The following is a 139,586-nucleotide window of genomic DNA, read 5'->3' on the forward strand; positions in this document are numbered from 1 at the left end:
AATACGCTGTCTCAATTCTTCTTCGAGTTGCCGGACTTAGTACGTATCTATAGCTATGCAATAGCGCTACGCATTATAGAGAATTTCTCGTTAAAGTTTCTCTCTCGTAGGCTTGCTATCTACCTCGTAGTATAGAGGATTAAAGTGCTAATGCTAAAGAATCTCCTTATAGTTAGGATGCTAGGGCTCCTTAGGACCTTTGTGTTTTAGGTCTGAATAGAGACGTATTATAAACGTTCTATCGCCCTTTCGCTTACTACCCGCTAGGTCGCGATATACGAAGAAACTAATCTGAATGTAGCTCGTCTCTATAATAGCCGGGTGAATATAGAGCGCTAGGTTTCTACTTCGTACCTTAGATTTAGAGACGGCGCGGAGATAAAATCAGAAATGTGGCCGGCACCTATAGCCGGTAAAACGATACGAAAATGGGCCTCCTCCTAGGTTAATCTAACGACTAAATACAATTTCCAACTAATCCGCTATAAACCGACGCCGAATTTTAGCTAGAAGCTGTATATCTTTATTTTAAAGAGTAACCCGCTTCGTATAGATAGCAAGGAGGTTTGAAAGCTTAAGCTCGGTTACGAGAAATACCTCCGTAGCTTCCTAAAGAGCACTAATCGCCTTAGCCGTAAATCGTATACTAGACCGAAAATCTAATGTAATTTCTCGGACGAGTCGCTAGAAGGGAGTCTTAGGGATTAAAAGCTCGGTCCCTCTTTTGTTTTAGAAAAGCCGGATCTAGCGAAGGGTAATAGTACCTAGTTTAAAGCGCCGCTTCTTTGTCGTCGAGTCCTGCCTTGTTCCCTTTCTTTTAATAGAAAGATAACTTTTCTTCGCGATAGTCTTTGTCCGCTTACTCTTTTTAGCCTTCTCCTATCTACTTATAGCCTTCTTATTTTTCGGTACTATTTTCCGAGGAACCCCCTTCCTTCGTATATACTACGGAGAGCCTTGCTCTTCCGATATCTCGTTCTCGCTACGGTCTCCCTATGCTTAGCTTACTTTACCCTTACCCTTTAGCCTCTAAAGATATTTATTTGCGCGTTTAGGCGACGAGGGTATATCGGTAGGACCTAGAAATTAATAAGCATATAATCGTAAGGAGACATTAATGCTTCTTGCCTTCTAGAACAAATAGTCTTCTATTAAACCGCCTTATTAAGTTATCGTTAGATTCGAATAAAGGATAGTAGCTTAAGGAAGGGGAGGTAGCCGGCTTAGGAAGGCCCGAAGAGCCGAATCCTTAAGGTATGTTTGTCTTTAAGAATATAGGGAAAGGGAAGAAGGAGAGGAAGAGCGAATAGAGAATTAGAAATAGTCCGTAGGTAAGCGGGGTCGGTTGCTATAGCAACTAGTCTGTTTAGGTCCTAGGAATTCGAAACACATTTCGGACATATGCCGGCTATATACGCCGGCTATATTACCTTGTACGTAAACGCTTCGTCTCCTTAAAGCTGCTCTAAGCCTATATACGTTTCCGCTTCTCGACCCGGTATCGCCTTCTACCTCCGCCCTCCTCCTCTTCGTTATCGCTAATTAGGGTTTCGCTTAGACTAAATTTCGTATTCTCTTCGCGCTCCTAGGTTTCTTCGATCTTAAGGTTTTCTAATTCCTCGATTAACTCCTTTAGTATAATCTTTAGTAACCTGCCTTAGCGATTCTAGTAGAGGAGATAGTATCGGAATACTATAATAGATTCGAAGGTAGTAGGCGAGTATGTTCGATTAAAGCGGCCCTAGTAACGAGCGATACTAAAAGACCTCTTATAGCCTATGCCTACGCTCGGGATAGCGAGGACGTCCCGAGCGACCGACGCTATCGTTAGAAACTTAGGCTCTAACCGCTGCTATATAGCGAGAATATCGTCTCCGAATTCGTTTAGAAGACCGGTAAGATCTAGAGATTATTAGCCCTCTTTCCGAGCCTACGGGTTTATACTTACTCGCGCGCCGATAGAGATCGAACTCTTCTTTATTTACTTTAGTAGTTGCTTCCTCTTCTGCCTCTACTTCCTACCTACGAAATAGGTATAATGTCGGAGCCTTCTAAACCTTCTTTTTCTTTATAGGAGCTGCATTTAGACCAGTTTCTTTCCGACGCTCGTAGAACATCTTTTCTAGAATAGTCTAGTAATGCTTCGGCTATACCTCGTCCGCCTTCTATTCCGGCCTCTGCTAGTATATATCCTTTTCTACCGGGTTAAGCAAGTACGCAACGCTATAGATATCCCCGAACGAGTTAAAGGTAGCACTATAATATTTATGCAACTTAGTATAGGAGGTGTCTATAGCTTTCGTTATAGCTACTTTCTAGGGAACGCTCTTCCTAGCTAGCTTAGCTGCGGTTTCCTCGAGCTCGTTAAAGAGCTAGTTATAGTACGTAAAGATAAGGTGGATCGTCGGTCCTCGGGTTCTTCTAATCGTAGTAGTAACCTTCGCGTAATACTTACTAATATCGACGAGATACTCTGCTTAGCGCTATTCGGCGGCGGTAAGGCCGAGCTACTTAATACCCTCGGAACTCTAATAGATCTCGAGAGCGGTACGTAAAGTACATCCCCTCGTAACTATATAGAAAGTCGAATCGAACCGGGTCTTGACGTCTTAGGTAAAACGGAGTAGGCGCTAAGGAGGCCGCTTTTACTATCGCTTATTCTATGCGATATTCTAGGCATCGGTTTTAGGGCGCTCGATTAGGTTCTTTTAAATAGCCTCGAATCGGTTACATCTCTGTAAGCTCGAGTTCGTATATATTGCTAGACGACGAAGCTAGAGAAAAAGAGTTAGAACTATACTAGGTTACCGGCTATAGGTACCGGCTACGGACAAAAGTTATACCTTATACAAAACGAGAGCGAGGCTCTCTACCTTATCCCGTCTTATTGCTGTAATAAGTTTCTCGACTTTCGACTTTGCTTTATCCTTATCTAGGATCTTCTGTTAGTCGTCGTTTAATAGTGCAATTTTAAGCGTCTTAAAGAGGGCTCGGATCGCGATTTGAACTATATAAGCGAGGTAGGGAAACTTCTATAGGGATGTAACTAGTAACGACGTCGGCTCCGATTCAATAGGGCTAGGGCTATTAATAGGCTCCTCTTTATCGTTATTATCGTGCGTATTGTCGTGCGTATCCGGAATCGTAGCGAGCTTAACATTCGGAAGATTAAGCTAGATTGTAGACCTTATAATCTCCTCTACGTACTCGACCCTATCGATACAATTAGTGATTTTAAAGATATATGCGAGTGAATTGTATATATAACGCCTTATGTAATGTTCGATTATTACTAGCGTTGTCCGTAGTAATCGAGATTAGTTTCGTTATTACGCTAACCCTGTCTATTGCCGTATAGACAAGCTTCGCTATGTCCTTACTAGTATAGGAACCTAGAATTTTAGGGAATCCGATTATAAGTTCCTAGAGTTTCTAATCCGAATTGATAAAGTATAGCATAATCGAGAGGAAGGAGGCTCTTATAGTCCGGCTTAATTAGCTATCGATAGCAATAGCTACTCGGCGAGTATTACGGAGGATCTCCCGAATGTCGTCTAACGTAGCCTCTTTGTTCTTTTCGAATATAATACGCTAGGTTATCGCGCCGAGAAATAGGGGAGGGTAGTTTGTAAGATATAGGTATGTCTTCTATATAGACTCCCTTTCGTAGAAGTCTTCCGGAAGACCGTTTGTAGCTAGCATTTCGTTTGCTAGTTGCTTGAAGTCTTCGGGGGAGAAATCGGTAGCCTTTAATCCTAGAGCTTCCTTAAGCGTAGCCTATAATAATTAGCTAGATCTCTACGGTTGATTTAGGTAGCCGGAATCTATAGCCGGCAGCTGTAGCCGGCAGCTGTAGCCGGCATTTTAGAAGACATACCTCTTTCTAGAACGCTGTATCTATATTAACTCTCCTCTCTCCTTAAGATTCCCGATACCGTTTAGAATAGAGATAGTTCGTAGGCGATAAGTTCCTATCCCCTAGTTTCGGGTGTTTTAAGATTGAACCGTAGAAGTTGTAGACAATTACTAGTTAACCTTTGAGTCGAGAAGTCGTATAACGGTATAATGCCCCCTCTATAAAGAACTTCTAGAATGTGTCCGTTCGCTCCTTACTCCCCTATCGTATCGAGTACTTCCGGAGTTTATACTCCTTCGAACGTAAGTATAAAGGGAACTATATCTTATAGACCTATTAATTGAACTGCTCTATATACTCGGGTTTCTAAAGATACGCCTAGCTAGCCTTTTCGAAGATTTCCGGGTTAATACTCGATATTCTTATATCTCCGAACAACCTTCTGCTTAGACTCCGTAAAGGTAAGGACTAGGTAGTAGTACCCTATAATGAATTCCTACTACTAGGATTCGGAGAGGATGAATCTAGCCCTAATCGTAGTCTAGGACTCGATAGGCTCGAAGGTGAGTATGCGACCTCCTCTCGACGTTGTCGTAATCTCGCTCGTATACTAGACTGTTTCGACTGTCGTCTCGTTGTTACCCTTCCTAGTGTAGCGCCTAGTATATGTATAATGTCGGTCGGTATGTTTTAAGGTTTCGTACGGTAAGGTAAGGACTTAGGAGTAGTAGATGTGTACTAGTAGCTATAGAGAAACACCCTTTCTTTTATAGTATCGTATCGTTAGGAACAGCTAGGCAGTAAATAGCTAGCTACCTTTTTTTTTTGTTTCCTAGCTACCTAACTACTAGATTTTTTTTCCTAGCTACCCTAGCTAGCCTAACTACTAGAATTTCTTTCCTAGCTACCCTAACTACCTGAATTTTGCCTTCTATACGGCGGCTCTCTCCTACTAACGGAACCGAGCTACTATACCTAACGAATCTAAGCTCGTTTTTAGTCTCAATCTATCCTCTTTCGGTATAAGATACTCGATAAGCAAATACTTAGGCCGAGTCTGACTACGAAACCTAAGACTAACTAATAGCTCTATTAACCAATCCTAATCCTCGAACTCCTTCCGCTTCTTAGTAAAGACCTTAAAGAGCGCTCGAGCTTCTTCGGGTGCCTGCGGAGTAGTCGAGATAAAGCCGTATCGCTGAAATGGGTAATCCTTCGGAGGCTTATATAGAGATTTAGAGAATTCTAACGCTAACCTATCCTACTAGCAGCTTAGATTCCGGATACAAGCCCTCTCTGCCTTAGTAAAGATTTTATGTAGTAGTAGCACTCTGCCTTCGAGAAACGCTTTCTGTTTAACTATTAGTATCTGCCGGCTACGAACGCCGGCTACATATACCGAGTATAGAATAATTACCTATACCCCTTCCTCCTATAGTAACACTTCTACCGTCCCTAGATACCTAGCCCCGATCGTATTAATTGCAAGCTACTTTGCCTTTATAGACGTAAAGGCTTCGCTCTAATACTAATAAAGAAACTTCTACTCTATATCGAGGATATAAAGACGACTAGTCTCGATTCCAATCCTTGCTAGCTTTTCGTAGTAGCTTTAACTATAATTTTCTAGATTGATAGGACTTATGCCTTAGCCCTTTACTAGTATCTCGTCTCTTTAACTGTGCTCGATCTACTCCTAGCGCTTATCGTCTATAGCGTTAGGCCCTAAGACTGCACCTATTACTAGATCGACGTATAGTATCTCCTCGCTTTTTTTAGTTCCTTTATTCGTAGCATTAAGCTCTGTCGCGGCATCCTAAACTCTAGTATTGTTATTCTCGGCTATCTAAACATCTCCGTTACTATCGGTCGTATCGATAGAGGTAGCGACTATAGGTCTGAATGCTATTAGTTAACGTGTTAAAGAAAAATATACCGGCTATAGCTGCCGGCTACGGCTACCGGCTATAGCTGCTAGCTACGGCCGCTAGCTAGATTGACTTACGCTACTAGAACTTTACGCTCGAAAACTGGCCGCAATTCTTTCCTCCTCTTAGCCTTCTCTTAGGTTGTCTTCTTATTCTAACCTTCACTTTTTTCTATAGGCGCTAGCTATCGATAGAATGCCTTATTCCGCGCCTTTCTTCTCTTATCCTTAGCTCTTTTATCCTTATCTATCTTGTCCTTTCTCTCGCGGTCTCGTACGGAATTCTTCTTCGTAGAGTACTCCTCTTTAGTCTTACGCTTTTTAGTTAGACGCTTAGGCAAAACAAACTCGCGGTCTTTAGTTCTATCTTCTGTTTAGCGCGCGGCGCGCTTCTCTCTTGCTATTGTAAGGGAAAGGGGCGGGGGCGTAGCGTGTAGTAGTTGTTGTCGGTATAGGTATAGAGGAAGAAGTTGAAAGTATAAGAATATCGCGAAGCCCTAATTGTTGCCGCCTACGTAACGTTATATAGATAAGCTTTCGCAACTACGGCAACTACGCCCCGGCAATAGCAACTACGCCCTAGCAACGGTAACTACGCCCTAGCAACGGCAACCACGCCCTAGCAACGGTAATAAAGCGTAGTAAATACAACCTAGTAACTATTATAGCCGGCAATCGTAGCCGGCAGTCGAATAAGAGTGTCCTTGTAGCAAAACTACGCCCTAGCAACGGCAACCACGCCCTAGCAACGGTAAAAGAGCGTAGTAAATGTAACAGAGTTACTATTATGGCCGGCAATCGTGGCCGGCAGTCGAATAAGAGTGTCCTTGTAGTAAAACTAATACAGTCTCTGGTTCAAACTAGGAATCTATATAGTTCGAAAAAACCAAACCGGAACTAGGGAGCTGGTTCGCCGCTAAGAAACTAAACTATATACGTTTAGTAGTTCGGAAACCGAACCACTGCGGGGTCTAGGCGGAGCGATATATAAGTAAGTCCGGCTTAGCTCCTTATTTACTAGGACGGTACGTAATCTCGAAGTTAAACCTACTAAGGAATTCGCTCTAGCGAGCTTAGCGGCGATTAAGTTACTTAGTAGATATATAGAACTATAGATTGCGGTAATCGGTAATAACTTAAATAGGCTCTTCGTTAGATCGGTAACCTTCTAATTTAGGCCTCTATAATTTAAAGGCTTTAATAATAGCGAGAAGCTCTTTATCGTAGATCTCGTAGTTATATTTAGCGGGCGTTATCTTCTTTAAGAAGTAAGTAACGGGTTTCTATACGCCGTCGATATATAGTTAAAATATAATACCGATAGTAATATAATCGGAAGCGTCGGTTTCGATTATTATAAATAGGTCCGGGTTATAATAAGCTAATACTAGCGTAGAGATAAACGTAGCTTTAAGTCGTTCGAAGGAGTCTTAGTAGGCTACTATCTATACGAAGGGCGTATCTTTATACGTTAGTAGGACTATAGGTTTAACGATATATACGAAGTCGCGGATAAAGTATCGATAGAAGTTCGCGAAGCCGAGGAAGGACTATATATCTTTAATATTAGTAGGAATAGGCTAGTCGCGTACGGCTTTAATCTTCTTATCGTTTATATAGATACTATCGGTACTAATAACGAGACCTAGGTACTTAACTATTATTACCTTAAACTCTAACTTTAATATATTAGCTCGTAGGCCGGCTTTAAGGAGTACGTCTATTACTTAGCGTACGTAATAGCGATATTCTTCGATCGAATTAGAGTAGATAAGTATATTATCTAGATACGTAGTATAAAATATGTCGAGGAAGGGTCGGAGAGCGTTATTAATATATTACTAAAAGGTTAATAGTATATTATAGAGCCCGAATAGTATAACCTTATATTCGAAGAGACTATAACGGGTATAGAAGGCTATTTTCTACTCGTAACCTAGTTCGATACGAAGTTAATTAAAGGCCGAGATAATATCGAGTTTAGTATATATTACTACTTTACTTAATCGATCGAATATCTCTTAAATAAGAGGGATAGGGTATCTATTCTTTACTATAATCTCGTTTAGCTTATAATAGTCTACGTAGAACCGTAAACCTCTACTAGGTTTCTTAACGAATAGTACTAGCGAAGAGTACTATAAGGTTAATACTTAAATAAAGCCCTTATCGAGGTTGTTTTTTAAATAGTTACGTAGGACTTCTAATTCCTCGTACGATATACCGTAGAGCGGGCCGTACGTCGTTTCCTTACCTTCGATAATATCGATATAGTAATTCTATCTAAGTCGGTATAGTAGCAACTTCTTCGTATCTTCCTACGAGAACAATATTAGCCTACCGTAATAGTACTAAGGGACTTTATCGGCGGGGTTAATATACTTCTTCTTAGCTATCTCTTTTTCTATATCTCGTAATAATATAGCGAATACGAATAAATCCTTCTTCTTTATTTACTAGTCGAAGACCTATATGCTTACTAGAGCTATAGTTATACCGGTAATATAGATAAGCGGTAGTAATAAGCGTTTCCGCACTAGTCGAGGTAACGGAATTAGCAGAGGTAAGGGCGGAGATAAGAACTAAGTTAATACTAATCGGCGCGTAGGACAATCGCGTTATATATAGTACTTTCGTATTAAGTCGATAAGTTTTACTATATCGGTATTATCCGATAGGTTATAAGCTAGTTGCTATTAATAGTACTACGTAGCTACGGGCTCGGCATAAGCTAGCGTATTGTTATCTTTATAGTCGAATAAGCCGTAGGCGCGGACGATAGTATATAAGTCGTTATAATGTTCCTTATAGTAATCGGAGTCGAACTATACTCGGTTAAGCTTCTAGTCGATACGAGGGTTGTATTTATTAAGCTACGGGCGGCCGAGAATAATAGGATAATATCTTAATATAGTAAGGTAGAAGGCCCTATATTCGATATAGCTATTAATATTAATAGTCGCTCTAGCGTACTAAGTAACGTCTACTACGAAACTACCGTCGAAAGCAGTTAATCTACGAGGCTCCTTTAGGTTATAGATAGGGAGCTAGTATTAGTACGCATAATATAAGTTAATAAAAGATAAACCGGTATAGCCGTAATTAACTATTGCTAATAATTAGTATTCGATATCCTACCCTATATCTAGCAAGCTAGACTAAGGTTTATTATAAGCTATTAAAGTATAATATAAGACGAGATATTAATTATCGCCCTCGGGTATAATACTTCCTAATAATACTAATAAACTAATCTATAAATCTTTCTACTATCGATATTTCCTTCTATAATAGTAGCCTAGGTTCTTCGGTAATAACGGTATAGGTAACTCTATCGGTATAGGCTCTTAAACGCGACTTTGTCTAAGAGCTATGCTTTTCCCTCCTTATCGCTACTATAAGCGTTTTTATTATCGATAGGAGGTAGATCGGCCGGAGCGGCGGTAGTACCGAAGGCGGAGATATTAGTATTTAGACGATTACTACGGCCTTAAGCGCGGCAGATAAGCTCTAGATAAGTAGTATTAGAGTAGACGTAATTGCTACTATAGAAGCGATATAAACCTTCGCGGCGGCGGCGATCTCTCTCTTTAAGCGTTACGCGACGACGATTACCCTAACCCTAACTCTAACCCTAACCCTAACCCTAACCTTAAGTAGTAGAGAGGTCTATAGCGTCCGGGTCGCGGACAGTCGTAGTCGTAGTCGTAGTAGTACTAGTATTATTACTATTATTCGCTAAGGTAAATTGTCCTTAGTTATTACGTAGAGCGACGTATTCTTAAGGAGCGTACCTATTATTAGAGCCGCTAGCGTTATTATTGCTATAGTTAGTATTCGAGCCTTAGTTAGTAGTATTACTAGATCCTAGCTTAGTATTATCGCGGCTACTTTCTACGCGATATTAGCGGAGCCGATTATCGATAATAGTTAGATAGCGATATAATACTAAGAAGTTAGTAGGCTTATTATATATATTGCTAAGCGCTATCTTTAATTCGGAAGACAAGCTACGCTTAAGAGCGTTAACCTAGGCTCGGCCTTTATAACCGAGTAAAGCGTTAAGTCGATTAAACTCCGTAAGGTAGTAAGCAAACTCCTTATTCTTCTACTTTAAGTTATCTAGCTTATAACTAGTAGTAGCGACCTCGTTAGGGTCGCCGAAGGCGTTAACTAATAGGTTACGGAAGTTATCGAGGTCGTCGAAATCTACGATTACGCCCTATTTATTATAACGGATATATAGCTAGACTATCGAGCGGGCTTTACCGGTAGTACGACTATACGTATATATTAACCGGTCTTATAGTATTAGAAAGCGGTTATTATTAATTATTAACTTAATCGTAAGCTTAGTAAGGAAGGGCTTTAGCTTCTTATAGTCTCTATCGTATTTCTCTAGGTCTAGATACTTCTCGCTCTTATTATATCTAGTATAGTTATTATCGTCGTTAAAGCTACGGTTAAACCTAGGGCGGCGGAGAGGGTCTAGTCGGTCGCGAGATCGTAGCACTAGGTCGTAACCGAAGTTATTATTAATATTAACGGGATTATCCTAACCCTTAGGGTTAGTATTTAGGCGGCCGAAGCGTAAACGACCGAGATAGTCGAAAGCGCTAAGAGGTCGACGAAAGCTACTACTACCTAGTATAATATCTTTAGGTACTAGGTATACGTTAGACGGGCGACGGAACAAGGGTTAGCTATTATTTAGTATAGGTCCTTAGCCGCCGACCGGGTTACGTAATAAGGACGCTTCGGCGTTACGATAAGTACGAGTAGCTTATTCGCTAGCTCGGCGGGCGATATCTTCTACGGAAGACTATTATTATTATAGACGTACGGCTTGCTAAGCAAGGTTATTACGTTGCTAGTACGCGATATTTAGTACATTACGTACTACCTCGGCGGCTTAGCGTTAGTGTTCTACTTCTATACGAGCCTATACTAGCTCGCTATTAAGGTAGGTATTAGTTTTATAATAGGCTTGTTATACTCGCTCTAGTATTTCTACTTCTTACTAGTATTGTTAACGGAGAGTAGCTACTAACTAGTATAACGCGGTTATACGTTAAAAGACGTATTTAGCGGCTTCCTGCTTATTTACTCTACTAAAGAGCTACTAGAAGTTCTAGAGATTGCTAGGTAAAGGCTAATATAGTATACTATCGATGTCTGTAAGGCTAGGTCGTAGACCCTACGGAGGTTGTTGCTCTAGTACACTGTTTAACTAGGCACTAGCTATTCCTACTTAGTTAGGCGTATTTATATATTCCGAGCCGCTACTACGATTAGTAGGCGGTTATAAAGGATCTATAACGGATCGGCGGTGTTACTACGGTTAAGTAGCTTACTATACTTAATATAGATTAGTATGTAGGTCCTAATATAATATAAGGTTTATTAGCGCTATCGTATAACGAGAAGCGTAAAAGGGCGATAGCGATCGCCGGCGATATAATTCTTCGTATAGATATAAACGATAGCACCTACGACGTTGTCGTAGGTAATAAAGGAACTCGTTATTCTATTAAGATATCAATTAGATAGCTATCTAAATTAATAACGAGTTAGAGAAGGAAGAGAGAGAGGCTCTCTCGCGGAAGAGGCTTTTATCCGCTTAGCGGATACCTTAGGCATCGAGTTACGTAACTTCGGGTCGCTTATAGCTTAGGTCTAATAACACCCCTAGGGTAGCATTAGCTAGCCCCGTTACGTAACTTTAAATTTTATATACAAGTCGCTAAGATCGTAACAGTTATATAAATATTATAGTACTACCTTTAAGTCGTTCGGGGATATCTATAGCGTTATATACTTACTTAACCCGGTAGAAAAGGATATATACTAGTAGAGGCTAGAATAGAAGGCGGACGAGATATAGCCGAAGTATTACTAGACTATTCTAGAAAAGATATTCTACGAGCGTCGGAAAGAAACTAGTCTAAATGTAGCTCCTATAAAGAAAAAGAAGGTTTAGAAGGCTCCGATATTATATCTATTTCGTAGGTAGGAAGTAGAGGCAGAAGAGGAAGCAACTACTAAAGTAAATAAAGAAGAGTTCGATCTCTATCGGCGCGCGAGTAAGTATAAACCCGTAGGCTCGGAAAGAGGGCTAATAATCTCTAGATCTTACCGATCTTCTAGACGAATTCGGAGACGATATTCTCGCTATATAGTAGCGGTTAGAGCCTAAGTTTCTAACGATAGCGTCGGTCGCTCGGGACGTCCTCGCTATCCTAAGCGTAGGTATAGGCTATAAGAGGTCTTTTAGTATCGCTCGTTACTAGGGCCGCTTTAATCGAATATACTCGCCTACTACCTTCTAATCTATTATAGTATTCCGATACTATCTCCTCTACTAGAATCGCTAAGGTAGGTTACTAAAGATTATACTAAAGGAGTTAATCGAGGAATTAGAAAACCTTAAGATCGAAGAAACCTAGGAGCGCGAAGAGAATACGAAATTTAGTCTAAGCGAAACCCTAATTAGCGATAACGAAGAGGAGGAGGGCGGAGGTAGAAGGCGATACTAGGTCGAGAAGCGGAAACGTATATAGGCTTAGAGTAGCTTTAAGGAGACGAAGCGTTTACGTATAAGGTAATATAGCCGGCGTATATAGCCGGTATATATCCGAAATATGTTTCGAATTCCTAGGACCTAAACAGACTAGTTGCTATAGTAACCGATCCCGCTTACCTACGGACTATTTCTAATTCTCTATTCGCTCTTCCTCTCCTTCTTCCCTTTCCCTATATTCTTAAAGACAAATATACCTTAAGGATTCGGCTCTTCGGGCTTTCCTAAGCCGGCTGCCTCCCCTTCCTTAAGCTACTATCCTTTATTCGAATCTAACGATAACCTAATAAGGCGGTTTAATAGAAGACTATTTATTCTAGAAGGCAAGAAGCATTAATATCTCCTTACGATTATATACTTATTAATTTTCTAGGTCCTACCGATATGCCCTCGTCGCCTAAACGCGTAGATAAATATCTTTAGAGGCTAAAGGGCAAGGGTAAAGTAAGCTAAGTATAGGGAGACCGTAGCGAGAACGAGATATCGGAAGAGTAAGGCTCTCCGTAGTATATACGAAGGAAGGGGGTTCCTCGGAAAATAGTACCGAAAAATAAGAAGGCTATAGGTAGATAGGAGAAGGCTAAAAAGAGTAGGCGGACGAAGACTATCGCGAAGAAAAGTTATCTTTCTATTAAAAGAAAGGGAACAAGGTAGGACTCGACGATAAAGAAGCGGCGCTTTAAACTAGGTACTATTACCTTTCGCTAGATCCGGCTTTTCTAAAACAAAAGAGGGACCGAGCTTTTAATCCCTAAGACTCCCTTCTAGCGACTCGTCCGAGAAATTACATTAGATTTTCGGTCTAGTATACGATTTACGGCTAAGGCGATTAGTACTTTTTAGGAAGCTACGGAGGCATTTCTCGTAACCGAGCTTAAGCTTTTAAACCTCCTTACTATCTATACGAAGCGGGCTACTCTTTAAAATAAAGATATATAGCTTCTAGCTAAAATTCGGCGTCGGTTTATAGCGGATTAGTTAGAAATTGTATTTAGTCGTTAGATTAACCTAGGAGGAGGCCTATTTTCGTATCCTTTTACCGGCTATAGATGCCGGCTATATTTCTAATTTTATCTCCGCGCCGTCCCTAAATCTAAGGTACGAAGTAGAAACCTAGCGCTCTATATTTACCCGGCTATTATAGAGACGAGCTATATTTAGATTAGTTTCTTCGTATATCGCGACCTAGCGGATAGTAAGCGAAAGGGCGATAGAACGTTTATAATACGTCTCTATTTAGACCTAAAATATAAAGGTCCTAAGGAGCCCTAGCATTCTAACTATAAGGAGATTCTTTAGTATTAGCACTTTAATCCTCTATACTACGAGGTAGATAGTAAGCCTACGAGAGAGAAACTTTAACGAAAAATTCTCTATAATGCGTAGCGCTATTATATAGCTATAGATACGTACTAAGTCCGGCAACTCGAAGAAGAATTAAGATAGCGTATTAGCGACCGAGGAAGAGATCGATAGTATACTAGTAGAGTCGAGGTCTTATAAGCGAAGTATAAGATAATATAGGCTCTTAGTCGTATAGAGTAACGTACTATATAAATAACTAGGCGTACTACTCTTATTTACTTACGACCTATATCCTAGGATACTCTTCTCGTACTTTTTATACTCTTTTCTAATACCTTACCTATAATCGCTCCGCGACAACCGAGTAAATATAAGCTATAGGATTTCCGCTCGGTACCTTAGCCTTCGAGATACGGCGGAGTTGATTCTCTATAATACGTAGCGCTATTATATAGCTATAGATGCGTACTAAGTCCGGTAACTCGAAGAAGAATTAAGATAGCGTATTAGCGACCGAGGAGGAGATCGATAGTATACTAGTAGAGTCGAGGTCTTATAAGCGAAGTATAAGATAATATAGGCTCTTAGTCGTATAGAGTAACGTACTATATAAATAACTAGGCGTACTACTCTTATTTACTTACGACCTATATCCTAGGATACTCTTCTCGTACTTTTTATACTCTTTTCTAATACCTTACCTATAAGCGCTCCGCGACAACCGAGTAAATATAAGCTATAGGGTTTCCGCTCGGTACCTTAGCCTCCGAGATAGGGCAGAGTTGAATTTAGAGCGATAGCCGGCACTCGTAGCCGGTATATAGAGACGGTAGTAGGCCTTTTCCTACTAAATAACTAGCTTGTTTAGTATAGCCTACCTAATATTTCTTATATTTACTAGTAATAGGCCTAGGTTACTTATAAGATTACTATAGCTAGTAAAGGCATTACTAAAGAATATCTATACTATAGTAGGATACTATTATTACGCCGGCTATTTATTAAAAGGACTTAAAGGAGGCTTTCGCCTATTACTATACCGGCTATATATGCCGGCTATATTTTAAAGTCTACCGTACCTACCTTTTTTAGCCGTACCTGCCTTTTTTAGCTATACCTGCCTTCTTTCCTTGCTCTAACGTTACTATAATATAGGCTTGCGCGAAGCTTACTCTATTGCCTAGCGATACCGCGATACTACCGCTATATTTAACCTTCGTATCGATACCTATACCTCTACGCTCTATATCTACTACCTCCGTAATACCCTCGCTCCGCGCGCGCCTTCGTATACCTTCGTAACGCACTTTTTTCCTTAATTCGACGACTTTTATAATAGCGAGTCTACTTAACTAAGTTACGACGCCTCGTAAGAAGGGACCTAGTGCTTCTACGGGTCGCAATAAGACCGGAAATAGTAGAACGAGTATAGTATATTAACGTAAGAGGGCTACTACTACTACCGCTAGCTCCGGTACTAGAAAGGGCGTCGCGAGCAAGGCTCTACGTAAGACAACGGCGGGTAAGGCTCTACGTAAGACGACAACTAGCGCTTCTACTACTAGTAGCAATCGTACGAAGCGTCGATAGCGCCTAGGAAGTAAGTCCTATTTATAGCCGGTAGCGTAGCCGGTAGCGTAGCCGGCAGCGTAGCCGGCATTCTTACTATCTTTTTACTAATCCTTCTTTAGCCGTAGCCCTCCGTTAGATTCGGTAGTATTAGAAGAGTTCTAAGCTCCTAATCCGTAAAGCTCCTTTCTAACGACTTATTCGCGAAATTGCCTAGGATTATAGAACGGACCTTCGCTTCTAAGCCTCCGCGATAGGCGCCCTTTAAGAGGCTATAGAAGCCTACCTAGTTCGTATCTTCGAATGTATGTTTCTCTTCTACCTCTTTTCGGACTATACTAATACTATTTTAGCGGTTAACCTTATAGCTATCTACGCGAAGCGTATAACGATTATAGATAAGGATTTTAAAGCACTCGATTAGATTCTAAAAGGCTAGAATGTCTATATTCGAGATAGTACTAGGTAGGATAGATATTCTAGTAGGAAGGATATTCGTAGTATTATCTATAAGCTTTTCTATATACGAAATAAGCTGCTGTTATACGGCGCTATATACCGCGCTCTAAATACTCTCTAAGCATATATATATAGTATAGTATGCTTTATTAGCCGTACGGAATAGAAGTCTCCTAAAATCCCGTTAGTACTAAGGAGTTAAAAGGCCGGCTACGCTACCGGCTACGCTACCGGCTACGCTGCTAGGTCTTACAAAAAACTAAAAGAAGATAGACATTCTAGTTAATTTGTATTAGTTTGGATTTTTAGAAAAAGAAAACAAGGAAAAAAGGAAGAAGATTAAAGAACCTAATACTTATAGTTATAGGTATTATCCCTATTCTCTAGACTATATTATATACCTGCTTTCGCAACTCTACCTAATACTCCTACTAAATATCCTTATACTCTACCTACTAGAAATTTAACTAGGTACCTAGACCTGTAGCTGCCTCTATATCTTTTACTATCTTCTATAGGTTAAAGGACTCCTCTATAGTAGCCTCTACTTCCTTATACAATACGAAGTTACTACCTACCCTATCCTTAATATCTACTAAATAACCTAGAGTTCTAAGGAACGAACTAGCATTCGGCTATAGTATAGCGAGTAACTAGTAGAACGCCCTATAGAGCTACCTTATAGCTGTTTCGTATATAGTGCCGATATCGAGGGAGGAGCTATCCTAGTACTTAATATTAGAGTATAGTTTAGTAGGAAAGTATATAAACTTCTTATAGAGAGCTTCGACGGAAATCGATAAGTTCTATCTAGATCTAGATAAAGACATTCTACTAAGCAGTTAGGGAATTGAACCGTAAACGAAAGGATAAAATTTATACCTAAGGAGTGCAGTTTCCGAACTAAACTATAATGCCTTATATATATATATATATATGCTTTTGATTAGTTAGTGCCCTTAGCTAATTGTCTATAGATTTGAGGTTATATAAGTACCTTTATACAACTACGTAGCCTAAGTAGGATTCGAAAATTCTATAAGTACTAAGGACTAAAAATGCCGGCTACGCTGCCGGCTACACTGCTAAGTCTTACAAAGGGCTTGCTTAAAGCTACGTATACATTCGTATACTTCTTAAAAACCGATAAATTATATAGTTCGAACTAGCTACTTATATAGTTGCTTAGCAAACCAACCTAAACTAAACTAGAGTTTCGGCTTAGCAAACTAAACTAAACTAACCCGAACTACTACGGGGTCTACCCGAGAAGTAGTACCTATAGGTTTAGCGGCTATTCTCCTACGCGATTTACTACGCCCGTAGCGACGTAGAAGTTATCGAGACTATCGACGAAATAGTAGCGGAATTACGTAAGAAACACGCTTCGGACAAACAGGTACAATACCTTCTTAATAACTAGCGCGAGAAGTCGTATTTATAGGCGACCTAGGTACGGCTAGAAAGCCCTCTTTTAATACAGGTACAGACAACGTCGCCTCTTAAGAGCTATTATAACGCTATTAAATACGATAAGAAGAAGGAGATAGTCTAGCTATCTATATATAGCATAATAGTCGAGCTAATAACGGTTAACGCTCGATAATTATAGAAGGCAGACCTCTAATTATATAGAGTTAGGAAAACTACTAACTTCTAGAAGATTAAAGAGCTGCCTTTATTCGAGCGGCTTCAACCTTTAGCGGCTTAGGACCTTATTAGAAAGCAGCTATCGATTATAGAAGAGTATAAAGCAAAGGGCCTTCCGACTTACTATAGCCTTATACTATATAATAGATAGAAGCCGGCTTACTATAACTGCCTTCTATAGTTTTAGACATACCTGCCTTATTACTATATCCTTAGATTCTACCTGTTTATTACGCCTTTAATACTCTAGCAATAACAGGTATACGTCAATTAATATACCGGCTTCAATTCTATATAGATTAGTCTATATTAGAAGTAGCGAGATAGCAATTAACTATAGCTAGAAGGATACGAAGACACACGGAAGCTATAGACTATAGGCGACCTATATCTTCGTAATTTAAGGTTATACTATAACGAGGCTATAGAAGGCCTTTCTTAGTACTTCTATCGTATACGCGACGATAAGACCGTTAATCTAGTAGTACGCGATAGCTATATACGCGGCTTCCTTCGTAAGGTTAAGGATACGCTATATAGCGTTACTAACTACTCGATTACTAATTACTACGAGAGCGGCGCCCCTAAGGTTACCTTTATAAGTAAGCGGCCGCGGTAGTAGACCTTATACTTTCTAGCGTAGCTAACGACTCTAACTCGATCGATAACCTTAACCCTCCGAGCGCTAGCTATAGCGCGGCCGCTGCGATAGCGATAACAATAGCGTATTAATTAGGCTCTATTATCGTTACCTACGCGCCCTCACTTCGAGCCGCTACGTCGCGAGTCGCTACTAGATATATAGTCGGTATAGCCTATAGATATTAACTTAGTTAAAGAGATAGATTTAATAGGCGATACGCCTCGAGCGTCGAATACGTCCTTTATCGACCTTATAACGCCTTAGCGGCCGTTACGAGTTATAGACCTTAGATTAGAGGCATTAGTAGCTTCTTAATACGACTAGATAAATAACGACGATATAATATATAAGATAAAAAGTAAGAGAAGGACTTCTAATCGATACGGCGATAGTAATAAGAGGTAGAGATAACATAGCGATAGCAACAAGAGGTAGAGTTGATATAGCGATAGCAACGTCGTTAAAATAGCTTCTATATATAGGCCTATAGTACTAGTAATACGTATTAATATTAGAGTTAACCCCTGTCTATCTAGTTAACTAGTTAGGCAAGCCGTCGTGCTAAGAACACCCTCCTTCTTAACCCCAATCGTTACCTTAGCTAAGGCCATTTTAATCCGGAACAGGTTATACCACTATATCGGGACTCTGTCAGCAAACTTTGGTGGCTGCAGCCCAGAAGAGTGGTACACTAAAATCTTTGGACAATCGCCTCCATCTGTTTCTCAATGGGCGAAGCCATGAAATCGCAGCGGAAGGACTCAACCTCGACGACTTTCCATCGTATCTAGTTGATCTCCAACCACCAAGCTTCGATAGCAGCACTGGAATGCTTCGCATGGCGACAGTAACCAGATCTTAGCAACAGTTCTCGAGAGTCTCAACATGATGGGAAGTGGTCCAGTCTGAGGCACTGTCCAATCAGTCGCTACCTCGGCCAATGCAGTCTTGATTCCTTGAGCCGTAGCTAAGCTGTACGTCGTGTACCATCGAACTTTCACATACCATCTCTTGCCAAGGTGCTTTGCGATAATACAAGCACCCTCTCTCCTTTCACCATGTCATCCTCCGCCATCCTCCGCCGTACCTTGGCCACATCCAGCAAAATGTCGCCCTCAGCACCATCTCAAAGATTACAGCAGGTACAGAGACATTTCTCAAGCTCCACTCGTCGACCGAAAGAAATCCAGGATGCATATATCGTTTCTGCCGTACGGACGCCCTGTGCGGTCTTCAATGGCTCCTTTTCTTCTGTATCAGCACCAGAACTCGGCGCCACGGCTATCCGTGAAGCAATAAAACGGAGCGAAGTGCCAAAGGACAAATTCACACATGTGTACATGGGAAACGTGATGCAAGCTTCTGTGGGTCAAGCACCAGCTCGTCAAGCCACAATCTTTGCCGGATTAGATGCCTCAGTTGAAGCGACGACGATAAACAAAGTATGCGCGAGCGGAATGAAAGCTGTAGCAATCGCGGCACAACAGGTAGAGCTGGGACAAGAGCAGGCGCTGGTAGCAGGTGGAATGGAGAACATGAGTCGGGTGCCATATTATACTCCTCGCGGACCGCAACTACCTGCTTTCGGAAACATCACGGCTGAAGACGGACTCATCAAGGATGGACTTTGGGATGTGTACAACAAGATACACATGGGCAACTGCGCCGAAAGCACGGCGAAGAAGTACGACATCAGTAGAGAGGAGCAGGATGCATATGCGATTCAGAGCTTCAAAAGAGCACAAGATGCTTGGAAGAATGGATTATTCAAGGAGGAGATTGTGCCTGTCACAATCAAAGGCAAGAAAGGCGAGACTGTGGTCGCTGAAGACGAGGGCTACGGCAGACTGAAGCTCGACAAAGTGTCTACTTTGAAGCCGGCCTTCGATCGTTCTGGAAAAGGCACTGTCACAGCAGCAAACAGCTCGAGTATGAACGATGGTGCTTCAGCACTAGTGATCACAAACAAGGAGTTGGCGAAACAATACGGAAAGGGCAAGAGAGTACTGGCAAAGATTGTAGCATATGCGGACGCTGCCGTCGATCCGATTGATTTCCCGGTTGCACCGGCCAAGGTCGTACCGCTTGTGCTTGAGAGAGCGGGTATTTCGGCGGATCAGGTCAAGGTTTGGGAGTTTAACGAGGCGTTTGCCGCTGTGATCAAGGCCAATGCGAAGGTAAGTAAGCAATCTTCTCGAAGCCACCATTGCTGCAATGTAGAGAGGCTTCTTGGGCTCGTTTCGCCAGCCGAAGCAAGATTTGAAGCTGCCAGGCTAACGTTCATACCAGATTCTCGGACTCGAAAAGGCGGCGGTCAACCCGCGAGGCGGTGCGATATCCCTTGGGCACGCACTGGGAAGCTCGGGAAGCCGAATATTGGTTACGTTGCTCCATCAACTGGAGAAGGGCGAATATGGGTGTGCTGCGATTTGCAATGGTGGTGGTGCGGCGAGTGGAATGGTCGTTCAGATGGTTGATGCTGATGAGCTATGAGAAGAACACTGTATCAGTAAAAGCATGTAGATATGGATAATGAAGGAGGAGCACGTGAAAGCACGGTCGTGACCTGAAACTGGGCCGCATGAAAGCAGGGTCCTTGTTGTAGGTACTGTAGTGGATGGAGTTCGTACGGAAAGTGGTCTTCTCTGGTGACAGATGAGTGCCGAAGGTGAACGTCTGACTCCAACTTTCTGTTTCCTGCCTGAAACTTGATTGCTTGAGGATAGCGTGAAGGCGTGAAGGCAGCGAGCACGGCGATGATGGCATGTTGCGGGTGTCAGAGGCGCAACGGTAGTTCTTAATGCAGGTCACTTGTTAGCGTGTTTTCGGTGGCAGAACGGACACTCGAACTCCTGTTCACAGCCAGCAACTTCTACATCGGCGTCGCTGCGCCTGCTCGCCTGCCAGACACCACATCCTCACTTCTTGGACCGCCAAGTCCCCGTTTGCCCTTCACGCAGGCAGCCGGGGCGTGTGTGACTGGAGTGCAGTGCTGTCCAGGCACCGCTGGTTCTATCGACAAGTCCAAGCCCAGGAGATCGCGTCCTCCGTCTCCGTCCCGCACGGAGTCCTGAAAACAACACGACAACCACATATCGCCACCACCACCTAGAAACACCCGATACATCCAGCGCAGCCATATCGCTAAACGCGCCTGGGGCGCCCCACATCGCCCAATATGTCGACCGCCAACACAATCAAGGTCGTCGCTCGTTTCCGACCCCAAAACAAAGTCGAAGCCGCAGCTGGGAGCGAGCCTATCGTCGACTTTATCAGCGACGACACCTGTAGCATCAGCAGCAAAGAAGCCAGCGGCAGCTTCACCTTCGATCGCGTATTCCCCACCAACACCCAGCAGCATGATGTGTTCGACTACTCCATCCGTAGCACCGTCGACGATGTCCTGGCAGGCTACAATGGCACAGTCTTCGCCTACGGACAGACTGGATCCGGAAAGACATACACCATGATGGGCGCCGACATCAACGACGACGCCGCCAAAGGTATCATTCCTCGCATTGTCGAGCAGATTTTCACCACCATCATGCGAAGTGACCAGAACATTGAATTCATGGTCAAAGTCAGCTACATGGAAATCTATATGGAAAAGATCAGAGATTTGCTCATACCGCAGAATGACAATCTGGCTGTGCATGAAGACAAGCAGCGAGGCGTGTACGTGAAAGGCTTGGGAGAGTTCTACGTAGGATCCGCGGGAGAAGTTTACACCATCCTGGAAAGGGGAGGTCAAGCAAGAGCTGTCGCATCTACAAACATGAATCAGGAATCCTCGCGATCGCACTCAATCTTCGTCATTGAGGTCACGCAGAAGAACGTCGAGACTGGCTCTGCTCGGTCGGGTCGCCTGTTCTTGGTCGACTTGGCAGGTTCAGAAAAGGTCGGCAAGACTGGTGCGAGTGGTCAGACTCTCGAAGAGGCGAAAAAGATCAACAAGTCGCTCTCCGCCCTCGGCATGGTCATCAACGCCCTGTCGGATGGCAAGAGCAACCACATCCCTTATCGAGACTCGAAGCTCACCCGTATCCTGCAAGAATCGCTCGGTGGTAACTCGCGGACCACGCTCATTATCAACTGTTCTCCTATGTCATACAACGATGCCGAGACACTCTCCACACTGCGATTCGGCGAACGTGCAAAGACGATCAAACAGAAGGCCAAGATCAACGAGGAGCTCTCGCCTGCTCAGCTAAAGCAGCTTCTCAAGAAAGCGCAAGGACAGCTTACGACTTTCGAGTCATATATATCTTCGCTGGAAGGCGAAGTTGGGCAGTGGCGAAAGGGCGAGTCAGTGTCGAAAGAGAGATGGGTACCGGCTCTCAAAGAATACAAAGCACCAACAGACGCACCACCGAGAGCCCAGACGCCAACGAGCAGAGTCAAGGCTCAAGATGGGGCTGGAACTCCGGGACCAGACAGCAGACAAGACTTGGAGAGAGTGGCTACGCCTAGTCTCCCTCTCGAAAAAGACGAAAAGGAGGAATTTCTCAAGAGGGAGAATGAGTTGCAGGACCAGCTTGCGGAGAAGGAACGCAGCCTAGAAGCTGCCGAGCAGGCTCTCCAGGCCGCACGCACCGAACTCAAGGATTTGCGAGAATCACATGCCACGATCATGCACGCGAAGGAGGCCTTGCAGAGTCAGACCGAGTCTCTCAAGATGCAGGTCGAGAAGATAGAATTTGAGACCAAAGAGGCTGCCATCACGATGGACTCTCTGAAGGAAGCCAATGCCGAACTTACACAAGAGCTTGACGACGTGAAAAACCAATTGCTAGATGCCAAGATGTCGGCAAAGGAGTCTTCTGCGATGCTCGACGAAAAGGAAAGATTGAAGAAAGAGCGCATGGCGGCGATGATGGCTGGTTTCGACCTAGGAGACGGCATGATGTCGCAGAGCGAAATTCAGGTCAGGGAGATGATCCAACAAGTGCAGAGCCTGTTGGAGATCGCAGATAGCGGAGAATCAGTGGCGCCGGACGAGCTGCACGCGCTCAAGGACAGATTGATTGAAGTGCAGGGTCTGGTCAGACAAGCTGACATTAGCGCCAATGGCCATGCCGACAGTGCGCAGACTGCTATTCTGGAGCAGAAGCTCAGCCAAGCCCAGCGGGAATACCAGGAATTGCTTGAGAAGAACCTTTCCGAAGCTGATGTGGAAGAGGTCAAGCGAAGTCTCTTTGAGTCTATGTCTGCACAGCAAAACGGCAATGGCCACTCTGCTGACTTCGAGGATGCGCTGAAGCGGCAACAAGAAGAAAACGGCCGTATTCGAAGCGAGCTCGAGGCTCTTCGGAAGCAAGCAGTGAACGGAGCTAATGGTGGCACACTCAGCAAGCAGCTTTCAGATTTCGATGCGATCAAGAAGTCACTTATGCGCGACCTCCAAAACCGATGCGAGCGCGTCGTCGAACTCGAGATCAGTCTCGACAGCACCCGGGAACAGTACAACTCGATCCTCCGAAGCAGCAACTCCAAGCAACAGCAGAAGAAGCTCGCCTTCCTCGAGCGCAATCTCGAACAGCTTACCCTTGTGCAAAAACAGCTTGTCGAGCAAAATGCACAGCTCAAGAAGGAAGTCGCCATCGCCGAACGCAAGCTGGTGGCGCGAGGCGAGCGCATCCGCGGTCTTGAGGGTCTTGTGCAAGAAAGCCAAGAGAAACTCATGCTTGCTAACCATAAGTATGAACACGATACAGTTCTTCTACACGATCATATTGCTGACTCCAGTACTAGATTCGAAAGCCAGCTTATGGCTGTCAAAGAGCGTCTCGAGGCTGCCAAAACCGGATCTACTCGGGGACTGCCTAATTCCCCTGCACCGAACACATTTGGCAACAATCCTTTCGGTAGGATAGCGAAGCCACTGCGAGGTGGTGGGGGCGGCGACCAACCTGCCGTGCCAACGCTTGCAGGACTGCAGAACCAAGAGGGCGGTAGCAAGCGCAGCTCATGGTTCTTCCAGCAGCGGTCTTAGGGAACGCGCTTGAAAGATCGGTGCCGGAAATGGCTTTCTAAAGGTAGGCCGGGTGGAACATTGTCATGATATGGCCATAGATGGTGATGAGTGTGAGCATGCTTTATTGTTGCCTGCTGTTTCGACAGCACACGATACCCCAGCGCTTTTTTGGATGTTTTTGGACGACTGACGGTGAGAGGCGCATGGGATGGATGGATCAATGGATGCATTATGGCATGTTGTGCGTCTGAGTCTTTTATCTATACTACTATGCTCATGGATTAGAGTCAAGAGGAATAGGATTTGCATCGCATCGCTGACAATATGGTGGTATATGGTCCCTCCCTGTCGTCTTGCCATGTGCCTGTTCGTGTTCGTGTTTGTTCGTACGCACATGGCACGTGTTTTCCCATCCTGGTCCTGGTCGTGTGTGCGAGCTCCACCTCGGCTCTTGTTCGCAATCTCTTCCACAACACACATCCCAATGTCAGCTCCATACGTCTGCACAGGCTGCCGACGCAGTCTCCTAAATTTTCAATTGAAGAACGGCGCATACCGGAAATATGCGACGCGACCTTCCTTCGCACCAAAACCCGTCCTCGACCTAAAACACATTCGACAAGCTCCAGGTCTCTACGAACAGAACTGCGAAGATCGAAATTACAAGGCTTTCTCGAAAAACAGCTGGAAGATCCTTGAACTGCATGAAAAGACTGCGCAGTTACAGAAAGAGGCGGTTGGGTTGCGGCAGAGGAGTAATGCTATTGGTAAAGAGAGACAGCAGAAGCACGATGGGGATGGAGGAGAGGGATGGAGGGGGGAAGCGAAAGAGATTAAGAAGAAGTTGCAAGACTTTGAGGCGCGGGAAAAAGAGATGAAGGAAGAGATGGAGAAATTGGCATTAGAGTTGCCGAATTTGAGTTCTGTTTACACGCCTGTTGGGGAGGAGCCGACGGTGAGAGAAGAGATTGGAACCAGAAGACCGGAGAAGAGCTCGGGTAAAAGTCATGTCGAAATCGGGAAAGAGCTGGATATTCTTGACTTTGAAGCATCAGCTACGACGAGTGGCTGGGGATGGTACTTCCTCAAAAATGAGGGTGCCTTGCTCGAACAAGCACTCATTCAATATGCTCTATCTGTCGCTATGAAAAGAGGCTGGAAAGTATTGACGCCTCCGAGTTTGGTATACGAGCATATCGCACATGCGTGCGGCTTCATGCCCAGGGATCAAAACGGTGAGACTCAGATTTATGAGATCTCCGGAGAGGAAGGTCACGATAAGCCGAAACTTGTCCTCGCTGGCACGGCGGAGATACCTTTTGCTGGATCTCAGGCGAACAAAACGCTCAGTGCCAGTGACTTGCCACTCAAAGTGATTGGACCTAGCAGATGTTATCGCGCGGAAGCTGGGGCTAGGGGAGTCGATACCAAGGGTTTGTATCGTGTTCATGAGTTTACGAAGGTTGAGATGTTTGCTTGGACTGCGCCTCCTCCTTCGCCTGATGAGGATCGGTTTGGTATGGAAGAGGAACGAGATCAGAGTGAGCAGGTTTTCGAGGAGATGCTTGAGATGCAGAAAGAAATTTTGTCTTCTCTTGGCCTCCATGCTAAGGTTCTGGAAATGCCTACCTCCGACCTCGGAGCTTCTGCAACTAGGAAGGTTGATATCGAGGCCTACTTCCCTTCTCGACGAAGTATCAATGATGGGTATGGCGAGGTTACGAGTGTGAGTATTTGTACCGACTACCAAAGTCGAAGACTAGCTACGCGATTCAAAGGTCAAGCAGCGAAATTGGGGTACCCACACACGGTGAATGGGACTGCTATGGCTGTTCCGAGAGTTCTGGCTTGTTTGATTGAGAATCATTATGATGAGGTCGAGAGGGCTGTGAAGGTTCCGAATGTGCTGAGGAGGTTTTTGCCTGGGGGGATGGAGGTCATTGGTGGCGTGGAGCAGGAGAAGGTCGCGACTTTGATTGGGCCTGAGGGACTGCATGCTGGGTATACGAAGGAGCATTTTCATGGTAGGCCAGGGCTTGAGGATGGCGTTGCTAGAGAGAGGGGGGAGTGAAGTGATGACAAAAAGTTTCCCTTCGTGCTGTCTCCCGCCAAACTTCACCAACATCATAGGCGAGGCGACTGCAACGATGAAGTCTCAGCGCTACGAAGGCACTAGTTACCGGCCGAGACAATCGTCAATATTTGGGGGGTATTTGATAAGCGATGGCTTGCTGTCGTTGCGCGCCATCTGCCGCGAGTTCTGTCAAAAGGTGGAGGATACCTTCCTGACGCGCTTCTTCACGCACCGGCCCCAACTCATCTCGGAATCTTCGCTCCAACAGTTCCTCGACATCTTCCCCCGTCCCTGCGAAACCTCAAGCATACCGGCATGATTCCAGCGCTACTCGTCTCTGGAGATCTTTGGTTCAATATCGACGGCTTCAGCCAGAAGGGAATCATCAGAGATGTGGACACCAAGCCTCAAGATGCTGGCTTCAGGCTTCAATCTCGCCTCCATCAATATCTGCCTCGAACAAGGTCTTCGCATGATTGGAGGCACCCATGTGCGCGATGACGGTGCAGTAGTGCAGCTTGGTTTCACAAAGTTGATTGAGGAAGCTGGGTTGAAGTCATCACCAGACTACGCGAGTGTCACCGGGCTTGACCATGAGGAGGATGAGGATTATGAAGATGAAGATCGTGCTGACGAAGACTACTATGCTCCTGGAGGCGATGACAATGGGGAGTGCTGCTGCGGGACCGTGCATCCTTGATCAGCTATTGGATTGCGATTGGAAACAGACCTTCCCAGGTCGAGATGAGCTGGTAGAGTATTTTCAACATGTCGATAAGGTCTGGGACCTGAGTAAAGATGTGAGATACGATACGCGTGTGACGAGTATGAAGTGGGATGAGGAGAGGAAGGGGTGGAGGGTGAGCATCAATGATGGGGAAGCTGAGCTTACGGCTTGGAATGTTGTGCTTTGTACTGGGTTTGCGAGTAAAAGGTATACGCCACCTTTCAAGAATTTGGAGTTGTATAAGGGCGAGATTCATCATACGGAAATGGCGAGAGCATTGCCAAGAAATGGGAGCATGGCACGTATAGCAATATGTCGTTGCTTCCTCAGGCCGACAGTTGGTGGCTTCCGGAGTATAGGAAGGAAGATGTTGTGGGATGAGTGTGCCAATCAAGGCTACAGGGGGTTTGTGCTTTCGAAGTGAAAGTCGTCATCACATCAAGTCCGGTAGCTTTACAGACCATCCGTCGTACGTAGTTGCACTCTGCACAGAACAAGCGTGCTTGTCCCATTGCTAGTATGCACCTTCCTTCGCATCATCTCTTTCATCACTTCAGGCAGGTGCAGACCGGCACTTGCCTTCTCCAACGATGGCAGCCTGACCACTGCCGATTGCCTATATCCGCACCCCCACCCGCACCCGCACCCGCACCCGCACCCGCACCCGCACCCGCACCCGCACCACCACTCCCATCCACACATTCAATGACCACCGGCCTTGCCTGCTCGTGTGGCGTGAAGGCCAACTCATGCCAGCTTCTTCCGCAGCGTGCCTTTGTTGATGAGGCGGAACCCGGACCTTTCTCCGACGCAACCGGCCACTCGGCAACGCGTCCGAGACCTGGTCAGTACGGTACACGTGATCGCCCACGTCTTGTCAACACTGCCACTGCCACTGCTGAGCTTCCGCCGGCGCCGGCATCAGCACAGGGATGTCACGGGCGCGGCGCGCTCAGCATGTGACGGCGGAGAACTCTGTGTCTTCACCTGCTGAGCACGCTTTGACATCGTCACGGCCCAAGCTCGGCAATCTCCTCTTCAACTGCTCCAGGCCAACATTGAAGCCTTCGAGAACAGCGACCTACCAGGCGCCAGAATGGACCGCAACTACCAGCTGGCGTCCAACGCGCGCACGGACAATGTGTCAGCGGGCCACAGTGCCGGGCCGCCTGTAGAGATGCAATCCATGGCGGACTTCGAGAAGGCCAATCCATATAACCCTCCACCACGAAAGCTCATTCCTCGCAAGGCTGCCACTCAAAATGGAGAGTACGCCAGTCTCTTTAACATCACTTGCCAAGACCGCGGCTTGACGCCAGACTTCCAGTACAGAGAGGTAGCCCAAGGTTGTTTCGACGTCACGCTTACCATTGACGGCCAGAAGGTCGATACAATTGGCCAATATGACTCGAAGAAAGGTGCCAAAGAAGAGATCTGCAAGCTTGCAATGACCAAGATCGATTCTTTTGGCAACCGCAAGAAGCGGAACGCTTCAGTCTTCGACTCGGATAATTTGACTTCTTTGCCCGCCGATCTGCACGAAGAGCGTTGGATCAATATTGTCTACGGCGAGTATCTCTTTCCTAGTATTGCGGCATGGAAGCTGACGTATCGCATCGCAGAGTACATACAGAAAGCCAAGCTTGGGCCGCCTGCATTTGAAGAGAGAGGCGTGCACCCAAGCACTGGACCGTTCACTTGTACTCTTCGTCTCCCAAATGGACCTCTCATACCGTTCGGCTCTGACCTTGGCACATTCAAGAAGAAATCGGATGCCAAGCTGGCGGCTGCTCAGCAAGCTACAAAGTGGCTTCGATCCCAAGGTCTCGTCGCGCAGTCGACGGCCAAGCGTCGCAGATCGTCAACAGAAGCACAACTCGCTTCCGATAGCATACCTGTAGCCCTCGGCGAGACGGGCTTGACACAGGCGCTCACACGTCAACTGGGTATGGACCATACAGCGGAGCAGGGAACGCTTCCAGAGCGCTGCACCAAGCTGATTGTTGAGCTCGGCTTTAGCCAGCCAACTTTCGAGTTTGAGCCCTTGGAAGGAGCATTCTACAACGTCCATGCAACATTCAATTCGAGAGACGAGAATGTTGAGCCACGCCTTTCTGGAAAGATTGGCAGGGTTGAGGCTGTGTACGGCAAGAAGCAAGCAAAAGAGCAGTGCTGGCGGGAGATCTCCAAAGTGCTCGAAGCCATTCGGGTCGACAGGATGGCGATGATGTCGCATATGGCATTATGAATCAACGCAATTTCGCACTAGACCTTTGTCTCGAGCTCATTCGAGAATCGGCTGGTATTACACAGACCTGTTGTGGCGCCCGGCAGCGACTGACAGAAGCGTATGTAGCGGTAACCAGGCCATGACTTTTGATGACACTGACTTTGAGCGTGGTGTCTCCTTTATGAGGCTAGCTAGGATGGCTTTGTGCATAAAATGCCATTTCCGGCGTGCAGGTGCAATGCCGTCTCCAACTGAGTTGCGCAAATAAAGAACAACGAAATCGTCTCAACCCGACTAATCTTGAATTTCAACGCGAGTTTGCTTTGCTAACACAGTTCGCAGAGCAGGATGGCGCCCCAAAAGCGGAAGCGGAAATTCGAGGACTTCGATGATCAGAACGTCTACATAGAGTACCGCAAGAAGAGGCAAGGTGTGGACGGAAGGAGTAGAGATGGTAAAAAGGTGATTTCGGCGGCTACCAGGACCTGGGAAGGTCTGTCAGCCGAGCAGCGATCAACAGAAGCGAATAGGATTAGAGCTGCGGTGGCCGAGGGCAAGAAATTGGCGGACATTGAGGATGTGGAATTCTCCAATGCAGATGGCGCTGCTAGCCCAACAGGCAAGCGAACAGACGATGGAGCGGCCCTAGAAAGCACAGATGAAATGCTACAAGCAGTTCCTGCAGTGCCAGGAGGTATAGAGAATGGCTCCGCTGGCAACAACCAGCCCTCCGACCCTACAGTTTCCCAAAGCTTTGATACAAGTCAGCCTCCCATAGCTCAAAACACAACCGCAATCGTCAACAACGCCGTCTCCGGCGAGACACAGGAAGCTCAGCAGCTACGGGCACCTCTTACATTCATCTCACTGAAGAATCGTTGGACGGATATTGCGAAAGACGACGCTGTTACCACAAATAAGCCTGGGAACGCAGGGAAGGAGCCCAGGAGAAAAGTTGCTGCAGCCAATCCTCCAGTCTCAGATGATCGCACATGGGTCGGGCAGAGGTATCTAGGCGGTGGTGGTTACGGGACGGCTCATGCATACTTTGCTTTGGACAACAACGGGAACATCATGGCACGGATTGTGGTGAAGGACAGTTGGATCACGTCTTCGCATTGGTCGAGTTTTTGGTTCTGGCACAAAGATCCAGAAAACTCTGACGACCGTATTCCAGTCGAAGTCCAGGCGATGCTCAACATGAAAGACAAGGCAGGAAGCGATGGCGTGGTGCAACACCTTTTCCATGAGGTCTACCGCGAAAGAATGGCGTATCGCGTCATCATGAGTTATTGTGGCCATGGAAACTTGTTCGAGAGTACATGTCATTACGCCGACTCCAAAATTAAGCCTAAACCCTTCCCGCCAGAACCATTTGTCTGGGCTGTCTTTGATGCCTTGGCCGATGTCTGTCTCCTTTTGGAGTTCGGCAGTACCGATGAGGCCAAGGCAGTAGAGAACTGGAAGCAAATCGTGCATCGCGGTACGTTTACCCTCTTTCTTTTATTTGAATGCCAGCTGACTCCAGTGTGATCAGACTTCAAGACCGAGAATGTCTTCCTGGATAGCCCAAGTGATAAGGCATTCGTCATGTATCCCAAACCTGTTCTAGGCGACTTTGGTTTATGTATTCTCACGCATGCAGAGAATGATCGCGAAAATCCATTGTCGTACAGCGATGCACAAGGAACAGAAGGCTGGCAAGCTCCAGAGCAGCTGCCAATGATGTCGACAACAACGTTCGAACCACGTCGAGTTGGCAAACTTCTCTCCTGGACGAATGTATGGGCTGCTGGTGCCATCGTCGCGCGTCTCATGGATAGAGTGAAGGATCCCTCGACTCCGAAGTACACCAAAGGCAAGGATAGCCAATTCGAATGGTTGAAGAAAGCTACGAGAGACCACTACTCGCAAGAGCTTCAGAATCTTATGAAGCGATGTGTGGCATACGAGCCTGGAGAGAGGATCACGGCGAGAGAGCTGAAGAAGGAGATCTTGAAGTACACCAGCGGTGGTGAAGAGGATCGCGCTAAAGAATATCGCAACACCTCCCCTGGGACCTTCCCAACAGAGGATCAGTTGATGTACGAGAAAGACCAATATGCCATAGGCCTGTCATTGCCCAAATGAAGCACATATAACTGCTTTAGCTCCTCTGCGATGCTGAAGGCTCTGCTTAACAGGTCAGAATTCTGGCTATGGCTTTGTCACAGGGAGTGCGCTTTGTGCACGACAAGGATAGATCACTCGGTCGGTTCTGACCTGGGTAACAAAGACAGCATTGCCATTTCCGCTTCCGTCGAGTCCATCTCTCGAGCAGATTTATAGAGACCATCTTGCAAAATTCTGACGCCAAACACGAGAAAGCGGCGAACGAATACATCTCCAATGGCGTCACCAAAGAAAAGGCCTAGACTCGACGATGTCAGTGGCGATGAAGACGATAAGCCAGAACCTCTACCGATCGGCGAGTTGTTCAAAAGGCATCGAAAGGCTCGTATCAGAAGGGCTGGAGATCGGCGGGACGCGCGTGTGCATCAAGCTATTTTAAATGCTCAGTGGGACAGTCTCTCGCCAGAAGCCCAGCAGCAGGAGACTGACAGGATACAAGGGCACTTGGATGAAGGTCGGGATAAAGGTCGGACATTGAGCGATGTGTCGGATATACCTGGCGCCGAACCTCCTGAATTCACAGAACAGGACTTGACGGATAGTGAGGGCGGGGAGAAACCATTCGATGAGGATGAGGATAGTAGCTCAGAGGAACGTGAGGATGAGGATAAGGATGAGGATGAGGATGAGGATGAGGATGAGGATGAGGATGAGGATGAGGATGAGGATGAGGATGAGGATGAGGATGAGGATGAGGATGAGGATGAGGATGAGGAGGATGAGGATGAGGATGGGGATGAGGATGAGGATGAGGATTGGGATGCCTTTCGAAATGTAATCACACAGGAAAAGCGTACTCGAAACGATACTCAAAGTGCCCTGGAAACATTTGCCAAAGACAATCCTCCGCGCTACAAGCAAGGCAAGACATGGGTTAGCCCGGGACAAGTCGGTACCGGGTCAGGTGGAAACATAACACTGTGGGTGGCATACAACGAAACTCACTCCAAGATCGTTGATCGAATTGCCGTCAAAGACCAGTTCCACAACGTCGATGAATGGTCGAGTATCCGCCTTTGGTACGGTGATCCTCGCAATTGGGGAACAAGAGAGATCATGGAAGTAAAAGCAATGAGAAATCTCAACAAAGCCGCTGGCGATGGCCCAGGAAGTCATGGGCTCATCAAGCTGCTTGACTCTCGAGTATACATGAAACGCATGGCTTCCCGGATTATCATGAGCTACTGTGGCCATGGTGACATCGATGGCATCATTAGGAGATATCAAGAAGCCGGCCAGAAGATCCCGGAAGCCTTCATCTGGGTAAGTAGACTCGAAATGACCGTTGAGTTGCGAACTAACTCCCTCCCTCATAGACAGTATTCAACGCTCTTGCAGAGGCATGTGTGCTCATGAAGTACGGCAACATTCAGAGCAAAAAGGACGAGACTTGGCAACAAATTGTGCATCAAGGTGAGCAAGAACACATAGGTGACAGCAAGCACAAAACCTCGCAAGAAACTTACACTACTACGCAGACATCAATCCAAGGAACATCTTCCTCGACCCAGCAATTCCCTATACCACCGCTACTACTGAGCCACCTCCCCGCCCATTCCCCAGCTATCAACAACCAGTCCTTGGCGATTTCGGCAACAGCATCATCACCTCCCGCTACGACGATCTCAATCCATATGCTTACGCCGCGCAGCATGGCACCCCAGGATTCCGAGCAGGAGAACAAATCCCTTGGATGGAAGACGATACTTTCTTACCAGTGTACGACGACAAGCTCCTGTCACCAACCAACATCTATCAAGTCGGGATCACCATCGCAGCCATGATGCATTGCAAATCAGTCCAAGGCTGGGACGATGACAAGCTTTGGGATGGTCCGGTCGATACGGAACCTGGTGAGAAGCAGAATAAAGAGTTTGAGTGGGAGCCGGACGATGTGGTACAGACGTATTCGGAATCGCTACGAAAACTGATGAAGAAATGTGTGAAATGGAATCCAAGAGACAGGATCAAAGCTACGCATCTTAAGAGGAAGATTTTGAAGCATACTGGAGGCAGAGCTGGTACTACGGATCGAGCACAAGGTATGAGGACTGGGTGGCCGACGACACAAGCTCAAGCCAATCTGGTTATGCCTGCGAATCTCCTGAAGACGGACGATTATGTAGTTGGCCTTTCTCCGTGGTTCATACACGAAGATGGAGATCAACAAATATGAATTGACATTCTACGGCCTTGGACTGCCAAGAAGGACGCTGCGCTCCTTCATACATTATTTGCGGAGACGTGCGGAGTATTATTATTTTTGAGGGAAGTTCATCTGAAGATCTGCAGTGCCTTCTTGTTCCTCCTCAGAGCCGACTTCTTCCAAAACCGGCCTCTTTTGACCTGGAGAATGTATGTTGACATCGTGGCGTCTGGCTGTCATCAAAACACTTTTTCCCCGTCTGCGCGATCGATTCAGACGTGGAGAGGGCGGCTGAAGAACAACTTTTGTCTCATTGCATGCCAGCGTGCTATCTATGTCTTGCTATACCGCTGCATTCGTGCAAATGTTCGACTCTGTGAACTCATTGCACCATGTGGGACGTCTACCAGCGACGTCCGCCCTCATCGCCGTAGCCCGAGGAGCCACCATAGCCACCACCGCTGCCGTAACCCTCATTGCCGAATCCGCCAGGCATGTCATCGCGTCGTCCGTACTCGTTATCATCATCATTGCGACGTCCGAATCCTCCGCCACTGCCAAACTCTTCACGTCGGCCGTACTCGCTCTGACCGAGGCCACCATCGCCCAATTCTTCGCGCGGCGGGGGGCGACCATATTCTCCGCCAGAGAATGAGTCTCCAGCGTAGCTCTGTTGCTGGCGTCCGTAGCTGTCGCCTCCGCCATAGTTTTGCTGTTGGTAGCTTGAGGATTCGTACCTGCTCTCAGAGTGAGAGCTATACTCTTGACGCCCGTAACCGCTCGACGATTGAGAATACTCCTCGCGACGCTCAGACTGGTAGCCTCCATGACCTCCACCAGAGCGGCGCTCATACTCGTCTGAGTCGTGTCGCTTTCTGGAACCCGAGCGGCGACGCTCGCGGCTGCCGCTGTTTCGACGGCCATACTGACGTTCCTCTTCCTCTTCACGCTCTTTCTTGCGGCGCTTCTCTTCCTTCTTGCGCTGCTTCTTCATCTTCTTTTCGTAATCATCATCGTCATTACTGTCATCATCATCATCGCTGTCTTTCTGGTTATGACCATACCGTGTCTCAGAATGTTGGCCATACTGTTGACCAGAGCTAGTGAAGCGCTGCTCGGAGGTCTCTTGGATGTAGGAGCCACCTGGCTGTTCGTAGCGACGCTCAGTACGTTGCTCGTAGCCACCGCCGTAGCTCGGCTGAACTTCGGTGCGCTGCTCAAATCCGTAGCCAGTACTGCCAGAGGGGCCGTCTTGCTCGTACCGCTGGTAACGCTCCTCGTGTCCACCAGACGAATACTGCGTCTGCGACATTTGGGCTTGGCCATAGCGCTCGCCTTGTCCACCATATCCTCCCGGAACATGGCCCGTCTCAGTGACTTGAGACGTGTACGAATCGCCTTCGTTATTGTAGCCACCACTCGAGTATCTCTTCTTTTCGGCCTTCTCGCCGCTGAAGGCGCCACCGAGCAATCCACCTCCAACCGCGCCAGCGAGTCCACCGACAATGGAGCCGAGAGCCCCGCCGCCAACAGCATCACCGACTGTGTCGCTAATATGGCTTTGCATCTCGTTTGGTAGGCCACCTGACGAGCTACCTCCGCCGAGGGCCTGTTGCAGGCCTCCAAAGGAGCCACCGATGGCACCGGAGCTTTGGCTTGTCTTCATGTTTGGCAGGCCCAGAGGCTTGCCACAACCATGTCCATGATCTTGTACGCCTTCCTTGTGGTTCCAGCCTTGCTCAACGCCATCTCTTGAAAGCTTGTCGCGAAGATCATCACGCTCGCGGTCGGACTTCTCGCTCCACCAGCGCTCAACGACTTGAAACATCAAATGACGACCATCAGTCGCACCGTCCTCACCATAGTCGCGGAGCGCTGGATGGTGAAATACTCCGTTGATGATGCGGTCATTCGTGCGGCGAATGTCGATGTTATCGTCATCCCAGCAAGCAACGATCTGCAGGAAGCGTTAGTCAAGATCACCCACTAATTTCAGAGGGAAGACTGCACATACCTGCGGCACAACCCACTTCAATACCTGGCTAGCAACCTTACCAGCCGGCTCGTTGAGGATGTTGGAAAAGTGATCCTTGGAAAGCATACTGTGGGTTGGATCGGTGCAGCTGTCGTCCTGGAAAACGTTATGCTGCTGAGCCTTGCTGGATTGGATGATCTCTGAGCTTCCGGTTCGTAGTTCATTCTTCACCTGATTGACGATCGGAACCACGAATGGAGCCATGAGAGAGAATACGAAGATTGAAACCTGGTCCTGCAGCTGCTCTATCAGGTCTGGCAGAACCGGAATCTTGTCGATAGCTTCGTTGATGCTCTTCATCAGGTTATCATGGAACTCGAAAAGGGGATAGATCTGTGTCTGAATCTCCTCGACCTGTTGGGTGAAGGCTTCTGGCTCCTTTGGCGTGATGTGCATGTTCTGCAGTTGTTCTGCCTGAGCGTTGACTTTGAGCTGCTCCGCTTTGCCTTTCTGATCGCTGTCTCCGAGAATGCCAGGTGGGAGCTTGTCAAGCAGATCTTGCAAGAGCGAAGTATCGGCGTTCTGAGATTGGACCAGAGTGCCCTCCAGCTCGTCCAATTCATACTGGGTCGCCTTGTCGGTGAATTCGCCCATGACAGAGTGCAAAAAGTCGACGCCACCGAAAGTGCCAGTGATGATTGGGTAGACTGGATGACGAGCGCCTCTGAGCTCAATCTGGGTGCGACGGCCGACGTGCGGGAAGACATCACGCTCGCCAAGCTCAATGAGAGCCAATTCGGTGTAGTTGGAGTGGGCAGAATAGTCTTCCAGACAGTGACAAGCAGTTCCGAGCAGGCGGAGAGCTTCATAGTAATCGCGTTGATCGTTGTTGTGCTTGTAGCGGCGACCAAGCTCGATGCATTTGCGGAACAAAGTGCGGACCATGCCAGCAGATGTAGTGATGCCTTGATCCTCACTAGCAATGTAGTGTTTCAAGCCAGTGCGTTCGTCAATGCTGAGCTCGCGACGCTCATCGACAGGACCGCGCAAACGGCGGTCGTACTGCCTCGCATCAAGATTGTCGGCGTAGTCCTTCGGGTTGTCAATATGCTCTTCTGGACGATAGCAACCCAGCCTCTCCGTGGTAACCTCAAACTCTTGAGTGCCATAGCCGAAGGATAAAAAGCCGAGGATCCAAAGCAGAAGGCGAATTGCTTCAGCAGAAACGTACTTGACAGTGCCTACGTCTACGGCCTGGCTGTAATCGCGGAGCCTATCGCGACAAGTCAGCCAGCAATCTCAAGACCACTCCACCAAGGACTGACCAGTTCCCGAAGTAGATTCGCTTAACATCGAGTTTGCTAAACTTGCGGCCGCCCATGGCGCGTGCCGTGAGGATGGTGAGGAGTGTATCTTCGATATCGCCATGGCGCCAGTTTTGGCCTTCAATCTTGCTGGTGCTTCCGATGTTTCCTGAAGGGCGGTATCGTCAGCTCCTGCTCACCGCGAGACAGCTGGGTAGTCAAACTCACCAGCACCGAATGCGTTTGCCTGGCCTGCATAGAGCAAGACCAGCACGGCGATGACAGGCAGCCAGCTGCCGTACTTGAGTGCCATTGTTGTGAGATTGTTGTGATCCAAGCTGCTGTGTGCGTGGAGGTGTTGACGCTCAAAAGTCAAGCGTGCTTTCTTTCCCGCGTCTCCCGTCCTTTCCTCGGCGCGTGCGCGTCTGCAGCTGCTGCGTCGACTTGAAACAGTGTGGGGCGTCCTCCGACGTCACTGCCAAGAGATGACCCGAGGCGTCGTTCGATCTCTGACATGAACATTCACTTCACTTCGCTTCACGCTATTATTATTGTCACATGCAATTCCGAATTGCAAACCTTATTATTAGAAATGCACATTAACAACCTGAAGCAACCTTGAACCCTTGACCACTTCCCTGAGCCCCATTTAAGCCACCGAGCCCTAGCTCCCCGTCAAATTTTGACTCTCTCTGTTCAAGTCGGAATCAACAGCTTCAGTCTGAATAACGCCTCGAAGGACACGTTCTGTATATTTTAAAAGGCAAGGAGCCGACGTACCGGCGCAGGAGGCTTGCCCTACAGCACAACCTGACACCTCCAGTATTGTGACTTCTTGGCGTGAAATTGAGTTCTGCTCCCCGTTCTCCGTCCGTGGAAGCTTCATCCTGGCAATGCTGCCGGTGCTGGCATCTGATTGCTCCTTCCGCTGTCTATCCTCGATTCCTGCGTCCAAATGCCGATGCACGCGTGCGGCGTACCATGTATACCACCACGTCTACGTCCAAGATAAGTACTACTGACTCCAGGTCATCTTCTAAGGTAGCCCAATTCTCAGCTATGCAACTCCCTCACAGGCCGAAAGCCATGCCTCCTTCACAACAATGTAATGTGTGCTCCAGGACGAACATCCCCCTTCGAGCTTGCACGCGCTGCAGAACAACTTCATACTGCTCAAAAGACTGTCAAATCAATGACTGGTCGTCTCACAAGTCCAGTTGCAGACGACCAAACTTCTTGCTCAAGTTCCATATTTCCCCCGAACACCTTCTACATCCTCCGGTCTGGCGAGTCCTGTCCGTTCCTGTTACCACTTCCTTTGCTGACCTCCATCGCGCGCTCCAAGTCGCTTTCGGCTGGAAGTCAGTACACAGCTATGAGTTCGGCGTCCATGACCCTGAGTACGAACCGATTGCCGGTGGAGACGAGCGTGTCTTGCAAGTGATGAAGAAGATCCAGACACTGACAAAAAGGGTCGACGATTCACGCAAGTATCTTCTACGAATTCTCGACGACGCAAAGTATGGAACCAGAAGCGTCGGACCTGAGCCAAGTGATAGGGCTCGCAAAAGTGCATGGGAGCACCCAAGAACTCCCGAGAAGAACGCTAGCCAGATCAATGTATGCGAAGTGTTAGATCGAGCACAGCCGAAAGGTATTGAGACTTATCTCCTTGTCTCTCCTTGATGGCCTGGCAAAGACTAACTTGAGCTCAGGTCTACATATGTCGTACACCTACGACTACGCCAACAAATGGGTACACGATATATCCATCGTTGGCATTGCTCCTGCGACGAATGCCATTCAGTGCATCGAGGGAGAAGGTCATGGTATAATTGAAGATTGTGGTGGTATACAAGGGTGGCAAGCATTGCTTGATGCTTATAACACCTTGACGCCAACGAAGAAGCAGTGGGAGAGGAGGAAATGGCTTGAAAAGCAGGCTCTCAATGCAGATCCCCAAGGTCTCTCGAATGGAGGAGACAGAAGGTGGGATCTAGACGAAGTGAATGCAAGGCTTGGTCGGATGGTCTGAAAGACGCCGCAATGCCTTGCCGCATGGAAGTCACTCTTGGGCTACCAATTTCACGTGAAAAGTCGAACGCGCCAAAGACGTAGCTTCCTGAAACTCGGACGTTCCTCGAGGATTTGGGAACAAACGCTGCTCGCTTACAAGATCGAGGCCTTTTAAAAGGGTTTCGCAACTCTTCTAGCAGGCCGCTCCAGGCCCAAGAAGGAAATGGTCCAAATATTAGACGCCTTGACGCGTACACTAGTCATTCATAACACCTCACAACTTGCACGGTTGCTGTGCTAGGCCCTGGCGCTAGAGCGGCCTCAACTAAGTGACAGACAAGTGTGTTATGCACGGCGTATGCAGAGCTAGGCCTTTTGTCGCCTCTGAGTGGCAGAATATGCCGCTCCACCGCTGGAGCTGCCTGTTCCACCATTCAAACAGGAAGCCAAGACTACTGCTTTCGGTCGTGGACTATGCTCGGCTGAATCGGTGTCCTCAGAATCTGCAAAACCCTTCAAATTAATTCGTCGCAGCTCAACCCTGCTTAAATTCCACAATTGACTCGATCTCTGCAATTCGTCCGAACCTAGGGTACATACGGCTGCCATGGGTCGGAAGAAGATTGACATCTGGGCGACACCAGCCGACCCACAAATAACCTGTAGACTACTCGGCCTCTCACCAGAACTTCGCAACATAACCTGGGAGTTCACAGTCAGCGTTGAGCCAGACTCGGACTTTACGGTTAGCTTCACAAAGCCAAGTTACGTCCCATCAGGACATAGTACGTGGGATTCAGCATCTGAGTACCTAGTCGATGTGCAGAAGGTGTATGCATCCAGAGTTCTCCTCTACACCCGCTCTCAAATGTAGCAAGAGCGTCGAAGCTCTTTGATGCGCAAGCGCCTCAAAGTAAGTAACAACCTCATCTTCGGAATACGAAATGCAGGGCAGCAAGTGACTTCGAACATCACACTTGAGAAAGTCGCGAAAATCGATTGTGCTTCGGTGACGCAAGAAATGTCTTCGGCGGTGCATGGAGAAATGACACGGCATGCAGTATCTGACCGGTTTGAATATAGCAAGCACTGTGATGAAAGATTGCTTGTTCGCGAATGTCAGACAAGATTCTGGTTGAAACATTGGCAGTCTCAGGTGGTTTTCGGGACTTTTTTGTAGAGATAGTGACCCTTTGGAGCTTCGAATCGGGCTGCACCAAGAATTTTCATCCGCTTCTCTCGCATTCACGTCTGTGCTCAGCAGCATAGTTGTTGATTGTTGATTGGATTAATCACATAATCACTCACAATCACAGTGATTGTGGTTATGATTCCCGGCAAAATAATTGTGATTATAATCACGCAATCACTTCCTCCGACGAGGATGTGTCTTTCTAGGCTATATTAGCCTTCTAAACAAGGCGATAAGCTCGCTGTATATTGGCATCCTTAATATATAAGTTCTTCTAGGTATAAAGTATATTTATTGCCTACCTAGGTAGAAATAGTACGTCGCTCCTTTACTAAAGTAGGTCTAAATTATGCTTACTTAGCCTTAGGCAGGCTGCTTGCCCTAGCTTACCCTAATCTTGTAATTATAATTATAATTATATAATTAATTACTTACAATTAGTTGTAATTATAATATTTAGTATGTAATTGTAATTAATTAACAATTAACAACTATGCTTAGTAGTCCTATCTTAGATCTGCCTGTAAAAGCTTAGCATTTATAACAACCCGGACTTTACTCCTAATATAATCTCTAGTAGTACAGTTAGAAAGACAGGTTAAACCGTTATGCACCTTCCGGTAGACTATAGCCTTAGGGCGGTGCTAGGGCAAACTCTATCCTATCTCCGTTTTAGCCCCTTACTATTTAAGCGCAAGGAGGTTTTTAGTATAGTAGGTAGTAGGCTCTTTCTAACTACTACCTTTACTACCTTCTACCTTCTACCTTCTACCTTCTACCTTCTACCTTCTACCTCTAACTATTCTATATCGGACTACTACGCGACTAGACCTATATACCTATATACTAAACTATACTAACCTCCTTACGCTAGCAAGGGTCTAAGGACAAATGTGCTAAATCTATAGTATTATCCTTATAAAAATAAAAGATTACTAACTAGCGTAGAATACTATAATTTGATATATATATATTATAGCCCTGCTATTTCTAAGTTATTCTATATATATAATATTTAAATACGACGTATAGTTATAAAGAAAACAAGCAATCCTTACTACGGGTAGATATACGTATACGACGGATTGTTATAGAGCGCTGCTACCTAATATCTAATATAGGAAATATACATATCTATAACTAGGAGGTTGTAGACCGGCTATTCCTAAGTACTGTTTATATAAGCCATATATCGAGAAAATATATGCCTGCTATCTGCTAGCTCTTAAGCGGAGCTAAGCTAGGTACTCGTAATAAGACCTTCGGATCTCGATAAGTAATAACTCGGAGGTTCTAGAATAGCTAATTCTTAATTACTTTAATATAAGCTATATTTGTATAAAGCGTAGTATTGTTATATTGTATCTAAGTAGCGGAGGTTATTTAGCTAGCTCGAGGCTAGCATAAAAAGCTAGTATAAAAAGCTAGTACCGAAAGCTAGCACTAGTATATTGTCTACTAATATTCTCGGTTATATACTAAGCTATAGAAGATCCTGCGTATAGGCGGCCTTCTATAGTCGGCCTTCTATAGAAGGCTTCTTGCAGTCGACTTCCTATAGGCTATCGTTTGCCGCGCTTAGATAAGCAAGCTCCTAAAACACAGTCTTATTCGGCTTCGGATACGGGTTAAGGCAGACTTACTCTATATATCGTATATCGTATATCGTGTGTCGTATGTCGTATATCGTGTATCGTATATCGTGTGTCGTATGTCGCTATTAGTAATTTAAAAAAAGGCCTCGTTTATACGCTCTTTATTTAAGTAGGCCTAAAGGCAATAGGGCTTTGCCGTTTTAAGCTACGGGTATAATATCGGGCTGCCGCCCTTCTTCTTCTTCTTCTTCTTCTTCTTCTTCTTCTTCTTCTTCTTCTTCTTTATTAGGGCTAAAGAGGCTATACGTGATTGGCATGTAACTAGACTAAGTAAAGCTAGGGTCTTAGTGCCTTAGGCAGGGCTTAGTGCTTAGCAATAGGCTAACTTGCCTACCTTCCTCCCTCTCCTCCTAGCTCCTTATCGAATACTACCTGTACCTACTACTACCCTATCTACCTGCTAACAGACCCTTCTTATACAGTATTCGATCTACCCTTTAAGGGTAGCAGCTAGATAGTCCTTATTTTAAGCTTTTAGCGGTATAGCTACGAACAAGACTAATCTAACTATATTACGCCCGAAGAACGGGACCTATACGTACTATTCTATCGAAGTAACCGTACCAATTATTAAGCAAGGCCTTCTATACGGCCTATTACACTGAGTTAATTATACTAGACTAATATCTACTAATTCCGCTATATCCGTATCTTAGGGGCTAATAATACATTATTAGTATTACCCCTTATTATAATAGCCGGCTCGTTACGAAACAATAACCGTACTGCCGCTAGTAGCGCTAGCAACGACAATACTAGTAGCACAGTGCCTACTAAAGTGCCTACTAGAGCACCTACTAAAGTGCCTCCTACCGAAGAGCCTACTATAGGACCTGCTAAAGAAGAACCTACAATTCTAGGTAACGACCTAGAATTGCCTGTCGACGACATTCTTAACAATATTGTTAACCGTCGATATAGCTAGCTAGCCTTTAGTCCCTAACTAGTAGCGAGACTTTAAGAAGCTACCTAAAACAGGCTTACTGCCTTGCGTTAAGAACAATAGCTAAAGGATAATCTTCTCGAGATTCGCTGCCTCTAGGAATCTCTAACAACTACTGCTAAGCCAATAGCAGGACCTTCTTTACTACCTATCTAAAAGAAGGATGCTAAACTCAAGGACTGCACTGTATTTAATAGCTCTAGTCGGAAGCAGTATAACGACTACATTCGTAACTATAAACTTAACTAGCGCAACGCACTAAGAGCGCTACTAGACGACTATTCCTTAGTCGTATACGCTATATAGTACATCAATAGCGACCTAAAGCGTATATAGGATAACTATTTCGACTCCCTTAATAACTAGACTGCTGTTTAGTAGCAAACCTACAAAACTATTATACTAGACACCCTTAGAAACCCTATACTAAGGCAACAATACGCTTAGGACCTGTATCTTCGAGCTAAATAGAAGACTAATCAATCGGCTCGCTTATTTAAAGCCTATTTAAAAACCCTTAAAGACGACCTTCCGCCTAAGACTAATTCTATATAGATCTCCGAGATACGCCTAAAACTTAGATAGGAGCTTATCCTCGAATTGGACCGTCGCCGTGTGTTCGAATAAGCTAATCTAACACGCATCTAATTCATAGTCGAAGTAGAAACAGCCGAACGGGCTATTTAGCTCTAATAACGACTAGAATCGAGGATCCGACTAGCTAGTACTAACCGTAGCAACCGTAGCCGCGGAGGAAACTAAGGTTCCTACTAGGACAACAATGCTAACAATAGGAATAGTAACGATCGTAGAAGAGGCCGTAGCCGCTAGCTATATAGAGGAGGCCGCGATAGGGGCCGTAGAAGGGGCTCGTATCCCTATAATGCTAACCGCTCGACTAATAATAGCAGTAATAACAGCTACGGCAATAATCTCCCGACCGGATTGAAGTGCTTTAATTGTAATAGTACTAGCTATCTACTAGGCTAATGCGACAAACCTAAGGACTAGGCCCGAATTAACCGTGCTTCCGCTAAGTATAGGAAACACCTTTTAGCCGCTAATGCTATCCTAGTCGGCTCTTTTAATAGTCGAAAAAAGAGTAAGCGCCGCACTAACTATTAGCCTTGTGCGGCGTAAGACTATCGACATTGTACTAGCTATAATACGCTCCTGCCTTATATAGGATACGAAGGGCACTACCTATTAAACTAAGGTTATACTAGATCTAGGAAATTCAGTTAGTGCCCTTATTAGCTATTGCCTAGCTAAGCAATTAGACCTTCGATAACTGCCGAAGACTAACCTACTAACCCTTGCTTGGTTTAATAACGCTCGGCACTTGACCTATAGGGCCTACTATATTCCTATAGCTCTAAAGGACGACCTCGGAAATGAACGCCTACTAGACTTCACTGCCTACGTAGTAGATATAGACAACCTATATAGGGGAGCTACTATTGTTATTAGCAACCCTATTCTTAAGTACTACGCTATAGCTATAGACTTAGGCATTTAGAAGTAGCGATTTGGAATCGCTAGGAAAGAGGATATTAAACATATTAATATTAGCGAGTGCCCTAACGATATTAGGGTCCTGTTTATTAGCAACCTAATACTAGCCTCCGCCTTAGCTAATCCGACTGCCGATTTGCTCGGTAGTAATAACGATAAACCTGTGCCCCCTAATAATCCTAATTAGCTTGCTTATATACTAGAGCCTATCCGAGAGACCTATATTAATGTATTTAAACACTACCTAGCATCGACATTGCCTATATTTAAAGAGACGGATTATAAGATTGATATTATAGAGGGTAAAGAGGTCCCTTTTAGACCCCTCTATAACCTTAGTAAGCGAGAGCTTGCTATATTACGTAAGTACCTAGAGGAAAACCTAGCTAATAGCAGGATACAGTATAGTAACAGCCCTACTAGTGCCCCTATCCTGTTCGTACTAAAGAAGGATAGTAGCCTACGCCTCTATATCGATTATCGTAGGCTTAATGCTATTACTATTAAAGATCGCTATCTACTTCCTCTTATTAATAAGACCCTCGATCGCCTTTCTAGTACCTACTACTATACTATATTAGACATTAAGGACGCCTATTACCGCATTCGTATTCGTAAGGGCGATAAATAGAAGACAGCCTTTCGCACTCGCTATAGCTATTTCGAGTACTTAGTTATACTATTTAGGCTAGCTAATGCCCCTACTACATTCTAGTCCTATATTAATCGGGCCCTATTAGGCCTATTAGATCACCTCTATATAGTTTACCTAGATAACATCCTAGTTTATATACACTTACCTAATATTGTAGAACACTAGGCCGTAGTGCGCAAGGTCCTCGACCGCCTATAAGCCTATAGACTATATTGCAAACCTTCTAAATGCACCTTTGCTACTAAGGAGGTATTATTCCTTAGCTTCCTCGTATTAACCGAGGGTATTAAGGCTGATCCTAATCGGATTAAAACAATTACTAAATAGCCTATTCCTACGTCTATTAAGGAGCTTTAATTGTTCCTCGGCTTCGCTAATTTCTACCGCCGCTTTATTAAGGGCTATTTACGGTATATAATGCCCCTAACTAAGCTTACTAAAACCAAGGCCAACCCGTCTAGAGAGTTCAAATAGACTAACAAGATATAAGCCGCTTTTAACGGTCTAAAGAAGCGGTTTACTAAAGTCCCCTTACTATACTATTTTATACTAAGCAAGCAGATCCGTATTAAGACTAACGCTTTACAGTTCGCTATATCGGCTATTATGTTATAGCAATTAGATAAGGACTATTACTAGCACCTAATTGCCTTCTTTTTACAAAAGATAATCGATATAGAGCGTCGCTACGAGACCTACGAGCAAGAGCTCCTAGCTATTATCGAGGCCTTTAAGTATTAGAGGCACTATCTCGATAGTGCATAGCACACTATTTAGGTCTATATAGACTATAACAACCTCCGTAGCATTACTAAGGTTACTAGGGTTATAGGTCGACAGGCTAGATAGGCCGTCTACCTCGCCGGGTTTGATTTTAATATATTATATCGGCTAGGCGTAAGTAACCCTACTAATAGCCTATCGAGGCGACCTAATTACGATAGCGAAACTTAGTACATTAATTTATTGTTTCTAACCCTGCAGTATAAGATTGCTATAGCCCGTATTGTTAATAAGTAAGCGTAGGATAAGCGGACTTCCGGACCCCGCAGCGGCAACAAATACTATAGCGAAGTTGTCGTTCTTCTAGTGCACGTTAAGAAGGACGTAGATCGCTCGAGCTATAATAACTCGATTAAAGATATTGCTATCTATAGCGATAGCACTGCAGAAGAGGTTGTAGTAGTTCCGGCTGCTAGTACTATTAGATGCATATAATACGTACCTCGTTTAATAGCAAGGGTGCTGTTAAATAACCTTGCAAATAGGGATAGTTAATTGTTTATAGGTAAGCTGTTACGTGCTTAGTAGAGGGACGCCTTTGCTGTCGAGCGTATTAATAAGCTTATAAGTAGGCGGGCGACTCGATCTAGTAAGAGTAACAATAATTAGTCGATCGACGATAAGGGTTACTTAAAGTTTAAGGGCAGATACTATGTCCCCGCTAAACAATCGATTAGACAAGAGCTTTTAAAGAGGCACTATAATAGTAAGCTCGCTAGTTACTATAGCATAGAGAGGTCGTACGAGTTACTATCGCGCATATACTACTAGCCAAATAGTAAGCGGCATATAAAGGAGTATATACAGACCTATATAGTATACTAGCGAGTCAAAGCACTAAAGCACTTACTATTCGGCGAGTTGTCTTTACTCCCTGTTCTAAAGAAGCCTTTTGCAGAGCTTATAATAGACTTTATTACAGGTCTTCCCCCTACTAAGCGAAGAGGAAGCAAAGACGTCTTTAACGCTATACTAGTCGTTATAGACCGATTTATTAAGGGTGCTCGCTACATTCCTACTCGCAAGGATTAGACTGCTATTAATATAGTAGAGGCGCTATAGACTAACATCTTCTATACCTATTAGGGAACCCCTAAGGGGATCGTATCCGATCGTAGATCGATACTAACATCTTACTATTAGAGCGAGATTTGCTTGTAGCTAAGACTGAAGCATCGGCTATTAATAGCCTTCTATCTATAGACTAACGGTCAAACAGAGAGGCAGAATGCTACCCTATAGCAGTACCTGCGCAGTTACATTAATAAGAACCCCGAGGACTAGGTCAACCTCCTACAACTAGCTGAATTCGTATACAATAACAGTGTCTACTTATCTACTAAGGTCTCCCCTTATTTTGCTATAATAGGCTAGAACGCTGCCTTACTACAAGACCTATTTACCTCGCTCGAGGCCGAGCGTAAGGAAAGGGAAGCGCGTTAAGTACCCGAAATACTAGCGGCTATTAAGAGGGTTTAGAAGATGCGAGAAATCTATGCTAAGATAGCCGAGAAGTTAATAAAGGCTTAAGAGTACTAAAAGACCTACTACGATAAGCGCTATATACTAATAACCTTTAAGCAAGGCGATATGGTTATGCTTAGTATAAAGAACCTCCGCATCCGTAAACATCTATTACCTAATAGCAAAACAAGGCCCAAGCTCGCACTAAGATATATTAGCCTATTCCGTATTCGAGAGGCTAAGGGCATACAGGCCTATTAGTTGTAGCTCCTACCTTATTATACTATCTATAACACCTTCTATATATCCCTCCTTAAGCCGTACTACCTACGCGAAGGGGATAAAGCCCCTATAGAACACGAAGACATACTAGCGGATAGTAAGGAGCTATAGTCTATAGAACGTATCCTATAGTACCGGACTAGGAAAGGCAAGAAGGAGTACCTATTAAGATAGCAAGGCTATTCACCTAAATAGGACTTATAGGAAGCTAAAGGTTCCTTTAAGGACATAACCGAGTTGTTAGATAAGTATTAGACTAGCGTAAAGAACAAGAAGAAGGCTAAAAGCTTATAATGTTACTATTAAGGCCTAGGATTAATGCTACCCCTAGGGTGCTATTAGCTAACTAATTAGAGGCAAGCAATTGTTAGCAACAAGAGACAATGAGACTACACTACTATAGTGAACGCGTACCGAGTGTTAACAAGCGCGCTACGACGCGTTAATTAGTTACTGCTCTTTTAAAGACTCTACCTCTTATTCCTTTATTCTACCGAGGCCTCGAGGCCTAGGTAATCGACGAGAATACGCGCGCGCGTACGAATAACGGTATATTAGAAGATAGCTGGCGCGGCTATATTAGTAACGGTGTTGCGGAGTGTATTGCTATTTAAGAAAGGAAAGATACCGCTATATTAGTAACGGTGTTGCCGAGTTGTTATTAGTTAAAGAAGGAAATTAGAAGAAGGTAAAGTTGGCGCTAAGACGACTAGCGCCGCTATTATTAACATCACTTGCTACTATTACTGCACCTACGGACACAACCTTACCTACACTACGAGCCTAAGGCACCTTTAATTAAAACTTTAATCAAAACTTTAATTAAAACTTTAAGCCGCTTAAAAGATTAAGCGACTAATAGACTAACTAACTAAGGGCAAAACTATAGAGCTAAGCTAGCCGGGGTCGATCTTGCGGATAATAGGTTACTCCTCGATCTATCTAACCCTTTAAGCGAGGCGAACCTCTACTACTATACTTATAATAGCCTTTACCTATAGAAACTAGAAGAACTAAGTTTTTTAAAAAGATATAATTAGTTAACACTTAAAGGCTGCCAAACCTAACTAATTAGGGCTAGTAAAACCACGACAGTAAATAATAGCCCTCGTAATAATAAGAACAAACCCTCGGAAGCGGACAACTCTCGGAAGCGGACATTGCTAGGTCTTTTAAGAGTAGACGCAAAGAACTCGATACGATATTACTTAGAACGGAGGCAGTGCTATAATACCTCGTACGTCTACCTATTATAGTAGGGAAGACGCGCTCGTATTATAATTAGTCGAAGGCCTTTAATTCTTATAGATATATATTACTTTATAGTTTATTATATATAGAGATAGCGCAGTTAGAGTTGTATATTGTGTTGTTTAGAGGTAAGGTTTAATATAGTTACATAATTAGGTAGTTAAGTGTTTAATTTAGCGCGGGCTAAGCAGCTTATTAGACTCGCTAAGTTAGCGGCAATAGAGGTCGTAAAACATAGGTAGGCTACGAGGGCGCGGCCTTTAGAAAGGAAGCGTATGTTAGGGCTAAAGAGGCTACACGTAATTGGCATGTAACTAGACTAAGTGAAGCTAGGGTCTTAGTGCCTTAGGCAGGGCTTAGTGCTTAGCAATAGGCTAACTTGCCTACCTTCCTCCCTCTCCTCCTAGCTCCTTATCGAATACTACCTATACCTACTACTACCCTATCTACCTACTAACAGACCCTTCTTACATTCTTCTTGCTCTTAGCTTCTTCCGCCTCGTATCTAGTACTTATATTTAGTACTCGCATTTAGTACTCGCATTTAGTACTCGTATTTAGCACTCGCGTCTACCGCTAATATATCCGACGTCGACCTACTAGACTCCGACCTACTAGACCTACTAAGTGCGCTTTCTAGCCTACCGCTAAATCTATACCCGAATAAGTTGTCTAAGCTATTATCTAAATTAAACCTAGATTCCGAGGCAGATGCTAGTATATAAGCCGCGCTTAATATAGACTAGCAACGTATCGAGGTAGACCGCTAGATAGCTACTAATAAGGAGGCTACTAGCGACGAAGAGGTACGTAGAGCGGCTCTATTCTAGGCGGTCGCTAATAAGGATATATATAAGGCGGAAACATATAAGTAGGAGGATCTTAGCGATAATAATATTGTATTAGAAGAGGCGGAAGAGGCTCCTATCGAAGAAGATAAGGCTATCGATCCGTTTAGTAATATAGAGAAGGATAATAGCGATAAACTCGTAGATAAGGAAAATGCGGAGGATACTAGCGTAGTAGCTCCGCGCCGCTAGACTTGATAACAAACTCGACTCGTAGAAGAAGCTACTACTACTATAGGTTGTCGACGCGGCGGACGTTTCTAGCAAAACCGGACGACTCGAGGCACCTACCGCATTCGTAGTTAGCGTCGTACCCGCGAGTAGAAATATACTAATATCTTCGGAGAGATAAAGCGTACTAAGCTGCTACCTAAGCAGTAGATAATAATATTTAATAGCTATAGCGAGAAGCTAAATAGGACCTATCGCAACTATATCCGCTAGTCTATAGCTACTCTTAAACATTTAATAGCTATAGCGAGAAGCTAAATAGGACCTATCGTAACTATATCCGCTAGTCTATAGCTGCTCTTAAATATAAGTATGTCTTCTCGGCTCGAGTTATTCGTAATAAGCTAAAGAAGCTCGTTAGTAAGCAATTCTTTAACTAGTACAATCCGGAAGATTCGATAAAGGATATTAACCTACTAGAGATATATAGTATTATCGAAGAGACTACGCCGACCTAGGTTGATCTTCTATATAAGCTGCTTCTAAACAAGAAGATTCTAATCGGCAAGGAGGATAGTCTGCTATATAAGCAGGATCGCCTCCGTAAGCGTATTATAGTAATAATATAGATAGCTGTCCGCTCGATCTCCCTAAAGAAGGCCTCGATTTTCGGCAAGCAATTCGGACTATACCTAGTTACTAGCGGCGTACTATACTACGTTATTAGTGTTATTAACAATATAGGCCTTTCTAGTGCCGCTCGGACGATTTAAGTGTTAATGCGGAAGATAGAGGCGGTCTAGGATTAGCGTATCGTTGTAATAGCTCGAGATAAGCGGAGTTTTACGGTATACGACAACCTCGTAAAGCAGAAGAACCGCTAGGGCGTCTAGAAGTAGGGTAACCGTACGGAGATGCTAAATATAACTACCTCCTATATCGGTATTAACGAGCGTATTCTAGTAGAAGGTTTAACTAAGGATATAATTAATTTAAACTCGGAGCTTAGCTATAAACACATCCTAGAGAACCTTGCCTAGAACGCGAAGAATAGAACCCGAAAGCACCTCTCGTTATACTATATCGACTAGGCTTTAGGTATTATATTTAGACTAGAGCTAAAGGGTATGTTCGAGGATTACGATTTCGAGGCACGATATTAGTCGACTATTACGGAGAGTGTTAATGTAGCGATAGGAATTAGTACTTAGTATATCCGCCTAGGTACTAAAACCGAGCGCTTAGTATAGCTATTAATCGATATTATAGATCCGGAAGAAGCTACCGACCTCGTACTAATAAAGCTATTAATAAACGATAAGGTATCGATTGCTAGATCTAAGGAGGTTCTAAAGGATATCTTTATCTATAATATATAGCTCGACGAGGATAAGGACTTCGGCGATCGGGATTAGAATCGAGATAGGAAGGCTCGTTTGTATCTAATTGTCGGAGACTAGATAATATATGCCCGCTTTAATAGCTACTAGGCAGAAGGCGTCGAGTTAGGGCGCCTATACGACTAGTACGATTAGAGCGTTATCGTACCTAGCTAGCTATATATCTATATAAATAAAGTATACGGCATCGTTAAGACGCACTTCGATAAGAACTCCGAGGAGGTATAGCTTGCCTATTATTTAGCTACCGATGCTTTATTCTATACGATAAAGGGTATTAGTAAGAAGAACCCTAAATACTTCCTTATCTTAAATCTCCTATATCGTATATTCCGTAGCCGTATTACTATATACTTCTAGTATAAGATAGACCTATAGGGTTTATTAGACTATATAGTAGATAAGTCGAAGAGTCGTATCGAGGTGCTAAGAGCCGCTATCTCTAACCTCGAGCCGGAGCAGTACCTAGAGATTGTCGAGAATATCTAGAAGAAGGCATTTACTAAGGAGGCATAGTAGAATAAGTATATTAGCGAGGATAAGGTCCTTATTAAAGATGCTAATTATACTACTATATATCGATTACTTATATAGATCGAGGAGCTTATAACTATACGCACCGCTATCTATAAGATAGACGTTAGTTATTTATAGCGTATAGTCGACTACCTTATCGTTCTATTCCTTAGAACGAACTAGACTAATTATGCGAAGCATATGCTAGAATTCCGCTAGTTGCTAGAATAGGAATAGCTATTACGCCGAGTATTAATAGCTATTTCTATCGTTAACCCCTCTAGTAAGCAAGGCAAAGGTATCGCCGTAGATAAAGAGATTAAGCTTATTAATAACGACCTAACTCTAGATCTAAACTACTTTAGCAACTCGACCTATAATATAGCCGCTATCGCTCGTAAGAAGGCTAGTAATTGCCGCGTAGCTCGAGTACTAAAGAAGATGTTTATATCCGCGATCGGTATTAAGGGTACTAATTACTATACTAATAAGAACGCCGTAACCGATATACTAAGTATAGCCGACAAGCTGTTCCGAGATAGCTTCGTAGAGCGATAGCTAGTTAGCAAGGATACTAATAATAACTGTACCCTTTCGGATAACATTTAGTAGATTAGGATTAGCAAGCTAGTACTAGCTATTAAGGCTCTAAACGAGGCATATAGTGCCCGCTCTCGAGGCGTAACCTTAAGCACGAGCGAGGTAGGTAATAATAGCGTCGATAGTATCGATAACGCGGATACTCGTAGCTATAGCCCTAACGGATATAGCGGAGATTATAGTCTACTTAGTGCTAGAGCTATTAATTAGGCAGATAAGCTATATATAGATACTAATAGCTTTACTTAGCTAGGCGACGGTCTACTACTAGCAGGATATGTCCGAGTAGTATTAGGCAGAGACGACGATAAAAATAGCGATAGTAGTAGTAGCAATCTCGGCTTCTTTACTATAGCTAGCGGTATACTATACGGGGCAATACTCGCAGATCTAGATATACTATAGTCTAACGATACTAATCGTAACCTAGTTTACGATACTAGTAATGCTAGCGCTAGTAGAATAGACGATTGCGACGACCTAATACTTATATATAGTGCTATCTAAGAGACCGCTGCTACTACTAGCCGTTTCGATTATACCGAGTATTAGGATCTAGACTAAGATTATAATAAGGCTATTATAATAGCTATAGCTATAGACTAGGGTGTTATAGCGATTAGGGATTAAATAAAAATAGCTTTTATATTCGGCATATTCGGTGCCTAAGTATATCTAATCTAATATATTTATTATTTAGCTCTCGTTAATAGCTTCTAGTCGCTAGCCTAGCTTCTAGTCGCTAGCCTAGCTTCTAGTCGCTAGCCTAGCTTCTAGTCGCTAGCCTAGTATATAGCCTTAGGCACTAAACTAGTAGCGGGCGGCTATTGCGTTAAAAGTGCGGTTAGCGGCGAAGTAGTAGCGGTAGACTAGAGTGCGCGCCTAGCGGCGAAGTAGTAGCGGTAGACTAGAGTACGTACCTCGTCGGGGGTACTTATAAAGTCGAAGGGTTTAGCTAGGCGTACGATAATAGCTTAATAGCTAGCTAGGCTAGGCGTACGATAATAGTTTAATAGCTAGCTAGGCTAGGCGTACGATAATAGTTTAATAGCTAGCTAGGCTAGGCGTACGATAATAGTTTAATAGCTAGCTAGGCTAGGCGTACGATAATAGTTTAATAGCTAGCTAGGCTAGGCGTACGATAATAGCTTAATAGCTAGGCGTACGATAATCGTTTAATAGCTAGCTAGGCTAGGCGTACGATAATCGCTTAATAACTAGCGTTACTCTAACTAGCGGTTAGCGGCGAAGTAGTAGCGGTAGACTAGAGAGCTGCGTCGGCTAACGAGCGTAGAGTACATTCTATTATCGTACCGAAGAGCTTTTTAAACTAGCTATAGCCTAATACGAAGTCCTTACCTATGCCTCTAGTCGCTAGCAATTCTAGCCTTAGGTATTAACTAGCAGTAGTTAGCGGCTATTGCGTTAAAAGTGCGATAATATATAGCTGTTATTGTTGCCTTGCTATTGTAGCGTAAATAGCGCAATCCTATTAGTAGAGGCAAACCTTACCTACGATACGCTAATATAGACCTACGCTTCCTAGTTTAACTTCTTCTTCTTCTTCTTCTATATATACTAATATACTAATATACTAACACCCCTAGCAATATACTAGCTATCGGCGTATATAATAGTGTCGATACCTCTTTGTCGTATATAGGTAGCTCTATAGCAATTAACACTATTCCTTACTAGTTCTACGGCTTGCTACCGATAGAGCCGCTTATCTAATAGTTAAGGTTCCTCGGCAGGTAGTTTATTTAGTCCTTCTTTTAAGGTCTCCGATAGGCTTTACCGACGTAAGACGTTGCGAAGGCGACTCTCCTAGCGAGTAGGTGCTCCTAGCGAGTAGGTATACTATAGCTTTAGTAGGCGTCGACTGCGCATTTAACCGAAAGAGCATAGTTTTATTAGAATATCGCAGTCTTAGTGCAAACTATAGAGGTCTTAGATAGATTAGCGGAGGTAAAAACTCTTTAGTAAGGTATACCTATAATGCGGCTAACGGTCTAACTCGGTAAAAACTCTTTAGTAAGGTATACCTTAAGTAGCGGCTCGATAGCGACTCTCCTACTAAGTAGGTTAATAGGTTCGTAGTATTGCTATAGGTCTAACTCGGTAAAAACTCTTTAGTAAGGTATACCTTAAGTAGCGGCTATAGGCTTCCTACGTTCGGATTCTTTATAGGATAATATACGCGTATCTAGTTAAGTCGACGTAACGCCTTCGTTAGGACTATTAGTTATAATAACCTTAGTCGTTGCGTAAGGGCCTCTAGTATACTTAAGCCCGAAGGCGCTTAGTCTTAGTCTTAGTCTTTACTACTATACGACTGTAGTACTACTATACGACTACAGCCCTTTACGTATTAAGACTACTATTCGACTATAGTGCGTACCGATCCGAAAGCGTATTAAGACTGTTATTCGACTATAGTACGCCTCCTTTTCTATTCTAGTAAGCGTATTAATATTGCTATACGACTATAACGCGCTCGACAACCTTTTTTTTCGCGGTGTCTCTAACACTTAGGGCGCGGTTATACTCTATTATTGTCTAGGTACTAATAAGTGTCGCTTTAGCAATCGCTATCGTATTTCGCTTAATAAGTCCCGTCCTATATACCTTGTCTTCGGTTATACGTACTATAGTTAGTAATAGAATGCGTTAATTATTACGTATTACGCGTAGCATATAGGCTATATATAATGCTAGTATACTTCGGAGTGTGTGCTTCTACAGCCGCTTAGTGCCGCTAGTTAATTAGATCCTCGGACGCTACTGTTCGTTTTCTCTGCCTTGTATAGTAACTAGTTATCGGAATAATCGTTCTAGGGAGAGTCTAAGCAATAGAGGGCGTTAACGTAAGAGGGCTGTCGTAGCTTCTCGAAGGGTGCTTTTATAAGCGCTCGATATATGTTATCGCCCTATATATCTATCCTTGCTATATATATTATAGTGTAACAGTGTCTGTAAGAGTATATAGTACAATAAGTATAGTGCTAGTCTCGCTAGTCTAGCTAGTAACTTCTCGCTAGTAACTTCTCGCTAGTAACTTCTCGCTAGTATTAGTAACTTCTCGGGTTTCGGAGGCAGTTCTTAGTGCCTAAGGCGGCCGTCGTTATCGTATTAGATACTTTTGTTAGCGCTATTTACTAGAAATGCGCGCAATCGGCGTATCTCGCTATATTAGTAATATACTATTATAAAAGTCGTAAAAGTCGTAAAGTCGGTATTGTAAATGCGCGGAAGGAAGCAGCTTTAACGTTTAATCCTACTAATTAAGCGCTCTACTATACTAAATCCGGGGTCTTAGCGGGACTCGGCATCCTTATCGCTTCCTCGAATTTACGCTTCTCGCCTAGCTCTTATATACTATCGATACCTACGACTATCTATAAACCCTCGTCGCAAAGAATATAATAGAAAAGCCTACTTAGCGAGCTTATAAGGACACGATAGAAGAGCCTGCTTAGCGAGCTTATAAGGATATAATAGAAGAGCCTGCTTAGCGAGCTTATAAGGATATAATAGAAGGGTAGTAAGGAAGGACCTTATTAAATGCTAATTCTAGTGCTAATTCTAGCGCTAGTACTAATTCTAGTATAGGCTATAGCTGGTTTATTATACGCTAGCTCTCGTAGAAGCAACTTAACTAGGCATTATACGCTAGCTCTCGTAGAAGCAACTTAACTAGGTATTATACGCTAGCTCTCGTAGAAGTAGCTTAACTAGGTATTATACGCTAGCTCTCGTAGAAGCAGCTTAACTAGGTATTATACGCTAGCTCTCGTAGAAGCAGCTTAACTAGGCATTATACGCTAGCTCTTATAGAAGTAACGCGATCGAGCGTAGTATTACGGCTTACTTTTCCGGAGATAGGATAAGGACTTAGCGAGCTTATAAGGATATAATAGAAGGGTAGTAAGGAAGGACCTTATTAAATGCCAATTCTAGCGCTAATTCTAGTGCTAATTCTAGCGCTAATTCTAGTACCAATTCTAGTACTAATTCTAGTACTATTTCTAGCGCCAATTCTAGCGCCAATTCTAGCGCCAATTCTAGCGCTAATTCTAGTGCTATTCTAGTGCTATTCTAGTACTATTCTAGCGCTATTCTAGCGCTAATTCTAGCTTAGGCATCTATCTCTTCTTACGACGAGTTAGGCTCTCCTCGAGTAGGTTCTCCGGTAGGATGTCTACGCTAATAAGAGCAAGGTTCTCTCGTGCCTTTAGAGTAAGCGATAGTATACGACGCGGGCGATTACTGCTTATAGCCTTACGAAGAGCAGACTTAGCGACCGATATTAGAGTGCTATAATTACTATCCTCGTCCTCTTATTAGCGCCGGCAGCGTAGTGTCCGCTATATTAGTATACGAGTAGATAAGGCCGTAGTACTATTATCCTAGATTAGATCTCCTATACGCTTGCCTTTCGCCTTTAGTTAAGACTAAGACTGCTTCCCCTAAGTCTTAGCCTTCCGATTGCCTACGATAGCCTTCTTTACTAGCGATATATTAGCGTCGCGAGACTTATTAGAATCCTGTTATAGCTAGCGAAGACGATTCTAGGCTATAGGCGGAGGCTAAGTTAGTAGGTCGCCGGAATTGCTATTATCTACTTCTATCGTATCCTCTAAGGCCTTCTTTCGCTCGGCCTACTTACGCTTCCGCTCCTCGTAGTACTCCTACTAGTCCGTAAAGGCCTAGCGAAAGCTATAGTTAATACACCGAAGGACGTTACCGAGCTTTAGCTTACTACGAAGGTTATCGCCGCTAGCCTAATACTAGTTATCGAAGTCTAGCGCACTCTCTAGCATTTCCTCTCTATTTATACTAGTCGATTCCTCTTCTACGTCGCTAAGCGCCGGGTACCGTATTATATTATAGAGGTTCTATATATATCGGTCCTCGATAAGAGTATTCGATAGAAGAGTAAAGAAGTATATATTAAACCGGCCGCTAGCTTCGTTAGCCTTCTAGTCGAAGAACTTCTATAGGTATAGTAGTAAGAAGAACTGCTTAGAGCCCTTATGCGGTATAACTAGGGCTTTCGGTAGGCGTAGTACCTGTTTATTCTATTAGAATACCGAGTCTAGATCGTAATTATAGATAATGTTATAGCAATCCTTACGATCTAGGGTCTGCTTAGGATCCTATAATCGGAGCTCTTCCTAGTATCGCTTATTAAGGATAGTACGTAGGCATCGAGGCGTCGCTATATACTAGCTATTAAATAGCAAGCGGAAGATGTCGGGGATCTTATTGCGCTTCTCTATATTATTCTTAGACTAATTCTTACGCCTAGGCGTATAGGCATTAGTATTAGCATTAGTATTAGTATTAGCATTAGCCTTAGCCTAGGTTTCTAGTACAGCTTTGCCTATGCCTATGCCTCTTAGAACGATAATAGTATCCTCGTTATCCTAATCCTAGTCTAGGTCCCTATTAATATCTTTACTAGGAATCTCGGTGTTACGTAAACCGCTTAGTCGGATCGGCTAGTATATAATAGCACCTTATGCGAGGTGCTTGTATTAGTCCGCATTAGCCGGTCTGCTATCTCGATTAATAATAGAGGCATAGTTAATACTATTCGGAATACGCTTAGCTATATCGTCGATATACTAAGGGAAGAAGAAGATAGTATACGACCGCTATCCTACGCTAAGCTTACGACTAGTACGACTAGCTCGCTATATAGCATCGTTAATGTCCTTAGTAATAGGCAGTTGCTATATAATAACGAATTTAATATCGCTAATATTAGTGCCTATAGCGATCGCTAGTGTACTAACTATAATGCGGGTTAATAAACGAGCGCTAGGCTTCTTAAACTCGTTATATCGGAGATCCTTGTCGTAATTAGCGATGTATACGGTATAGAAAGCGACGACTTTGTACACATTGTAGCCGGCATTGTTCTAGGTATACTTCTTAGTTAGATCTTCTTAGCCCTCTATTAGCTAAATAAGCTACTAACGTAGAATATAGGTTAGCTTATTAACCTTTCCCCGGCTATTAATAAATACGATCGCCTTGTCGATATTCGTAGGTATAGCTTGTCTATTAGTTACGGCCTTCTTTAGCAATAGGTATAGTAAGTCGAAGTCGCTACGATACTTCTAAGGAATAGTCTTAAATATATATATTATATCGATCCGGTCGATACTCGTACGGATAACCTTAGTCTTAAATGCATCGCGGCTATTAGTGCGAAAGCCTCTATACTTTAAGACGAATTCTAAGGTCTCCTATAATATAGTCGCTAAGGTACCTAGCTATAAGGTATTATTACGGAAGAGACTACGAAGCGTATAGATTTAAGCGAATTCCTCCTAGAATTCCTTCTACTTATATACTAAGTGCAGTTTATCGATAGTAATAAGGCTAATACGATCTCTAATCTTCTTAAAGACCTCTCGCAGTTCCGGCGTAGACGCTTGCTCTAGACTATAGAAGATATAGTAGTAGTTACTAGCTACGATATTATCGTATATCTTTAGATCCTTACGCTTAGTCTCTATAGAGATTATATAGCAACGTACGAGCTCGACATTATTATATTCGGTAACTACGCCCTACTAGTTTAGCGCCCGTATTGTCTAGTTAATATCGGCCTTCTACTCTTTACCTAGGCGATTTAGAGGGATAATCTAGATATTAATACGACTAGTTAGTATTATATACGCCTAGTATATAAGACTCTTACTACCGCTAGTCTTCTCGATTATTATAATATCTATACCTACGAAGACGACGTTATAAAGCACCTCGTACTATAGGTCTAATAGGCTATATCCCTTGCTAGGATAAAAGGCATCTAATACCTACTATAGGCTATTCTTAATAATATTCCGCTAGAAAGGCATTGCCTCTCGTTCTAGGCTAGCATCCTATACTAATATCTAAATCTCTTCGAGTATATGCTGTTTTATATCCTTAGCGGCTTTCTAGAAGTATACTATCTTCTGCTGCGCTATATCTAGAAGCGCTAGCTTAGCCGACGACTAATTTAGCTTCTAGCGAGTATAGGCTTTGCGAGATAGTAGAATTAGTATAGTCTAGTTTTGTGCGCCTTACTTCTACTATTGCTTCTTCTACTATTACTAGGGATTATTGAACTTCCGGCCTACTAGATTAATAGACTAGCCTTTCTAGTTAGCCTTCTGCTTGTTACGACCCTTCTCGGGCCTACGAAGGAAGCTCCCTCCTACGAAGTAGACTAGATCTAGTACGGCAATACGAGGTACTAGTAACTCTAAATCCGGTACTAGAGGCTAGCGTAGATATATAGTGAATCTAGGCTTAGGCTACTAATACGGCGGCTCTTGTTTAGTATTTGAGTTAGCTAGTATACAATCTAGAGCCTAGGTACGAAGGAAGCCGCTGCCTCCGAAGATAACTAGATCCGGCGTAGCGATTCGAGGAATAGGCAAGTCTGCTATATTATAGTAAATATAAGTCTTGCCTTCTTCGAAAGCTTCTACCTCTTCCTATTCTAATTCTATTAACGGTCCTATATCGCGCGGCGGTCCTTAACGAGCGGTAGTACGTATAGATTAGCGACGGTATATACGCTATCTACGGACTATATACTAGAGAGTCTAGCCTTTAGCCTAGCGCTTAGCCTAGCGCTAGCGGCGGTGCTCTTAGAAGCGGATATAGCCCTCGAAGCGGTTAGTAACAATAGGCTCGTCTAGATCTTAATATATAATAGGGTTGCTATCCCTAGTAGCGAGGCAAGCCTACTAAGGAGCCTCGATAACTTCGTCGGTATCTATATTATATAGCGATCTGTAGTTGCGCTATATAGAGCTTTATAGGAGTGTCGAGGGTATTAGATATATATATATAATACTAGAAACAGTAACGAAGGTATTAGATAAGTATATACGAAGTTGCGCGAAGTTGTACGTATCTAGTAAAGCGTATAGACTAAGAACAGCCGCGTTTTAGCCTAGTCTACCTAATAGGCCTTAGGACCTAATAACGCGATACTTTTACGCCTAGTAAATACTTAGAGGTTAGAGAGCGGCTAATTCTAAGGGTCCGCGTATCTCTCCTTTATTGTAAACGGTAGTTATTAGTATCGCTATAGAGGCAATCCGGACGCTGTTCGTATAGCGTTTCTTAAGAAGTAGTGTTTTCTAATTATTATTTCTATAGCTTTTACTAGATTTATATACAAATAGATAACTTATTGTCTTCGTATATAGACGCAGGTATATCCTTATATATGCTAAGCCCGTATTTAGGTAGTTATTGTACTATTTAACCTATTCTATATATATATAACGCTCGAATAGCCCGCTTTGCGACATTTGTCCTTAGGCTCTTCTACGAAGACTTCTCCTATATACTAGACTATATATAGAAGAGCCGAGAACCGATCGACGCTAATTGTACGTAGGTTAGGTAAAGGAAGGTAGAAGGTAGAAGGTAGAAGGTAGAAGGTAGAAGGTAGAAGGTAGAAGGTGGAAGGTAGAAGGTAGGATAAAGTCTACAAGAAGAGCCTGAGAAGGAGGTAGACTCTATCTGCAATTTGGCACTACGATCATGAGTGAGCTTTCACCTCCACCGTAATGAACATCACCAATTCTACTGTACAAGACCGTCAAGGGGTGTCACAGACCTTGCAAAGCGATATGTGACCCAAAACCGATTGTCGATTGATAGTCTTGCAGGCATTGATCATGAAGCACAATTGCTGGGCTGCATCCAATCCCGGGAACGCGCTGAAATGCGGCACCATAAAACGTCGCCCTTTGCTTCGGCCTCAAGACACGGTAGTCTCCGCCGACCTCTCACTCTTATTATCAAGTTCCTCTCTAGCTCTCAGCCGCTCCTCCCTTTCCTCAAGCGCCGCATCGCGATCCATCCTCAGCTCCTTCCTCCAAACTTCAAGCGCCAACATCCTGAGATCCTGCGTACCTACCCTTTCCTCACTCGTCAATCCATCATCCTCAACATCAAAATACAGCGCCCAAAGCCCACTATCTCCGTTCTCCTCCACCGCCACAAAGCCCTCCCAACCCTGGAAATTCAATCTCCGATCCGTCTTTGTGACATCAAATGGGCCGACAAGATTCGGCTCAGCTTCGTCTCGGACACCATATTTCACTTCATGAGTTTTGCGATCGACGTAGATCCAGTTGAGAAATGGAGGGTCGTGGGAGATGGTTGAGACCATGCCTTCGCCTCTTCGATAGCCTTGCTGGCGCCAGACTTGTTCCATGTCGTGAAATGGGAGGAAGTAGCCTGTGTAAGGATGTGCTCCGGCTCTACGGAGTTGGCCGGTTGTGTCTATCCATAGTTTCTTGTTGGCGAGAACGATTGAGGCACCGTCGAATCGGGCACTGTAGTCGTTGTGGTTGAGGAGAGTCACTACGAGATTGTGCTTTCTACCTCGATGTTCTTCTCGTTGATTGTTTCTCTGGCCATGCCTGATGGCTTCGGTTGTGCCTATAATTGCTGGACATGCTACCACGGCGGCTGAGGTTTGCCACTCGTCAGTGTGGGGTCGATGGCGGTGGGATGGATGGTGTTGTCACTCACTTAGAATTCCCAGGACCATTGCAAAAACGTTTTGTTGGCAGTTTGTGCGAACTCATATTGAACGATCGATCTGGCGAGGCCACAACAGAGCTTTGCAGCTTCTCCATACTAGCGTCCAAAGCTCTTGCCTCACTGTGATGAAAGCACTTGGTACGATTCAGGGCCGACTGCGTAAGTGGCAAACCTTATTCCGCGGAGTGCCCCAGATGCCGATCTGTTACGGAACAAGGAAGGAACAGCCAAGGGGCTGGCTGACTAATGGAGGAACGGCTACCTCTGTAATTAACCTTCCTCTTTTACCTGATCATCCACGATAACAACTTCATAACACGATCACTAATGTATCGCCCAAATGTGGTAAGGTGATGTGCATGGCGAGGCGTTTGCAAGCACGCAAGATGTACACACGCGTGTCCCTGGGGATTATTGGTACGAATTGTCGGTGAGATCGTCATCGTCATCGTCTGCTCAGAACTCTGCGAACTCAATCGCTGTGCCTGGATTGGAGAATGCAGCTGCAGTGAAGCTGGAGGATGATCTAGATAGCCAGTAGAGCTGATGGTGCGTACATGTTTTCACTACGTAGAAATGCTCCCGGGCCATTGTCCCTAGCTGCAAGCAATGAGCGATTGTTCCAGCAGGAATGCGTTTCGACGGGTTGCCATTACAATAGACCAATTGTGATATCTCCTTTGATTCTTGCTGTCAAATGGATCTCGATATCGATGTCGAGCTCGATGTTGATTCTCAAGCTGTTCTTCTTCTCCTCCTTGCCGACCTGGATTGGGCTCACGTTAGCAGATGTCGCGTGCTGGAAAGATTCTTGACCACTGACCGTGGGGCTATCATTTGGCTTGTTCCTGCCGCCTAGCACATCACCCTTGGCTGGATCTGTTTTTGCCAGATCACCTCCAGCACCGCCTGGAAGATTCTTTCTAGATGATTGTCAGTATTGTGCTGGCCCACGTGAAGCAGAATAGTCTCACGTTGCATCATTGGCCGTCTTCAGTGTGTCTGCCATTCTGCCTGCTTGCCAAACTGGTTTCCAGAAGTCTTGCTTATTGCCGATGTTGGAGCGTTTGGTAGGGTCGCAAGGATATTGGTGGTGAGAAAATGTCTCAATATGTGCTTCCTGCACGATGAAATGGGGGCGGGGTGGATGATCTGCGATTGATCTAATATGCAAGCTGGAATGGCCCAGTTGAGATTAGGCGGCTCTGGCTCCTGCTTTGCATCGTACCGCGGAGACCCGGCATCTCGAACGTGCTTGCGTTACGACGATGCTTGGAACCAATAGCCGATGTCTGTGGAGGCCTTCCAAGCGGCTACAGCTGCTGATGAGAAGTGGATCAACGCTATGTGTTTGGCGCGAATGTAATCCAACAAAACTCAATGCGACTTTGCTGCAGCTAATGGCACAGCTGCCAGCCACTTTCATAGCCAGTTGTTTGCGTAACAGTTTGCATGCGAAACCAGTTGTTCAGTAGTAACGTTCGAGAGCGTGGATGACTATTGCCTGGGAAAGGCCTTTTGTGTTGAAATCTCTCAATCCTCTCCTACAGCCTTTGCAGTCCGCGACCTGGAAGAGGTTGAGGCGAACTCGGCCTCTGTGTTAAGACCTTCACGATGAGCGATGATCCAGCATACTTCCTAGTTCCAGCTTCGAGTGGTCTCTGCATACAGCTCAAGAATGGCACAATTTACACCGCAGAGCCGAATGGCAGCGACGAACAGAAGTGGTTCATTGAGAAAGGCAATGAAGGCCAGATCGCTTTTCGGAATGGCAAAGATGGCCAGTATCTGCGTGGCGTGAGTGGCGGGAAAGGTGCAAGAATCGTGACAGGCCAAAAGCAATCTTGGAGTCTCGAGAGTAGCAACACGCCCAATGCTTTCTGGTGTGTCCCTCTATCATGATCGCAGTCGGCTCTTGCTGATAAGAGCAGGATCAAGTGTGTAGACTTTCCCAACGCATATCTCTGCAACAGTTACGGCAAATGGTCGATCAATAACCTGATATACATGTGGGCTCACGAGGTGAGTCCGGAGTCATTAACCCAAGACTTTGACAAAACGTTGACGAATTTATCTTGCTCCAGTTGCGTTGGACGCAGACGATGTTATGGTACGTCTCGGACTTCGGTACCTGGGAGGAGCACAAGAATTCGAAGCCTGGGTTTGATCCAAGTAAGCCTGGGTTCTCCGAGTTAGCAGCGAAGGAGAAAAGTGTCGAAGACAAACAGAAGAAGCTTGAGGCATTGGAGAAAGAACTCGCAGAAAAGCAAAAGCAACAAGAAGCAATGCAGAAAGAGCTAGAAGCCAAAAAAGAGAAGCAGGAAGCTGAAGCAGAAGAATTGCAAAATCAGCAGAAAGCTGCCGAGTCAGCGAGTTCGACCAAAGCTGAAGAAAGGGAGAAGGAACTTGCTGAGAAGTTGAAGGAACTCGATGCCAAAGCAAAAGAGCTGGCCGGTAAGGAAGAGCAGCTGGGCCAGAAGAGCAAATCAGCTGGCAAACAGAACTCGCCAGGTGTTGCCAATGGAGGGCCAGATGAAAAGCAGAAGTTGGAGGACCGCGAGAAGCAACTTGCTAAGAAGGAGATTGAGCTTGAAGAACGCGAAGCAAAACTCAAAGACAAGGAAGAGAGTCTTCGAAGCCAAGCTGCATCGGAACCGAGCATGGCCAGCGGTGATCTTGGTCCAGCCATACGTGCGCACCGAGTACAGTCGACGCGAAAAGAGCTCGAAGCAGCCACGGTCGGTCGTCGCAGTGCACCACTGAAACTTCGAACAAGCCAGAGGAAGGCGATAGAGAAGGGTGAGCTGCGGCCGATCACGATGCCGATGCATTTTGTTCATCTTCCACGCTTGCGCGCAGGGTGAAGATGTGTCCAACGTTGTTCATGCGTGTCGAATGTTCGACCCCCTGCTCGGGCGTTCGCGCCAAGCATGGCTACATCCTGTATCATCGTCGTCCTCGCTTTGAGCCGGTCGTTGCAGAGATTCCTACTGTGAAAGGACCGCACGCCAGCAGTGATTGTGGGGGAGGAGGTGTGATTATATGGGAATTGTCATTGAGGATGAAGAGGCGGGTGAAGCTGAGCGGCCAGGAAATTCGGCGGGTGATACCCTTGTCGTCGCTACCGAATACGCACTAGCCCCAGAGCCTAAACGCACTAGCAAAACCTCCTGATACAGCAACAGCGACACCAGACATTCGCTCAGCCGAATATACCGAATCGCTCCTACTTGTCAAGCTCTCGATGTACGCGCTTGCTGGCAGAGGCATGCGAGAGATGCCGAAAACCGTGGTGCTCAGTCCGCGATGGCCTCAAATTCTGGGATTGCGCTGACCAATATGGCCATCACGATTCACGACAACATTCGACAGGTAGGCACTGCCAGTACTGCTTGGAAGCAACGCTCTCTGCTGAGCGCTTGCCAGTCACCCTTATGTCAACAAAAGCCTCTTTCCTCCGAGCAAAGCAAAGCCCTTCTTCATCTGCTTCCATCTGCATTCACCATATTCTGCAGCCTCTCCAGAGCATCGCCAGCTTCAACGCCAGTATCTCGTGCTTGACATTCCTCTTCCACCAGCATCCTTCGAGACCAGCAGCAATCTACAGGACAGACTCTCTCCACCCGGCACTTCACCTCTTTCGATACCCAGCGATCCATCGATAAGCCGTCAAGATGTTCTCCAAGCAAGTCATGCTCTCGACTGCTTTGACCATGGCCCTGCATGCCTCTGCAGATGTGGCCTCTGCTCAACAGAGTAGTGTCACACTCGTCAGCAGCGGCCCAAGCGCAACGACTTGGGTCCACTCTTTCCTTCCGGAGTCAACAAACAAGGTCATCACTGCCATCGCTCCTACAGACCTCAACACTGGCCGCGTTGCGACGGTCGTCAGAGCCGATCCATGTGACACCGTACTGGCGGTGACATGCACTGCAACAGGCCCTGGTGAAGTCTGCGCTGGTCAGACTGACCAAAAGACCCTTGTATGTCCTCGTGAACTCGCAGCAACGAGCCCTGCTGACAATAACTCAGATCAACATTGGACCGACTGGGTAAGTTTCCCGCTACCAGACTTGAGCTACCCACTCGATAGTCCTTCAGACTCGACAAGCTCTGCAAACCCGCATTGCTTTGCTGACAAAGGGCTTGACACCAGGTTCGAGCTCGACTACGGAACGCGAGTGTCCGGCACCTCCTATTCTGTCACGCAAACATGCGATTTCCATGGTGCTATAAGCAAGAAAAGCATAATGGGTCCAGCCACTGCTGCAAATTGCCTCAAAACTACCAAGATCATGCGTCCCAATGGCATGGAGGTTGACACTGTCATTGCGGAACAAATGACTCAGCTTGTTTGTTCAAGACTCTTCTCTCACTCGTGTTCCATTGCTGAATTTTCTGCAGCCCACTGCCACAATCACAATCACCCGCAATGCCGACCACCTTCCTGACCCTACGGCCCAATGCGTGAAGAAAGCCATCATCTTGGACATCGCAACTGGCGCGGCTGCACCTACCAGCGTTCCAGAGGTGTACAAAGTGTTGGTTCCCGTAGGAGCAGTATTGGCTGCCGGCGTTGGCGCGATGGTCTGATGAGAAGAGTGGTCTGGCTGGTTGCTTTTGTACTTCCTTGGTATCCCACACCTACTACATCTAATGTTTTTGGCCGAGGAAGTGATCACGGCGGAGCCCTCAGACACCTTGTAACGATATCATGCTGAATGCAGACTTCATTTCATGTCGATGTCCATCACATCACACCGCTACGAGCGTGGACTGATTATGGTCATCCGCAGCATAGAGGCAGTGCTGGCCATCACTTGTTGCTACTGTCCTGGAATCATCCACGTCAAGCTGTACCTTGAGCCGTAGCCGTGGCCTACAGGGTTCGTGGTGTAGCAGAAATTTGCCGTTGAATAGTAACTTTGAGCGCGCCGACCTCGGCCAAGTTGGGACGTTGGCGGGGCAGCGGCGAACGTGAGCGACGACGTCCTCCATCTTTCGTGATGGATGATTTCTGATAGCAGACAGCAAGAAAATGTCGCACTCCAAATCAACAGTCAGGAAGCCATACAGGCTCGATGCAGGTGCGCTCGGCTTTCTCCAAGGCCTGACATTGCACAGCCAAGCTGCATCGACATCGACATCGACATCCTCTGGATCGGCATTGATCCACTACTTTGGTGGCATCCCATACGCACTTCCTCCCGTGGGACCATACAGGTTTAGACAGGCCAGGAGACTGCCACCTTGCTATCGTTATGGCACAGAAGTTAGTCCGGGACGATTTGATGCAGGAACAGCTGTATGCCCGCAACCATCATTTCTAGCAGAGAAAGACAAGAGCAGTTGGGATGAGAATTGTCTGCAACTCAACATCTATATACCTGCGAGGTCACGCCCGCAAAAAGGCTTTCCCGTGCTCTTCTTTATCCATGGTGCGATTAACTTCACATCAAGCCCTGGTGAATTTGCTAACCCGATGCAGGCGGCTTCTTACAATGGGGCGATCCCAATATGGCGCCTGAATCTTTGGCTCGACTATTGAGTGAGACTGCTTTCAATGCCATCATTGTAGCTCCAGCATATCGTGTTAATGCTCTTGGCTTCTTGACCAGCCGCGAACTCCAAGCAGAGGCGCAGATTCTCGGGGATCCCGTGGGAAATCAAGGCTTCTGGGATCAGCGAATGGCACTCGAGTGGACCTCCCACAATATCGAATACTTTGGAGGCGATAGCAGCAACATCACTATTTCCGGGTACTCGGCTGGCTCGCATAGCACCTTTCACCAGCTTGCCCACGAGCTCTATTTTGTGCCGGACTCCCGAGCCATCATCAAGAGGGCTATCATGTGGTCAAACAGCCCCGGTGTACAGCCGAAGACCATTGTGGAGCATCAAAAGCAATTCGATGAACTGCTCGAAGCGCTGAACATTCCACTCTCCTTATCTGCGAGCGAAAAGCTTCAGCATTTGAGATCCACCCCAGCATCACACTTGATCGCGGTTCAGGACAAAATGAAACTATCCGAGTTCCGCGCACTCTCAGATGGTCAATTCGTCTCCAAAGACACAATAGCGAATATTAATAGTGGCGACTTCGCTCGAAGGATGAAAGCGCGTGGTATTAAGTTGATGAACGGGGAATGCAGAGACGAGTACTCGCTCTATCGAGCATGGAGAACTCCGCCACCTTCGTATGAGGCAACGTATACACGGCTTTGCGCAGACTATCCCGAAAAAGCTGTCTCCAGACTGATGCACTGTTTCTGCGGCGACCAGAAAGCCCTACCTTACGGCATGAGAGACTGGCAGGAAGCATTTGGTAAGCTGTACGCGAATATGCAAGTGCATGATCTTGAGAGAGGCTTCCATCGCGCTCTCGTTGATGGAGGGCTAGAACCGGGGAAAGACCTTCTACGTTACAGGTTTGACTGGCAGACAAAGGCCTCGAAAGAAACACTTCCTCTAGGTTGGGGTGTCACTCACAGCACAGACCAGTGGATATGGTGGTGGGGACAATCCTATGACCATGGTCTCACTGATGATGAAAAGGCAATTCTCAAGACTTGGAACCAGAAGTTCGCTGCCTTTGTAGCTGGAGATGATCCAGAGTGGGGACCAGCAGACGTCAAGGAAATGCTACGGCTCAGATTGGATGGAAAAACAGATATATGGATGGACGATCGATGGGAAGAGGGCGTCAGAGTTTGGGATGCCGTCAACAAACCAGGCTCGACGGGGCTATTGGACTGGATCAAGTCGAAGCTCTAAGTCAGATATGTGAGATGCAGCGCTTCTGCGACAAGCATTGCACCCAGCTCACCGCCTTCATCAGTATTCGTCAATGCTCCGTGCGAGTTCAGTGTACTGTCTCTCTTTCCCGAACGCGATCCCTGCCAAAAGTTACACCATCGTCCGGCTACGTGCATAGAACAGCTTGACCAACGAGCTGTAGCGGCAGCCTGCATTCAGACAGGTCGAGCTTCTCTGCATCCCATTTTGGAACCGCGCACAGTGCAAGTCTGCATATCGGCTCTTTGTGTGTGCCAAGGAGCATCCAAAGAGACTTGCTTGCGACGCACTAAGACCAAAGGTTTGTGCATGTACACCAGCAAACCCCTAAGCCGTGCTTTGTCTCAGTCAAGCTGGACTAGGCCATGTGTTTGCGACTGAATGATATATCATCCTGACCTGACCGACGTGGACCTGCAATCTTTCGTACCACACGAGCTCGTAAGCCTTACATCCACCCGCGAAAACGAGACTTATAGCACACGATTGATGTACTCAGCTCGCAACACCAGAAAAGAGATGTCAAACACCAACACATACACTGCTATGCCTGGCTTTCTTCCAGGAGCTGGATACCAGCCCAGCTGCTTCAAACCACAACAAACAGCCGTTAACCCACGTCTCACCTACTTCATCACTCGCAGCAATGGCATGCCGGTTCCTCTGATTCCAGCAGATGAGCTTCCATTCAACGTAAAATTGCAAAATGTCGCTCGCGTTCTGTCTCCTCAGGATACCTATGGTCTACAGTATGTCGGCTGCGCTCCTTACAGTGGCACGACCTTCCAACTTGAGCGCGATGCTGCTCCTGGCATGCATCGCTCAAGCAGCCAGCCACCTGGCGACAATATGCATACACGCACCCAGAGTGGCTCCCACGTCAAGCAATACCTTGCTGCCGAAGCATTGAATCGCCAAGCTCTACCGCATTGCTCAGGCTTCACGACGTCCACTTTGCCAAAGAGGCCAGTTTCTGCTGCGGACGCTTCCAAGTCCTGGCGCCGCTCTGATGCAGTCACGCCGCCGCCAGCTACGACGTCCGACACTTCCACTACCGACACTACCCAGGCGGTAATTGATGCGATTCTCCGCTCCGAAGCCGGTGCAGAGACGGCTGAGCGTCTGAACTATCGACCAAAAGATACCACCCCTCCACCGTCAGGCAGAATCCCAGATCAAGAGAAGAAAGAATATTGCACCTATTGGATTTTACACGGCGACTGTGCCTATGTCCAGCAAGGTTGCCGCTACAAGCACGAGATGCCAGATAAGGCCAAGCTCTCGGAAATTGGAATCAATCATGTTCCACGTTGGTGGTTGGAGAAGAATGCTGCTGTCAAGTTTGGCGAAAAAGCAATCGTCGGCGAGAAGAAGCCTATCAGCGAGTGGTTCAAGATACGCAAGGATTCCACTTCTGATGGTGATGAGAGTGAGAGCGGGAGCGAGGATACTCCCAGCGAGGCTTCTGAAGAGCAGAAGAAGCCCATTCCTGTTGGATTGAAGAAGACTGCCAAGCCAATCGTCGGCTCAAAGCAGATTCTCACCAAGTCAGACACTACTGCACGTAGCAAGAGCCCAGCGGTACCACCAACTCGTCCTTCTACTCCGACCACAAACGACAACGCTCGCAAGACATCTACCGCCAACAGCGACCTGATCGACTTCGCCACAACCATTCCAACTCCATCTACCTCTACAGCTTCGACAGCACGTTCTGCTCCCGCGGCCAACAAGCCCACAACTCCGGAGAGGACCACGAAAGTCTTTGTTCCCGCCGGCGAATCCCCTGAAGCGCAGATCGCGGACATCAAGAAGCGGGCACGTGGCAAGCAGTCTCGCACTCCATCTCCATCTCACGTCGGCATTGGGAAATTCGCGAATGGTCTCATGGCGTCAAGGCACGCTCCAAAGCCAGAGAAGGAGAAAGAGAAGGAAGCTTCTCCAAAGCGTCAGATTCTGAGAGCGACTTGTCGTCCTCGTCGCGCAGTGGCGTCGAAGGACAGTGAGAAGAAGGATAAGAATTGAGTTGTGGCGCAAAGGGTTTCTGAGGCTAGGGTATGGCGTTGGTTGGCGCGAGCATCGATACTGGGATATAGATACGATGGTTTAGGGGAAGTATAATATTAGAGAGTATTTTAGCATGAGTCTATAATAGCATCTGGGTGGCTGTCTGATCTGATCTATCCATGGTATTTCCATTTCAAGTTTGGAATTTGTTGCCCATCTTGCTCTAGAGAGTATTCATGTCTGCGTTCCGGGATCTTGATCTGACTGATATGGCTAGAAGAGGGCATGCAATCTCCCAAGCATGAGCCAACGATTCGCGTCTTGCAGTCCGGACTCCCAAACATCGAATGATCATCGGAAAAGAGAGGATTTTCGAAGCCCATCGAGCATTTTGAAGCTATCGCTGGCCGCATTCTATACTATATTACACATTCTTCTTACGAAGCACACCGAATCACTCATCACCACCACCACCATTTTCCCTGCCCTCCTCCTACTTGCCAGCAGCGAAGATGCTGCGGAAATCCGCATTGCTTTTCTTGCCTCCATCGGCATTCTCGCCGGAGGCAGCAGCAGCAGCAGCAGCAGGAGCGCTTGCAAATCCGCCAGCACGCTTGAAGCCAAGTCCGCCTCTTCGGCCACCTCGGCCACCACGAGCTCCAAGTTGGGGAGGTGCAAAAGCAGGCTTGCTCGAAGATGACGTGGCAGGCGCAGAACCGGAGGCTTTCGAGCCATTCTTCTTCTTACTCTGGCGTGCGAGCAGCTCTCCGACCTCACCCGTTCTGACTTCCGGACCAAGACTTGAGACATCGACGCCAAGACGAACTCTGTTGGCAGCAGCAAGGTCGGCAAATTCGACTATCGCGCCTTCCTTCTCGCGGCGAAGCTGGATCTTGGTCAATGGACCGTAGTGCTCCATGGCGGCTCGGATGCGAGCGTCATTGACTGTGTCCGGGATGTTGAAAATGGCAATCTTCCGCTCTCTGGCAGTCTTGTATGCTTCGTCGTCGGCAGGACGAGACGAGGATGCCATTGAAACATCAGATCCGCGTCGTTCGCCTTTGCCAGCTGGCTCGACTGATCCTGCTTTCTTGATGATGATGTCTTCGTGTCTGGCCCGCTCGCTCGGAGCAGCAGTGCGGCCCTTGGGCTGAGCTATCTCGACTTTCAGCACCCGCTCGCGGAATGGCTTGTCATTGCTCTCCTCAACCGCCTTCGCAGCGTCTTGTGGTGTGCGGTAGACAATGAATACAGTACCCGTGGGTTTGCCGTTCACCAATTTGATGAGGTTCATCCTCTCAATCTGACCAAATTGTGCGAAGTGCTCACCTATCTCGCTCTCTTTTGCTTCTCGATCCATGTTCTTGACCACGATTTCCCTGCCTTCATCCTGTGGACCAGATCGCTGCTTCTTTGCATCTGGGTTGGAGATCAAGGCAGTGAGGGTATGCATCGAGTCGAGCTTGGTCTCATGCATGGCTTTCTCAGCAGCTTTGGCCATCTCTGGAGTGAGAAACGTGACATAGCAGAACCGCCGTCGGGAGTTGTACTTGAGTGAGGGAAACCGGACACTGACGATGTCGCCGTAGCTCTTGAAGAGACTTCGAATCTTCTCTTCGTCGTAAACGTCCGGATAGTTCGTGACGTAAAGCGTGCTGAGCGTGCCACTTTGGATCTTGACTTCCCGTCCACGCAGCTCTTTGCCATTTCGTGTCTTTGCGGCCAACACGTCTTCTTGGGACGTGAACTCGACGGTGGCGGAGGCAGTTTGCGCATCTGACTCCTTGGCGATGTTGATTGAAGGCGGATTGCCGACGTCTCGGAAAAACTTCTTGATCTCGAAATCGGTCACATCGACAGGCAAGTTGCGCAAGGTGATGGTGTTGTGCTCACGATCTCGCTTGATCTGTGCACTTGCGGAGGCTGACGGTTCCGCGCCTTCCTTTTCTGCAATGGTCTCTAGTTCGGTTCGAGCTCTCTTGTGGCTGTCGCCGTTCGTAAGAGGCTCATCCTCTCGCTTCCGCTTGTCGCCAGTGACCTCTTCCTCGACCTGCGCTGCGGCCAAGAGCTGCTCCTGTTGTTGAGCTGCGAGCGCGGCTGCTTCCTCGGCCTCCTTGGCGCGCTTCACTGCAATCTTATTTGCAAACTCACGGGCCTCTGCCAATGCCACTTGCAGTCGCACGCTCGACTCGTGTTGCTGGAAGTGGTTGAGATAGAGCTCCATGACTCTTTCTGGGTGATCCAGGTTCCGCTGCTGGAGAGCTTGTTGAACAACTGCTGTTGCCAGGTTCGGGCCATTGCCGTCGGTCTCGACACGCCGCGTCTCACGAATTCGATCGTAGCCCCACAACCAGATCTCCCAATAGTAGTACTTTGCCCAAAAGTCAGACGAATTGCCGTGACGAGCCGCAAGATGCTGGTAGATGTCTCTTGCCTCTTGGATGCGTCGGGCCTCTGCGTAGAACTTGATTTGAATCTGCTCGAGACGGAACAAAGGATCTCCGTCAAAATTGGGGCCGTAAATCTTCTTTCCAGCTTCTTGCACGTCTTCAAGCGCCATTGTGATGCCAACCTCAGCAGTATCGACATCGTCCTCGGTACTATTCACTGCGAAAGCGTGACGTCTCAGATAGCTGCACCACTCCTGCAACATCTTGACAAGTTCTTCCATTCCGCCGACGTCGAGAAGGCCGGAGTTCGTAGCGCGATGCTTTGTGTTCTCGATTTCCTCCCTTGGCTTTTGCTCGACATCAGCACGCAGAATTCGCCGAGCCCATAAGTCGCCCGACCAAGGACAGTGCCGAGTTGCTCGCTCCATAAGTGGCAACAAGGTTCGCGAAGCTGACTGCTCATAAGTGTTCAAGAAGTCGATATAGTCCAGCCACCACTCTGTGTTGGTAGGTTCGTGCAGGAGCGCACGCTCAAACAGGGCACAGCGCATGTCGTAGTCGAAATTGGTACGACGCTTGCGAAACTTTTCGTCTTTGAAGTATTTCACGAACTGGTGATGCACAGCTTCACGATCGCCGCTTTCGATGGCGCGCTGCAACTTGGATTCGTTGTCATTTCGAAGACCCATGGCTGTCTTGGCAGATTCCGCCATATGGTTGACCTCTGCCACACGCGCTTCCCACCTATCTCCGAAGTCTCGAGAAAGAATAGGCCAGTACAGCTGCCGTGTTTCGTCCCAGGTGATGTGAGGTACCATGAGTCGTCTCAAAAAGAGATCGTGGAGACTTTTCAGGTCAGCAGCCTCAGTCGGATGTTGTGAGATCTGTTCCTGGAAGACGTGTGCGTATTTATTCCAGAGGACATGGCTTTGGTCGACTCGCCACTGCGTTGCGGCAGCAGCTTGCTCAAGGACACTGAGGAGCACATCCATAGTGAAAAGCTCCTTGACCATCTCATTATCCTCGATGGACCAGTTTGGGTTCATGCCACCTTCATGAGCATGGCACGCTGCGCAGTTGGTGGAGACCCAATTTGCATACGCCTGCCATAGCTTCACCGAGGCGGGTTCATCGGCAACAGCCTTTTGGCACAACTCCGTGATGGCGATGCGCTCATCGGATGAGGTGGCCAGCAGCATCTCATCTGAAAGCCAGTCGAGCCAGATGGCTTCACCGACGGCGAACCTCGTGTCCATAGCTTCTCGAGCCTGGCGCATCTCGGCGAGCAAGACGAAGCTTCGAGGATCACCACGTGGCGCGGCATGTTCGTTGTCTGCAGGAGGATCGACGTGTGCAAGGAAACCTTTGTGGAGAAGATTGACCAGCTCGACGTGATAGGCGTAGGCATAGGAGTTCTCCTTCTCTGCTAGGAAATTGAGGAGCTCCGTCACTCTCTGCGACTCGGCGTCCGACAAGGCGTTCGAGGTGAAGTCACGCGGCGGCGGCGTCTGGGAAGGCGCCTCTGCCATGGTGATGTCGGCCAGGCTCTGGCGCGAGATGGTGCGCGCAACGGGAGGCGACAAGGTCCCAAGTTGCTGGGGGTGGATGTGCGGGCGTTGGTCTTGCCGCACGGAGTCTGCAGAGTAGGTCCGGGACACGTGCTGGCGTTGTTGCATGGAAGCCAGATCTGCACGAGTCAGGGAAGGTGATCAACACTCGCAGGCACCCATTGTTGAAACTTACCAGCCAATGTTTCCATGTGCGGAGTAGACACTGGTCGATGCGCAACGAGCGGTCTTTCGACATAGCCATAGCGTTGCTGGCCCTGCGCTCCGGAAGGCTGGATGGGCGTGCTGGTGGGCGGCGGCGGCGGCGGCAGCGGCAGCGGTCTGAAATTCGGCGCTGCGATTGCCGGGTGCGGGTGCGGGTGCGGGTGCTGCTGCTGGAAGTGCAGCGCGTGCACTGCTGGACGGTATGCCGAGCGCGGCGATGCGTGTCTTTCTGGCGACCGGCGGACTTCCTGGCTCAATGCTGATGGAGTTTTTTGTTTGCCACCAGCGGGCCGTCTCTGCCTTTGCACGACAGGAGGAGTCGCAGCACTCGACGCTTCGGGGGCCCTTGCGCCTGCGCCTGCGCCTGCGCCTGCGCCTGCGCCTGTGCTCGACGTCGCTCCATCGTCTGGCGACAACAGGGCATGAATGTCCATCGCCTGCCGCGCTCGACGAGAATACCAACGGCCGCACGCAAGAGTCCCAGCGTGTTGGTCGATATGACAGCTCTCGCCTCGCCTCGCCCATGCAGGGTCGTCTGCGACGCTCACGCGGCCTAGCCAGAGTATATCTAGCCAGCTGCACTCCACACGTACAGCAGAATAGAATATGAGACCCGACGGCTCAGCAGCCGAAAGTCTACGGGTGCAGCCTGGCAGGGCAGCCGGACACAGCGCACACTGCACAGCGGCAAATGGACAGTAGTGAAGCTGGCGTCACAGTACGCGTGCCGTGCACGATGCTCGGGAGAGTCGGAAAGTGATAATCATAAATCTACTGGGGAGAGATAGCTAGACGGAGCGATAGACATCCCGGAAAACTGTGCACATCCTTTTCATCAGACCTGCTCCATTTCTCTGTCTAAGCCGGGAGCCCTTCCGCCTGCCGCCAGTCCAACGGAACAAGCCGGCTTGGTCTTCTCCACCGCCGACCGCTGCTCCTCCGAACACCCCTTCCATTGACTGATGACATGCTTCCTGCCCGTCCCCGTCCCATTGAATGCGTATCTAGGCAGAATGAGTCTGCCAGCGCCAGCGAGGCGCATAGCCTCGAGATGTACGACATTCACTCATGCAACTTACCTCCCGTCTGGATGCTAATGGCTGCAGGCCTGTTCTGCCAGAATCTGCCCATACGCACGAGGCCACAACAACTATCGCCCATAGCGACACCTGGGCGCAGAGCGGCTTCAGATGACTCTTCTAGCGCGTCGAGATCGAATCCCATTCTTGATGAGTATAGAAAGAACAACCCCGAAACAGCGTCATCAGCACTGCAGCCGAGCCAGCAGATGCCCCAGCAAGGCGACATTGCATCGTCATCGATTTTCGAGGATCATCGCCGAATACAAGAGCAGCGCAGGGAGGATGAGGAGGACGTGGAGGAGGGCAAGACCAAGATTGGTGGTATCACACGCGATCCGAATGCCATCGCACGAGTGATGGTGCCTGATCCGGCGGCGCGTGAGAGATGGGAGAGGAAGAAAGTGATACAACTGGTGAAGAAGGGCGGCAGGTTGACGAAGCCGGAGTTCTTGAAGCGCACTGAACGAGAGCATCTGGTCAAGAGCCACAATATGAAGACGAGTGTGAAGAAGCTGGGCATGATCGCCAGACAGATCGCAGGGAAGACTATCGATGATGCCATCGTGCAAATGCGATTCAGCCCGAAAAAGGTCGCGCAGGAGGTGCTGAAGCAGCTCGAATTCGCGCGCGACGAGGCTGTCGTAATGCGAGGAATGGGCTTGGCGGGTGCTGCAGAGGAGCACGCCGGAGTGCTGAACGAAAGCTCGACCGATATCGCTGGCACGACCGCTGCTGGCCTCGAAGCGGCACGAGGCACTCTCGCCCAGCGTATCACATCAGACAATCCGATTTCCATCCAGCTCAAGGATGGCAAGAGGCATCAAATTGATGATCCGAGTAAGATTTACATCGACCAGGCCTGGGTGGGTCGTGGTCCATATGGCAAATTGCCCGATTATCGAGCGCGAGGAAGAATATTTATCATGCGTACACCGTGGACCAGCTTGACAGTGGTATTGAAAGAAGAGAAGACAAGAATACGTGAGCACGAGGAGCGCCAGGCAAAGAGACGGAAGAAGATCACGGCACAGGTGTGGGTGCCTCTGCCTGATAGACCTATTCAGACTCACAGACAATGGTACAGTTGGTAGACTTTAGACGCTTGCAAGTCACGCATGAGGCTCGCGGGAAGGGAGGTAGAGCATGCACAAATACAGAACCAGGCATCGCGATGACAGAGACTGAGAGACATGCGCACCCTTATTCTTATGGCCAGGCATTCTGAGATCAGCGCCCCTTTATTACATTCGAGGAGAGGCTGGAAGGAGGAAATGGCAGCTATGTAATAAGATGACCATGGGATAGCGTTTTCGCTTGACACGAGTCATACGACTTACGGCCGTACGCCGTTCGGCGCACTTCCGTGGATCGACCAGCCACGCGAGCTGCTTTTGACGACCAGACCAGTCCAACTTCACATCATCCTTCAGCTGCTGCTGTACTACTACTGGCGGGCCATCACCTCTCTCACGCCCTACTTTGATCTGGCCATATGGCTGGCCTGCGCATGCACACACCTATGAGATGGCGGTAATAACTGTCGTAAGTAGTGGGAGCCGGCAACAATGATTCCACCGCTGTCTGCATAAGAACGCTGCACCTCTTTTGAGCCACGATGTCGCCTGGCAGCTACGTTAACGTTACTATTTCTCCGTGTAGCTCATCAGCCGTTGGCCCACCTGCTTCCTGGTCACGCAGGAAATGTACATACCGGAACCGACCAGGGTCAATGCCCTCTCGGGAGATGCTTCACGGGCTAATACCAGGATTGGCGGGGGTCTGGACTCTGGAGACAGGCACAGGGTGAACAAGCTTCGGTATCCCACCTCTCAGCAGTGTCAGCACTTCCACTTTGGACGATTGTCAGAGCTCCTGGTGCTCTTGATACAGATTACAGAATAATATTAATCACACTACTGCAGATGCGCTCTCCTCACCTCCGACCGATATTCAAGCAGCGCTCGAAATGCCCCTCTCACTCGTTGTCGCGATTCCAACTTTCGTGTGCTCATTGCTCTCGCTTGTGGCAGACGCGACGTTTGTTGTCTTCTATGTGATATTCCCTCCTGAGCGGCACTTCCGACAGGCATTGATAGTCAATCTCCTGGCTGCTGGTGAGTCGCGTGGTGGGAAGCCTCGGAGAGCAGCACCCAAGAGGTCCACCAACACGCACTCAAACACGTGGGACTGACGCGCGTCCATCTCAGATCTTATTAACTCGGCGAACAACACCATTTCCGGCGCCTTTGCTCTTGCCCGCCGCAATGAGAAGCAGCCAATTCCGCCAGGTCCCGGCTGTGTCGCGAATGGCTACGTCGGCCAGTTCTCCGTGCAAGCGATCGACTTCAGCATACTGGTCATCTCCTTGTCTGTGCTCCTCACGATCCGGCAAAGCAGCATGATGCTCAAGCCATCGATGCGCCATGTGGTAGCAGTGTGCGCTATTCCATGGATCCCACCACTTGTCACCGGTAAGTTGGAATGAATACTTCCCGGTAGGCAGAGCTAACGTTTCCAGCCAATATTGCACTTGCGATGGATCTATATGGACCTGTCAGCGGGAATTGGTGCTGGATTGAAGCGAAATATTTCGGACTTCGCTACGCTCTTACGCATGCATGGCGCATTAGCATATTTGCAGCCACCATCGCGATCTACACGTATATATACATCCACCTCATGCGCACATATGGCAAGCTTGCGATTAGCACCGCGACTGGAACCGCCGACACGGACGACAATCTCACCGCCCTCTCTGACCTCCCTCCGGCCTCAGATGCGCCAAAACGGCACATTCGTGTGAGGTCTTCGATCACGACTTACCACTCCCACCACGCCGATGAGCAGCCACTGGCTCCGTTCCCGACCATCTCCGAAAAGGGCGACGCGAGCAGCGCAGAGTCACCCGCATGGCCTATTGGGCTCGCAGAGCGCGAGGATGGCACTCGAAATGGGCAGATCACGGTTGTCGCGAGTGCTAATCAAGCTCGGGCTCGGGCTAGAAAGCAAGCTGTGCGAAAGATGCTGCTCCTCAATGGATATCCAATTTGTTATATTATTCTGTGGATTCCCGGCATCACGAACCGCATTTATGAAGCATTTGGGCCATCGCCCATCTGGCTGAGAGCCCTCCAAGCTTCGACACAACTCGTCGGGTTCGCAAATGCGCTCACCTATGCGTACAATGAGCAGTTCAATCAGCGAATCCGAGGCCGATGAGACACCACCTAGTCATGTGCGCATGGTTCTTTGTCCAGTTGTCCAAAGGCTGTTGATGGCCGAGATCAGCACACCGAATCCCATGATTTTCCTGCCTCGCGCGCTCAATGTCTTGCGCGTCGGTTGTGATTAGTCGTGGTGGGTCGCTTTCTTGTCGCCACATATTATGCGACCGCATCCAGCACATCCTCCGGGTGTCGAGGCAATAAACTCGACCAATTCCTCCCACAAATGAACCGGAAACGATAACCTGTCCAGTGTGCATAGCTCACGGCGTGAATCGATACCGCTTGTGCCCCTTTGACGAAGGAAGGAGTTGATGAAGTCCTCCAGTTTATTACTATCCTCCGACCATTTGGCAACTTCCGCCGGTCTTCGTCCTTCTGCTGGAACCAATGTTATTCTCTTGCAACTTCGGCATACTACGCAGGTCCTGCACTTCTTGTGTGGACCAAAAGTGGTCGTAGTCGTAATCGCGGACGGACGCAGCCTCATCATCACCCTCTTCGGAAATATCGAAGATAGGTTCGAAGACCTTGAGCGGGAGAGTGCTGAGGCTGGCGCCATCTCGAATGCTATCGAGAGAAGAAGCAGTGCCGACATTGTTGCCTTCTACTGATGACATGCATTGCTTGCATTTGCTGCGATGTTCTCGAAACATATCCCAGGACACGTCCTGCTTCCTCGATGTATCTCATCTCGAAGCTCTCGCGGGGGAGCTTATTGAAGGAAGGGGTTACCGGGTAGCTGCGCCATCTCTCTATCTCACTGATCTGGGAGCGGCGTGGTTAGATTCTGGTCCATATTTTATCATCTATTGCTGATGGAGAGAGCCAAAGCGAATCTTGTACCTGACGCTGTATGAAGAACCGCCAAGAAGATCAAAAGGCCATATGGATTCACGCATGTCGCTTTGCCTGTCAAATATCAATGAGCCCTTGAAGACGTGAGCACAAATCAGATCAGATCATAGCAGCATGGGGTTGAGTGCGGATTCATTAATATCAAGACCAATTAAAATCGGGTTTTATGTATAAATAAATCTCTCAAACCTCCTTCCCCTTCCCACCTCCAGCCCGATGTTTCGGCGTAAAATCCCTCGTCCCAACATCATCCTTACTCCCACCTCTCCAATCCTGAAAGCTCATCTCCAAAACCCTCGACTTCTTCATCGCAAGCTCGTAAACACACTGTCCAAACAAGCCATTAGCCCAAGCAAACCAACTCCTCGTCCACTTCCCCTCATTATGAGCATTAACACTCTCATGTACCAAACCCAAACCATCCGTCGAAGTCAAAATACTATACAACTGCCGAGCAATCTCGTCATCGTTCTGAGAAGTCAGGATCCTCATGATGGCTGCCATGGGCCAACCATTGGCTGGACCGTTATGTGGACCGCCGACGGCTGAGAGCACGGGTCCATGAGCCCAGTATGGGTTATATGTGGATAAGACTCTGGCTCGAGTGTTTTGATAGACTGGGTCTGAAAGGGATGAGTATCCAAAGTATGCCGAGGACAAGAGAGAAGGAGAATTCGCATCGTCCATGAGGTTGACACCTCCATACCCGTCGATTTCATAGGCGTAGACGTCTCCGTGTTCTTTGGTCGGGACAATGGCGTGGGCTTCGATAGCGGCTCGAACGGAAGCAGCTTTGTCGCGCATTCTTTTCGCGAGGTTGGCGTCGAGTTTCGATGCGATCTCTGAGGTGCGGTCGAGGTAGTGTGAGAATTGCATGTTGGCTGGTATGAAGAGTTGGTAGATGACTTCGTCGTCGCTGGGCCGGAATGCGGATTTTATCAGACCTGTTCCGGAAGCTATAGGTGCGCCGAGTCCACCGTTCGTGAATGAGGAGAAGATGTATGCAGAGTCCTTCACGGTGCCGTCAGGGTTGTAGGTCGTATCGTCTGTCATGTGTTGAACTGTGTCGAGGATGAGGGAGACGGCTTTGATCCAGTTGAACTTTTGGAAGAACTGAATGTCGTTCGTTTGCCGGAAGTATGTGTCTGAGAGTTGTAGAAATGCAGCGTGCGAGTCCAGTTCCCATTTGCATTCGAAGACGATCTTGTCGCTGTAAGGTGGTGTCACTTTATACGAGCCGTCGAAGGCGTAGTTGCGTTCTGCGGGACGCCCGGATTCGGGTGGTGGTTGGAACGCTTGACAGTAAGGATATTGGAGAAGGTAACGAGCTTGGAGATTGATGGCACCGCGCCAGAGGGAAGCGAGAGAGTTCTTGTCGCTGGAGGCTTTGAGGAGAGGCGCGTAGGATTGGAGTTGATTTGCAGAATCACGGAGCCACATTGCTGGAATGTCGCCGGTGATTATGAAGGATAGCTCCTCATCTTTGTTGTCTGCTGCAACACCGCGCCAACTGACTGTGGTGTCTAGTGTATTCGGAAAGGCATTCTCGAAGAGCTTCTTCAAGTCTGGGTCCTTGATAGCTGCCACCGTCTCGTTGATCGCCTGCTCCACCTCTTCGCTGTGAAATGTGCGACAATTCTGGGGCGGCCGCATGGAAGGGAGCTTGAGGATGCCATTTGAGAATGGTGGTTGGCGGTTCTTCGACGTGTTGCCGTACAGATCGCATGAAGCCGCGCGCTTCTGCCAATCCAATGTCGATTCACTCGTGGCAGTGGCTGCTGAGAGGAAGGATATGATGTGGCTGAAAACCACTTGCCATTTCATCATCATGAATGCCTCTTCGCAGAGCTCCTCAAAGTCGGTTAAGACAACAATTATGGGCAATGGGAGCCCGTGTGACCAGCCCTTCCTGTCGGACCTTTCCCAATGAGGACACCATCCATGACCTTGTAGAGTTTATAGTGCACCACAAGGCGATCCCCGCGCAAGACGCTGCCTGCTGCTCGTATGAAGCCGGAAGTTGCACCGAATGTGGAACAAATGCATCATGTATGTCGTAGAACGTTGCAGTGCTGTGCTGAGTGTTTATCGATATGCTATTACAGTGCAACCTTTACGCGCCGAAACAGTGAAGGGCACTGTGTCCAGTCTCTTGAGAAATACTCATTTCTCATGATTCTGCTTCGGTCCTGAAATGATCAGCGAGGCTGCAATCTCATACCTCTCCACCACGTGGCATCAAGCGATTCTTGGGCTTTGACGCTTGCGATGCGCCAACTCAGCTTCAAATACTCGATGCAAGCCATGCTAGGCTTGCACAGCCAGTACTCTCGGCGCCTCGCTTGAGATGCTCAGAGTAGCCAATGCATTCTCAATGCCAATCAGTCCTGGTCTCTCCTTGTCCTCCCATCCTCTGAGTGGTCCCCAGACTAATCTCTTTCGGCGGTCTTCGACGTGCATCTTCAATGCTTTGATAAGCGGAGCGTCCTTCTTCACTCCACTCCACGCATCGATTTCGACGATTTCTAGGCTTGGAACTTGGTCCAAGATGCCTGTAAGCAGATGCACGCAGAAGCACATGTATGTTTCTTCTGTGGCGCCAGCGCCACGAAAGCCATTGAAGATGTCATCGCTGGGATCACACTCGACAAAAATCTTGAGAGTGCGCATGTTCTTGCAATCGGTCAGGCCGAGGCGAGGCTGAGTGTTCTGACATGTTGGTGGCTTGCTCCAGCCCGGTCCCAGGCGAAGCTCCATGGCATTGATGGCTTCACGGTATCTCGGCGGCAGACGCATCAGAAGCGGGTACTTGGTGGTAAAGAATCGACCATGATATGGGAAGAGGCGGACGGTCTGGGCGTAGAAGACTCGGTAGGCTTCTTCATGCATGCGGCGACAAACTAGGAAGCAGGAGAGGCGTGGGAGGATGGTACGATAGTTGTTCGGCTCTGCAGTTCTCGCATTAGTGTTGTGATCAGTGCAGGGCGGGCTTTTGGCTTGCCAAGATCGATGGGCTTCTGGATGTGAAGGACATTCTCGTAGACGCGGAGGCGCAGCTCGGGTGGTAGATCAAAGAAGCGAAATGCGCGGGTCGCAGTGCTATGGCTGTGGGTGGGTGAAGGCGCTCTCGAGGCAGCAGCCGATGTCATGCGCGAGGACATGGGCGTCGACGCGCTGCTTGACGCGGGAGACGACGGGACCTTACGGCGTGTGCTTGTCCGTGTTCGGCGCATACTGCTTGTTCTCCGCCGATAGTGATCCAGCACGCAGGCACAGCGGTTCAATGGAAAGCAAAGGCTCGGCTCCGTAGGAGGGCAGTACTACCAGCAGAGACGGCGTGCTACGGGGGACGGGAGGCCATGACTGCTCGCGTGACCTCGCAGCGCTCATGCAGCCATCTCGACGTTGGCTGCGGCTGCGTGGGACGAGTGATGGTTGCTGCGTGGGAAGGAGGAGCTGGCCGGGCGGCAGGAGGCAGACATGAAGCGGAGCAGGCGCGTGTGATGCTGAGGCAGTGGCGGGCAAGGAAAGGAAAGCGGAGTAAGGTAGCGTAGGGTAGCGTAGCTGGGGTGTAATGTGATCAAGCGACAAGCCTACGAGCGTCTTAAGCAGGAGCGAGCAGAGGAGAGGAGAGGAGAGGAGAAGAGATGGAGTGCTCTGGTGGCGTCAGCGTCAGCGTCAGCGTCAGCAGTCACCTGATACTGAGAGGTTGATGCCGAGTTTTTTTTTGTCCAGACCAAACGGGAGTCGACGCTCACTGCCATTGCTGCTCACGTCGCTTCTTGACAGCCGGGTTCGCTCTTTCCAAGATATACAACTGCCCGCCCGTGAATGACGGCGGGCGGCCTAATTTCTGCGCTTGGACACAATAACTTTCATGAAGAGGAAAGAGAAGAGTTTGCTGCGAGAAGGTGCTTGCAGCCATTTCGCGGCCGACGGGAGAGCACGGACACTTCCGTAAAGCTAACTGATCTAATCCCTCCACCTAAAGCTTCATTCCCCAAAACAATCCTCAAAGCTCCTGAACCACCAAATTCCACCCCGTTACATACATTCTCCCGAGTCCACAGTCAGCATAGGGAGGCAGCAACCGATCCTCAACTCTCCCGGTGCTCTCCTCAACCACATTGCCATCGGTATTGATGCTCACAACTCCATGATTGAGCAATCCACCACTACCAAAGAGATTCAAGCAAAACTCGGAGCTGCTGTTCTGCAAGGCAAAGTTTGTCACAACATCCACCAACTTCTCAAGTCTTCCAGAGTCTTGGTCGAACGCGGCAAAAGCTTGGTCGGCATCGTCAAAGGTAAGCCAGTGGAATGTGACGACGTATCCTTCCACCACCGAAGTGGTCAGGCGAATGTTATTCGTGGCGTGTGGAGACGCCGCGAAGAACGTGTTGATCGTATCGTTGACTGCAGATTTGAGGCACACCGAACTGTTGCCCAACGAGCAGGACGGCGCTCTGAGTAGAATATTGTCGTACGTCAGAGACGCGAGGTTGACTTCTTCTCCGCTTCGCTTTCCGAGACGATGTGTTTCGTGCTGCTCAGATTGTACAACGGCTGCAGTGAGCGCGCCGACTGTGTAGACGAGGAGCTGTATGATGATGTTGATCATGGTGCTGCAGTGATGGCCGCAAGGTGAGAAGCGAGATGTGATGCAGTGGAAGCAGGTTTGCAGCATGCTGAGGCCTTCTTATGCAACTCGTAGAGCTTGGTCGCGCCCATGATGAACGTTGAACAGAATTCGGTCATGACACATCATGCACCACCACGAATACGAGGTGCTCCTCGCCATCAGCCTGGGCGGGAGTTTGTCTGATTCATGAGAGGCAATTGAGAGATGCATGCAGGAATAATTGTATGATATGCTGAAAGCAGCATCGTGTTGCAAATAGTAAGCTCGTAGCTTTTCGTCAATGTTCTACAGCATGTCAGCTGCTATCATCTATGCTCTAACGTCTTACATGACACCGAGCTTGGCAAACGCTTTCACCACATCTTGATCAACATTGACCAGCCATTGCTCTTGGAACTTCTCGTAACCTCCAGCCGCCGTGATTGCTTGCTGGAGATAGTGCTTGACAAAGTCGGGTACTTTGATTGTATGCACTTCGTCTGTTGCCGTCATTGCTCGATTGCGAGTCTCTTCGGGTGATTCTGGTCCCCACTCAGTGTTGGGTCCGTCATCGCCGTAGACTAACGAATCTCCCGATGTGTCGGCTTCATCTTCTCGCAGCTCCACGATGAGATCCGTCCAGATAGTCATCAAAGACTGCAGCTGCAGTAGTATGAAGGATTGGTTGGTTTCTAGTAGCTTTGTCATTGCCAGACACATCAACTTCTTTCGAGACGGATCGCCAACGTCCTCGATGTGAGACGACCACTCTTCCAAAAGCCACTTCATCGTATCTTCTAGAGTAGCGCCACCAAATACATCACTTGCGGCCTTCTGGCAGCTGTGCAAGAAGCTGTCTAAGGATCCAAGGATAGCACGAGAGAGTACGGCAAAATAGTCGGTCTCCACGATGCCCTTGACTTCTGTGTACTTGCGATTCGGCCCTGTCGTGCAATGTGCGCTCCAAGCGCTGTGTAGACCATCTAACAGCTTCTGCAACAGTCCAAAGTTTCCGGCGTCTGGGTTTGTGACATTGGCGAGATCAAAAATGATCATGGCTGAAGCATTGCTGAACTGACCAAGAGGCAACCCAGATGCCACATCTGGTCGCTGAGCCATTCGAAGCATTGTCTCGAGCAGACCACACACCAGTCCAATCAGGTCCACACTTGGAGGTTTTAGTAGATGTACTAGCGAACGGAACATGTCAGCACGGACAGGAGCCGAGAGCATGTACTGCGGAGCGGCGAGCACATAGGATTTTGCGATCATCAGGCCAGTGCGGAGATTCTCTGAACCAAGCTCATAGATTGGATAGAGATACTGCACCAGATTCAAGAGCTCGGGCGATGCAGAGCCGGCAGGCGTTTGTTGCAGCACATTACTCCAAAGGTCGAGCGCCTCGTCCATCAAGTAAATTTGTGTTTCCGAACCTGGCTCAACAGCGCCTTTAATGATCGGGAGGACCATCGGATGCAGTGGCAGCGACTGTTCTTTCATGGCAGTAACTAATCTCGCGAGTATGGTGAGGATTGCCTGCTTCATGAGGTGCTCTTCGCCCGATTGCTCCCATAGTCCGGGTAGAAGGCTGACGATTCGCTCTGCGTAAGGTGTCACATGCTGATCCAATCGCTCGACAATGACACTGATAGTGTTCAGAAGCGCCATCTTGGTCTCGGTGAGCTCCACTTCTCCTATCAAAGTCATGAGCTGCGTAAGGATTGTCTGCGCGTATGGCAGGAATTGCTCAACTTGGAACTCCCAGTCGTTGGCAATGTTCGCCAGCTGCCTGCCGGCTGTGACCCTCACGACCTGGTCATTCAGAGCGTCTTCATCGTTGAGAAGGTGCTGGAAGATCTGGTAGACAATAGGTCTGCTGTCATGAGACACCTTGACACTGATCCATCGCCCCAGTAAGATTGCGATTCTTCGGCGGAGTATGTTGAAGCCTGCGGATGACTTCTGAACTTCTTGCACCAAGACGTCTCTGATAAAGGTGTCGAAATCAAGATGTTGATAAAGGACCGATGCCGAAAGACCTATTGCCGTATAGACCGAGTCTTTGAAGAGCACATTCTCGTTTCCGGGGTTCGCAACGGAGTAGAACACGTTGAGCAATGGCTCTACTATGATCTCCTTGTAATTGATTGCAAGGTCGAGGAAAAGTTTCTCGGAGCAAGATCTGACCGAGAACTCCCAGTCTTCCCCATCGCCTTCTTCTCTCTTTTCCCACTCTTCTGGCTCCTCTAACCACTCTTTCAAGTCGCTAGCTCGAAAGACGAAGAACTTGGTCACGAGAACCTCCATTACCTCACGCACGAATGGATCTATCAGAAGGGTCTGCTTGATCGTCTCTGTGGCTCTATTCTTCTCCTCCTTATCCTCTGGCGAGCGATATTTAAATGTGTTTGTCGGGTTATGGACCATCTTTACGCAAGCGCGGAGAATGAGCATACCCTTCAAGGATATCTTCTCCACAAACGGCTTCTCGTCTGAAGCGTCCCCATCAGAGCCGATCCCGACGTCTCCCGAAGCTGAAGCGACGGCTTCCCTAGAGCCGAACGCGCTGCCAAAGTCCTTGATCAGGGCCCAATACGAGAGTGTAAGCTGTAGCGAGTCCGGCAATAAGGCAAACGCCGCCGGATGGTCTCTGGCCATCTCATGATGCATCTTCGAGAGTTGAAGCGTATGACGACCGACCAGGCGAGCTGAGTCTGCTGAAAGTGTGTGGTCGCCCAAGAGAGGCAGGAAAGCGCTGACATGCTCCAGCGACAAGTTCCAAAAAGAAGTAACGGCTGAATCGCGATTGGGATGTTCGTAACCAGAGATGAAGAGGCGTCGTAGCAACTTTATCGCCAGCAGGCTTTGGTGCATGCTGTCGACATTGAGTGTTTCGCGCCACTGGGCAACAATGTTCGCATATGCATTCCCGACCACGGCAACAATCTCAGGTGCGGCGGCTTGCAGATGTTGCCTGGTGCGCTGCAGCCGGCCTGTAGATAGCTCCTTCACGATGTGCAACAAGGCCAGCAGACTCCGTGCCGATTGTGAAGGCGTCGCATTCGACTGCAAAATGCGGAGGAAGCTTGATATCGCGTCCGGCCAGTCACTCGGAAATTCGTACCTAGCAATTTTCGCCGCCACCAGAGCCGCTTGCAAAGCCAGGCGATTGTCCGACTCCTGTACCGTGCTCTCGACTAGACGGCCGCGAATGACGTCCTTGTCGTCTTTGGGGACAGCGTTCAAGGCCGTCTTCCGCCAATACTTGTCGATGCCATTCTTGAGCTGAATGATGGCAAGATAGCGAACCTCGACAGGCAGATGGCTCGCCAGGTATGCACTTTGTAGATGCCGATAGAAGAGGGGCGTCTTCTCCCATTGCACCAGCTGCTTGGTGCCGCTTTGGATCTGAATGGGATCTGACGATGCTGCAGACTGGAGGGTATGCACAATTTGTGCTTCCGTAAGCGGGTTGGCCTCGCCCGGCACCTCGATGGAGAAGGAGGGCATGCCGGGCGCAAGTCAGTCGGGTCGTCCCCAGTCAGCGCCTGGCGATAAGCATAAGCATGCGTCGTTCTTATTATTAGTGCAATGAGGCTGGATGTCCTAGAATTGAGCAACGAGTTGGACGAAGGCGCGGATCGGCTTTCGGCAGGTGCGGCTACGCCCGCACCATCCTTGCTCTTCTTGGCATCACTTTCCTTCTGTCAAGGCGAGCAGCTCTCCTCGCTTACTTGCCTCCTCCACTCGTACAGTATGCCGCTGCAGAAGCTGGAGCTTAAGCCATGCAAATCATCAAGCTTCACTTCAACGAAGCAGATCAAAGGCGATGAGGTCACTTTCGAGGTGCCAACGAGAGCAAAAAGAAAAGCCGAGAGGCCGCAAGAATTCGACTCGTCAGCAAACATATCACCCTTTCTCGATCACAGAGTGCTTGAAAGGCGACAACTGGCGGCGAGGAAGATATCTAGCTTCTGACTTCGTCACATAAGTTTCAGTCTGTGGTCTTTGCCAACCAGGAGCTTCGTGGCCCGGCCTGCTTTCCGCCGTAGCTGCATGCATTGCCTTGGTGAACGGATCGCCATTGATATGCATCTCTCACCTGGGAGCAGGGCCTGAACCTCTCAAGACGCCCTCGCCTCCGCTTGTGTCGTAACCGCAAGCCTGGCTTTGATCACAGCACTCGTCTGAGGGTCCACAAGTCGCTGCGACTGTCAGCCCGTAAACAGACCCCTCTCCGAGAACAATGGACAATATGGCCCTGTGCAGGCAAATGCAGCTGTAAAGAGTTGGGATAGCACGGCGGCACACGAGCGACATAGTACGGATCTCCCGTGTTGATGCATACATACTGCCCGCAATATTCACTGTCCTTCTCACAAGTGCTACAATACCAGCTGGAAGATACCACAGAGGCCAACTCTTGGCTGATATACTCCGGCTTCGTGAACTCAACTTCCGCTGGACCTACTGCCACCACTTCGACTCTGGCCATTATCGCCACATTTGAGACCCGAAAAACAATCGGAATTTGACTCGCAACCTGCATCCGAGCTGACGCATGATGGTGTGCTGCTCCCGCATTGTCCCACACAGATATATCCGTTACTACAGCAGTCTTTGCCGCACCAGGAACATTCGCAGCAGATATCATCTGGACCACACTCGACTAGTAAAGAGTCAGCGTTTGGGTACGAACGCTTGAAGAATGCAGATTTCTAAGACGAACGGCCGTAATCGTGAAATGCAATGGCACTCTTTGAGGACAACAGGAGTACTGATAGCGACAAATTGAGAATGCTCTCCATGGTGAGGAAGAATGTTTCATGCAGTCCACATGTCAAAGCAGGGAAATCAAGCAAACACCTTGCTGATGCAGTCAAATACGCTCGACCTGAAATTATCATATCGCTTCCCACCTGGGTTGTCGATGGTTCGGTGCTGCTGGTGGGGCGCTATTTTGGACGCAACGATTGTTACCTTGAATTGACAGAGTATTGATTTTGCTTGAAATCAAATCTTGCATATTGCCTTCCTTGATTCCTTGGATACAGCTAGGACATATTATCTGGATCATTCCGCTTTGTCGTCTCTCGCTCAGCCACAGAGGGCCGGTAAAAGCATAAGGAGGTCCAAGATACGAGGGCTTGTGTGCTTGACTTCACTTCCTACTGCATCGCTCTTTGGAGATTTGCGTTGTGAATATTGGTGTACTTAGCACGGATTGCGTGAAGCATATCACTTCGTAGAGAATGTTCGATAGGTCTGGCGATGACTTAGTCGATCGTTTTCTAAGTACTCGCCTGATTGAACCTACCTCCCTCCTGCCCTCTTTAATGCTTACTCAGGGACAGAGTTGAAGACATGGCAGACGGTAGTAGCGATAGACTCATTAACCTGGTTGACGAGCTGACCTAGTTGACGAGCTCTTTTGCGATCTTGGTAAGAGAGTGAGTGGCGTCATAGCAGACAGATGTCGAAAGGAGGACGGCGATGGTTCCTAAAAACATGAATAAGGTGCTTTGATGCTCTCTTGCTGGTCGACTCTTTGCCTTGCTTGTTTCGTTCCTGTCGCCGGTCGTGAAGTGAAAGTGGGAGAGTCGGAAGCAGGAAGACGGTCTGCTTGAAGCAATGCAGGAGTACCTGGTCCGCTGGGTGCGATGGGGTGCGTCAAAAGAGTCAACGAAAGCTCTCCTGGGAGAGACAAGCAGATCTAGATCTGAGGGTTCTCGGTCACCGAGCACCTTATAGCTTTCAAAGAGAAGAGGATAGTGTTGAGTGTAGGCAAGGGGCGATTATAAAGCATGGAGTTGTGGCTACATAAGTGGTGTCGTGTGCTGGAATCAGCCGATCATGTAGAGTTGTGAGAGTACTAGTTGCCTTTGGCTGGAGGGTTTGATGATGTTCTGCACGCATTGGACAGGGTCAATCCATAAAGTAAGCCAATCGGTCATGACGCCGGGGTGCTGCTTGAGTATTTCAAGCAAAAGTCCTTGACCATTCTCGAGCAGGTTTTACGAAAAGGTCGCTCGACAGGTGATGACATCGCATGCAGGAAGTCGGTCTTGGCGCGGTCGATCGCAGATGACAAGGAGTGTTTGGACAAGCAGGCGCGGCGAAAGACAGGTGCAACGAATTTATTTCTGGTGCAGATGGTGCTAACTCTTGGTCAGTAACCTTGAATGCTCTTCTGTTGAATGGTCTTGGCAGTGCAACTAGGCCTCCGTGCCTATGCCTAACATGCCCAGCAGACACTTCGAGATTCATGTGATGGTCGGGCTCACCACGGCATGGCTGGAGTACGAGGATTGCCGGCTTTGCCACGTCGAGTTCTTCGACACCGAAAGTGTGGAAGAAGTATTTTGGTCGTCGACCGAACAGGTTTCATTCAGCAGCTCATGTTACCGCAACATTCCTTCCAGAGTACTTTTTCATAGCCTCCGTACTTGCGACATATTCTCTCCGTGATGATGCACCCGTTCCTGCCTGCTATGCGCCGTAGAATCCATCGTGACTGAAGTACCAAAGTAGACTCAAGGTATCTATCGCTTGCCAGCCGATTTCTTCTCGGCCTCCTTCATGACCTTCTTGACAATCTTCTGCTCCTCGATCAGGAAAGCGCGGACAACACGGTCCTTGACGCAGTTGGCGCAGCGTGAGCCGCCGTATGATCGGGAGACGGTCTTCTTTGGGTGCGAAACGGTGGCATATTCACGTGGGCGGAGGGCTGGGACCTGTGTTTTTCGTATGTCAGTTTGCTATCTTGAATCGTCTTGTCCATCCTGCTGTGCCAATGTGTGCGCCTGTTCTCTACTTCTCCACTTCCAGGGCTTGTTGAGCTGGCTGATACGGGTTATGGGAGAAACATACACCTGGGAGCTTGGTGCCGCAGTCACCGCATTTTGGAGCAGTACCGCGCTTCTTGATGTGCAGGTATCTGAGCTCGCCGCCTGGAGTCTTGATCACACGGACGCGGTTTGACTTGGTATTGTATGATTGCCGGCGGCGCTGTTCAATATTCCATTAGCCTCCCATTCCCACGTTCCATCGCATTGCAAGTCGCTCGTGATCGTAGACGTACGTAGGTCAGTCTGTTGGAAGGCATTGTGACGGTCGTTGGGTGGTTCCTGGTGTTGTCGACTCGGAGTGCTCAACGGCGATGGCAGACTGGATTTTCGACGTGCTCAGCGACAAGCCAAAATCAAGTGCGGGAAGCGCCGCGTGCGACTCTTGGCGGAAACATGACTCGTGCAAGGTCACCCAGAACGCGAACACGAACTTTTCGATTGGCCTTCGCTTTGCTTCATTGCCAGCACCGCGCAGGCCACGGCGCATCTGCTGCGACATCCATACAACAACGAGCAAAGACAGAGGCATCCGGTGTGCGTGTGTCTCGGCAGGAACGAAGCAGTACGGCGAGCTCGGCGCCGTGAGCCGCAGCAGAAACTTCGATACTGTGTCCATTTGGACATATCACGACCTCCATGTCTGGTATACCTCCACCGCCGCCTCCTGGATGGGTGCCTCCACCACCACCAGGAGCTCCGCCAGGTCTATCATCATTATCCGCGCCGCCGCCTCCGCCTGGTTTTCAACCACCGAAGGATCCTCAGGCCGAGAAGTTGCAGCAGAAGAAGCAGAAATGGCTTCGACAGCAGAGACAGCGCTTCGCCGAGAAGCGGAAAGGGGGCTTTGTGGAGACACAGAAGGCTGATATGCCTCCGGAGCATCTGCGCAAGATCGTGAGGGACATTGGAGATGTGTCGCAGAAGAAGTTCAGCGCGGATAAGCGAAGCTACCTGGGTGCGCTGAAGTTCATGCCACATGCAGTGCTCAAACTACTAGAGAACATGCCTATGCCGTGGGAGAGCAGCAGAGAAGTCAAGGTGCTATATCACGTCAATGGCTGCTTGACGCTGGTCAACGAGGTGCCTAGAGTCATCGAGCCTGTCTTCCACGCGCAGTGGGCGACGATGTGGGTTGTCATGCGAAGAGAGAAGAGTGATCGACGACACTTCAAGCGCATGCGATTCCCACCTTTCGATGATGAGGAGCCGCCACTGTCTTGGAGCGAGAACATCGAGGATGTGGAACCTCTGGAGCCAATCCAGATGGAGCTCGATGAGAATGAGGATGAGCCTGTTTATGAGTGGTTCTACGACCATCGACCGCTCTCAGATTCTAGCCACGTCAACGGACCGAGTTATAAGGAGTGGAACTTGTCGCTAACACAGATGGCCACACTGCACCGATTGAGTAATCCGCTGCTTTCAGACACGACGGACAAGAACTATTTCCACCTCTTCGATATGCCGGCATTTGCCACTGCGAAGGCGTTAAATGTGGCCATTCCAGGTGGACCACGGTTCGAACCTTTGTATAAGGACATCGACCCGAATGATGAAGACTTTGGCGAATTCAACGCGATCGATCGTATCATCTTCCGCGCGCCCATCAGAACCGAATACCGAGTCGCGTTCCCATACCTCTACAACAGCTTGCCACGTAGCGTCAAGTTGGGGATCTACAGCTACCCACAGACTGTCTACGTCAAGACTGAGGATCCCAACCTTCCTCCCTTCTACTTCGATCCGGTCATCAACCCGATCTCCTCGCGATCGGTAGCACCAAAGAACCTCACGATCAGCCACGAAGACGAAATCTTCGGCCCTGGCAACAATGAAGAGTCCGATGAAGAGGATGGTGGCTTCAGTCTCCCTGGAGAGGTCGAGCCATTCTTGGATGACCACGACTTATACAATGATGACACAGCGTCCGCGATCGCCCTTTGGTGGGCTCCATACCCCTTCGATCGCAGATCAGGCAAGATGGTGCGCGCACAAGATGTGCCGTTGGTGAAGCAGTGGTACTTGGAGCATGTACCGCAAGGCCAGCCCGTGAAGGTGAGAGTGTCTTATCAAAAGCTGCTTAAAACCTACGTTCTCAACGAGCTGCACAAGAAGCCACCAAAGGCGCAGAACAAGCAAAATCTTTGCCGAAGTCTGAAGTCCACAAAGTTCTTCCAGCAGACCACAATCGATTGGGTCGAAGCTGGTCTACAAGTGTGCCGGCAAGGTTTCAACATGCTGAACCTACTCATCCATCGCAAGAACTTGACATACCTGCATCTTGATTACAACTTCAATCTGAAGCCTGTCAAGACGCTAACCACCAAGGAACGGAAGAAGAGTAGATTCGGAAATGCATTCCACCTGATGCGTGAGATCCTGCGTTTGACCAAACTCATCGTTGATGCGCAAGTGCAATACCGTCTCGGCAATATAGACGCTTTCCAGCTGGCGGACGGCATTCTCTATGCGTTCAACCACGTTGGACAGCTCACCGGCATGTACCGATACAAGTACAAGCTTATGCACCAGATCCGATCATGCAAGGACTTGAAGCACTTGATTTATTATCGCTTCAATTCTGGCCCAGTTGGTAAGGGTCCTGGTTGCGGTTTCTGGGCTCCGGCGTGGCGAGTGTGGCTCTTTTTCTTGCGTGGAATTATTCCTCTCCTGGAGCGATGGCTTGGCAACTTGCTTAGCAGGCAGTTCGAGGGTCGTCACAGCAAGGGTGTTGCAAAGACTGTCACCAAACAGCGTGTGGAATCTCATTTCGATCTCGAACTTCGCGCCTCGGTGATGGCCGAGCTCATGGACATGATGCCAGAGGGTATCAAACAGAGTAAGGTCAACACCGTGCTTCAACATCTCAGCGAAGCGTGGCGATGTTGGAAGTCAAACATCCCATGGAAGGTGCCTGGCCTGCCAAAGCCCATTGAGGATATCATTCTTCGTTACGTCAAGTCAAAGGCAGACTGGTGGGTGTCTGTAGCGCATTACAACCGAGAACGTATAAGACGTGGTGCCACTGTCGATAAGACTGTCGCCAAGAAGAATCTTGGTCGTCTCACTCGATTGTGGCTGAAGGCCGAGCAGGAGCGACAGCACAACTACCTCAAGGATGGTCCTTATGTCAGCACGGAAGAGGGTGTTGCCATCTTCACCACTGCTGTACACTGGCTCGAGAGCCGCAAGTTCCAACCGATTCCTTTCCCATCAGTTAGCTACAAGCACGACACGAAGATCCTCATTCTGGCGCTCGAGAGATTGAGGGAAGCATATTCAGTAAAGGGTCGCCTGAACCAAAGCCAGCGTGAAGAGCTTGCGCTTATCGAGCAGGCTTACGACAGCCCTGGTACAACGCTGGCCAGAATCAAGCGTTTCTTGCTAACACAGCGGTCTTTCAAGGAAGTCGGCATCGACATGAATGACAATTACAGCTCTATCAACCCGGTATATGACATTGAGCCTATCGAGAAGATCACCGATGCATACCTTGATCAATATCTTTGGTACCAGGCTGATCAGCGACGGCTCTTCCCAGCCTGGATCAAGCCCTCCGATTCCGAGGTTCCGCCACTTCTTACTTATAAGTGGGCGCAAGGCATCAACAACCTGTCTAATGTCTGGAGTGTGGACGAAGGTGAGTGCAACGTCATGCTTGAGACCAGACTAGACAAGGTGTACGAGAAGATGGACATCACTCTCCTCAACCGTCTCCTCCGTCTGATCATGGACCACAACTTGGCAGATTATATCTCGTCCAAGAACAATGTGCAGCTCAACTACAAGGACATGAACCATACCAACAGTTATGGTATGATTCGTGGCCTGCAATTCAGTGCCTTTGTGTTCCAGTACTATGGCTTGATCATCGATCTGCTACTGCTGGGCTTGCAGCGAGCTTCAGAAATGGCTGGGCCACCAAACGCACCGAATGACTTCTTGCAATTCCGAGATCGCGCAACCGAGAGTCGCCATCCTATCCGCCTCTATACTCGATACATCGACAAGATTTGGATTTTCTTCCGCTTTACTGCCGATGAGTCAAGAGATCTCATTCAGCGCTTCTTGACTGAGCAACCCGACCCCAACTTCGAGAATGTCATTGGCTACAAAAACAAGAAGTGCTGGCCTCGCGACTCTCGTATGCGCCTGATGAGGCATGATGTCAATCTCGGCCGTGCTGTCTTTTGGGATATGAAGAATCGGCTTCCGCGTTCCATCACCACCATTGAATGGGACGACACTTTCGCCAGCGTATACAGCCGAGACAACCCGAACCTACTCTTCGCAATGAATGGCTTCGAGGTCCGCATTCTGCCTAAGATTCGCAATATGAACGATGAGTTCCCCACCAAGGACTCTGTTTGGGCGCTGGTTGACAACCAGACCAAGGAGCGTACTGCGCATGCCTTCCTTCAGGTCACTGCAGAGGACATTGCGAAGTTCAACAATCGCATTCGCCAGATCTTGATGAGCTCTGGAAGCACAACCTTCACTAAGATCGCAAACAAGTGGAACACGACACTGATCGCTCTCTTCACATATTACCGTGAGGCTGCTGTGAGTACCGTCGAGCTGCTTGACACTATCGTCAAGTGCGAGACAAAGATTCAGACTCGTGTCAAAATCGGGTTGAACTCCAAGATGCCTTCGAGGTTCCCACCGGCTGTGTTCTATACACCAAAGGAGCTGGGTGGATTGGGTATGATCTCGGGATCTCACATCCTCATTCCAGCCTCGGACAAGAGATGGAGCAAGCAGACCGACAGTGGTGTCAGCCACTTCCGTGCTGGTATGAGCCATGATGAGGAGACTCTTATTCCCAACATTTTCCGATACATCATTCCGTGGGAGTCAGAGTTCACTGATTCTCAGCGCGTTTGGACGGAATATTCACAAAAGCGACTCGAAGCTAACCAGCAAAATCGTCGACTGACTCTTGAGGATCTTGAGGACTCCTGGGATCGTGGTCTGCCTCGTATCAACACTCTTTTCCAGAAGGACCGTTCCACATTGTCCTTTGATAAGGGTTTCCGCGCGCGTACTGAATTCAAGCTGTATCAGCACATGAAGAGCAATCCGTTCTGGTGGACATCTCAACGACATGATGGCAAGCTTTGGTACGTTAACACATCACCACATAATCCCCATGATCCGCTGCTAAACTTTCGCAGGAATTTGAACGCGTACCGTACCGATGTTATCCAAGCACTTGGAGGTGTCGAGACCATCCTTGAGCATACACGTACGTCAAGATTTGTGTTCTGATGACTGGATAAAATCGTCCTGACTTCTCTGTTTTTCTCTAGTCTTCAAAGCTACAGCCTTCGCGAGTTGGGAAGGCCTGTTTTGGGTATTGACAACTGAAATCCCGTGCATATGAGAGAGGTCATGCTAACAGCTTCGCAGGAAAAAGCATCGGGCTTCGAAGAGTCCATGAAGTACAAGAAGCTGACAAACGCCCAACGATCTGGTCTCAATCAGATTCCTAACCGTCGCTTTACCCTCTGGTGGAGCCCTACAATCAATCGAGCCAACGTCTACGTTGGTTTCCAGGTGCAGCTTGATCTTACAGGTATCTTCTTGCACGGAAAGATCCCAACACTCAAGATCTCTCTCATCCAGATCTTCCGAGCTCATTTGTGGCAGAAGATCCATGAGTCCGTGGTCATGGATCTGTGTCAGGTTTTCGACCAGGAACTGGACGCACTTGGCATTGAAACCGTTCAGAAGGAAACAATCCATCCCCGAAAGTCGTACAAGATGAATTCGTCTTGCGCCGACATCTTGCTGTTCGCTTCGCACAAGTGGAGCGTCAGCAACCCAAGTCTGTTGTACGACACAAAAGACAACATGGGCCTGACTACTACAAACAAGTTCTGGATTGACGTCCAACTGCGGTACGGAGACTACGACTCACACGACATCGAACGATACGTGCGTGCGAAGTACCTCGACTATACAACAGACAGCATGTCGATCTACCCATCTGCCACCGGTCTCATGGTGGGTATTGACTTGGCTTACAACCTTTACTCGGCATACGGTCAGTACTTCCCAGGCCTCAAGCAGCTCGTGCAGCAAGCGATGGCCAAGATCATGAAGGCCAATCCTGCGCTCTACGTCTTGCGTGAGCGTATTCGAAAGGGTTTGCAGCTCTATGCTTCTGAGAGCAACCAGGAGTTCCTCAACTCGCAGAACTATTCCGAGCTGTTCAGCAATCAGATCCAGCTTTTCATTGATGACACTAACGTTTACCGTGTGACTATTCACAAGACGTTCGAGGGCAACTTGACAACCAAGCCGATCAATGGAGCCATCTTCATTTTCAACCCAAGAACAGGTCAGCTCTTCTTGAAGATCATCCACACCAGTGTCTGGGCAGGACAGAAGCGTCTCGGTCAGCTTGCCAAATGGAAGACAGCAGAAGAAGTTGCAGCCCTTATCCGATCTCTGCCTGTCGAGGAGCAACCGAAGCAGCTCATTGTCACCAGAAAGGGTCTGCTCGATCCTCTTGAGGTACATCTGCTTGACTTCCCGAACATCAGCATCCGAGCTTCGGAACTCCAGCTGCCGTTCCAGGCCGCCATGAAGGTCGAGAAACTGGGAGACATGATTCTGCGTGCCACCGAGCCGCAGATGGTGCTCTTCAACCTGTACGACGAATGGCTGAAGAGCATTTCGTCATACACAGCATTCTCGCGTCTCATCTTGATCCTGCGTGCGCTGCACGTCAACCAAGACAAGACCAAGCTGTTGTTACGGCCAGACAAGACTGTCATTACACAGGAGCACCACATCTGGCCGACTCTATCCGACGATGACTGGGTCAAGGTCGAAGTGCAGCTACGTGATCTGATCCTGAATGACTATGGCAAGAAGAACAACGTCAACACATCTTCGCTTACCAACAGCGAGATTCGAGACATCATCTTGGGTATGGAGATCAGTGCGCCCAGCATGCAGAGACAGCAGGCCGCCGAGATCGAGAAGCAACAAGAACAGGAACAGCTTACTGCTGTCACAACCAAGACACAGAATGTGGCTGGCGAGGAAATGATCGTCACAACCACATCTGCTTATGAGCAGCAGAGCTTTGCCTCGAAGACTGAATGGCGAACACGAGCCATCGCTACCTCCAATCTCCGGACGAGAGCCAACAATATCTATATCTCGTCTGAGGACATCCGGGACGACGAGCATCACTTCACCTACGTCATGCCAAAGAACATTCTCAAGCGATTCATCGCCATCTCCGATCTGCGCGTGCAAGTGGCTGGCTACCTCTACGGTACTTCGCCACCAGACAACAAACAGGTGAAAGAGATCAAGTCGATCGTCATGGTACCCCAAGTAGGCTCAACTCGAGACATCCAGCTGCCACGCAACCTGCCAGAGAACGAAATGCTCCGTGGCCTCGAGCCACTTGGCATCATTCACACTACTGCTGGCAACGAGACAAACTACATGACTGCCCAAGACGTCACCCAACACGCCAAGCTCATGGCTGCGCACCCGTCCTGGGATCGCAAGACCGTCACGATGACAGTCAACTTCACGCCAGGCTCCGTTTCCCTTTCAGCATGGTCACTGACACCTCAAGGCTATCAGTGGGGCGCTGAAAACAAGGACCTTGGCAGCGACCAACCAGCTGGCTTCCAGACTAGCTTTGGCGAGAAGAGTCAGCTTCTTCTTTCTGACAAGATCAGGGGATACTTCTTGGTGCCCGAAGACGAGAGATGGAACTGGTCCTTCTTGGGAAGCGGCTTCGGCGACCGTGAAAAGGGACGAGTTTACGTCAATGTTGGTGTACCGAGACGATTCTATGATGATGTTCATCGCCCTATCCACTTCCAGAACTTTGCGGAATTGGAGGACGTATGGGTGGACAGGAGCGATAATTTGGCTTAGGTCTGGGAAGAAGGAGCTCGTGACGCATCAGCGAATGGAGTTCAGGCGCGGGTATGCGAGGTGGAAAAGGCAGACTTGTGTTTGTATTGCATGCATGATGAGATGCAGCATTGTAACTATGCGAAAGAGGCACGATGTGTTATACCTGACCACCGAGTCGTTGTCTTTTTGTTTCACATACGATGCTGCCATAACCTTGAAGTCATCGGAGATGGCTCCGATCCTGTCTGCCAATCGGTGAAGGGCCGCAATGATGACGTGCAGGCCGCAGCTCGTTGGCTCCAAAATTATCGAGCTCTCAGTTTCGACATTGTTTTTCATCGCACGACTGCCGTCCTCCTTGTCAATCTGTACCAAGCTTTGAGATAAGCACATCCAGGAATACGGGACAGCATAGACCCCGAATTTCTCTCACATCATCCAAGATCGGCCTCAATACTTCGAACCACGACCAGATCATCATCTCCAAAGCTCTGGGATTGTCCCAGTAAAGGTTGATCAAGCATAAAGATGTCGGCTAGTCTGCTACCTCGAGCTACACGATCCAGCTTGATCACCCACAACCGAATCCACACCCATCTCGCCCTGTCCAATCGCAGCGGCGGTATTCCAGCTCGACAATGCCAGCTATACAGCCCAAACAGGGCATCAGGAGCGGCGACGACAGGTCCCGCAGAACTGCGATTTCTTAGCAGCTCGGCGTCCCACCCGTTCGCCCTCACCAAATCGCACCCACCGAAAAGCAAAGACCGCGGCCCGAAGAGCGAAGAAGACACACAAACAGATTTCAGTGCCATGAATGTGCTGGGAAATACGCCTCCACCCACGACAGCTGTGGATGCATGCATGGATGACGGCTTCGCACTAGATTCTGGGTTACGTGTCGTCGGATCTGGCGTCCTTCTTGTAGGCGGAGAGTGCTTTCGGTGGAGACCTTGGGTGCGAGAAGGTCGTAAAGAAGGCACCATAGAGTCTGGAGCGTCAGGCGACGATATCAAAGGTGCTCCGTCTATTTCGGGACACCTGAGAAACAGCAAAGGACAGTTAGACATCCCCAGACATGCCTGGGGAATTTTGGACCTCGTTTGGCCGAAACCTGATTTACTGATTCTGGGCACTGGGGAGAAAGTGATCCCGCTTGCTCCGCAGACGAGAAAGGATATCAATGAGCTCGGCATCAGAATTGAAGTTCAGGACACCAGAAACGCGGCGGCGCAGTTCAATATGCTTGCTACGGAACGAGGCACACAGCAGATTGCTGCTGCACTTGTCCCGGTCGGTTGGAAAGAGGGAAAGTGAAAAATTTGCGCAGCAGTGGTGCAGAGCATAAGGTCGCCCCATAGTAGGCTCAGCAACGCGACAATCGCGGTGCAGGCGGCGAATCCAGGCTTCGCACGCTGGCATTCTCACGTATGATGCGATCGGAGGATCGTTAATCCAGTCAATATTGGGCATTGCCATGAAAATCATGAGCATCCAGGCGAGGCGAAAGTGCGCTATGCGATTCCTCGATCCACTTTGATAAGCTCAGACAGACGGATGGTTTATCGCAGATTGTGAGATATGTACGATCGAAGATGGCGAATCTTCTTTTTGCGAGAAAAGTCGGCAAGCAATACCTGGAGTTCAAGATTGTGAGTGTCCATCCGGGTGAAGCTGTTTCATCGCGAGCCAGGGGATGAACAGATTCGACATCTGGTTACGGAGACTGCGCCGAAGAAAGTCGGGAGTCTGGTAGAGGGCGTCAAGAATCAGATCTGGGCTGCTGTGGCTGAAGGTGGATTGGTGGAGAGTGGTGGGTGTTATGAGCCTACTGGGAAGAGAGCGGAGGAAGGATTGGCGAATAATGAGGTGATGGCGAGGAGATTGTGGGAGTGGACTAAGAAGGAGCTGGAGGGCCATGGACTCGACTGAAGGTAGTCCATGCGGAAGAATGTAGATGCTGGTCTTCGTGTTCTTGCGCATGGTCTGTACTCTGGCAGTGGAGAAGAGTGGCAAAATAGACCAGCCATCGATGGAGAATTTTGGCATGTCGGGCCCATGTTGAGCTCCTGAATTAAATACCAGGATCTGAATCTGGATAGTGTGGAGGATGATTGCCAGGAATGAGGGTATGCAGAAGTAGTATTACTGTAAGAGGACGAAGAAGAGATGCCTTGGCAAAAGCTGGGTGAAGGAGTTCGGAGCGACCTCCCGTTGGCCAAATCGGATTCGATTGGCTGGGAAAGGAGGGACAGTTTTGGTTCCTGTCCGGGGTTGCCTCAACCGCCACACCCCTCGCCTGCGCTCGGAGATTTCGGCTATACGTAAAATCGCGATTTGTTAGTAGGCCACACGTAAATCTCGACACTACCGTACATTGTAGAGCATGCAAGCTAGGAAGTTAATAGCAAGTATAATTACATTTAAGAAGTAGTAGTTTTCGAGTAAATCGCGACTATATAGCCTACTATAGACCTTAAATTAGACCGTAGAAGCAGACTAACGGCCTCCGCGTATACCTTGTATCTACTATATTATTAATTACTATACTTATTAGCCTATATATCTATTATATAATCGCTACCTCCTTATTAAATAATTAACTACTATCCTATATATCTTCTAACTTAGTAGGGCTATTCTTGCTACTAGTAGCTATAATAGTGCCTTTATAGCTATAAGGGTTAGAGACTAAGCAGTAAGAATAGTATAGTTCTATTATTTATATATTAATATATAATATATTATTCTGCTATATATAGCCTCCGCGGGAGTCCTTAAGATATTACGTTATATAGCTAAATAGGCGGCTAACTAGGCGACCTACTTCGCTAGGGGCCCCTACTACTAAGGCAACTTAAATCCGATATTACTTCTAAGTAATTTAGAGTTTAGTATCCGAATCTATAGAGATAGCGACGATAGTATACCCTAAGTAATTATAGGTCCCTTAAATAGTAGCGAGTATTAGCGGAATACTACCTATCTAGATCGATAGTAATAGGATTAGATAAACGTTCTCGCTTAACTAATACGAGGTATTTCTACTAAGCGGTATCTACTACTACGAGCGATTTTTTATATTAGGCTTCGCTGCTTCCTTCTATACTAATTCGCCCTTAACTGCCTACTAGTTCTAATTATAGTCTATAGCGCTATACTAATCTCGAATATAATAGTAGGGAAGCTCCCTATTAATTAGAAATAAGCCTATCTTTATTAGGGTTAAAGAGGCTATACGTAATTAGTATATAATTAGGCCGAGTAAAGCTAGGGTCTTAGTGCCTTAGGCAGGGCTTAGCGCTTAGCGTTAGGCTAACTAGCCTGCCTTCCTCCTTCTCCTCCTAGTTCTCTATCGAATACTACCTATACCTACTACTATCCTATCTACCTACTAATATAACCCTTCTTATATAGTATTCGATCTACCCTTTAAGGGTAGTAGCTAGATAGTCCTTATTTCAAGCTTTTAGCGGTATAGCTACGAAAACCGTTAATCTAACTATATTGCGCCCGAAGAACGGGACCTATATATGTACTACTCTACTAAAACAACCGTACTAATTATTAAGTAAGGCCTTCTATACGGCCTATTATACTAAGTTAATTGCACTAGACCGATACTCGCTAATTCCGCTATATCCGCACTATAGGGGCCTATAATACATTATTAGTATTACCCCTTATTATAATAGCCGGTTTATTACGAAGTAATAACAACCGTGCTGCCGCTAGTAGCGCTAGCAACGACAACGCTAGTAGTATAGTACCTACTAAAGTGCCTACTAAAGTGCCTACTAAAGTACCTGCTAAAGTGCCTCCTACTAAAGAGCCTACTAGAGGGCCTGCCGAAGAACCTACAATCGAAGGGGATAACCCCTCGTTGCCTATTAACGACATTCTTAGCAATATTGTAAACCGTCGATATAGCTAACTAGCCTTTAGCCCCTAGCTAGTAGCGAGACTTTAGGAAGCTACCTAAAACAGGCTTACTACTCTACGCTAAGAATAATAGCTAAAGGATAACCTCCTCGAAATTTACTACCTATAGGAAGCCCTAGCTACTAATACTAAGCTAATAGTAGGGCCTTCCTTACTAACTATTTAAAAGAAGGATGCTAAACTTAAGGACTGCACTGTGTTTAATAGCTCTAGTCGAAAGCAATATAACGACTATATTCGTAACTAATACTATATAAGAAGGGTTATGTTAGTAGGTAAGGCAAAAGATAGCAGCGAACAATTAGAGACGAAGGGAAGATAGTTAAGAAGAAAGGGAGGACGAATAGAAAGCACTATATACTAGGGTAGAGGAGGTGCTAAAGGCGGAAGATAGAAGAACCCCTAAGAGGGCATATAGGATAATAATCTTAGAACTCCTTAGAGGACTAAAAGCAATCTACAACTAGGTAAGCTACGTAATTACAAAGGTAGCTAATACAGTCGTAGTAAAGATTACGAAGAAACAATAGGAGACAAGCCTAAACTACCGTACCTAGGTAGTAGTAGCTAGTTAGGAAGCGCTAAAACCCCCGAGGACAGTAGTTAGAGTCTATATTACGGACCTATAGGAGCAAAAGGAAATCTAAGGACTTATAGGGAAAGAGATTATAGAAAGAATTACAGTTAAAGAGGTAATTAGGGCTAGGAACGAAGGTAAAGGGGTAATCAAGCTGTTTATAGTATAAGAGTAGGACAAAAAGAAGCTAGAAACACAAAAAGAATAGACAACTAAGATAGGGAAAACAGCAAAGGTCTCCTAACAGCAATTTATAATTATAGCCTATAGCATAATAAGAAGCTTTAAGGAAGAACAGGATATTAAGAGCCTATAGAGATAAAACTAAGCTATATACCTAGGCCTAAAGATTACAAAAGTAGTATAGATTAAAAGGAAAATCGAAGAGACTAAGAAGCAGTCTTCCCTAATTATCTAGGTAGGGAGTACAGAGCAAGCTAATATAGTGCTAGACTAGGGGTTGTTCTAGGACTTTAAAAGATTAGAAACAGAGATATATAGAAGTAACTATAGGATAATGCAGTGCTTCAAATGTTAGCACTATAGACACTTAGCGGCTAAGTGTACAAAAACAACTAACACCTGCTCTTATTGTATAGGGGATTACTAGGTTAAAGAATGTAAAGCATATAAGGGAGAAGCAAGATATGCATACTATACTAAAAGATACCCCTCTTAGGCGAAGGAATGCCTAGTAAGAATACAGGCAGCTAGGAAGGCAAAGGAAGCTAGAATCAATATACTAAAAAGATATACAACGAGCTAGGGCAGCTAGGTATAGAAGCAACCTAGCTAAGTACTACAAAAGAGGTCTAGACAAGATAATAGGTTTATATTTAGAGCCTTACTAGCACAAGAGAGTTACTAGCAACTAGGGAGACTAAGATACCTTAATATTATAGGAAAGGAAGTAGGGCAGATAAAGCTTAGTTAAATATTAGTCTAAAGTAAGGGAAGACTAAAGGAAAACTTATAGGGCAATAATATAGATAAAACCTAATAAACATTGCAATATTACTAAACATTATATAGTACAATATTAATAAGAGCAAAGACAAGGTATAGAGGAGCTTCCTTTAAGTACTAAACCTAAAAGAACATTACATTATTGCAATCTAAGAGCCCTAGCTCAACCTATATATAAAGAGACTAGCAACAGTCAAAGACCTAAGATACTACCTAATTATCTACAACTAGGGAGCCCTAAGGACATGTATCTATATTAGTAAGGAGATAGATACAGAAACCTAGTAGGCTATACTATAGGAAGATAGGGACCTACTATTAGTTTAAGTAGAGATATCCTAAGGTATACTCTAAGTCTACTGTATATACAACCTACTACTAGACTTAAGAAGTAGTACCTAACTGAAAACCCTAGAAAGACTACCTAGAGTTATCTAGGGGAACACCTACTAAATCCTACTTAGGGATTTTAACCTCTACTACCCCCTCTAAGGCTTAGACTTTACCCTAGCTTACTACTTCCTAGCAGGAAGACTAATTGATATATTAGAGAGGGAAGGAATAGAAATTGTTACCCTAAAGGGACTAATTACTTAGGAGGCAAGAGGAAGTAGTAGTACACTAGACCTATACTTTGCATTATATTAGATTAGGAACAGGATTACAAGATATAGGATCAACTAGGAACTAGAAGAATTATTAGACTACTTCCCGGTACAGATTGAGCTAAATATCTAAGCTAATTAGGAAAGGGAACTAGAGGAGAAGCTTAACTAGAAAGGTGCCTAATAGGGTAGGATTAGGGAGGAACTAGAAAGGGACCTAAAACTAGAGGAACTCTTAACAAAGTACCTACTAAGGCTAGAGGACATTAATAAGGCAGTGGAAGAACTAATAGGAATCCTAAAATAGGTAGCTAGAAAGCATACCTTAGTAAAGAAACATTTACTATACTAGCAACTATACTAGACTAGCGAGTGTATAAGGAAGGTTAAAGCAGCAAGGAAGGCTAGGAGGCAGTAGACACAAACCTATACCTAGGAAGTATAGGACAACTATAACAAAGCCTACTAGGAAAAGAAGATCTAGATTAAGAAAGATAAGATATAAGAATAGAGATCTATAATAGGAATAATTATAAAGAAACTAGAGGAGATATAGAGGATAGCTAAATAGGCAAGGAGACCTAAACAGGATAAGGATATGCTACTATAATTCCCGGACATTATAGACTAATAAGGACAAATATAGACTATAATAGAAGGGAAAGCAAGAGCCCTAGGCCAATACTTCTTCTATAGAAAAGTATAAGCAGACCTATTAGACATAAAGGAGACAGAATAAGAGACTCTACTACTAGGTATACTAAGAGACACCTAGGTTAAACCCGAAACCATTAAAGGGATCCTAAAGAAAATTCTAGGCAATAAGGTACTAGGAGAAGACAAGATCTACAACAAACTTCTAAAAGTATATAGGAAGGGGCTAGCCCTAGTACTAGCCAATATCTTTTTATAAAGCCTAGCACTAGGATACTACCTAAGACTATTTAGGAAGTCCCTAACAGTAGTGCTAAGAAAGCCCTAGAAGGAAGACTATATATAGCTTAAGGCCTATAGACTAATAGCCCTACTTAATACAATAGGCAAGATACTAGAAAAAATTGTCGCTAAAAGGCTAACAACCTTTACCGAGGAAAGGAACATCCTTCCTAAAGGCTAGATAGGAGGAAGAAAGAAGAGGTTAATACTAATAGCTATAGAACTAATTACAGAACAGATTAAGCATATCTAGTACTATAGTTAAAACTAGGTAGCAACCCTCCTCTCCCTTAACATTTTAGGAGCCTTTAACAATATCTCTTATAAAAGGCTCCTATATATACTTAAATAGAAAGCTATACTAAACTAGATAGTCCAATTTATCTAGTCCTTCCTATAGGAAAGATCAATATAGCTTATTCTAGGCAAATTCAAATCAAACCTAATACTAACTAAAAAGGGAATCCCCTAAGGATCAATACTCTCCCTAATCCTCTTCCTTATCTTTATAGTAGACCTACTCCTACTCCTAGAATTAAAAAACATATTAGCATTAGGATTTGTAGACGACACAAACATCCTAGCCTAGTCTAAGATAATAGAAACTAACTGTAAGATCCTAGAAGAGAAGCACTAGGAGTATAAAAAATAGGCAAGGAGGCATAGAGCAAAATTCGCCCTAGAAAAGTACTAGCTTATCTACTTTAGTAAGGCTAAATTAACCTATAATATAAAGCAATCAATCACTATCTAAGGCTTTAAAACCCAACTATTAGTAGAGCTTAGGGTACTAGGGATCTAGCTAGATCTAAAACTGAATTAGGGACTATAAGTAAAGAAGGTAAAGTAGAGGGCAGATGCTAATATATAATCTATTAATAGGCTTATAGCCTCTATATAGGGGGCTATATTCGAGAAAGCTAAAGTTATATATAAAGCAATTGTTAAGCTAGCAATACTATATAGAGTATAGATATAGATAGCTTAGGAGAAAACACTAAAGAGGATTGAGCAACTAGTTAGTAGGTCCTAAACCTAAAGCCTAAAGAAAATCCTAGGAGTATACAAAACTATACTAACAAGGGTAGTAGAAATGGAATTAGGGATCCTACTAGTTAAACAATACTTTAAGGGACTAAGACACTAATATATAGCAAAGACAATAGAATACCTAGCCTAACAGACTATCTAAAAGGTACTAGACAAGATAAAAGCCTAGTGCATTAGGACTAGGAGGCGAGACAGACTATAAATAACTCCCTAGAAAGTTAAAGACCTAGAGCAATATAGAGTCTTAATAAGAGAAATGCTAGAGAAAGAGCTTTAGGGACTAAATATAAGGCTAAAGGAAGACAAGCTAAAGGGAGAGAAACAAAGCCTAGTAGAATCAATTGCTAGATACCTATAGGAGCAGGAATAGAATAAAACATAAGTTAGACTAGGAACCCTAAAGGCACTAATTAAATTTGGTTAATATAACTACTAGCTCTATAAGGACCTAAATAGGGCCGAGGTAAGCCTAGCTATCCAAATCAGATCTAAACACATTAGACTTAGATCTTACCTGTTTAGAAGAAACGTCCTAGGAATTGAAAGTAGAGCTTGCTAATATAGCTACTAATCTTAGAACCCTGAGTATATACTGCTAGTCTGCCTTTAATAGTTAGAAGGCAGAAGTAATTAGAGACTAAAAGCAATAGAAAGGGAATACGACAAGCTAATCTAGAGCAAAGAAGACCTAAAGAGGATAGTAAAGTGGATTATTAAACAGGGATTTATACAACAATTCGTACTAGCAAGGGAAACTAAGGAGTAGATAAGAAGGAGGGAAGAAGAGGGGGAAAGAAGGGCAGGGTAGTAGGCAAGGTAGTTAGAGGGTAACAACTATAACACTAGTGTACCCTAGAGGAAGGAAAACAAGGAAACGAGGAAGATTAACACTTATAAATAGGATAGGAGGGAGGTTTTCACTAACTAAGTTGGTTTCCTACCTAAAAAACAATATATAGAAACAGACCTATATAGGCCGAAAGGCACTACAACAGGCAAATGAAATATCTATTTATCTATATTCGTAACTATAAGCTTAATTAGCGAAATGCACTAAGAGCTCTTCTAGATAACTACTTATTAGTCGTCTACGCTATATAGTACATCGATAGCGACCTAAAGCGCACCTAGGATAACTATTTCGACTCCCTCGATAATTAAACCGCTGTTTAGTAGCAAACCTACAAAACTATTATGCTAGACACCCTTAGAAACCCTATACTAAGGCAATAATACGCTTAGGACTAGTACCTTCGAGCTAAGCAAAAGACTAATTAATTAGCTCGTTTATTTAAGGCCTATTTAAAGACTCTTAAGGACGATTTGCTAGCTAAGACCGACTCTATCTAGATTTCCGAAATACGCCCTAAATTGCGATAGGAATTAGTCCTTAAATTAGACCGCCGCCGTGTATTCGAATAGACTAATCTTATACGCATTTAATTTATAGTCGAAGTAGAAACAGCTAAACGAGCTATATAGCTCTAATAACGACTAGAATTAAGGATCCGACTAACTAGTACCAACCGTAGTAGCCGTAGTAGCCGCGGAGGAAACTAAGGTTCCTACTAGAACAATAATAATGCTAATAATAGAAATAGTAACAACGACCGAGGAAGAGGCCGTAGCCGGCGGCTATATAGAGGAGGCCGCGATAGGGGCCGTAGAAGGGGCTCGTATTCTTATAACGCTAATCGCTCGACTAATAATAGCAGCAGCTATAGCAACCTCCTAACCGGATTGAAGTGCTTTAATTGTAATAGCACTAGCTACCTACTAGGCTAATGCGACAAACCTAAGGACTAGGCCCGGATTAACCGTGCTACCGCTAAGCACCGAAAGCACCTTTTAGTAGCTAACGCTACCCCTATAGGCTAACCTTCGAAAAAAGAATAAGCGCCGCACTAACTATTAGCCTTGTACGGCGTAAGACTATCGATATTGTACTAGCTATTATACGTACCTGTCTTATACGGGACACGTATAGCAACAATTATAAAACTAAGGTTATACTAGATCTAGGAAATTTAGTTAGTGCCCTTATTAGCTATCGCCTAGCTAAGCAATTAGACCTTCGACAATTGCCTAGAACTAATATACTAACCCTTGCTTAGTTTAATAACGCTCAGCACTTGACCTATAGGGCCTACTATGTTCCTATAGTTCTAAAAGACGACCTCGGCAATAAACGCTTACTAGATTTCACTGCCTACGCAGTAGATATAGACAACCTTCTATCCGATATTATTATTAGCAATCCTGTTCTTAAGCACTATGCTATAGTTATAGACTTAGGCAGCTAATAGTAGCGATTTAGAATCGCTAGGAAAGAGGATATTAAATATATCGACGCTAGCGAGTGCCCTAATAATATTAGGGTCCTATTTATCGGCAACCTAATACCTGCTATAGCTAACCCAACCGTCGACCTATTAGGTAATAACGATAAACCTATACCCCCTAATAGTATAGACCCTAATTAACTCGCTCGTATCCTATAGGTTATTCGCGAGACTTATATTAATATATTCAAATACTACCTAGCATCGACATTGCCTATATTTAAAGAGACTAATTATAAGATTAATATTATAGAGGGCAAAGAGGTCCCCTTTAGGCCCCTCTATAACCTTAGTAAACGAGAACTTACTATGTTACGTAAGTACCTAGATAAGAACCTAGCTAATAGTCGAATTTAGTATAGCAATAGCCCTACTAGTGCACCTATCCTATTTGTACCGAAGAAGGATAGTAGCCTACGCCTATATATCGACTATCGTAGGCTTAACGCTGTTACTATTAAAGACCGCTATCTACTTCCGCTTATTAATAAGACCCTCGATCGCCTTTCTAGCGCCTATTTCTATACTATATTAGACATTAAGGATGCGTACTATCGTATCTGCATTCGTAAGGGCGATAAATAGAAAATAGCCTTCCGCACTCGCTATAGCTATTTCGAGTACTTAGTTATACTATTTAGGCTAGCTAACGCCCCTATAACATTCTAGTCCTATATTAATCGGGCCCTATTAGGCCTATTAGATTACCTCTATATAGTTTACCTAGATAACATCCTAGTTTATATACACTTACCTAATATTGCGGAGCACTAGGCTATAGTCCGTAAGGTACTCGATCGCCTAAGAACATATAGCCTATATTATAAGCCTTCTAAATGCACCTTCGCTACTAAAGAGGTAGCCTTCCTTAGCTTCCTCGTATTAACCGAGGGTATTAAGGCTAATCCTAACCGGATTAAAACAATTACTAAGTAGCTAACGCCTACTAGTATTAAGGAGCTTTAATTATTCCTAGGTTTTGCTAACTTCTACCGTCGGTTTATTAAGGGCTATTCGAGGCATATAATGCTATTAACTAAGCTTACTAAAACTAAGGCCAACCTAACTAGAGAGTTTAAATAGACTAATAGAGTATAAGCTGCTTTTAACGGTTTAAAGGAGCGATTTACTAAAGTCCCCTTATTATACTACTTCGTACTAAGCAAACTAATTCGTATTAAGACTAACGCTTTACAGTTTGCTATATTAGCTATTATTTTATAACAATCGGATAAGGACTATTATTAGTACCCGATTGCCTTCTTCTCGAGGAAGATAATTAATGCTAAGCGTCGTTACGAGACCTACGAGTAAGAGCTCTTAGCAATCGTAGAAGCCTTTAAGCACTAGCGCTACTATCTCGATAGTGTATAGCACACTATCTAGGTCTATATAGACTATAACAACCTGCGTAGCATTACTAAGGTTATAAGGGTTATAGGTCGATAGGCTAGATAGGCCGTCTACCTCGCTAGGTTCGATTTTAATATATTATACTAGCTAGGCGTAAGTAACCCTACTAATAGCCTATCGAGGCGACCTAATTACGATAGCGAGACCTAACATATTAATTCTTTGTTTCTAACCCTATAGTATAAGATTGCTATAGCCTATATTGTTAATAAGCAAGCGTAGGATAAGCGGACCTCTAGACCCCGCGGCGGTAACGAATACTATAGCGGAGTTGTCGTTCTTCTAGTATACGTTAAAAGAAAGGACGTAGATCGCTCGAGCTATAATAACTCGATTAAGGACATTGCTATCTATAGTAATAGCCTATATAGCGACAGCACTATAGAAGAGGTTATAGTAGTTCTAGCTGCTAGTGCTATTAGATATATATAATGCGTACCTCGTTCGATAGCGAGGGTGCTATTAAATAACCTTACGAATAGGGATAGTTAATCGTTTATAGATAAGCTATTATATGCTTAGTAGAGGGACGCCTTTGCTATCGAGCGTATTAATAGGCTTGTAAGTAGACGAGCGACTCGATCTAGTAAGAGTAATAGTTAGTCGATCGACGATAAAGGTTACTTAAAGTTTAAGGGCAGATACTATATCCCCGCTAAACAATCGATTAGATAAGAGCTTTTAAAGCGACACTATAATAGTAAGCTTGCTAGTTACTATAGTATAGAGAGGTCGTACGAGCTACTATCGCGTATATACTACTAGCTAAATAGTAAGCGGTATATAAAAGAATATATGCAGACCTATATAGTATACTAGCGTATTAAAGTACTAAAGCACCTGCTATTTAGCGAGTTGTCTTTACTTCCTGTTCCTAGGAAGCTATTCGCAGAGCTTATAATAGACTTTATTATAGGCCTTCCTCCTACTAAGCGTAGGGGCAGCAAGGATATGTATAATACTATCCTTATTATAGTAGATCGGTTTACTAAGGGCGCTCGATATATCCCGGCGCGGAAGGATTAGACTGCTATTAATATAGTAGAGGCGCTATAGAACAATATCTTCTATACCTATTAGGGAACCCCTAAGGGGATAGTATCTAATTGTAGATCGATACTAATATCGCATTATTAGAGCGAGATATGCCTATAGCTAAGACTAAAGCATCGGCTATTAATAGCCTTCTATCTATAGACTAACAGTTAAACAGAGAGGCAGAATACTACCCTATAGCAGTACCTACGTAGCTATATTAATAAGAACCCCGAGGATTGGGTTAACCTCTTATAGCCTACAGAATTTGTATATAACAATAGTGTGCATTTATCTACTAAGGTTTTACTATATATAGCTATAATAGGCCAAAACGCCGCGTTACTATAAGATCTATTTACCTCGCTCGAGGCCGAGCGTAAGGAAAGGGAAGCGCGTTAAGTACTAGAGACACTATCGGCAATAGAACGTGTCTAGAAGATACGAGAAATCTATACTAAGATAGCTGAGAAGCTAACAAAGGCTTAAGAGTACTAAAAGACCTACTACGATAAGCGCTATATACTAATAACCTTTAAACAAGGCGATATAGTTATACTTAGTACGAAGAACCTCCGTATCCGCAAACACCTATTACCTAATAATAGAACAAGGCCTAAGCTCGCACTAAGATACATTAGCCTATTCCGCATTTAAGAAGTTAAGGGCTCTTCCGTATAGGCCTATTAGTTGTAGCTTTCCCCTTATTATACTATCTACGATACCTTCTATATATCCCTCCTTAAGCCGTACTACCTACGCGAAGGGGATAAAGCACCTGCTAAATCCGAGGACATACTAGCTAATAGCGAAGAGCTATAGTCTATAGAACGTATCCTAAAGCACCGGACTAGGCAAGGCAAGAAGGAGTACCTCCTAAGATAGCAAGGCTATTTACCTAAATAGGACTCGTAGGAGGCTAAAGACTCCTTCGAGGATATAGCCGAGCTATTAGATAAGTATTAGACTAGCGTCAAGAACAAGAAGAAGCCTAATGGCCTATAATGTTACTAGAAAGGCCTAGGATTAATGCTACCCCCGGGGTGCTATAAGCTAACTAATTAGAAGCAAGCAATTGTTAGTAATAAAGGATAATAAGACTATACTACTATAGTAAACGCGTACCGAGTAGCAACAAGCGCGCTATAACTATTAACTAATCGCCTACCCTTTTAAGGATTCTACCTCTTTACTAATGCGCCCTATAAGGCCCCTCTCCTAGTATTTAGGTCCCCCTCTTATTCCTTCCTTCTATCGAGGCCTTAAGGCCTAGGCGATCTGCGAGGACGGCGCGCGCGCGCGTAAATAGTAATAATAATAATAACGGCGGCGCGGCCGGCGCGGCTATATTAGTAACGGTGTTACGGAGTGTGTCGCTAGTTAAAGCGTTGCTAGTTAAAGGAAATTAAAGGCAAGGTAAAGTTAGCGCTAAGACGACTAGCGCCGCTATTATTAATATTACCTACTCGCTGCTATTGCTAACCTTACCTATACTACGAGCCTAAAGTACTATACTAACTAAGTTAAAAGATTAAACCTATTAAGGGTTTAATTAAAACCTTAACTAAGTTAAAAGATTGAGCGACTAATAGACTAACTAAGGGCAAAAACTATAAAGCTAAGCTAGCTAGGGTCGATCTTGCGGATAATAGGTTACTCTTCGATCTTTCCGACCCTTTAAGCGAGGCGAACCTTAACTATTGCACTTATAATAGCCTTTACCTATAGAAACTAGACGAACTGTGTTTTTTAAAAAGATAAGATAAGATTGACAATTAAAGGCTACTAAACCTAACTAATTAGGGCTAGTAAAACTAAGATAGTAAATAATAGCCCTCGTAATAATAAGAACAACCCTCGGAGCGGACATTTCTAGGTCTTTTAAGAGTAGACGCAAAGAACTTAGTATAACATTACTTAGAACGGAGGTAGGGCTATAATACCTCGTACGTCTACCTATTATAGTAGGGAAGACGCGCTCGTATTATAATTAGTCGATAGTCCTTAATTCTTATAGATATATATTACTTTATATATTATTATATATAGGGATAGCGTAGTTAGAGTTATATATTGTGTTATATTAGAGGTAAGGTTCGACATAGTTATATAATTAGGTAGTTAAGTGTTCAATTTAGCGCGGCTAAGCGGCTTATTAGACTCGCTAAGTTAGTAGTAATAGAGGTCGAGATTAGAACATAGATAGGCTACGAGGGCGCGGCCTTTAGAAGGGAAGCGTATATTAGGGTTAAAGAGGCTATACGTAATTGGCATATAATTAGGCCGAGTAAAGCCAGGGTCTTAGTGCCTTAGGCAGGGCTTAGCGCTTAGCGTTAGGCTAACTAGCCTACCTTCCTCCTTCTCCTCCTAGTTCTCTATCGAATACTACCTATACCTACTACTATCCTATCTACCTGCTAATATAACCCTTCTTACAATCTTACAGAATACGGCCCTTATATTATAGTTAGTAAACGTCTTTACTTAAATAGCTAGAAGGGCTTCTAAAAACTTAGGAATACTAGGTTTTCTAATACTACGATATATAGCCTCTAAGACCGCTTGTCTATAATTTAATCTATATACTTAGAATAGTATAACGCTAAGAGGCTATATAAAGTACGAAGTATATAGTTATAGGCCCTATAACTAAATTTAATAGCGCTTCGTAAAGGCCGCAAATTTCTTAAAATAATAGAAGCTATAATTGTCGTATAGTAGTATACTCTATTTGTTTAGGTCCTTAGGTCTTATCTTACGCTTAAACTAATAGATATAGTATATTATAGCATTGTCTATTATATAACTAGACTCGTTATTATTAATAGTAATTAAGAAGTTATCCTTAACTAATAACGATAGTATAGTTAGTAAGTAACTTTATTATTGCCTTAGATAATAGACTTAGTCTTAGTAATAGACTTACCTTCTCTTAGTATCTAGCGCGCTTAAACTATTATACTTTTAATAATTAATTAATATTTAATTACCTCGCCGTATATGTTAATAGTCTCGACTACGGTTATATACGTATACTAGTATTATATTCGGTCTAGGCGCGCCGCTTCGTATCTATTATAACTACGTATTCGTTACTACTAATAGAAATCTAAAAACCGGTTTCGTTAAAATTCTATATATTCCGCGGCTTTATACCTAGTTACTCTACTATCGCCTTAAACCGATTAAACTATACCTTTATTATCGAAGGATTATAGGCTTCCTTACGCTACCTCTTAATTAGTTTAGACTTTACTTTACTAAAGTTATACCGAGCTAGAAATCGTTTAGCCCAGTTACTACCGGATAGTAGTATTGCCTTATTAGGCGATATTCTCTTTAGTATATTTATAGTAATAACGCTAATAAGCGCTACTAGTAAGAATAGCCCTATTTCGGTCCTCTTTTAATAATAATCCGCTAGCGCTAGCTCTTAAGACTTACTTAATTTAGTACTAGTCGGCCTCTTAATCGCTAATAGACTCGCGATTATAAGTTAGTTATCTTTTTAGTCCTATAGACCTCTCGTATACTAAGACTTACTAATTTAGCCTATAGTTCCTAGTATCCTAAAATAACGCGTTCTACTATTCTTCCTACTCTCTCTATCTTAGTTAACTACTTAGTACGTACTCTCTTTACCTTTTTGCCTTTTTTACGCCTTATACTAAGTTTTATATATAATCTATATAGTAGAATAGAAGAAATAGAAGGAATATAAGGAATATACGCTTTAGAATAAAGTAGACGCGCCTACTAAGGATTATATAACAAAATAGCGGTAGTAAGGTCTATAGGTACTATATACTTAGATAAGTCTATCTATATAATGTTTAGACTTGCGGTTTAATGTTAGGGCTAAAGAGGCTATACGTAACTAGTATGTAATTAGGCCGAGTAAAGCTAGGGTCTTAGTGCCTTAGGCAGGGCTTAGCGCTTAGCGTTAGGCTAACTAGCCTACCTTCCTCCTTCTCCTCCTAGTTCTCTATCGAATACTACTTGTATCTACTACTACCCTATCTACCTACTAATATAACCCTTCTTATATAGTATTCGATCTACCCTTTAAGGGCAGTAGCTAGATAGTCCTTATTTCAAGCTTTTAGCGGTATAGCTACGAAAACCGTTAATCTAACTATATTGCGCCCGAGGCGGGATCTATACGTACTATTCTATTAGAATAACCGTACTAATTATTAAGCAAGGCCTTCTATACGGCCTACTACACTAAGTCAATTACACTAAGCCGATACCTACTAATTCCGCTATATCCGTACTATAAGGGGCTATAATACATTATTAGCCCTACCCCCTATTATAATAGCCGGCTTATTACGAAATAACAATAACAACCGTAGCGCTACTAGCAGTGCTAGCAATAACAATACTAGTAGCATATTGCCTGCTAAAGTGCCTCCTACTAAAGAACCTACTAGAGGGCCTTCTAAAGAACCTATAATCGAAGGGGATAACCTATCGTTGCCCGTTAACGACATTCTTAGCAATATTGTTAACCGTCGATATAACTAGCTAGCCTTTAGCCCCTAGCTAGTAGCGAGGCTTTAAGAGGCTACCTAAAACAGGCTCGCTGCTCTACGTTAAGAACAATAGCTAAAGGACAACCTCCTCGAAATCCGCCGCCTTTAGGAGGCCCTAACAACTAGTACTAAGCCGATAGTAGGGCCTTCCTTACTATTAGTCCTAGTCTAGAAGAAGGATGCTAAACTCAAGGACTGTACCGTGTTTAATAGCTCTAGTCGGAAGCAATACAATAACTATATTCGTAACTGTAAGCTTAACTAGCGTAATGCACCGAGAGCGCTACTAGATGACTATTCCTTAGTTGTCTATGCTATATAGTACATTAACGGTAACCCTAAGCGTATATAGGATAACTATTTTGATTCCCTTTACGACTAGACCGCTATTTAATAGCAGGACTATAAGACTATTATACTAAATACCCTTAGTAACCCTATATTACGCTAGTAGCACGCCTAAGACTAATACCTACGTGCTAAACAAAAGGCCGACTAAACCTCTCGATCCTTCGAGGCCTATCTAAAGACCCTTAAGAACGATTTGCTACCTAAAACCGACTCTATCTAGATATCTAAGATACGACCTAAACTGAGATAGGAACTAGTCCTTAAATTAGACCGCCGCCGTGTGTTTAAATAGGCTAATCTTATACACCTTCAATTTATAGTAGAAGTCGAAACCGTAGAGCGTACAGTCTAGCTTTAGTAACGGTTAGAATCTAAGATACGACTAGCCGCTAACAACCGTAGCCGTAGTAGAAACTAAGGCTCCTACTAGAACAATAATACTAACAATAGGAACGGTAACAACGACCGTAGAAGAGGCCGTAGCCGACGGCTATATAGAGGAGGCCGTAATAGGGGCCGTAGGAGGGGCTCGTATCCCTATAATGCTAACCGCTCGACTAACAATAGCAGTAATAGCTATAGTAACCCTCTAACCGGATTGAAGTGCTTTAACTATAATAGTACTAGCTACCTACTAGGCTAATATAACAAACCTAAGGACTAGGCCCGAATCGACCGTACTACCGCCGAGTACCGAAAGCACCTTTTAGCCGCTAATGCTACCCCTATTAGCCCTTCTAACTATTCGAAAAAAGAATAAGCGCCGCACTAACCGTTAGCCTTGTGCGGCGTAAAACTATCGATATTGTGCTAGCTATTATACGCACCTGTCTTATATAGGACACGTATAGAACTAACTATAAAACTAAGGTTATACTAGACCTAGGAAATTCAGTTAGTACCCTTATTAGCTATCGCCTAGCTAAGCAATTAGACCTTCGATAATTGCCTAGGACTAACCTGCTAACCCTTACTTAGTTTAATAACGCTCGGCACTTAACCTATAGAGCCTACTATGTTTATATAGTCCTAAGAGACGACCTCGGCAATAAGCGCCTACTAGACTTTACTACCTACGTAGTAGATATAGACAACCTATATAGGGGAGCTACTATTATTATTAGCAACCCTGTTCTTAAGCACTACGCTATCGCTATAGACTTAGGCAGTTAATAATAGCGATTTAGAATCGCTAGGAAAGAGGACATTAAATATATTAATGCTAGCGAGTGCCCTAACGATATTAGGGTCCTATTTATTAGCAAACTAACCCTAACTAATCCGACGGCCGACCTACTCGGTAGTAATAACGATGAATCTATGCCCCCTAATAGTATAGACCCTAATCAACTTGCTCGTATACTAGAGCCTATTCGAGAGACCTATATTAATATATTCAAACACTACCTAGTATCGACATTGCCTATATTTAAAGAGACGGACTATAAGATCGATATTATATAGGGCAAGGAGGTTCCTTTTGGGCCCCTCTATAACCTTAGTAAACGCGAGCTTGCTATGCTACGTAAGTACTTAGATAAGAACCTAGCTAATAGTCGAATTTAGTACAGTAACAGCCCTACTAGTGTACCTATCCTATTCGTGCTAAAGAAGGATAGTAGCCTACGGTTATATATTAATTATAGAGGGCTTAATGCTGTTACTATCAAGGACCGCTGCCTACTTCCGCTTATTAATAAAACCCTCGACCGCCTTTCTAGCGCCTATTTCTATACTATATTAGACATTAAGGATACGTACTATCGTATCTGCATTCGCAAGGGCGATAAATAGAAAACAGCCTTCCGTACCTACTATAGCTATTTCGAATACTTAGTTATGCTATTTAGGCTAGCTAATGCCCCTACTATATTCTAGTCCTATATTAATCGGGCCCTATTAGGCCTACTAGATTACCTCTATATAGTTTACCTAGATAACATCCTAGTTTATATACACTTACCTAATATTGCGGAGCACTAGGCTACAGTCCGTAAGGTGCTCGATCGCCTAAGAATATATAGCCTATATTATAAGCCTTCTAAATGCACCTTCGCTACTAAAGAGGTAGCCTTCCTTAGCTTCCTCGTATTAACCGAGGGTATTAAGGCTAATCCTAATCGGATTACGACTATTACTAAGTAGCTAACGCCTACTAGTATTAAGGAGCTTCAATTATTCCTAGGTTTTGCTAACTTTTACTATCGGTTTATTAAGGGCTATTCGAGGCATGTAATGCTACTAACTAAGCTTACTAAAACTAAGGCTAACCTAACTAGAGAGTTTAAATAGACTAACAGAGCACAAGCCGCTTTTAACGGCTTAAAGCAACGCTTTACTAAAGTCCCCTTGTTATACTATTTCGTACTAAGTAAACTAATCCGTATTAAGACTAACGCTTTACAGTTCGCTATATTAGCTATTATATCCTAACAATCGGATAAGGACTATTATTAGCACCCGATTGCCTTCTTCTCGAGGAAGATAATTAATACTAAGCGTCGCTACGAGACCTACGAGCAAGAGCTCCTAGCTATTATTAAGGCCTTTAAGTACTAGAGGCACTACCTCGATAGGGCTTAATATACGATATAGGTCTATATAGACTATAACAACCTCCGTAGCATTACTAAGGTTACTAGGGTTATAGGTCGATAGGCTAGATAGGCCGTCTACCTCGCTAGGTTTGATTTTAATGTATTATATCGGCTAGGCGTAAGTAACCCTGCTAATAGCCTATCGAGGCGACCTAATTACGATAGCGAAACCTAATCTATTAATTCGTTGTTTCTAACCCTATAGTACAAGATTGCTATAGACCTCGTAGTAAGGCAAGCGTAGGATAAGCGGCTTACTAGACTCCGCGACGGCTTAAAGCATATTAATGCTCTTACTATATTAACAGTACGTATTAAGGATACAGACAGGAGAAGTTATAATAACTCCCTAGTCGATATCGCTATATATAGTAACAGCGATTAAAGCACTAATGTAGTTAATCCGGCTGCTAGTGCTACTAGATACATATAGTGCGTACTACGCAAGATAGCGAGGGTACTATTAAGCGAACTTACAGAAGGGGATAGACGAGCGTTTACAGATAAGCTGTTACGTGCTTAGCAAAGGGACGCTTTTGCTACTGCTCGTATAGATTAGCTTAGAAGTAGCCGTAAGACTAGATCTAGCAAGAATTAGTCGATTAATGCTAATAGCTATTTACGCTATAAGGGCAGGCTCTATATCCCTACCGAGCATTCGATCCGATAAGAGCTTCTTAAGCGACACTATAATAGTAAGCTTACCGGTTACTATAGTATAGAGAGGTCGTACGAGCTACTATCGCATATATACTACTAGCTAAATAGTAAGCGGGACATAAAGGACTACGTAAACACGTATGCCGTATATTAACGTATTAAGGCACTAGAGCATTAGCCTTTTAGCGAGTTGTCCTTATTGCTAATCCCTTACAAGCTATTTGTAGAGCTTATAATAGACTTTATTATAAGTCTTCCCCCTACTAAGCGAAGAGGAAGCAAAGACATCTTTAACGCTATCCTAGTCGTCGTAGACCGGTTTACTAAGGGCGCTCGCTATATCCCCGCTTAGAAGGATTAGACCGCTATTAATATAGCCGAAGCCCTATAGAACAATATCTTCTATAGCTATTAGGGAACCCCTAAGGGGATAGTCTCTAACTAGGGCTCGATATTTACATCTTATTATTAGAGTAAGATATGCCTATAACTAAGACTTAAGCATCGCCTGTCTATAGCATTCTATCTACAAACAGATAGCTAAACCGAGAGGTAAAATGCTACCCTATAGTAGTACCTGCGTAGCTATATTAATAAGAACCCTAACGACTAGGTTAACCTCCTATAACTAGCTAAATTCGTATACAATAACAGTGTCTACTTATTAACTAAGGTGTCGCCGTATATAGCTATAATAGGCTAAAACGCTGCCTTACTATAAGATCTATTTACCTCGCTCGAGGCCGAGCGTAAGGAAAGGGAAGCGCGTTAAGCCCCTAAATACTTAATATATCTAGCCTGCTAGCCGTGCTAGCCGTAGCCTTAGGCTACGATTACGTGCCCGAGCGTTCTTAGTATCGCTACCTCTTCTTCGTAGAACCCGTAGAACCTCTAATCTACTAGTGTTCTTACATTAAGTAGTTATAAGCCACTCTACGCTTCTAGTACCTCCGACCTATCGTTAAATCAATTAATAGACACTCCGGTAATATATAGCTTCGTTCTTTAACCTATCGTCGTCGATCGCTTAGAAATTACCGTTTGCGCGTATCGCGTTAAACCTCCTACTAATACGCGTCCGCGCGTAGATAGAAGAAGAAGAAGGACTACTAGGTTAATATCTAAAGGAAGAGAAGGAACAAAAGCCTATTATAGCAACAATAACGTACTCTTATTCCGGCTCTATGCTTTAACTAGGCATTAAGCTTAAAAGCAAAGTTAACTATACTACCTAGGCAGACGGCGCTAAAAGCGCTCTACGAGGTATTAGTCTCTTTAAATATACTAACGGTACGCGTAAGAAACCCGTTCGCTAGTTAAATAAGAAGTAGACCGATTTTGAATAACGAGAAGATAAATTTGATATCAAATCGTCTTAAGTACGTACCTTTCTCTTTACTAACTGCTAGGCGTATATCTAAGCAACCCTTATTAGCCTCTATATAGCGAAAGAGGTATAGGACCGTCTTAAAGCCGATTACAAGCTAGGAGGTCTTGCTAAGGAATATGCTCGGTATATTAAGTAGATTATATTGCGCTATATAGGCGACAACTTAGAAGGCTTCTATAACGACTATCGCGCTAAGTTACAACTTCTAAAGAAGGGTAATCTAGCCATCTCCGACCGCTAAAGCGTGTACTAATTTGTTATATGCCTTAGCGCTTAGCCTAAGCTTATATAGTTTACTACCTTAAAGCGAGAGATTCTTCGTAACGAAACTAGGGCATCTATAGTCACCCTTAATAGGCTAATTATAGATATTATAGACGAGAACATAGCTAGAGACAATAAAGCTACCTATGCTGCCAACTTCGCTAATATTAACTCTAATCGCCCTAACGCTAACCGCTCTAACTCTAACTAGCTAAAGAAGGATAACAGGTCGAAGGGCAACAAGAAGTGCAAGTATTACCTAAAAGCGACTAATTATACGACTAAAGAGTGTCGTAAGAATCCGAAAAATCAAGATAATTAAGATAAGTCAAATAACTTACTAAAGCAGCAATAGTAACAGTCCGGCGGGCAGCGAGGCAACTTACACCTTAGCCTTAACCATTCGACTAATAATGCTAATAATAGCAATAATATAGATAGCGATAATAAGCGAGCGCAATTTGCGTATACTTAATACCTAATACTATTACTATTTAGACACCGTAGCTTTATAGCACGTATTACGGATAATGACACCTAAGCTGATTCTAATCTACTACTACTGCCAGATATTGACCTTATAAAGGACATTATACTCGTAGAAGACACTAGAGCTAACCTATATCGTGCTTAAGATCGTAAGGATATAATTATTAACTTAGGTACAACTACGTATATAATAAACGACGCTAAGCGCATTATTAAGAGTATTCTATACTTAACGGGAGTGCAGACTAGCAAGGATCGTCTTATATCCGAGTCGTACGCACTAATTAGTATAAAGGTCGTTAATAATTTCAGTATCGAAGAGATTACACTCTTAGGAGCACTATATGTGCTAGGTCTTGCTACGAACCTTATTTCTATATATATGCTTAAGGCTAAGGGTTGCTATTATCGCAACGACCTCGACCTACTATATAAGTATCGCGGCAAGAGGTAGGTACTAGTTACATATATCGATATAGTGTCTAGATTACCGACACTCTGTATCGCTAACAGTCTACGATCTAGCACTATATCTCGGGCACAGCTTCTCGCCCGTCTTATAGTTAACATTATCCGCAAGCTAGCTAACAATTAGTAACGACAGCAGCGAGAGCCTATTATCGCACTTAATGCTGTAATAGAAGAGATAGCTCTTACTAACTCGAAGCTTCTACGTAGTCTTAAAGCGACTAAAGGCGTATAGCATCGTCGTTTTAGTTACCTCTACCTAGGCATAGTCGACTATCTTATCCGCATAGGCTAAATTAAGCTAATCGGAAGCAAGAAGGAGTTTCTCGAATGCCTAGCATATCGGAAGGCCCTTACTAAGAAGGTCTATAGCAGACTTGTTACTAAGCGACTATTGCATATCTACGTAAAAGTCTATGCTAATATAGTATTAGTTACTAACCGAGGTATTAAGGGTAAACACTATTATACACTATTTATATACGCAACGTTACTCTACCGTTACATATATGCTAACGTATACAAGAATGCGGCTGCTTAGTATATAAGCATCTATAGGCAGTACGTCTATACTTAAATACAGATCCGTATACCGATTTATGTAATCGATAGAGGTAGTAAGTATAGCGGAAACAAACTATACTCGCTCTACGAGAAGGAGGGTATCCGGCTTTATATAACAGCTCCGCACTTATCTAAACAGAACGGCCGCGCAGAAGTTAGTAATTACATCCTAAATACTAAGATTAGGAAGGTTATAATCTACGCTAACCTACTACGTATACTATAGCTAGAGATAGGACAGACTTGTATTATACTACTTAACATTACACCTAGCTAAACACTTAGTCGCTTACCTTACGAGATTGTCGCCCGTAATCTAGGGATATAGGAACTACTCCCTTAATACGACTAGCTTCGAGCTCTCGGATATAGGTGCGTTATATATAAGGAAGATGTCCCTCGTAGCGCTAAATACGATAATCGCGGTAATCTTAGTTAGCTCGTTAGCTACAAGGGGACAACAACCTACCGTATATAGGTTAAGGATAAGTACAAGGTAATCCGCTCTAAGAACGTTTAGTTTCTCGAGGATAACGGCCCTATTTCGATACTAATAGATGCCGAGCCGGACGAAGAACTAATGCTTAACTTCGACGAGATATTTCTACATACGCTAAACCTTACTACTTCTAGGGGTGCCGCGGCATTATTATTACTAATAAGTGCACTAGCTGCAATAGAGGTACTAAGAGTAATAACTCCGCCTCTACCGCTAGCGCTAGAGTCGATTGTACCTATATAATAACCTTAGCGACGCGGCATTGCGCAACGTCGACAATTATCTAATATAGCGAAGACTTCGCGGTTAAGTAAAGGCAAGGCTCCTACCTTTACGCTAACTACGCAACTCCCGACTAGTGCTAAGGTTGTAGCTCTAGAGCCTTACGTCGAGAACGATAAAGAAGAACTATTACCTAACCTCTTATAAGAAGTCCTTAACGCAGCTAAATACGGTAAGCTTGCTAATTAATTACTAGAAGTTTAACTACCGCCTCTCTCCCCTATTATCGAAGAAGATAAGGAATAGGAGATATATATACTACCTAGATAGCTATAGTAAGAGACTTCCGATTTACCTTTATAGCTTAGAGAGTTACGGAGACGATTAACTCTATAGCCTTAGTAATAGAACTTAGAATTAGGTATATTAACGCTAGTACTATTAACTCTAACTCTGCCTAGCAATCCTCGACCGGACATACGGCAGCAGTATAATAGACCGCTAATACTACTATTACGCTTTAATCGCTTATTGCCGTTACCTTTCTATCTAGCCGATCGACACTCGCCCCTAACGTTCTAACGCTTATTAGCACTATCTCCGCTAGTACCGCTAAGACAACCGCCTTAATAGTAAGATCCAAATTAATAGCAGGCAAAGCGACGTATAAAGCAAGAGTTATATAGCATAGAACTAACGAGAACACAACCTAGTCGACAGGCTCGTAACAAGCCTCGCGATTAATAGGCAGGATATTATAAGATATACGAGATTAATCTTAACCGGCGCTAGCGACGCGCGCTTTATTACTCGTTGTTAAAGCAACAACGTAAAGAGTTAAAAGACATGCTATATACTACAATTAGTGCCTTTATAGCCTCCGTTTAAGACTCTAAAGCATAAGATATCCGTATACCTAAGAGCGCTAAAGAGGCAAAGAATATGCCTAAGTAGCCTTAATAGTAGGCAGCAATATAGACTAAGAAGCAAGCGCTTAACGATAATAAGATATAGCTTTTAGTAAATAAGGCTAATCTTCTACCGGATATTAACATTATTAAAGGCCGCTAGGTATTTACTATTAAGCTCGATGCTAATAGTAAAATCTCTAGGTTTAAGGCACGATAGGTTGTCCGTAGCTTCTTATAGATCGAAGGTATCGATTACGACGAGACATACTTACTAGTTATAAAGTCGTCTATACTGCGATTAATCTTCGTAATAATTGCTTACTACGACCTTAAATGCCGACAGTATAACATTGTTACAGCATTCCTTAACGCCCTTATTAATAGACGGAAGATCTATATCGAGATGCCTTATATATTCGGAGATAGCAGTTAGGTCTGCCTCCTACTACGGGCACTATACGGACTTAAACAATCGCTACTATTATAGTACGAGGAACTAAAGAAGTTCTTATTGCACCTCAAATTTACCCCTATACCTAGCGATATCTGTGTCTTTAAGTATGTCTAATCTAGATCTATAATCTATATCTATATCGACGACATGCTTATTATTGCTTACTTACTTAAAGCTATCGAAGCTATCGCAACGCTATTTAAAGACAAATAGTCCCTACGAGAGCTAGGAGACCTTTACTACTTCCTTAGAATGCGTATTATTCGAGACCGCAATAAGAAGACTATTTATATCGTTTAGGACAGATATCTCTCTAAGCTAGCTTACAAGTATTCGCTTATTAGCTATAAGGTACCCGCTTCGCTAATAGACTCTCGCAACAAACTTCGCAAAGTACTAGACGGCTACGTCGCTAAGAAGAACTTAAAGGAGAGATACTAAGTCCTAGTCGGAGACGTTACGAAAACTTTTTTTCTAATCGCGTCGATCCTATCGATCCTGTCGATCCTAAGCGATCCTAAGCGATCCTAAGCGATCCTAAGCGACCGAGTCGCGACCCGACTCGCGCCCGGATCGCTTAGGATCGATAGGATCGACGCGATCGACGCGATCGATAGGATCGATACGGTAAATTTTTGTATATATAGGATCGCTCTAGGTCGCTCGCAGTCGCAGTCGTTAGTAGTTTTTATACTATTCGTATACTAGTAGTACTATATTAATACTTATCGACTCGTCGACTCGGTCGTATTAGTCGACTTAGTCTAAACTAGAATATGCTAGTAGTACTATAGTTTTAAGTATATTACTATTATATTAACCGTCGTTGCTGTATATCGCTATATCCTGTCTTACACGTTCTCTATAAACTATAAAATCATTCTTCGCCGCCTTAGTGTTATTATCCTCTATGTTTCGGAGGTACGATTTCTATACACTCTATACGGCACGTTGCCTTTTTATTACTCGCCCGTAAGCCTTTACGGCTCGCATTTCCTTATCCTCCTATTCCTCGTCGTAAATTGTGTTATACGTCTCGAAATCAACTGTACTATTAATATAGCGAGTCCTATACGGGGCGCCTTCGTCTATAGGCACGGCGTATAATATATAATAGACTAGTAGTAGGCTATATACCCGTCGCCCTTTAAGTCTACTATAGTACGGTAAAGGACGCCGTAGCCGGATTGTCGTTAGACTATACGCATCCTTATACTCGCTCTTGTCGTTAATATAGTCGTAAAGCTTAACAAAAACGCCTATAACGGGCCTCTGTTTCGTTCTAAGCCCCTTCCTATATTTGATTCCTATTTCTATATTAATCGAGATTACGTACTTTAGTTAAGCTAGTAGGCGACCGCCGAATCGAACCGCTGATTTATTAGGTATTTCTATACAATTAACGTTGTATTCCTATACCTATATAAAATTATAACGTCTGTTACCGTAGAGCCCCTCCTAGTTTAGCACATATCTCGCGAAGTCGGCTACTACTACGTTAGGATATTCTGCATCCTTACCCGTAGGCTTCTAGTATCGGATTCTACCGTAGAAGCAGATCTCTATGTCTAGGACGTATATATAGTCCGTTACGATATCGTTAGGGTCGGCTACGGTGCTTAATGCGCTATTCTTATTGTAGGCACCCTATTACCGTACGAATACCGCAATCGCTTATTAGAAGTCGCGACCTAAGTTCTCTTCTATTATAGCTATAGCCTCCCTTATCGTAATCTACTTAACCGATTTCTTTCCGTTGCTCTGTTTCTCGGGCTAGTATCCTAGGATGTCCTCTACTAGCCGTACTATAGTTAGCATTATTAGCTGTTACGTATACTCCTTAATAGTACGAGCATTTGTAGGGATTGCTATATATTCTTTATCGTCTTCGGCCTACATATTCAATCTATTAGTATCGCTATCTAGTATACTTTCTTCCTAGCTAGGCTTCTTGTTTGTTAGCCGAAATATAAGCTTTAGTAGTTTATAGTGTTTGTACTCGAAATAGCTAGTATTCAAGTCTAGAAGATTGCCGAACGTCTTAATATAGCTCGGGGCATATATTATACCGTAGAATTTCGGTATATTAAAGTGCCCTTCTATTTGTGTTATTATTAGCTCGTTAGCTTCGTCGTCCTCGTCTATTATAACCGTATCGTCGTTATTTAGGTCGTTCGTTCTTCGCGTAGTAGCCTTCGCCTCCCGCTAGGCCCTTTTCTATACCTTTGTTACCCTATATAGGCGAAACACATTCTTCTATTCGTTTATCCGGTACAATGCTATCCTAAGATACTTAACTGTTTCGTCGTTATAGTATCTATATATCGCTAGAACGGTAAAGTCTACTAGTGTACGTAGAAATCTTATCGCCTACGGTTAACGGACCTCTTCGAGTAGTAGTATAAATATAACTAATAAGACTCGTAGGACGCTTTGCTACTCTTAGCCTGTCTACTAAGTAACTGCTAAGTAGTAGCAGAACTTGCGAAGATTAGTATATACGGGCATATACGCGAACCGTCTGTCTAGTATCGTATCGATAATCCCTTATACTACTGTTTTCCCTAGCTTTCTTGTTTTAGTAGATAGGCCCCTATTTAGGGTCGAGTCGGCAACTAGTCGGTATCTCCTCGTTTTTATATAGCTTATCTTGTCTACTAGTAGGTCCGTAGTCTATTATATTGCGTGTATTAGCACTCCTTTTAGCAGCTAGTATAGTGTGTCTACTACTAAAGACTAGTATATATCGACGTGTTTCTAGCGCTATATAAAGCAATCGATGTCGTAGACGTTCTACGGATCCTTCGCTATATATTCGCCTTTGCGTTGCCTTAGATATCGCTACTTCGTAGATTCGTGTAACCGCTATTCTACTATAATATCGAGGTGCTCTCGTTCTATCGGATATACTAGGCAACTTAGGCAATGCATGTTTGTCTTAACTCCGGTAATTGCAACTTGCTCTTTATAGTCTACTAATATTACTACTAAGATTGGAAAGCACCTGCGCGTCGCGCTGTCTACGTATATAATGTCCTAGCCCTCGCCGTCGGCCGCTTTTATAGCGGAGCGAAATATATATACTATCGATATATAATATATACTGTTTTTAGTAAAACTATCGCTATCCTTAACGACCGGCAGTAGTCCTAGTAAGATCGTGCCGGGTCTGTTGTTCGCGTTGCGTACTCGTACGTATAGGTTTCCGATAGTAAGGTATATAGAGTATACTATTAAGTTACCTTAGTAGTTAGTTATCTAAGTTTTATCGGTTGATACGATTAGAGGTACGATCGTTGCGCCGTCTATGTTTATCTTGCTCTAGGTATCCTACTACTAGTCTACTAACGCTATATTAGAGTAGATTCGCCGTAGTAGGTCGTTAGTCGTCTACGCTCGATATAGCTTATATACTAGATTATTCCTAAAGCTACTATAATCTATTAAGAATATTACTGCTTTCTTAACGGATCGGTATCGCAGTACTAGCTCCGTACTACCGCAACCCGTTCGACTTGTCGGAAGGTATAGCTTTCGAACCTTTATTTAACCTAATGCCCTCGATAGTAGTATACCGCCGGCTCGCAGTTTCGACGTTATAGCCTTTATACTTTTCTAGCTTAGTAGATCGTGTAGTAGTGCTAGCCTTTCGTCTTCGAAAAGCCTCGCAATTATATATCCGGATATTCTCTCTCTCTTTAAGAATTGCGTAAAGCTTATATCGAATAGTAACTTGAATATTCTATACTCGCCCGAAGTATCTTGTATTCGTATTTTAACGCTACTTATAGATTAGGCGCTTGTATTCACTCTACTATACTAAACTGTAATTATGCTATACCTAGCTATAGGCTTGCTAGCGGCACGGCTAGTGTATTCGGTAAATATATCGATATTATCCGCGGTACGGTAGCCTTTTAGTGTTAGCCGTAATCTTATTAACTTCTAGCTTCCTAGCGTTATTGTCGTTCCGGCGGCAGTTGCCTATACGCTTTCTATTTTATCTTCGTCCGCTAGGCTATCCTATATATCGAATTCCGGTAATTTAAGATATCTATCCTATTTAATGCTGTCTATACTTCCCTTATCTTCCTATAGCGCTAGTACTATTAGCGTTAATATCGTTACTAGAACAGCTTCTATTGTGCCTTCTTTATTTACGTCTTGCTATATACCTTCTAGTATCGATCTATCGTCGGCTTGTTCGGCGCTCTAGTTACTACCTTAGATCGTATATAAGTTAAGTCGGGCTCGCTTCGCGGCATTGTTTGTAGTAGAATCGTGTCGTGCTCGGCAAATTCTTTTAGTACGACGCGTTTCTCGCACTTGTTTCTATATTGCTTATAGCCGTAGGAGCTTTTAAGTAGCCGGTTGCATAACCCGCATTCGATATAGTAAGACATTACTATATATATAGCTAGCTTTCGATAATAGGCGCTAGTGCTATAGCTACTATAGGTTTGCCGTATGTCGACGTATACGAAGTTACTAAGGCTCTTTAGCTCTACTATAGGTATAGTGCTTAGCAAACCCCCTTACTACTACGAAGTTAGGTATAAGTCGGGGTCCGACTCGATATCGATTCGTAGCCCGCGGATTCGGCAAAATCTCGGATTTATCCCGTTCGATTATACTAACTTAATGTTACTCTACTAGCGCCTCTTGCGATAATATTTGAATACTGATTTGTATACCGACTCGCCGTCCGACTCGGTTACTAGTTAGGACTAATCGGAAAATTAATACTAAATATAAAAGACCGTACTATACTTCGACTAGACTTCTACGTTACTCCTAACGCTCTAAGGCCTGTATATTATACCGTAAAATGCGTTGTATATATTCAATTCTGTATACGTGTAGGAGTAGCATTGCTCCGGTTTAATACTGCCCCGTAGCATTATTAATTACATTAAATTCGCCCGGTACTACTAAGGCTTGCTCTAGTTATATTATAGCTAGGTTGTATTCCTAAGCAAAGTAAACGAATAGCGCTCGAGTAACTGCTAGTAAGTATTGCTTAGCCGACTTAGTAACGACGTCGTTTAAGGCGGCATCTAATAAGCGGTTTATGTCAAATCTGAGGCCTCTAAGACTCGTAGCAGTTACGACTACCCTATCGGTACGCCTATTAGATAGAAGTATAAAGCCTTATCCTATCGACTCTATTTGATTTTTATACACACGCTATTACACACACGCTATTATATATACGCTATTATATAGACCTATACGCCGACTTATTAATATTAACCTATGTCTTAACCTCTAGCGTAGCTAAGTATCGGGTCTCGCGTCGCTCTAGGGATAGTGCGCTAGTTATCCGCTCCCTAGCTAATAGTACTATTCTATTAGCTAGAGCCCGCGGCTCTAACCCGCTTTAGGGTTCTAGGTGTTAAGGTCGGCTAGGTATGTTTCCGGTCGGGGTCGAATTGCCCTTATACTAGACTATATCTTCGACGTAGCGAGATCTAGAGCTAATCGTATCGATGTAGGTGCTTTAGCCGGGTATTACCTACTCGCTCGCCTATACTTAATAGGATATTATAGGTTATAACCTAGAGTAGATCGGCTTTCTATACTAGTAGGCCGGGGAGGGTAATAATGCTCGCGTCTACTATTTTCTAGTCGGTAGCAATTATACTACTACTAGTGCCTCTTTCTATTTTATAGGCTAGTTCGCTAACAAGGATTTGCTACTCGATCGCTCGTACCTAGAAGACTAGTTTGTATACCTCCTATACGATACAGTTCTAGCTAATACTAAGCTCGCCGACTATATTATGTTTCCGGACGGCAGTGTATTAGACTAGGACGCTAGTAAGGATCGTACTATTGCTATAGTCCGCGGCGTAGATAAGTAGTACATCGATAGTGTCTAGAGAAGTACGTTTTACTATAACTCGAATGTTTAGCTACCGCTAACTCTAAGCAGCACGATAAACGTTTGCTACGGTCGGCTTAAGGCAGTATTGTATACTATCGCAGGATAGCGTACGAGCACTGCTAGTCTAGTATAGACATATACATTATTTATATATAGGGTTGCTAAGTTCGGGGTCGATTAATAATTTAGGGGCGGATTAATACTACGACTCGGTATCTTAGAGTTAGCCTGCACTTTTCGGTAATACTATTAATATATCAAACTTATATCCTACTATATTACGATGCTATTTTCTAATATTACCGTCTTCGTATTAGACGCTCGGTTAGCGCTAGACTAACCTGTATCCTATATACTAGCGGCAACTATGCCTTCGCGGATTGTCGAATTACCTAGAAGTAACTTAAAACATTCCGGTATATATAGCGACCAATTTGATTACAGATACGTATACCTATATATTTTATCGCGATAGGCCTTAATATAGATTAATGCAGTGCCGAAGAGTTTAGCTACTACTAGTTGAAATTATTGTCCTAGCTACTATCCTAGCATTCTACTACTACTGCTACTACTACCGACTCGCTATAGATAGCCTACTTAGCCTCGATTCGTATAAGTTCCGTACTGCTTTACTTCCCGCTATCTAGTTTCCTTGTCTTATCTAGCCTCCCGGCTACTAGATCTATATCCTATTGCTACTATTACTGCTACCGACTCGCGGTAGATACCCTACTCGGCCTAGAGTCGCATAAGTTCCGCACTGCTTTACTTCCCGCTATCTAGTTTCCTTATCCTATCTAGCCTCTCGGCTACTAGATCTATATCCTATTGCTACTATTACTACTACCGACTTACTGCGGATGCCCTACTCGGCCTAGAGTCGCACGAGTTCCGTACTACTTTAGGTCCCGCTATATAGTTTCTTGTCTTTTATAGTATCTCGTTATAATTCTCGGTAGAAGTACTATAGGATTTTCGTCGCCGTCGTAGTTATACCGTAGTTAACGAAGGTCGAGGCTAATAACGCCGTAGGCTCGGATCTAGTACTAGTATATTAAAAGGGTATATAAGGCTGCAATTATTATTAAGTAGCTAACCTCTTCGTTATAGGTAGAGCTATTTGCCTTCGCCTATAACGAAGGGATTAGGCTGAGTTAGCTGCTTAATAATAATTGCAGCCTTGTACGCCCTTTTAATATACCGGTACTAGATCCGAGCCTACGGCGTTGTTAGGTTTATATCGAGTCCGGGCGCTAGATTGCTAAGGTGCATATCTAGTATAGGTAAACACGGCCTTAGTCGTATAGCTAAAGATATAGTAGTAGTAGTATATAAATTGCTAAAGTTCATTCTCCTAATATTGAATTCTTCTTCTTCTTCTTCTTTATCCTCTAGACGAGACTACTCTTGTCTAGCGTTAAAGACTAAAGAATTACTGCTATAACTCTTAGCTAGGACGCTAAACAAATAGGTACGGCTACGCTCGCAAAGAAGGTCTACGTAGTATACTAGTAGGCAGATAGATACAGCCTTTATCGCACGGCTAAAGAGGTAGTAGAGGTAGTATATAAATTGCTAGAGTTTATCCGCCTTAAACTTGATTTCGTCCTTAATAACTACGTAGTAAGCGGGTCGTGCTATGCCTTAAAGTCCTAAATATGCCTATAGCCCGACCCTATATAGATCTTATCGGCGATACTATAGTCGACGACTATACCTACGAGTAGATTCTAATAGTTATTATATGTATCCTGCCTACGAGTCGGGTAGAAACGAGTGTAGTAACGCTTACTAACGATAATTACGGTTATCTTCGGATACTTCTCTTTGCTACCGTAGAGCTTTATAAAGGCCTTTTTAGGACTACCTAGGTTACTATATAGTATACTGCCTCGATTGCTCTTGCAGTTAGTAACTAGGACCGACTACTTATTAAATTTTCTAGGTCTAGTAAACTTAACGCTCTATAAGTTCTAGCAGTCCTTCTATAGTGTACTAGGTTTCGAATTCGAATTATAGCCTACGCGAGGAGTATCTAGGATACGGCCGGGCACTATAATTATGCTAGTACCTACCGAGAAGCTAAATAGCTTTACGGGAGTTAACTAATAATTACCGGTAGGATCGGTAAGACGGAAGAGCCGCGGACTATTCCTAAGCCTAGCACTAGGAGTTCCGGTAATAGATATAGCATCGAGGTTTAGAAATATAGCTGCGAATTTAAGCATCTTAGAAGTCTAGTCGCCTCTAAGCAGGCGTCGATAAGGCTTATTAGTACGGATTATATACAGCTCGGCAGGTAGGTATTAGGAATTAGCGCGTATACTAACGTTAAGTACTAGACGATCTAGGTGTCTAAGGGTAATTCCGTAGTGTTAACGGAAGTAATTATTTATAGTAATCTATCGCGTTATAGTATTCGGGATACTATAGTCGGCAAGGCGGAATCTAACCTAGTTCGTATTACTAAAACGCTAAACCTAGATCTTGTCGGTAGCCTTCGCGAAGCCGATAATAGGCCTAACCTTAACTCTAAACGGCTTTTGCTCCGACGCATGCAACCTAGCGTAATACCGTTAGGTTAGATAATAAGGGACCGTTTATTCGGCTAGAGGGCTATTAGTAAGCTTAGGGGCTCTCAAGAGGAAGCTCTCGGGCACTTTTTCGAACCCCTAAGTATCCTTATAGCCCTCTAGCCGGACAAACGGTCCCTTATTGTCTAACCTAACGGCATTATACTAGGTTGTATACGTCGGAGCAATACATAGCGAGAATAATAAAGGTATAGTTGTAGGATACTCCGAGAGTAAGTAAGGCGACTCGGTTGTCCTCCCGCGATACTCTTACCGCCTTTGCCCTAGCTATAATCTAGCTCCGTAGTATAATAGCGGCGCCGCGTAGTAGATAGGGTTTAGCTTCTTATTCTACTAGAGGCCCGCGATAGCCGTAGCCGTAGTTCGTATCTCGAGCTTGACTTTACCTACGCCTTTGCCCTAGCTATAATCTTGCTTTGTAGTATAATAGCGGCGCCGCGTAGTAGATAGGGTTTAGCTTCTTATTCTACTAGAGGCCCGCGATAGCCGTAGCCGTAGTTCGTATCTCGAGCTTAACTTTACCTACGCCTTTGCTCTAGCTATAATCTTACTCCGTAGTATAATAGCGGCGCCGCGTAGTAGATAGGGTTTAGCTTCTTGTTCTGCTAGAGGCCCGCGATAGCCGTAGCCGTAGCGTCCTCCTCGCGATGCTCCTTATCGCCGGCGTAGTTCTTATCTCGAGCTTAACCTTGTCTACGCCTTTACCCTAACTATAGTCTAGCTCCGTACGTATAATAGTAGCGCTATATAGTAAATAGTATCGTAGCGCCGAGTATAGTTCTAGCTAGCGCGCTAGTTGCTAATCGCTCTAGCTACGGTTATAGGGTTGTTTAACCGATCGCCTATACTACGTAACCTAGTCGACTATATTCGATTTCCTAGCCTAGGGTCTATATTATATATGTTCTACTTAATACTAGAACGATAGGGAACTTCGATAATATAGATAAGGTAAAGGATAGTTAAGAATCGCAGTACGCGGTTAAGTCGTTAGCACTTAATCGAGTCGACAAACGTAGTAGCTAGTTAGCCTTTCCTAACGTAGAGGACTCGGTTAGATAGATTAAACGAAGCATTCGAATCTCGGGCAGGGTAGCGCTATATATCCGCAAGAATAGACCGCCGCTATTTATACGATAGAAGACGAATAAAGAACTATAAGACGAGGTAGAGCGGTTAGTACTAGAGTTAGAGCAATTGCGTAAAAAGGTTACGTTTCTATTACGAAAACAATAGGCATATAATAATATTATACTCGATACGTAAAGAAGGTAGTAACGGAATATAGGGAAACATGCTATACGGATATATAGTAAGAGGGGATAGGAAGGGTAGGGCGGTAGGTTAGGTAGCTTCCTAATGCGTCGGTTTGCCGATTAGCAACCTAAGCCGGACTAAGTCGGATAGCTAGTCGGTTGTCGAGTCGCATCGCTAATTTAAAGGGTAGAGCGGTAGTCTAGGTCGCTTCCTAATATATAGGCTTGCCGACTCGTACCCTAAGTCGGTTATCGAGTCGCATCGCTAATTTGTACCTATAGTAGTAGTTATTAACATTAGGCGCGGATAAACACAAAGTTAGGCTTGCTTTGCTTATATTAATATTTTATAGCGTATCTACTATATCGACGTCGACTCTATATACTACTTCCCCCGCTCGTAATACTAGCGCCGACGTACGCTATAGCTATATCCTATTATACTTTACCCTTTTTCCTCTTTTTTTCCTTCTCGAAGCCGAGCGATTGTTATATATCCTAAGCTCGTACCTATCTGCTTGTAACCTATACTGCCTATATAATTACTACCGATACTATTATAAATCGGTACGACTCTATAAAATCTGCCCTCTAAACGCCGGCCGCGCGAGATACTCTTCTACCTATTTAAATATTAGCCTCCGGAGTCTAGTAATTATCGATAATAATAATAGTATCCGTAGGGGGGAGGTTTATACTAGTTGTAATCTAGCTTATATATACTACTATAAGCCACTTCTCGTCGCTATATCTATTTACCTTATTCCTCGTAGATACGAACTCTTTAACAAGGTCGGCCCTAGTAGTATCGGTCTAGCTACTCTAAGTATCGATAAGGATTCTGTATGCTATGTTGCTAGTGCTTAGGATATTATCGTAATACTCGGAGTCTTTTTTCTATATAGCTAGCTACTAAAGATACTACAAAAATGTTAGTCTTGTATGCTTAGTAGATAGGGGGGGTAGATAGATACGTACTAAGTCTAAAACGAAGACATTCTACGGCTTAAAGCTAGCTAGTACAATCTTACTTCTATGCCCGTACTAGCGCTGCTTACTACGCTTAATTCGGATTATGTGCTATAGCGACACTATAACCGGCTCGTTATACAGTGTTAGTATATAGTCCTAGAGGTAGGGATCCGATAAACCGTAGTCGCGTATCCTAGGAAGCATGTTTTTAATGTCCTATAGTATAAAAGTACTAAGTTCCTTAATTAAGTCCGTATCGCCCCCCTATAGTGCGAGAAGCAGCGATAGAAACATAGTAAAGACCCGCATTATCTTAGATACGTATATAAATTTAATATCTTCCGCTGCCTTCTATTCTTCGACCTACTCGCTTAATACTAGATCTTCTATAGATTTAAATTGCAAGCCGATATTAAAATAGGAATATAGTAGACAATCGATAGCTAGTACGCGCGGAGCATTAGGTATAGGTTGCTATATTAGCGTCTTCTTAAGGCGAACTATTTTCGTTAGTAACTAGGGGCGAAACTTGTCTAGCGCCCGAGTATCTTTATCCGTAATACTTAGTTCTACTCGACCTACTGTCGCGTTAGAGTATTCGGATTGTAAGTACTTAGAAACCTAATTGCTAATATACCTAGCCGAGTCGGAGATATTACTATTGTCGCTAAACTAGAAGTTACGTTCTATATCGCGCGTCTCTTTAGTCGATAGCGATTAGTCGACGAAATTAAACCGTACTATAGAAGGCGACTAAATAGGGCAGAGGTACCCCTTTATATCGTAGGCCTTAACGTGTCTCTATACTAAGGCAGTTGCGATAATAGCTAAATTAGATAGTTTACTAAAGGGGGTGCTACTTAGGCCGAGAACGAAAGGATAGCCTATAAGACTAGCGACGGCAGTCTACTCTTTAGCGCTATATGTCTTAGTAATATAAAACTCGTCGACGATAATAGTCGTAGCTAGTATACGAAGTAGTAGCGGTTTCGAATTAGATTTCTCCGACTGTGTCTAGGACTTCTATTTCTTAGCTCGTTCGTACGTTATAAAATCTAGTACGTTAGATATTATAGTCGAGGTAGTAAGGACGATCTATTTATAGTACTATAAACAAGGGGGTACTTCTATATCCTCGTATTTAAGCAATAAGCGTACCGGGACGCCTTTTTTTAACTACTACTTATCTACAACCTTTGTACCGAACACCTATTCTAGTTCTAGCCGAGTCGGGAGCGCTACATAATCGAGATAAAGAACGTCCTCGATATATACGACTTAGTTATAGTTCTACGGACTAGCTCTATTGCGTCTCTTATCTTTCGTTAGCTTACTAGAGTCTTTTATAAGATACACGAATATAGCTCCAGATAGTATAAAGTTGTCGATCTTATATATCTAGTTTTCGGCTAGCTGCTTCGGAATATAGACAACGTAAACGCTAGGGCGGATAACCGGCTTTGTACCGCTAGCTAATATCTACGGATCGAACGCAATTTTCTTATTTAGCCGAAGTCCTAGGTTAACCGACGAATTAGATAGCCGAAAGGGATAGGCGTTAGCAGTTAACAGCCCGTTATTACTCTATACCCTCTACTATATCGAGGTTATAGCGACGTACCCTAACGTATATACCGTCTTACCTATACCTACGTCTATACCGCCGATATAGAAGTCCGCGCTAGCAACGGAAGCTAGAAGCGTCTAGGTAATTGTATAGAATTAGTAAGACTTTAACGGACGAGTCGATCTCTAATTAGGCGGAATAACGCCTATACGCAGCGAAGTCTAAGAGGGATCGAGTAGTCTAAAATCGCATATTAACTTAAAGTTCTTAGCGTCGAGATAGGAGTATACGTTACTAGACAACTGCTTCTCGACGTCGGTTTCTATATCTAAATCTATCGACTAGCTAGGTATCGCCGACGAGATCTAATCGACAAAATCTACTAACGTCTAGATCGGTAGAGGGTCGGCTTAGACTTCTACTTACGTGCCCGGTAGTCGTACGGCGAGTTTAGGCTTATTCGGATCTAGTAGCGATACGATCTAACTCGGTAACGACTCGATCTATTTCTAGCGAATTCGATCTCGCTCCGAGTCGATTATATCTCCGGCCTTCTTGCTATTAGTATTGTCGGCTTTGCTCGAGTTAATTTTTCTATTATCCTTAGTATTATTACTAGCATTTGTACTAGGGATAGTGCTAGTCTATTTAAAGCGTGCTATATCTTAGATAGAGTAGAAGCAATATAGGCCTTTACCGTATACTCTATCGTATTAGGCTATACGGAACGGACGGCCGTTCGAACCGAATCGTCGAGGGCGACTAGAAGTAAAGCAGTATTCCTATTATAACCGTTATCGCGGAGCACCTCCTTAACTGCCTTGTCGATAGCCTACTAAATCGCTATTATATCCGCGGCGACGTCGGCTATAGCTTTTCGCGCGGCTACCTACCGAGCTGCCTCCTACTCTTCCTATATCCTCCGGAATCTATCCGCGATAAGCTATTTATAGCGCTCGCAATCGGCGCGATCCTTACGAGCGAGTCGGTCGTCCTTAGCTTGCTTAATAGCCGATTTCGTAGGCGACTGCGGACCCTAACCGACATTGATTTCGGTAGGATTACCGGCTATAGAAGCACCGTACTAAGCTAGGTCGATAGTTCTAGAAGCCTTAAGTAGGGACGGTCGACGATATATAGAAGGTATCCTAGTATAGTCCGTTATATTTTTGCCGACGAGGAAATCGAGTCTAGTAGAAATCCTAGTATCTAAGCTATTATATATCTCTATAGCTAGGGAGTAGAATATCGGATTAGTCTTGCATTTAGAAAGACCTTTAGGGCCGCGAGCTAGATCGATTACTACGAAGAATTCGTACTTCTGCTGTTCGGGCGATAGTAATAACTCTCGTACGAGCTAGAGCCGTAACAAATCCTTTATACTAATATTATTGGAAGTCTTCGATTGCAGGATAGACTAATTTAGGCTAAACACGTCGTAGTCTGCCGTTAAAGGTAACCGCTAGTCGACAATACTAAACTATAACGTAATCTTAGCCCGGTCCGGCTTAATAGGGCGTAGCGCGTCGGACATTACTAGATTAGTATCCTTACTACCGTACGAATCTCCTAGCGTTATTCTCTTAAATACCTAACCGGCTCTACTAGTCTTACTAGTAGAGGTAGAACTTGCTCTACGCTTAGGTATAGAGGGCGTAGTTTATCGGGATCTGTTAGTCTCGCTCTCGGATACGTCTTCCTCTTTAGCATTATTACTAGCTAGCGGGGTGAACTTGTCCCTTATAACCTTCTATATAAGGCGGTATACTAAGTAGACTATAGACCTCTAAATTTCATTATTCGGACTATTTGCATTGTCCTACGGAAGCATTCCCCTAACGTACTACTTCGGAGCCTATTTAGGATCTTTAAAGTACTATTCGGGCATTAATAGCGTACGTCTAGGTTTAGTAGGATAGTTAAGGTTGCTAGCAATAGCGTACACTATAGCTTTCTCCTCCTTATAATGCCCCTTAACGGGCTAGCGACTCTACTTCCCCTTTAACTAGTTAAATGAAAAATGTTTCTCTAGATACGGAAGGAGCCTTTTTATTGCTAACGTAAGAAGAGGCTTGTCGATGCTATA

General features: G+C 45.4%; 30 protein-coding genes across 30 annotated transcripts; 19 read left to right on the forward strand and 11 right to left on the reverse strand.

The window, feature by feature from the left end:
* Positions 1-18,640: 18,640 nt before the first annotated feature.
* On the reverse strand, positions 18,641-19,816 carry MYCFIDRAFT_207803 (uncharacterized protein; the record flags this gene model as incomplete). The annotated part of the gene is made up of 3 exons (XM_007928472.1): positions 19,047-19,816; positions 18,815-19,011; positions 18,641-18,785 (listed from the first exon to the last, which is right to left on the reverse strand). Exons 1-3 carry the CDS (start codon positions 19,062-19,064, stop codon positions 18,641-18,643), a joined length of 360 nt encoding a protein of 119 aa, XP_007926663.1. The 5' UTR covers positions 19,065-19,816.
* Positions 18,994-20,644, forward strand: MYCFIDRAFT_59048 (uncharacterized protein). Its single transcript, XM_007927707.1, has 2 exons — positions 18,994-20,166; positions 20,279-20,644. The coding sequence occupies exons 1-2, from the start codon at positions 19,048-19,050 to the stop codon at positions 20,480-20,482; spliced, it is 1,323 nt and encodes a 440-aa protein (XP_007925898.1). The 5' UTR covers positions 18,994-19,047; the 3' UTR covers positions 20,483-20,644.
* A 523-nt stretch (positions 20,645-21,167) lies between these two features.
* MYCFIDRAFT_38814 (uncharacterized protein) lies at positions 21,168-23,981 on the forward strand (the record flags this gene model as incomplete). The annotated part of the gene is made up of 2 exons (XM_007927586.1): positions 21,168-23,686; positions 23,741-23,981. 2 exons carry the CDS (start codon positions 21,168-21,170, stop codon positions 23,979-23,981), a joined length of 2,760 nt encoding a protein of 919 aa, XP_007925777.1.
* A 466-nt stretch (positions 23,982-24,447) lies between these two features.
* On the forward strand, positions 24,448-27,199 carry MYCFIDRAFT_203642 (uncharacterized protein; the record flags this gene model as incomplete). The annotated part of the gene is made up of 2 exons (XM_007928473.1): positions 24,448-25,899; positions 26,450-27,199. The coding sequence occupies 2 exons, from the start codon at positions 24,448-24,450 to the stop codon at positions 26,735-26,737; spliced, it is 1,740 nt and encodes a 579-aa protein (XP_007926664.1). The 3' UTR covers positions 26,738-27,199.
* Positions 26,754-27,026, forward strand: MYCFIDRAFT_123133 (uncharacterized protein; the record flags this gene model as incomplete). The annotated part of the gene is made up of 1 exon (XM_007928474.1): positions 26,754-27,026. A coding segment is annotated over one exon (273 nt), but the record flags the coding sequence as incomplete, so codon positions are not given.
* A 972-nt stretch (positions 27,200-28,171) lies between the features above and the next one.
* On the forward strand, positions 28,172-29,243 carry MYCFIDRAFT_211345 (uncharacterized protein). Its single transcript, XM_007928475.1, has 2 exons — positions 28,172-28,332; positions 28,387-29,243. The coding sequence occupies exons 1-2, from the start codon at positions 28,212-28,214 to the stop codon at positions 29,010-29,012; spliced, it is 747 nt and encodes a 248-aa protein (XP_007926666.1). The 5' UTR covers positions 28,172-28,211; the 3' UTR covers positions 29,013-29,243.
* A 99-nt stretch (positions 29,244-29,342) lies between these two features.
* MYCFIDRAFT_196727 (uncharacterized protein) lies at positions 29,343-31,124 on the forward strand (the record flags this gene model as incomplete). Its single annotated transcript, XM_007928476.1, has 2 exons — positions 29,343-30,477; positions 30,532-31,124. 2 exons carry the CDS (start codon positions 29,343-29,345, stop codon positions 31,122-31,124), a joined length of 1,728 nt encoding a protein of 575 aa, XP_007926667.1.
* Positions 31,125-31,382: 258 nt separating this feature from the next.
* On the forward strand, positions 31,383-33,292 carry MYCFIDRAFT_196728 (uncharacterized protein; the record flags this gene model as incomplete). Its single annotated transcript, XM_007928477.1, has 5 exons — positions 31,383-32,429; positions 32,483-32,579; positions 32,645-33,063; positions 33,156-33,208; positions 33,277-33,292. The coding sequence occupies 5 exons, from the start codon at positions 31,383-31,385 to the stop codon at positions 33,290-33,292; spliced, it is 1,632 nt and encodes a 543-aa protein (XP_007926668.1).
* Positions 33,293-34,738: 1,446 nt separating this feature from the next.
* Positions 34,739-36,764, reverse strand: MYCFIDRAFT_990 (uncharacterized protein; the record flags this gene model as incomplete). Its single annotated transcript, XM_007927500.1, has 4 exons — positions 34,739-34,896; positions 34,957-35,269; positions 35,327-36,560; positions 36,613-36,764. Coding segments are annotated over 4 exons (1,857 nt in total), but the record flags the coding sequence as incomplete, so codon positions are not given.
* A 782-nt stretch (positions 36,765-37,546) lies between these two features.
* Positions 37,547-38,909, forward strand: MYCFIDRAFT_88137 (uncharacterized protein; the record flags this gene model as incomplete). Its single annotated transcript, XM_007928478.1, has 4 exons — positions 37,547-37,560; positions 37,668-37,701; positions 37,837-38,245; positions 38,307-38,909. The coding sequence occupies 4 exons, from the start codon at positions 37,547-37,549 to the stop codon at positions 38,624-38,626; spliced, it is 777 nt and encodes a 258-aa protein (XP_007926669.1). The 3' UTR covers positions 38,627-38,909.
* A 305-nt stretch (positions 38,910-39,214) lies between these two features.
* Positions 39,215-57,436, forward strand: MYCFIDRAFT_174889 (uncharacterized protein; the record flags this gene model as incomplete). Its single annotated transcript, XM_007928479.1, has 7 exons — positions 39,215-39,451; positions 39,482-39,698; positions 39,731-39,763; positions 39,790-39,885; positions 39,924-39,993; positions 47,475-47,498; positions 57,427-57,436. 7 exons carry the CDS (start codon positions 39,215-39,217, stop codon positions 57,434-57,436), a joined length of 687 nt encoding a protein of 228 aa, XP_007926670.1.
* A 3,228-nt stretch (positions 57,437-60,664) lies between these two features.
* On the reverse strand, positions 60,665-61,378 carry MYCFIDRAFT_38706 (uncharacterized protein; the record flags this gene model as incomplete). The annotated part of the gene is made up of 1 exon (XM_007927581.1): positions 60,665-61,378. A coding segment is annotated over one exon (714 nt), but the record flags the coding sequence as incomplete, so codon positions are not given.
* A 533-nt stretch (positions 61,379-61,911) lies between these two features.
* On the reverse strand, positions 61,912-62,464 carry MYCFIDRAFT_81681 (uncharacterized protein; the record flags this gene model as incomplete). The annotated part of the gene is made up of 4 exons (XM_007927832.1): positions 61,912-61,981; positions 62,112-62,221; positions 62,279-62,378; positions 62,430-62,464. 4 exons carry the CDS (start codon positions 62,462-62,464, stop codon positions 61,912-61,914), a joined length of 315 nt encoding a protein of 104 aa, XP_007926023.1.
* Positions 62,465-63,025: 561 nt separating this feature from the next.
* On the forward strand, positions 63,026-63,927 carry MYCFIDRAFT_211346 (uncharacterized protein; the record flags this gene model as incomplete). The annotated part of the gene is made up of 3 exons (XM_007928480.1): positions 63,026-63,338; positions 63,387-63,477; positions 63,540-63,927. Coding segments are annotated over exons 1-3 (747 nt in total), but the record flags the coding sequence as incomplete, so codon positions are not given.
* A 260-nt stretch (positions 63,928-64,187) lies between these two features.
* MYCFIDRAFT_203646 (uncharacterized protein) lies at positions 64,188-64,917 on the forward strand. Its single transcript, XM_007928481.1, has one exon. It carries the CDS (start codon positions 64,322-64,324, stop codon positions 64,592-64,594), a length of 273 nt encoding a protein of 90 aa, XP_007926672.1. The 5' UTR covers positions 64,188-64,321; the 3' UTR covers positions 64,595-64,917.
* Positions 64,918-66,493: 1,576 nt separating this feature from the next.
* On the forward strand, positions 66,494-68,229 carry MYCFIDRAFT_38826 (uncharacterized protein; the record flags this gene model as incomplete). Its single annotated transcript, XM_007927588.1, has 2 exons — positions 66,494-66,893; positions 66,944-68,229. 2 exons carry the CDS (start codon positions 66,494-66,496, stop codon positions 68,227-68,229), a joined length of 1,686 nt encoding a protein of 561 aa, XP_007925779.1.
* Positions 68,230-68,631: 402 nt separating this feature from the next.
* Positions 68,632-70,346, forward strand: MYCFIDRAFT_174892 (uncharacterized protein; the record flags this gene model as incomplete). The annotated part of the gene is made up of 3 exons (XM_007928482.1): positions 68,632-70,252; positions 70,290-70,305; positions 70,328-70,346. The coding sequence occupies 3 exons, from the start codon at positions 68,632-68,634 to the stop codon at positions 70,344-70,346; spliced, it is 1,656 nt and encodes a 551-aa protein (XP_007926673.1).
* Positions 70,347-70,750: 404 nt separating this feature from the next.
* Positions 70,751-74,853, reverse strand: MYCFIDRAFT_154053 (uncharacterized protein; the record flags this gene model as incomplete). Its single annotated transcript, XM_007928483.1, has 2 exons — positions 70,751-74,167; positions 74,611-74,853. 2 exons carry the CDS (start codon positions 74,851-74,853, stop codon positions 70,751-70,753), a joined length of 3,660 nt encoding a protein of 1,219 aa, XP_007926674.1.
* Positions 74,854-75,385: 532 nt separating this feature from the next.
* MYCFIDRAFT_203648 (uncharacterized protein) lies at positions 75,386-76,687 on the forward strand. The gene is made up of 2 exons (XM_007928484.1): positions 75,386-75,472; positions 75,526-76,687. Exons 1-2 carry the CDS (start codon positions 75,433-75,435, stop codon positions 76,590-76,592), a joined length of 1,107 nt encoding a protein of 368 aa, XP_007926675.1. The 5' UTR covers positions 75,386-75,432; the 3' UTR covers positions 76,593-76,687.
* Positions 76,688-76,709: 22 nt separating this feature from the next.
* Positions 76,710-77,024, forward strand: MYCFIDRAFT_174895 (uncharacterized protein; the record flags this gene model as incomplete). Its single annotated transcript, XM_007928485.1, has 2 exons — positions 76,710-76,783; positions 76,826-77,024. 2 exons carry the CDS (start codon positions 76,710-76,712, stop codon positions 77,022-77,024), a joined length of 273 nt encoding a protein of 90 aa, XP_007926676.1.
* Positions 77,025-77,467: 443 nt separating this feature from the next.
* On the forward strand, positions 77,468-79,736 carry MYCFIDRAFT_164643 (uncharacterized protein; the record flags this gene model as incomplete). The annotated part of the gene is given in 4 exon segments (XM_007928486.1): positions 77,468-77,627; positions 77,644-77,682; positions 77,709-77,972; positions 78,020-79,736. 4 exon segments carry the CDS (start codon positions 77,468-77,470, stop codon positions 78,718-78,720), a joined length of 1,164 nt encoding a protein of 387 aa, XP_007926677.1. The 3' UTR covers positions 78,721-79,736.
* On the reverse strand, positions 78,112-79,736 carry MYCFIDRAFT_211350 (uncharacterized protein). Its single transcript, XM_007928487.1, has one exon. It carries the CDS (start codon positions 79,321-79,323, stop codon positions 78,850-78,852), a length of 474 nt encoding a protein of 157 aa, XP_007926678.1. The 5' UTR covers positions 79,324-79,736; the 3' UTR covers positions 78,112-78,849.
* Positions 79,737-79,766: 30 nt separating this feature from the next.
* MYCFIDRAFT_154061 (uncharacterized protein) lies at positions 79,767-81,407 on the reverse strand (the record flags this gene model as incomplete). The annotated part of the gene is made up of 1 exon (XM_007928488.1): positions 79,767-81,407. The coding sequence occupies one exon, from the start codon at positions 81,405-81,407 to the stop codon at positions 79,767-79,769; it is 1,641 nt and encodes a 546-aa protein (XP_007926679.1).
* A 226-nt stretch (positions 81,408-81,633) lies between these two features.
* Positions 81,634-82,473, reverse strand: MYCFIDRAFT_211351 (uncharacterized protein; the record flags this gene model as incomplete). The annotated part of the gene is made up of 1 exon (XM_007928489.1): positions 81,634-82,473. A coding segment is annotated over one exon (583 nt), but the record flags the coding sequence as incomplete, so codon positions are not given.
* A 36-nt stretch (positions 82,474-82,509) lies between these two features.
* Positions 82,510-83,544, forward strand: MYCFIDRAFT_174898 (uncharacterized protein; the record flags this gene model as incomplete). Its single annotated transcript, XM_007928490.1, has 7 exons — positions 82,510-82,520; positions 82,550-82,606; positions 82,634-82,803; positions 82,839-83,097; positions 83,169-83,410; positions 83,467-83,479; positions 83,505-83,544. The coding sequence occupies 7 exons, from the start codon at positions 82,510-82,512 to the stop codon at positions 83,542-83,544; spliced, it is 792 nt and encodes a 263-aa protein (XP_007926681.1).
* Positions 83,545-84,473: 929 nt separating this feature from the next.
* MYCFIDRAFT_203653 (uncharacterized protein) lies at positions 84,474-88,699 on the reverse strand (the record flags this gene model as incomplete). Its single annotated transcript, XM_007928491.1, has 2 exons — positions 84,474-87,693; positions 88,676-88,699. 2 exons carry the CDS (start codon positions 88,697-88,699, stop codon positions 84,550-84,552), a joined length of 3,168 nt encoding a protein of 1,055 aa, XP_007926682.1. The 3' UTR covers positions 84,474-84,549.
* A 1,628-nt stretch (positions 88,700-90,327) lies between these two features.
* On the reverse strand, positions 90,328-91,357 carry MYCFIDRAFT_70900 (uncharacterized protein). The gene is made up of 3 exons (XM_007927748.1): positions 91,286-91,357; positions 91,075-91,212; positions 90,328-90,938 (listed from the first exon to the last, which is right to left on the reverse strand). The coding sequence occupies exons 1-3, from the start codon at positions 91,307-91,309 to the stop codon at positions 90,747-90,749; spliced, it is 354 nt and encodes a 117-aa protein (XP_007925939.1). The 5' UTR covers positions 91,310-91,357; the 3' UTR covers positions 90,328-90,746.
* A 562-nt stretch (positions 91,358-91,919) lies between these two features.
* On the forward strand, positions 91,920-99,114 carry MYCFIDRAFT_215325 (uncharacterized protein; the record flags this gene model as incomplete). The annotated part of the gene is made up of 4 exons (XM_007928492.1): positions 91,920-96,175; positions 96,230-96,300; positions 96,365-96,408; positions 96,465-99,114. The coding sequence occupies 4 exons, from the start codon at positions 91,920-91,922 to the stop codon at positions 98,964-98,966; spliced, it is 6,873 nt and encodes a 2,290-aa protein (XP_007926683.1). The 3' UTR covers positions 98,967-99,114.
* Positions 99,115-99,680: 566 nt separating this feature from the next.
* Positions 99,681-100,256, forward strand: MYCFIDRAFT_17662 (uncharacterized protein; the record flags this gene model as incomplete). The annotated part of the gene is made up of 2 exons (XM_007927514.1): positions 99,681-99,918; positions 99,967-100,256. Coding segments are annotated over 2 exons (528 nt in total), but the record flags the coding sequence as incomplete, so codon positions are not given.
* A 512-nt stretch (positions 100,257-100,768) lies between these two features.
* MYCFIDRAFT_174901 (uncharacterized protein) lies at positions 100,769-110,932 on the reverse strand (the record flags this gene model as incomplete). The annotated part of the gene is made up of 2 exons (XM_007928493.1): positions 100,769-101,226; positions 110,926-110,932. 2 exons carry the CDS (start codon positions 110,930-110,932, stop codon positions 100,769-100,771), a joined length of 465 nt encoding a protein of 154 aa, XP_007926684.1.
* Positions 110,933-139,586: the final 28,654 nt, after the last annotated feature.

The sequence above is a fragment of the Pseudocercospora fijiensis genome, assembly GCF_000340215.1.
Source record: "Pseudocercospora fijiensis CIRAD86 unplaced genomic scaffold MYCFIscaffold_4, whole genome shotgun sequence".
Lineage (NCBI taxonomy): Eukaryota > Fungi > Ascomycota > Dothideomycetes > Mycosphaerellales > Mycosphaerellaceae > Pseudocercospora > Pseudocercospora fijiensis.

Bases quoted from the DNA above. Each gene is read 5' to 3' on its own strand.
- MYCFIDRAFT_59048 (XM_007927707.1), top strand. From the start codon at position 19,048: ATGTCATCCTCCGCCATCCTCCGCCGTACCTTGGCCACATCCAGCAAA. The intron at 20,167-20,278 runs GTAAGTAAGCAA...CGTTCATACCAG, and splicing joins TGATCAAGGCCAATGCGAAG to ATTCTCGGACTCGAAAAGGC.
- MYCFIDRAFT_211345 (XM_007928475.1), top strand. From the start codon at position 28,212: ATGACCAAGATCGATTCTTTTGGCAACCGCAAGAAGCGGAACGCTTCA. The intron at 28,333-28,386 runs GCGAGTATCTCT...ATCGCATCGCAG, and splicing joins TTGGATCAATATTGTCTACG to AGTACATACAGAAAGCCAAG.
- MYCFIDRAFT_203646 (XM_007928481.1), top strand. From the start codon at position 64,322: ATGTGTCCAACGTTGTTCATGCGTGTCGAATGTTCGACCCCCTGCTCG.
- MYCFIDRAFT_203648 (XM_007928484.1), top strand. From the start codon at position 75,433: ATGAGTCTGCCAGCGCCAGCGAGGCGCATAGCCTCGAGAT. The intron at 75,473-75,525 runs GTACGACATTCA...TAATGGCTGCAG, and splicing joins GAGGCGCATAGCCTCGAGAT to GCCTGTTCTGCCAGAATCTG.
- MYCFIDRAFT_211350 (XM_007928487.1), bottom strand. From the start codon at position 79,323: ATGTCGGCACTGCTTCTTCTCTCGATAGCATTCGAGATGGCGCCAGCC.
- MYCFIDRAFT_70900 (XM_007927748.1), bottom strand. From the start codon at position 91,309: ATGCCTTCCAACAGACTGACCTAC. The intron at 91,213-91,285 runs GTACGTCTACGA...AATATTGAACAG, and splicing joins CTTCCAACAGACTGACCTAC to CGCCGCCGGCAATCATACAA. The intron at 90,939-91,074 runs GTATGTTTCTCC...CGAAAAACACAG, and splicing joins GCGGCACCAAGCTCCCAGGT to GTCCCAGCCCTCCGCCCACG.